Source organism: Cervus canadensis, chromosome 28 (assembly GCF_019320065.1).
Source record: "Cervus canadensis isolate Bull #8, Minnesota chromosome 28, ASM1932006v1, whole genome shotgun sequence".
Lineage (NCBI taxonomy): Eukaryota > Metazoa > Chordata > Mammalia > Artiodactyla > Cervidae > Cervus > Cervus canadensis.
In genome coordinates, this window is record NC_057413.1 from 29,219,202 (window position 1) to 29,363,380 (window position 144,179).

The 144,179-nt window shown below is 39.6% G+C and overlaps 4 protein-coding genes, 1 long non-coding RNA gene and 1 other non-coding gene across 7 annotated transcripts in view; 5 read left to right on the forward strand and 1 right to left on the reverse strand.

The window, feature by feature from the left end:
• PGK2 (phosphoglycerate kinase 2) overlaps positions 1–1,231 on the forward strand; it is a 1,652-nt gene extending 421 nt beyond the window's left edge. The window contains exon 1 of the mRNA XM_043450223.1: positions 1–1,231. This exon is cut by the window's left edge and continues 421 nt beyond it. Within this exon, the coding sequence (XP_043306158.1) occupies positions 1–950 (950 nt within the window). The 3' untranslated portion in view covers positions 951–1,231.
• A 31,700-nt stretch (positions 1,232–32,931) lies between these two features.
• LOC122430089 (cysteine-rich secretory protein 3-like) lies at positions 32,932–55,761 on the forward strand. The gene is made up of 8 exons (XM_043450887.1): positions 32,932–33,050; positions 42,887–42,957; positions 47,657–47,773; positions 49,196–49,283; positions 50,380–50,528; positions 51,087–51,181; positions 51,727–51,815; positions 53,884–55,761. Exons 2-8 carry the CDS (start codon positions 42,889–42,891, stop codon positions 54,009–54,011), a joined length of 735 nt encoding a protein of 244 aa, XP_043306822.1. The 5' UTR covers positions 32,932–33,050; positions 42,887–42,888; the 3' UTR covers positions 54,012–55,761.
• Positions 55,762–62,933: 7,172 nt separating this feature from the next.
• CRISP2 (cysteine rich secretory protein 2) lies at positions 62,934–84,902 on the forward strand. Of its 2 annotated transcripts, XM_043450220.1 has the most exons (10): positions 62,934–63,045; positions 64,247–64,346; positions 67,592–67,628; positions 69,726–69,796; positions 73,320–73,436; positions 74,274–74,361; positions 78,277–78,422; positions 78,795–78,892; positions 81,406–81,494; positions 84,323–84,902. In XM_043450220.1, exons 4-10 carry the CDS (start codon positions 69,728–69,730, stop codon positions 84,448–84,450), a joined length of 735 nt encoding a protein of 244 aa, XP_043306155.1. In that variant the 5' UTR covers positions 62,934–63,045; positions 64,247–64,346; positions 67,592–67,628; positions 69,726–69,727; the 3' UTR covers positions 84,451–84,902. The 2 variants fall into 2 exon arrangements, with proteins under 2 accessions (XP_043306155.1, XP_043306156.1); XM_043450221.1 differs by lacking the exons at positions 62,934–63,045; positions 64,247–64,346 and adding an exon at positions 69,434–69,479 and having other exon boundaries at positions 67,604–67,628.
• Positions 84,903–110,334: 25,432 nt separating this feature from the next.
• RHAG (Rh associated glycoprotein) lies at positions 110,335–131,131 on the forward strand. The gene is made up of 10 exons (XM_043450456.1): positions 110,335–110,516; positions 120,744–120,927; positions 121,535–121,685; positions 123,297–123,444; positions 123,639–123,805; positions 125,647–125,784; positions 126,676–126,797; positions 128,908–128,981; positions 129,192–129,265; positions 129,983–131,131. The coding sequence occupies exons 1-10, from the start codon at positions 110,357–110,359 to the stop codon at positions 130,055–130,057; spliced, it is 1,293 nt and encodes a 430-aa protein (XP_043306391.1). The 5' UTR covers positions 110,335–110,356; the 3' UTR covers positions 130,058–131,131.
• Positions 126,233–126,304, forward strand: TRNAS-GCU. Its single transcript has one exon. It is a non-coding gene; the product is annotated as a tRNA-Ser (tRNA).
• On the reverse strand, positions 126,549–137,351 carry LOC122429808. The gene is made up of 2 exons (XR_006266148.1): positions 136,990–137,351; positions 126,549–129,721 (listed from the first exon to the last, which is right to left on the reverse strand). It is a non-coding gene; the product is annotated as an uncharacterized LOC122429808 (long non-coding RNA).
• Between the last annotated feature and the right edge of the window lie 6,828 nt (positions 137,352–144,179).

Here is a 144,179-nt window from a genome sequence, read left to right on the forward strand (position 1 = left end):
CGGAAGTGGAGAAGGCTTGTGCCAGCCCAGCCACGGGTACGGTCATCTTGCTGGAAAACCTGCGCTTTCATGTGGAAGAAGAAGGGAAGGGCCAAGATCCTTCTGGAAATAAGCTTAAAGCTGAGCCAGATAAAATAGAAGCCTTCCGAGCATCTCTCTCCAAGCTAGGGGATGTGTATGTCAATGATGCTTTTGGCACAGCTCACCGGGCCCACAGTTCCATGGTGGGAGTGAATCTTCCCCAGAAGGCATCTGGATTCCTGATGAAAAAGGAGCTAGATTACTTTGCCAAAGCCTTGGAAAACCCAGAGAGACCATTTCTGGCTATACTTGGTGGAGCCAAAGTGGCAGACAAGATCCAACTCATCAAAAATATGCTGGACAAAGTCAATGAGATGATTATTGGTGGGGGAATGGCTTACACCTTCCTTAAGGTATTGAACAACATGGAAATTGGTGCTTCCTTGTTCGATGAAGAGGGAGCCAAGATTGTCAAAGAAATTATGGCCAAAGCTGGAAAAAATGGTGTGAACATTACCTTTCCTGTTGACTTTGTCACTGCTGACAAGTTTGAGGAGAACGCTAAGGTTGGCCAAGCCACTGTAGCATCAGGGATACCTGCTGGCTGGATGGGTTTGGACTGTGGTCCTGAGACCAATAAGAAGTATGCAGATGTGGTGGGGCGAGCCAAGTTAATTGTGTGGAATGGACCTGTAGGGGTATTTGAATGGGATGCTTTTGCTAAAGGAACAAAGGCCCTCATGGATGAAGTTGTGAAAGCCACTTCCAAGGGCTGTATCACCATTATAGGAGGTGGAGACACTGCTACATGCTGTGCCAAATGGAGCACTGAAGATAAAGTCAGTCACGTGAGCACTGGAGGAGGTGCCAGTCTAGAGCTTCTGGAAGGTAAAGTCCTTCCTGGAGTGAATGCCCTCAGCAACCTGTAGTTGACAAAGTGTCCCTTCCTACTCTTTTCTGTCCACAGCCTGTAAGTCAACTTAGTGCTTTCACATCTCAACTCAACTTTTGTTTAAATGAACCTTTAAATCAAAACTCAGGCAATATGACCAAAGGATGGGTCGACCATCAGAAACTCTTAACATCAGCAGAGCGATGCAACTCGTTTTAGTTATGCCATGCATTTGCTTACTCTCTTCAAGTTCTCATTTGAACTTTACTGTTGTGATTCATAGAAAGTGAGCTACTTATTAAAGTGAGTTGAATAAGCTGAAGCTCTCTCTCTTAATTTTAGACCAACTTTATTATTGTTTCACTACTTGAACCATGGAAACAAGACAAAAAAATGTTGCTGAGAAAGGGTGGGATAGAAGCAAATTATTAAACTGAAAGTGTCCAAGTAAACTGAGAAAAGTAAATACATTTAAGAACTTGTGGGAACCATTAAAGCTCTGCTAAGGGAAATTTTTTCTAAATAAGAAAGAGAAATAAAAGATACATATTAAATCTTAGAAATTAAAAGGGGAAAAAATTAAACCCAAGGAAGGAAATATAGCTGTGTGTGCAGATATACAAGAGTACACATGCATACCTGTTAGAATGGGAACTAAAAATTAAATCCAGATTTTAAATAAGTAAGTAATTGCTTTATTTTTAAAGCTGGTATTATTTAATAAATAGATAACATAGCTGTTAAATCTTAAAATTGGGTTTTTGAGATAAAAATATGTGCATATATATAGTTTAGTTATGGGGAAAAGTAGTACACATATGTAGTTTATTGTGGGGGAAAGTAGAGATGTGAGAGCACTTCCATATTAGAAAATAGTATAATAAAATACTAAGAAATGTACAAGAAATGAAAATGCTTACTGGAGAATATTTTGCTTAATTCTGTGAACCAAGGGCTAGTCCAGGGCAATGCTGTTAACAAATTAAGAGTGCAAATGAACAGTGCAGGATTTGAAGCAAGATTATAACCTGTTATTCTCTTGCATAGAAGTCTGGGCTAAATAGGTGCTCTCTTCTCCATGAGGTCATCTTGTGAAAAAGCTTGCTCCTCCCGATAAAGGAGTTCCATATGCCTAAGGTATCTGTCGGAGTTTTATTACCTGATAGGCAGCCCAAAGGGAAAGTTAGTACAAGACAGTGTTATTTCTTTTATATACCAAAAATTTCCAAGATTTTTTTTTTCACTTATTCTCTTGGCTGTTAGCTGTGTGATAAGTTCTTTTGTGCAGTGGAAGCTTGGGAATGTATTCTCTCCAGTCGAGCAACTTGTATTCAACTGAAACTCTGTTACTAAAAGGAAGTAGATTCTGTTACTAAAAGGAAGTAGGGATAGGAATAAATACTGGCGTAAAAGTAATGGTTTCTGATGGACTGGTACTCTGGCCACCAAGTATCTATGTACGAGTATCCATGTATCCCTTCCTACATGTAGAAAACATGCCTTCTTCAAGACGCACAATCAAATGTCTTATTCAGTTACTGCATTCCACTCAAAACTGGGTACCCCTGGGTGATACACAACCTTTTCTATGTGATCCATTGGGAAGTCCAACAGTCTGGTGAGTTAAAAAAGTATAGTCATTTCTTTTTCTTACACTTCCAAAGCCCCTCTGCATACATGAAAGGTGAAAATGAAGTCATTCAGTCGTGTCTGACTCTTTGGGTCCTCTGTGGCTTCTCCGTCCATGGGATTTTCCAGGCAAGAGTACTGGAGTGGGTTGCCATTTTCTTCTCCAGGGGATCTTCCCGACCCAGGGATTATACCTGGGTCTCCTGCATTGCAGGCAGACGCTTTACCCTCTGAGCCACCAGGGAAGCCCATACATACCCACCTGATAATACAAAAGTGGAAAAGAAATGGAATGACTGCAATAAAAATCTTCATCTAAAAAAAAATCATTGGTTCATTACATGTATGAAATAAACCTTGCTGGATAGAAACTTCAAGAACTCCCTGACCTGACAGTAGGAGGATTTCCTTGATCACACTCTGATTTTCTTCTTTGGAAGGAAGTTACTTCTTCATTGTCTATTTTTGGCCCCAGGTTTCATTATCCTGGAAGTTTCTTGTTTCCTAATCTTCCATGCCATCTTTTGAAGCAGATATTGGAAAGCTGGGCCACTTTAGGCCACTGTACAGCTTTCCTAGCATCATCCTTGCTGGTGAAGTTTAAGAAACCAAGAAATTCTTTATATAATCACACAATTAAAAGCTTTTGAAGACCAGACCTAGTGATTTTTCAACTTTCTCAAGAATCAAGATTTCTGATCTATTTAATTCCCTGTGAAAGTGTTCTCGGGAGGACAAATAGTCTTGAAGCAGGATCTTATTTCACATTCCAGGAACTGAAGCCAGCCACCAGTCTAGCAGGTAGACCACCAGGCTAGAGGCTAGAAGCAAAATTCCCTGACTCTTACCCCTCTTTGAAAGCAAAAATGTTTCAAGGAGGCAAAAACTGCAAAACAGATACAAAGTTTATTCGTGGAAACACGGCACAACTGGGAGAGAACACAGATTAACAGTTGAAGTCAGAGCAGGGTAGAAATACACACCTGGGGAGGAATGTGGGCATCCTGAATGAGGAGTGCAGTAAGGAGGTGATTTAAATCACTTACATAAGACAGTCCTTCTTTTTTTTTTTTTTGTTTACCTTTGGCCAATTGTTTCTTTTTTCACACCTGAGTAGTCCTAAGACTCTCCCAGAAATGCATGAGCAATTTTTTGCTAAGACGGATCCCACTGCAGAGGTGTATGGGTGCATATCCATATTTATCATGGAATGGCACTCCCTTCGCTTTTTGATCCCCAGTGATCCTTCCTGCGTTTGTGCAAACAGGGAAGTTTTCCTTGACCTCAGGTGTGGCATCTTATCTCTTCATTGCAGTAGAGCTCAGCTTCTGCCACTAGCTTTGTCCTCAGAGTGTCTGGGTGAGAACAAAACTTCAGTTTTATTCCATTTGATACGTCCCAGCTGTCCAGCCCAGAAGCCCATTTATCTCTCACGTCAAAAGAACTTCACCCCAAAATCTCTTCTAGCTATAGTTCTTAATCCTTTGACTTTTGCTTTTTATTTAACTGGCTACTTTGCTGGGTCCATTTCCCTCTTCCTCATTTTAAGCGTGGTTAACTCGTGGCCCCCTGAAAAATGTAGGCAGTGATGGGGGGCAATACCTATAATCACGTCTTTGCCTGTGACCTTCCCATATTTTTATCTGAAAAGTCCACATGGGAGATTTTGAGAAAAATTCCGAGTGGCGTTCTTTCTCTTGCTATTTGTGATATTGAGACAGTTTGCTTTTTCAACTCTGCTCTCATATTCTTGGCCTCCCTCACCTTTCCTGGTCTATTGGCCAATTTAGGTTGCAGACAACAAGCAGATTGTCCAATATTTCCTGACTATGCTCATTGTTTGCTTAAAACTGCATGTAACAGCCAAAACATGCTGACAGTCTGCTTCTTTCTAAACATTTTCCCTGTGCTTTTAGGCTTTGTAAGAAAGTGTTCGGTCTACTCCATAGCACAGGCAATGGTTTTACCAACTGCCATGGGAGAAAAATGGTCACCACCTTCCAGCCCTCCATGTTGTTTTACTCACTTTCCTTTACCTGACCCCTAGGTGAATGCTATAATTCATGAGTTATATTAAGGCAGTGTCCCTATTACAGGCAGCAATTTCTAAACTAGCCAGTCTAACAATGAGTGATTTTCAACTGGGGACAATTTTCCCCATATTTGCAAAGAATGGAGACATTTTTGTTTGCCACAAATGGAAGAGGTGATGGTGCTATAGGCATCTTGCAATTGCAGCCAAGGATGCTACAAAACATCCTACAAGACATAGGACAACCTTCACAACAAAGAACTATCCATATCAAAATGTCAACATGGGAATTTCTTTCTTCTTCTTGTGACATTCCAGGGTGGTTATGGGTAAGTAGACACTTCTTGAGTTCATCCCAGTACTCAGGCTAGCAGCATGGCTGCCATCAGCTGCACTTGGCCTCCATTTCTAGGAGCAAGAACCATACAGAAGCCCTCCTGAAGAGTACCTGAAGAATTAAAGCTCAAAAGCACAAGTAACCCTGCTCAATATTCTAATCGCCCATATGGGGAAAGAACCCGAAAAAGAATATATATATATGTGCTGTTCTGTGCTTAGTCACTCAGTCGTGTCAAATTCTTTATGACCCCATAGACTGCAGCCCACCAGGCTCCTTTGTCCATGGGATTCTCCAGGCAAGAATACTGGAGTGGGTTGCCATGCCCTCCACCAGAGGATCTTCCCAGCCCAGGGATCAAACCTTTACTGGCTGAGCCACCAAGGAAGCCCAAGAATACTGGAGTGGGTAGCCTATCCCTTCTCCAGGAGATCTTCCCAATTCAGGAATCAAACCAGGGTCTCCCGCATTGCAGGCAGATTCTTTTCCAGCTGAGCTACCCAGGAAGCCCTGAATACATGTAAATGTATGACTGAATCCTGAAGCTAACGCAACATTGTAAATCAACTATAGTCCAATAAATTTTTTAAAACAAGAATTAAAGCTCATAAAAATGCTTCAGAAGATATAACCTCTCATCATCTGAAAATAAACCTCATCTGGAAACTAATTTCTACCCGAATGTGGCCTCTGAATGGATAGATGTTTAAATGCACACACATGCAAAATCAGTGTTAGCTTCTGTAATGACTCCTTTCTTGCATTAAAATGTGTTCAGGTGGTTCTTTGCTACCTTTACCAAAAAAGGAAGAAAAGAGAGATTAAAGAGAACATGATGCCCTTCAGGGTCCCCAAGGTAGGACGCTGTTTCTTCTCAGAACATTCTTCATTTTCTCTGAGGACCCTCATGTCTGTCCAGAGAAGAGCAGAGCAGCGAGTTGATTGAGAATATTTCTGTCAAGAATTCTAGTTAAATTCTATAGATATTTTAGATGTTATTTTTTTCTCTGAAAACATACACAGTTCTTTCACAGAAAGCAATAGGCATAAGTTAAATGTGCTATTTATAGTGATTGATTAAAAATTGCATTCAGAAAAGCAAAAATGACCTAACATATATTTAAAGATGTGTTTTTAACTGAGGCAGTTACATTTGCTTAAAGCATTTAATATTTATTTTCTTATATATTCAAAAAACCTTAGAATTATTTTGGACACTATGATGTCTATAGAAGAAACATGATTTTTGTAAGCTCATATGTGTGGAAGAGAAAAGAAAAGGTATAATTATTACATGCGAGGTCACCTGAGCTCAGATACTAAAGGAGGGAGGGAAGGGAATATGGAAGCAGTGGGAAGAGGTCAGGAGGATATTAGAAACTGTGACAGAATAATCGGTAAGCGTTGTTGACCAGTTAGAGATGGATAAGCAAGAATGCATAGTGAGAGAGAATAATTTTGACCACTATAGTAGAAGTAAGGGATAGGATAAAACATATTTTAGTATTCAGTATTTTAAGACGCATACACACAGCCAGTGGTTTTAAATTAGATAAATAAATAATTGCTCAGAAAAACTTCAGGTCTTAAAATAAGCCATTAGCAAATAAAGCCTTTAAGTGTACTGCAGAGAGATGATATCTTACCAAAGGGATAAGGCAACCTCAACTTGCCCAGTGAGAAATACCTAGTAGCAAGTTCTCAGCGGCTTGTGATTGAGAATACTTAGACCAAACAAACTAAAAGAATCAAAATGAAAGCTGTAGAACAAGGTTATGAATGTGTTCTTCCTGGGCTAGCAGCAAGAAAACCCAGAAACTTGTTAGAAATGCAGACTACTGGGCCACCCACCAGACCTACTGAATCACAAACTTTGGGTAGAATCCAGCAGTCTGTGTTCTAACAAGCTCTCCAGTGTTCCTATCTTAGCTATTCTGAGAAACCACTGGTATAGAATAAAGATCACTTTAAAAGGGAATAGGAACCAGTGGTCATCACACTATTTCCATGTTAGTTGAGGCAAATAATTTCACTTTTCTGAGTGCATATATCTGGAAAAAAAATGTTATATTATTCATATGTTATCTGAGGTTCCTTCTAGGTCCCAAATTATATGGCTCTAAATTACTTTTTGGTATATTTGAAACTACAAGACTCTTGAAAAAGAGGGGAAAAGGACCAAGAGCTAATAGACACTAAACTGAAAAGGGGAAAAACATCAGAACTTTGGCTCTCCAAGATAAATTTCCTTGCAATTTGACTGTACTTTGTATATATGAAAGTGATTTCCTCTGAACTACAGTGTCTTGAGCGCTTAATGTAGTACAAATAGAATGAAATATAGTGAAATATATTGAATTACTCTTTGCCTTATTAGAGTCATTTAGATAAAGAGAAGATGAGTCCAAAGTTCATGTCTATAGGAGAAAATTGATTATTCATAGAGGATACTTGGATACTTGTACATTTTAGGATTTGCTTTTTTTTTTCTTGTGTGGCTTCGGTGGATGTTTAAAGCTCTTATTTGGTTACTTGTGAAGATAGAAATATAGAGTCGAAAGAGGCTTGGTGTTCATGGAATGCTGTCTTCTAGAGTTTAAGTTGGTGCATGCATTATCTTTTCAACTAGGAAAAATCATCTACAACTGAGAAGAATATGGATTTAACTGGACACACCTAGATAGTACCACTGAAAGAAGCCTTACTTTAATTTCCACTGCCCAATCCACACATCCACAGGAAGGATTCAACCCTTGGGACTTTTGGTTCTTTATGCAAACCACCTGTTTCATGCTAAGATTATTGGGACTTTTATTGTTTGCATACCCATCTCTCCCAGCTCTGGACAGTCAGAGTTTACATCTTATTCAAAGGCTCTACTCCAGAGTACCCTAGCACAGGATTTAGCACATAGAAGGTTTCTGTTGATCATGTTGTATTTTATAAACTGAAAGTGTAGTCACATGATATTTGAAGATAAGTGCTAAAACACCAATTGCCCAATGAAAGCAGAAATGTGACAATGTTTCCAGTGCCGCATAAAAGGAAATTCACTCTCACAATCAGGAAGTTTTTCTTAACTTTCAAAAGAAGCTGAATATTCCACTTAGTATGCTACAGAAATAAAGCAAGCTGGCTAGGATACAGAATGATCAATTACTAGAGAAAAACAGAAAGATTTTTAACTTGTACATAACCAATGAGCACTTGGAGAAGGAAATGGCAAACCACTCCAGTATTCTTGCCTGGAAAATTCCATGGACAGAGGAGCCTGGCAGGCTACAGTCCATGGGGTCACACAGAGTCAGACACGACTGAAGTGACTTAGCACCAATGAAAACTCATTACTGAAAAATCACAGGAAGTTGATATTGATAATAAACATTCTGCATATTTTACCAGAGAAAAGATATATGCATCCTTAATTTCTTGTCTACAAAGTGGAAATGATATTAAGGTATTAGTTGTGTGTGTTTATGTGAAGATGATAGGAGACAGTATTTCTCAGGCACTCATCACAGTGCTTGGCAGAAAGTTCTAAGTATGTAAGCTTCTTTGGATTAAGAATGTTTTCACAATATCAGAGTTCCCTTGGAAAGATGAAGCATTTGCATGAAATAATATATATTTAACAAAGATATAGGCCTTCCTTAGTAAAAATATTTTGATCCTTCCTCAAATTATGCTTATAACAAGTAGAGAATTAGAGGAAGCACTTTTAATAGAACTGTCCTATAAAAGATAATTGGAGAAAAGGCATGCCTTCTCAGAGGGGAAGGTGAAGTTGGCCTGAGAAATCAGAATTATTTCCCCAAAACTGACAAACTACTGCTACTTAAATTCTTTTGGACAGTGCAAAAGTGGCCAATGCAAAAAAAAAAAAAAAAGTCCCACAATTACATTTTCCTGTAGTCCTGAAAATGTTATGATTGAGGTTTCCTGGGTTGGAAAGACCACTAGTGCTAACACAAGTTTGTTTAAAGGTTTAAGAGGACTGGGAATTTCAAATCTGAAGGTGAGACTTAGCAGAAAAGCTTGCCAACAAAATAGAAATAGCTTGAATAAAATGTGATCTAGAATTTGTGTTTTGCATAAAATATCCCAAACAAAAATCCGTACTCACCCTCCTCAGAATGGTCAAACTGAGAAAGTGAATCAAACTGCATTAGACATACTGGGGTATTGCCAACAGTCCAAAGATGTCAGTGAAAATATCATAAAAATATCTGGCAAACTTGGATGATATGCCTAAAAGTGAAGCCAGAGAATTTACTCCTAACCCTTCAGAGTCTGAGTTGGGAATTCCTTGGAGGCACCCAATGGTGTTTTGGAACCTATTCTTGTAGTAATTTATAATATAAGCAACTGCATCCTGATTTGACCTCCAAACGCTTTTTACATGCATATCTTTTACACTATAATGACAGTACTACATATGTGTAAAGTCAATATTGCTAGTATGATTTCATCCCATTTCTTAGGTATGGACATAGTCTACATTTCATTAGTATTATAGAATTCAAGTGGAGTTAACTAAACGGAACTCTGTTTGCCTTCCTTATTCAACCACACTAAGTACTTGCACAATGATTTTGCAGAACCACAATATTACCTAAATCTGAAAATACAGTAATGCTAAACAAGGAAATGCCATTTATATCTCCTTTCCTTCTTTTGTGTGATTTACACCTTATATACCCAAGGCTGGAATGAACTAGATGGTGTAATGTCCATTTCATAGTTTGAAATGCAGGTTACTTACAATTATATGTGCTTGTAGTCTCCTTATTTCTAACCCCAAAGAAACAAAATAGTCTTAAAAAGTCACACCAACAGTTATTTTGAGGGGCCATGTCAAACTTGGACAGTTCCCAAATACCTATAAAATCCCTCTGGGTTCACTTACACATGGAAAAAGGACTTACAAAATTGTATTTTTTGCAAAAAGATGACCAGCTCTTATGCACGGTTAATGATTAATGACTGCGGTGCAAAGAATTACAAGGCTTCTATGCTGAAGGGCAACACCCACAAGTGGGACAAGAATTAGGCTCAAACCAACTCTTTACAGTGACCTTTACAAACCACCCTATTTCATTTTATTTCTTCACAGAACTTTCAATAACTACCAATTATACTTATCCAATCAGTAGAATAATTAATATCATAAAGATAATCATACCCTTAAGACCAAAAGAAGTCTTAATTTCTCTTTTCTGCTCTAGTGCTGGTTTTTAGCCCTCCATATGTAGAAGGTTGGAGAGTGACACAGAGGAAAGAAATGAGCACTGGGGCCACGCAGCTACCGGGCTGGCTTGAGCACTTTTCCTGGTTGGCCCTGTGGGCCCTCATCCATCCAGACACAGGAAGGGGCTTTAGAAATTTTCATGCAAAGCATAGTGGCCCCCTGAGATCCGTATCATGGGACAAGGAATTATTTTCACAATTGATCTATAATAATGCTGAGCTCATTTACAAGAAATTCTTACCTTCTCATTTGTTCACTTTGTCAGACTTTGATTTGCCTTGTCATGTGCTTAATCCCAAATTCACTTAAGGTTATTCTCCTTTCTCTTATCATGTTTAAATATGTCTGGTCCTTAATGAGCTATCTTCATCTTATTTTTTCTGGTGTCCATCCACATCTCTGTCCTATTCATCTTCCTGTACTTTTTGTACAGAATAGTTTGTGACATTCTTATTTTTTTCAATACAAATATATTCATTAAAAGAAGCTGCAATCATCTGACAATTTCACTAAGTCTTCTGACATAGTTGTACACCAAAATTTCTGTATTGAAATATATATAATTTGCTATGAATCAATTTTAGCTCCCCATGACATTATGCATGGGCATTATTAGTATCAATTTTTTAAAGATATAATTATGTGTAGATATGTTATGTTCAATACTGTTCTTTGACATGGGCAAGCAGGGTCCCTGCCCCATACCCAGGTTTCAGGAGGTCCCTGTGTCTTGGAGTAAGGTTCTTGAAAACATCTGAAGTCCCTCAGAAGTGTGTCCTGACCCTATATGTGTGGGTCCCACTCCTAGTTACTTCCCTTTGGGCTACTCTCCAACTCTCTAACCCATAACTGCGATCCAGATGCTCCTAAAGCATCATAATTGAAACTTTAAGCTGTCTTGGGCTACATGGCAAGACTTTATTTAGTTCCAGATAGGCTGCCTGGTAAATAGATTGCTCCCACTGGTCATTGTGATATTTTTTTAAACAGGAACAAATGATGTTGGGCCACCAGAATGGTGTTTGCATGCTGATTATAGTTGAGTTGAGTGGTTTACATAGGAAAGAGTCCTATAAAATATATTTTCTAAGGGCTTTGCATACCCCAGGAGAAGCCCTAGATATATTATTCTCTGAATTTATTTTCAAAACAGTAAAGGTGTTAAAAATACTTGTGATAAAAAGGAAACATTAGAACGAAAGGTACAAACTTTCAGTTATAAAATAAAGAAGTCATGGGAATTTGGCAATGTACCAAAAAAAAAAAAAAAGGCAGCCTTATATTTGATAGGGTTGAGAATGATTATATGAGATTAAATAAACATTACTGAAATATTTGCAGGGAGGCATTGCTTCTTATTTCTGCAATCTTATTAAAGATTTCTGGAGAGGTCATAGACTAAAGAAGTTTCTGAGAGCAAAGTCTCTAAGAAGAACATAATCACTGACTGTTCTTCCCTTCTTGCCAGGAATACTAGCAATTACCTTGCAAATGGATCCAAGTCATGGAAACAGACAAAGAATTCTCTTTTACATCATTGACAGCTGCCAGCATGTCTAATCTCCTTATTGGGACCTCTATATTCAAAATATAATTTACATATTAGTAAAATTCATAAGCAAAATCTACTTTGGAGCAATGTCAAGAGAGAAAAGCAAATCAGTTCAGTTCAGTTGCTCAGCCGTGTCCAACTTTTTGTGACCCCATGAACTGCAGCACGCCAGGCCTCCCTGTCCATCACAAACTCCTGGAGTTTACTCAAATTCATGCCCATTGAGTCAGTGATGCCATCCAACCATCTCATCCTCTGTCATCCCCTTCTCTTCCTGCCTTCAATCTTTCCCAGCATCAGGGTCTTTTCCAATGAGTCAACTCTTCGCATCAGGTGGCCGAAATAGTGGAACTTCAGCTTCAGCATCAGTCCTTCCAATAAATATTCAGGACCGATCTCCTTTAGGATGGACTGGTTGGATCTCCTTGCAGTCCAAGGGACTTTCAAGAGTCTTCTCCAACACCACAGTTCAAAAGCATCAATTCTTCAGTGCTCAGCTTTCAGTCCAACTCTCACATCCATACATGACTACTGGAAAAACCATAGCTTTGACTAGATGGACTTTTGTTGGCAAAGTAATGTCTCTGCTTTTTAATATGCTAAGTTGGTCATAACTTTTCTTCCAAGGAGTAAGCGTCTTTTAATTTCATGGTTGCAGTCACCATCTGCAGTGATTTTGGAGACCAAGAAAATAAAGTCTCTCACTGTTTCCACTGTTTCCCCTCTATTTGCCATGAAGTGATAGGTCCATATGCCATGATCTTAGTTTTCTGAATGTTGAGTTTTAAGCCAACTCTTCAGTTTTAAGCCAATAGGAAAAGCAAATATGAGGAAATTATGAGGAATTACAAAGCCCATACTGTATCAAATAATTCCAAGAGCAGGAAATTTCTAGTGTCTCTATGTTAACTGTAAAGAGACACAAAGTACTGTGTGTTCCCCTATGCTAGGCTTTGAGTTAGAAATCAGAGGAAACTTAAATTTCACGTGCTTTCAATCACTGAACCATAATGATGGTTCTAATTAAATTCTGATGTATTTCACAATGAAGTTTTATTCTTTTGTAACATATAGTTGCAGATCAAATCCAGGAACAATTAAGATACTTCCATTCTAGTAATTCCTATTTAGGGCTGGCTGGAATCTCAGAAGAAAAGGTTCAAGGATTAAGCCACGGTCAACTAAAGGTCTAAAGACAAAAAATAAAGAACTCTTCTTCCCTGCAATTAATGATGGAAATCCTAAAAAACTAGTTACAAATAAGATAGCCTCATATTTAATGCTTAAGGACAGGGAAGCTTGGCGTGCTGCAGCCAGTGGGGTCCCAAAGAGTCAGACATGACTTAGTGACTGAACAACAACAAAGTGTTTTATCTGAGAGGAGAGAAGATCTTTAGTAAAGATGAAAAATAATTTTAATAGCGACAATGACAATAATTAGTAAATTTGGAAGTAAGAATAGAGTTTAACTTTCAATTTTTCCTATCTATTAGCTATATGATCTTGAGATGTTTAACTTTTCTAAGCCTCCATTCTTGTGAAATGAAGATAGTCATAGTTTTCTATTATTAGAGCTTTCATTAGGAAGCATTAGGAAGTCCCATGTGATTGGAGCATCACCAAGGAGGGACGTGACTTTTAAAGGAAGCACAAGTACTATTAGTTGAAGAGAACTCTTTAGAGTTTGGAGCTGGTACAGCGAAAGTCTACCATAAAAAAAGGGGGGGGATTAGGAAATAAAATAAAGAGGAGCAATGGGTGAGTTGAAAGATGGTTCAGTACTAACATTGAGATCCATGCCTATAAAAGTAGTATCCTACTTTCAAAGGTTTCCCTAAGCTAAGGGCAGCCTTCAAGATGTAGAAATACATGGATAAAATAGCCAAGAATAGTTGGAGAGCCAACTCAAGACTGGAAGACAGCAGTGGTGATTATATCTAAAAATATAAATATAATCCATCTGGCAGAAGAGACGTTTCTTTACCAAATATAAGAAAGAAATTTGCCAAGGACAATATCACTTGAGTAAATAACATGATCTCATACCACACAGAGGGATTAGCCCTAGATATCTTTATGCACAAATCTATAAGTATAGTCTGTTTTCTCTTCCCAGGCAAGGATCCCATTGTTGTAAGAACTCTTCTTTTGCTCATGATTAAAATGAAATGAACATAGGTTACTTTCAATCTTGTGTAACTTAAAAGAAACAATAAAATCCCAGAGTAGAACTATTTAACCTAATGAAGGCTAGATTGCTTTGATTCTTTGAGTATTTAAGGAATAATTGTTAATCTTAAAAAGGTAGGAATAATAATAGACAACTGTAGTTAATCTGCACACTCCATATTGAAGGCAGATGAGGTGTTTTTCTGATTGAGAAATAAATACAGTCTCAGAGCCACAGGACTGGCTTCTTCTGAGTCAGAGATGACCTTTGAACATCACTGAATTATTAAAACTAACATGAAAAAGTCATATGCCAAAGAGTAAGGAACCAGTGTTAGGGGCATAAATCACTAAACTGATATCTTTATTCCTTGGGCCTTAAGAGGAATTAATATTTGACAAAGAACCACGTGCTTAAAGAATAATGAGCCAGCAAGGCCCAAGCAGCCATCAGCTGACCTTTGAAAGGAGGACACGGAGAGCTCAGGGAAAGTACATGCAAAGGAAGATTAGTTAATGCTTCACAGGAATTTGCATCTTTCTGGGACACAGTGACATTGTATGGAGTTGGAAGCAGGCCTCAAGGAAGAACAAACTGCCAATTGTTATAAATCCAAGGCTACTGTGAGAAGATAAAGCTTTGGATTTACCTGTTCTAGTACTACAGCTCTGAACTTCTCAAATGCACAAAATGTGTTGGAATAATTCTCTTCCTTCTCTATCATTCACTTACTCACCAGAAATTGCCCTTCTCCACTCACCTGAGTACGCATTTCTCTTTTGTTATTGGCCTCAATGGGAATGGGAATCCCCTCACCTTCATTAAACCACGTTTATGGCTCCTGCAAAGTTCAGCTCAAAAATTATCAACATTCATGAACCCCTCTCTAACTAATCTTAACCAACTTTTTCAATAAACTTTTTCAAATAGGCATTCTTTATTCATTAAAGACTGCATGCCTGCTAAGTCACTTTAGTTGTGTCCGACTCTTTGTGGCCCATTTGGCTATAACCCATCAGGCTCCTCTGTCCATGGGATTATTCAGGCAAAAATCCTGGAGTGGATTACCGTGCCCTCCTCCAGGTGATCTTCCTGACCCAGGGATTGAATTTGAGTCTCTTGCATCTCTTGCATTGGCAGGATGGTTCTTTAACACTACTGCCACCTAGGAAGACCCATTAAAGACTACCTCAGTCTTAAATGCAGAGTACATCGTGTGAAATGGTGGGCTGGATGAAGCACAAGTTGGAGTCAAGATTGCAGGGAGAAATATCAATAACCTCAGATATGTAGATGACACCACCCTTAAGGCAGAAAGTGAAGAGGAAATAAAGAACCACCTGATGAGTGTAAAAGAAGAGCATGAAAAAGCTGGCTTAAAACTCAGCATTCAAAAAACTAAGATCATGGCATCTAGTCCCATCACTTCATGGCAAGTAGATGGGTAAATAATGGAAATAGTGAGAGACTTTATTTTCTTGGGCTCCAAAATCACTGCAGATGGTAACTGCAGTCATGAAACTAAAAGACACTTGCTCCTTGGAAGAAAAGCTATGATCGAACTAAACAGCATATTAAAAAGCAGAGACATTACTTTGCTGACAAAGGTCCATCTAGTCAAAACTACGGTTTTTCTGGTAGCCATGTATGGATGAAATAAAGAAGGCTGAGCACTGAAAAATTAATGCTTTTGAGATGGGGTGTTGGAGAAGACTCTTGAGAGTCCCTTGGATTGGAAGGAGATGAAATCAGTCAATCTTAAAGGAAATCGATCCTGAATATTCATTGGAAGGACTGATGCTGAAGCTGAAACTCCAATACTTCGGCCACCTGATGGGAAGAACTGACTCACTGAAAAAGACCCAGATGCTGGAAAAGATTGAAGGCAGGAAGAGAAGGGGACGACAGAGGATGAGATGGTTGGATGGCATCACCAATCAATGGACATGAGTTTGAGCAGGCTCAGGGAGATGGTGAAGGACAGGGAAGCCTGGCATGCTACAGTCCATGGGGTTGCAAAAAGCCCAACACAACTGAGTGACTGAACAATGAAAACAATTTTAAAAAGAACTCACTGTAGCAGTCATGCTATCCTGTTCCTACTAATATTTCTATGGCTAATGTTGCATATTAGTCACATGACAGAATCTTCAGTGCTCCTGCAAGCAAACCAGCTCTTAACCATTTAATTCCACTTCACATGCTAACACCTCTCACTGAAAATCAACCTCAAGATCCAGTTTACCAAAGTCAAACAGCACATACTCTGAAAAGGAAGAGAAAATAGGTAAAACATGGCATAGAAATTCTCCCCCCTGTTTCAAGTATATTTAATTACTGATTTCTTTTTTTGGTGGATAAATTGAATTTGAAATTTCACACCCAGCTTCTTTAGACTAAGAATCTCATCTTTATACTTGAACCTATTAGGATATTCCCATGTTTTTCCTGTGAGCATAACTTTTTGGAAACTGTTTCAGTTAAACCTGATAGACCGGGCAATACTTTATGGCAAATCTCCCCACTTTAGGACATGTGGGACACTTTTTCATGGATTTACCAATAGCTAAAGAAACTTTCACATTTCTTGATACTTGAAGAACAAGAAGCATATTACTTTTGTCAAAAAGGCATGCTAGTTTTTTTTTAGCATAAAAGATGTATTTTTCTCCATCTATCCACCCAAACCACCCAAAGACACCAGAAAACCAAAAGTCTCCATATAACTCGATCACTTTATGGATGAAAGGCTCAGCTCAGGGCAGCTCTGCTCCTGTTCTAAGCTTATTCTGACACCTGATCTTTGCTCTACAAGGTTTAGGACACTTCATTTGCTCTAAAATTTTATAATCGTAGCAAAGTTTTGTTTTTGTTTGTTTTGTATTTTGCCCATGCCACATCTTGCAGGATCTCAGTTCCCTGACTGGGGATTGAATTCATACTACGGCAGTGAAAACACCAAATCCTAACCACTCGGCCACCAGGGAAATTTTAGCAGGATTTTTATTAATGGTATGATTTGTTTTCCACTGGAGTTTGTCTGTGGGATTAAAAATGGTCTGATCTTTTTTTGTTTGAAGATTATAATGATTCAGTTTCTAATATAATTTACAAAATGAATTAAGCAAGCCATTTAGATTCCAACATGGCAATGAGATTTCAGTTTTTGATTATAATCTTCTTTCTTGCTCAGGAGTCATTTTGATTTGCTTTATATATTAACTATAAGGACTGGAAAAAGTCAGCTTTCATTCCAATCTCAAAGAAAGGCAATGCCAAAGAATGTTCAAACTACTGTACAATTGTACTCATTCGACATTCTAGCAAAGTATTCAAAATCCAAGCGAGCCTTCAACGATACATGAACTGAGAACTTCCAGATGCTCAAGCTGGATTTAGAAAAGGCAGAAGAACCAGAGATCAAATTGCTAACATTTTGTTGGATCATCGAAAAACCAAGAGAGTTCCAGAAAAACATCTATTTCTGCTTTATTGACTACACCAAAGCCTTTGACTGTGCGAAATGCCAGGCTGGATGAAGCACAAGCTGGAATCAAGACTGCCAGGAGAAATATCAATAACCTCAGATATGCAGATGACACCACCCTTATGGCAGAACGAGAAGAGGAACTAAAGAGCCTTGTGATGAAAGTGAAAGAGGAGAGTGAAAAAGCTGGCTTAAAACTCAACAATCTAAAAACTAAGATCATGGCATCCGGTCTCATCACTCCATTGCAAACAGATGGGGAAACAATGGAAATAGTGGCAGACTTTATTTTCTTGGGCTCCAAAATCACTGCAGATGGTAACTGCAACCATGAAATTAAAAGAGACTTGCTCCTTGGGACAAAAGCTATGACAAACCTAGAAATCATATTAAAAAGCAGAGACATTACTTCACCAACAAAGGTCTGCATGGTCAAGGCTATGGTTTCTCCAGCAGTCATGTGTGGATGCGAGAGTTGGATCATAAAGAAAGCTGAGCACTGAAGAACTGATGCTTTTGCACTGTGGTGTTGGAGAAGACTCTTGAGAGTCCCTTAGACTGCAAGAGTTCAAACCAGTCAATCCTAAAGGAAAGCCATCCTGAATTGGAAAGACTGATGCTGAAACTCCAATATTTTGGCCACCTGATGCAAAGAACTGACTCATTTGAAAAGACACTGATGATGGGAAAGATTGAAGGTGGGAGGAGAAGGGGATGACAGAGGATGAGATGGTTGGATGACATCCCCGACTTGATGGACATGAGTTTGAGCTAGCTCCTGGAGTTGGTGATGGACAGGGAAACCTGGTGTGCTGCAGTCCATGGGTTGCAAAGAGTCAGACATAACTGAGTAACTAAACTGAACTGAATCATGAAAATCTTAACAATGATTTGGTTTTATACAGAGGATCATTACTATTAAATTTCATTCATTTCCTTTCATTGCCATTCCTTAGAATGTAGTTTTTTTGTATACAAGGCTTAAAGTTTTAATTACTCTGACTGTATCTATGGAGTTCATTAAGATTTATTGAATCTTTCTACTCTCCTATAGATGTTTTCCATTATATGTACATTGTTTGACTATAAAATACGTAAGATGGTTCAAATTTAACTTAGATTGTGCCAGACTTTTTAGTTAATAGTGATTCCTGAAATATATTAATAATAACTGTTTCTACAGCATCAGTTGTGTGACATAGATCTTCATTTATGAATACATTTTCTGTGCATTTTTGATGGTTCAATACCAAGTATACAGTGATATCAATATATTTGTTTTTTTTCTAAGTGATTTTAATACAACTTTCAAGGCTAATAGAAGATAAACTCAGTTCAGTTCACTTCAGTCACTCAGTCATGTCCGAATCTTTGAGACCCCATTAATCGCAGCACGCCAGGCCACCCTGTCCATCACCAACTCCCAGCGTTTACTCAAACTGATGCCCATCGAGTCAGTGATGCCATCCAGCCATCTCATCCTCTGTTGTCCCCTTCTCCTCCTGCCCCCAATCCCTCCCAGCATCAAGGTCTTTTCCAATAGGTCAACTCTTCACATGAGGTGGCCAAAGTATTGGAGTTTCAGCTTCAGAGTCAGTCCTTCCAATGAACATCCAGGACTTATCTCCTTTAGGTGGGACTGGTTGGATCTTCTTGCAGTCCAAGGGACTCTCAAGAGTCTTCTCCAATACCATAGTTCAAAAGCATCAATTTTTTGCCACTCAGCTTTCCTCACAGTCCAAATCTCGCATCCATACACGACCACTGGAAAAACCATAGCCTTGACCAGACAGACCTTTGTTGGCAAAGTAATGTCTCTGCTTTTTAATATGCTATCTAGGTTGGTCGTAACTTTCCTTCCAAGGAGTAAGTGTCTTTTAATTTCATGGCTGCCATCACCATCTGCAGTGATTTTGAAGCCCCAAAAAATAAAGTCTGACACTGTTTCCACTGTCTCCCCATCTATTTCCCATGAAGTGGTGGTACCAGATGCCATGATCTTTTTTTTCTGAATGTTGAGCTTTAAGCCAGTTTTTTTACTCTCCTCTTTCACCTTCAAGAGGCTTTTTAGTTCTTCTTCACTTTCTGCCATAAGGGTGGTGTCATCTGCACATCTGAGGTTATTGATATTTCTCCTGGCAATCTTGATTCCAGCTTGTGCTTCTTCGAGTCCAGCGTATCTCATGATGTACTCTGCATAGAACTTAAATAAGCAGGGTGACAATATACAGCCTTGACCTACTCCTTTTCCTATTTGGAACCAGTCTGTTGTTCCATGTCCAGTTCTAACTGTTGCTTCCTGACTTGCATACAGGTTTCTCAAGAGGCAAGTCGGGTGGTCTGGTATTCCCATCTCTTTCAGAATTTTCCACAGTTTATTGTTATCCACACAGTTGAAGGCTTTGGTGTAGTCAATAAAGCAGAAATAGATGTTTTTCTGGAACTCTCTTGCTTTTTCAGTGATCCAGCAGATGTTGGCAATTTGATCTCTGGTTCCTCTGCCTTTTCTAAAACCAGCTTGAACATCTGGAAGTTCACAGTTCACGTATTGTTGAAGTCCGGCTTGGAGAATTTTGAACATTACTTTACTAGTGTGTGAGATGAGTGCAATTGTGCGGTAGTTTGAGCATTCTTTGGCACTGCCTTTCTTTGGGATTGGAATGAAAACTGACCTTTTCCAGTCCTGTGGCCACTGCTGAGTTTTCCAAATTTGCTGGCATATTGAGTGCAGCACTTTCACAGCATCATCTTTCAGGATGTGAAATAGCTCAACTGGAATTCCATCATATCCACTAGCTTTGTTCGTAGTGATGCTTTCTAAGGCCCACTTGACTTCACATCCCATAATGTCTGGCTCTAGGTGAGTGATCACACCATTGTGATTGTCTGGGTCATGAAGATCTTTTTTGTATAGTTCTTCTGTGTATTCTTGCCACCTCTTCTTAATATCTTCTGCTTCTGTTAGGTCCATACCATTTCTGTCCTTTATCGAACCCATCTTTACATGAAATGTTCCCTTGGTATCTCTAATTTTCTTGAAGAGATCTCTAATCTTTCCCATTCTGTTGTTTTCCTCTATTTCTTTGCATTGATCACTGAGGAAGGCTTTCTTATCTCTCCTGGCTATCCTTTGGAACTCTGCATTCAAATGGGAATATCTTTCCTTTTCTCCTTTGCTTTTCACTTCTCTTCTTTTCACAGCTATTTGTAAGACCTTCTCAGACAACCATTTTGCCTTTCTTTCCCATGGGATGGTCTTGATCCCTGTCTCCTGTACAGTGTCACAAACCTCCGTCCATAGTTCTTCAGGCACTCTGTCTATCAGATCTAATCCCTTGAATCTATTTGTCACTTCCACTGTATAGTCGTAAGGGATTTGATTTAGGTCATACCTGAATGGTCTAGTGGTTTTCCCTACTTTCTTCAGTTTAAGTCTGAATTTGGCAATAAGGAGTTCATGATCTGACCTACAGTCAGCTCCCGGTCTTGTTTTTGCTGACTGCATAGAGCTTCTCCATCTTTGGCAGCAAAGAATATAATCAATCTGATTTTGGTGTTGACCATCTGGTGATGTCCGTGTAGAGTCTTCTCTTGTGTTGTTGGAAGAGGGTGTATGCTATGACCAGTGCGTTCTCCTGGCAAAACTCTATTAGCCTTTGCCCTGCTTCATTCCACACTCCAAGGCCAAATTTGCCTGTTACTCCAGGTGTTTCTTGACTTCTTACTTTTGCATTCCAGTCCCCTATAATGAGAAGGACATCTTTTTTGAGTGTTAGTTCTGAAAGGTCTTGTAGGTCTTCATAGAACCGTTCAACTTCAGCCTCTTCAGCATTACTGTTTGGGGCATAGGCTTGGATTACTGTGATATTGAATGGTTTGCCTTGGAAACAAACAGAGATCATTCTGTCATTTTTGAGATTGCATCCAAGTACTGCATTTCGGACTCTTTTGTTGACCAGGATGGCTACTCCATTTCTTCTAAGGGATTCCTGCCCACAGTAGTAGATATAATGGTCATCTGAGTTTAATTCACCCATTCCAGTCCATTTTAGTTCACTGATTCCTAGAATGTCGACATTCACCCTTGCCATCTCCTGTTTGACCACTTCCAATTTGCCTTGATTCATGGACCTAACATTCCAGGGTCCTATGCAATATTGCTCTTTACAGCATCAGACCTTGCTTCTATCACCAGTCACATCCACAAATGGGTATTGTTTTTGTTTTGGCTCCATCCCTTCATTCTTTCTGGAGTTATTTCCCCACTGATCTCCAGTAGCATATTGGGCACCTACTGACCTGGGGAGTTTCTCTTTCAGTATCCTATCATTTTGCCTTCTCATACTGTTTATGGGGTTCTCAAGGCAAGAATACTGAAGTGGTTTGCCATTCCCTTCTCCAGTGGACCACATTCTGTCAGACCTCTCCACCATGACCCGACTGTCTTGGGTGGCCCCACACGGCATGGCTTAGTTTCATTGAGTTAGACAAAACCGTGGTCCTGTGATCAGATTGGCTAGTTTTCTGTGATTATGGTTTTAGTGTGTCTGCCCTCTGATGCCCTCTCGCAACACTTACCGTCTTACTTGGGTTTCTCTTACCTTGGACGTGGGCTTCTTCACGGCTGCTCCAGCAAAGCACAGCCAGTGCTCCTTACCTTGGACGAGGGGTATCTTCTCACAGCCACCCCTCCTGACCTTGAACGTGGAGTAGCTCCTCTCAGCCCTCCTACACCCAGCAGCAGCCGCTCCTTGGAGGTGAGGTTGCTCCTCTCGGCCGCCACCGCTGACCTCGGATGTGGGGAAGCTCCTCTGCGCCGCTCCTGCGCTGCTGCAGCCTGGTGCTCTGGGTCGCTACCCCTGACCTTGGGCAAGGAGAAGCTCCTCACGGCCATGCTTCTGCACGGTACCTAATCATAATTCCTGAATTCCTAATGGTTTTCAGTGCACCATATTTACCTGACAGAAAATGTTTTCCCTATGAAATACTTTGAATATTTTGCCAAAGAATGCTCTTGCCAATTTGATCTTCTTATACAATGCATGAGTTGTTTCAAAGAGTGTTCCATTTGGTTAGTCTCTCAGTTGTGACCAACTCTTTGTGACCTCATGGGCAGTAGCCCAAAAGGCTCCCCTGTCCATGGGGATTCTCCAGGCAAGAATACTGGAGTGGGTTGCCAGGCCCTGCTCCAGGGGATCTTCCCAACCCAGGGATCAAACCCAGTTCTCCCGCATTTCAGGTGGATTCTTTACTGGCTGAGCTACCTGGGAAACCCAAGAACACTGGAGTGGGTAGACTATCCCTTCTCCAGGAGATCTTCCCAATCCAGGAGTTGAACTGGAGTCTCATACATTGCAGGCAGATTCTTTTCCAGCTGAGGTACCAGGGAAGCCCATGTTAGCAACCCCAAAAAGCTTAAAGAGTCAAGGAATTGATTCTTTCCTAGATCCTCTAGAAAAAGCACAACCTACTGACAATTTGATGTCAGTGTGGTAATATGCATTTTGGACTTCTTGTCTTAGAAACTATGAGGTCATAAATTTCTGCTGTTTTAAGCCACAAAGTCTGTAGTAATTTATTAGTGAAAACTAATACAACTGTTATCCTTACTTCATAGTTGAGAGTCACAACCAGACAGACAAGACAAATAATACATGCATTTTAGAGGAAAAATTCATATATATTCTGTAATTTGAGTGGAGATATTTCTCTATTATGTTTTAGGCTTGCAACAAGATCCATTTCCTAGGTTACAAAGGCAAACTAGAAGTGCTATCATGGGTATTTAGAATGGCAGATGGAAAAGAAAGAATATCATTTATGATGACATCCAAAAGGATAAAACATGGGCATAATATTAGCAATAAACAGTCAAATGCTTCACTAGAAACAAATCAATGGAAAGACACAACATGGTCTTGTATAGGAAATCTCAATAGCACAAGTCTACCAATATTTCCATAGTTAATTTATACTTCAAATGTGATCTCAATAAACATGCCAAGAGTTTTCCCTCCTACAAGGAAGAAAGGTTAATTTAAAAGTTTATATATTACAAAAGAATTTTAATACTGCTGACAGAAAATTACCAAATGAGTTAAATTAATAATAAATATCAATTTAAATTTTGCTTGTACTTCTTTTTAAAAGATATGGTATCAAAAGATATTGTGACTTTTAGTGGCTATAGAAGACAACATAATTCACCACACTATCTTTTGTCATGTATATGTATCAATCACTAAAATAAAAACTTATCATTGTTTGAATGGATAGAACAAATTCTTCGAGCATCATTAAATGACCAAGCATATGGGAATACACAGAAGATACTAGTGATAACTTTTAAAGTTTCAGGTTATAGAAATCAACTACTAGGAATTAAACTTGTGCTACAAATACAAAAGTTGAGAGTAAAATTAACTTTTTAGTGATAAATGCATCTTGGAATGTTGACTGAGGAGGGAAAGATGCATGAGAACAGAAAGTAACAATGATTAAAGCATTCTTGTCACTTGTAAAATTCAAAGACTTTTCATTGATGAGGATATCTAGCCTGCCTTGTTGGGTAAAAATTTATTAATGCAACAATAAATTTGCATTAATTTATAAATGTAAATTTGTAAATTCACACATCGTCCTAGGGAGAATACCAATACAAACACCTGTGCAAGTTGGTTGTACAGGCAGTGATCTTGTTTGAAAAATATTGTGAAGATTCTCAGAAAAGCATCACCAAAAAGTTCATTTGAAAATTGTTTGCCTTTAATTTCTAATTTTTTTCTTGCTTTATTTGTAATCACCATGCTGTGTATTTTCCAAAGGTAAAATATGTCATCCCCATAAATCATGCCACTCATCTTTTAACTACTTGCAAAATTCTCAATGTATCAACTTCCTCTTCAGGTAACAAAAGATACATTTCCCTTCCTCATACTTTTTAAATAACAATGAAGATTTTAATCTCTACCCATAAGTTGCATAGATACACAAATATTTATATAATGACCTTGGTATTTGAAGATACCACCGTGTATGACAGTAATTTCTGTATATCTAACCATTTGCTGCAAATCTAATTCCCAGGTGGTGCTAGTGGTAAAGAATCTGCCTGCAATGCAGGAGACCTGAGTTTGATCCCTGGGCTGGGGAGATCCCCTGCAGAAGGAAATGGCAACCCACTCCAGTATTCTTGCCTGGAGAATTCCATGGACAGAGGAGCCTGGCGGGTTATAATCCATGGGGTCTCAAAGAGACACGACTGAGCACCTGAGCACTACCTAATTCTAATGAGTGCTATATCCATACGGAGATCATGGACACAGTTCCAACATACAGGTCAAAACTTACACAGAGTGATCAAGTTAGTTTTCACTTGTCAGAAATTAAGACTTCAGAGACTTCCCTGGTGGTCCAGTGGTTAGGACTTTGCCTTCCAATGCAGGGGTGCAGATTTCATCCCTGGTGAAGGAGCTAAGATCCCACGTGCCTCATGCCCAAGAACCAAAACAAAAACAGAAGCAATATTGTAATAAATTCAATAAAAACTTTAAAAATGGTCCACATCAAAAAAAAAATGTTTTAGAAAAAAAAGGAATGAGGACTTCAGTGAATATTGCCCTTCAGATTCTTTAATTTCTAGGACTTCATTATTTCTAGCAATGATTGAGTGCGCAGATTTTAAAACTTTGGTCTAGAGCATTGAGCATAAACATAGCTCTAATTTTAAAACTGATGGGGTCATGCATAGTTCTATACAAAATAAGTAACGTCCAGTTCAATTAAACTTAATATCTTATATATAAAAACAAAATTGTCATAGATTGCTTGATTAAACCCAATAAACATATAAACTGAATTATTAAACATCACAAATAAGCCTAGAAATATGGTGTTTTTACTAGTTTAAAATATATTGAAATTAATTAATGATGTACACAGTTTCAATCCCTGGGACAGGAAGATTCCCTGGAGGAGGAAATGGCAACCCACTCTAGTATTCTTGTCTGGAAAAAATCCCATGGACAGAGGATCCTGGTGTGTCCATGGGGTCACAAAGAGTAGGACATGACTGAGCAATTAAACACATAGGTAATGTCATATTTTGTCATAAGGAAGCCAAGCAGGGGTAGCAAGTTTTCTATAGAAATAGACACATTTTTCCAGGGGAAATTAAAATACAAAATCCAAGTTGTTTTGCTTTGGTCTGTCTGTTACCTTGATTGTGGTGATGGTACCACAAATGTTTGCATCTGTCCAAACTCATCAGATCCTATATATTAAATATGTGCCATTCTTTGTATCAATTATACCCCAATAAAGCTAGTTTTTAAAAATCCAACTGGATTTGGTAGCTATGTTAGTGCTCAAAAACTTGTCCATTCTTTAATGACAACTCACCTTCAACTTTCTTCATGTATGTATGTGTTATTTACCCACAACATGTGCCTCTTTTCTTGAATTCTTAACAACCATTGCAATGAGCACCACACATATTGTCACCAATCATGTGCATTAACATATTATTTCATATTTTTTCAAATGCCAGTCTTTTCTCTTCCACAACCCAGGGACAACTTTTCACACTCCTCATAGCGCTTAGTTCTATATATTGGATATGTTGTACATAATCATTGAGTAACTGATTCAGTTTTCTAGCAGCTCTATTCTTTAGAACAGTAGTTCTTAACCTTATCTTCAATTCTAACAATCTGGGGAGATGTAAAAAGTGACCCTATTCAGGATATATCCAGATCAATTAAATCATGACCTCTGTGGGTAGATCCCAAGCATCAGTATTTTTTCAAGGCAAAATTTTAGGCTATTTTTTTTTAAACCACAGCAATAAATTCCAATATGTATGCAATCTTTAGAGGAACAGTGGTGTGCCCTAAGAATATTATTTCAAGTTACAGTATTCTTAATGTTCAGAAGCCACAGAAAAACAGATTCAGGTACAAGGGATTGTAGGTCCTCATTTCATTCCTTAAAAAGTTCTTTGGCACTGTACTTAAGCCACCCAAAAGAAAAATACAATTTAGAAATTAAATAAGTGGAAATCATAATATGTTCACATAGATGAGGGTCTCTTTCACATTGTGAATCCCCAGTTTATTATTTCAATTGCGACATCTGAATTTTGCATATTCTTATGTTAACTATTCTGCTTCTCCTCCTTGCCAGGAACTCACTTAAACCAGATTCTTAAGACCCAGTGTTTATGGTATACCTACTACTGTATCTGAACAGTAATCTCTAAAAATACCCAAACTAGTTTCCTATTTTGGACACCGAAGGAAGATTAATAATATTAAGTTTCTCGAGTTTTTTTCCTCCTATACCTGAAAGGCAGAATTTCAAGGAGCATATAACAGCCATTAATACTAGATACGTTCGAGTCATGAGTTTCTGCATCTTTAAAATTTGTTCTGAACTGCCTAAAAACTATTATTTTCTTAAGAGAGCAAACTCATTTTAAAAACCATTCAGTGGTAGATGATTATCAAAATGCCTGTCTTTTTATCATCTTCCAAATAGGTAATGTATTAACTATGTTAACTTCGCGGTGAGGAGGGAGAGGGCAAGGGGAAAGACTGACTCTGTTTTATAAAATAAATAAATAATATAAAAGAGACTGTAAGAAATTACCCCAAATATTTACTATTTTTATTTATGAGTGGTAAGATCTTAAATGATTTTTTAAGTAATATTCTTTCAAATGTATTTTCAGAGTGTGTACTATGTGATCATAATTATAACCATGAAGTTAATTTCTGGATTTATCATAGGAGTTTGAGCAAGCAGTACTCAACTGGGGGGAATTTGCTTCCTTCTCTTCTACCCATCTTACTTTTTTCTTAGAAAATGTTCAACAAAACACTGATATTTATTAAAGCCCTATTATGTAACTACAATTTTAAGAATTGACTTACCAGACTCAGTCCCTACTATGAAAAAAGTTTAGTTGTCTTGTGAAAATCTTGTCTGGTATATATATTTCTCATTTGTTGTCAGTGAATTTTAAAATACCAAATATAAGGCTTGTTTAACAAAATATAGCAATTCCTCTCCCCACCTGTGAATACCTTTTTACTAACTTCCCTTCTGCAGAGTTGCCTGTTCAGTAAAATACCAGGAAATACAAGTAAAGACACAGATAATACAGGTATTAAGACACGTAAGTGTATAATCCTTAAGCTAATTATTAGTTTTAGTAACCTTATAATGATAAATAAAAATTTCATCATACTTAAAGTACGTTTTACAAAATCAAAAATCTAGTGCTGAATAGGTCTTTTAGCACCATTTACTATAACCTCACTGCTTTACACGTTTCTAATTGCTAGTATTAATGGGACACTTTGTACATGCTAAATATTGTTATAAAGTGCTTTCCATGCATTAAATATATTTAATCCTCACAATAGTAAATATTATTTTTATCTTTGTTTTATAGATAAGGAAATTGAGAACTGGATTAAACAGAAACTAGTAAAATTCAGTTACCTAGCAAATAAATACTGTTGCTGCTGCGTAATCATTAATTCATGTCCAACTCTTTGTGACCCTATGGAAATACACATTTAGATAATGAAAGAAAGGGAGATGGAACCTTGTTTTCCCTTTTCCTAAAACAGAGACTCCCAGAATTTTAGGAGTGGGAAGGGCTTTTAGGTTATTTAGCGTGCCATCTTATTTTTCAGATGAGATCGTTCAATTACAGAGAGGATAAATGCTTTTACTGTTCTTCACATCACCTACATGCATATGGGCACTATTATAATAATGCAAATATTGTCCCATACAGTGGCAGATGCTGTTGAGAGATCTCACACCACTTCTGTCCCAGAGGCATTCTCTGCTCTCTAGCTGCTGTAGGTGTTGACTACTGTATCCATAGCCACTCTTCTCAAGAGGATTGCCTATGATCTATGGGATTCACCTTGATGGGAAGTCTCATCATCTCACCAGTGCTAATGACTGCCTGATTCATGGTTGTCTGGAACCCCACCTCTGTTGATCGGGAAAAGCTGGACTTTACCGGAGACCACAGTTTTTCTTAGCTCTTTGTCCTTCCCAGAAATCTTTCCTTCACAGCTTTTCCCTGACAGGCACTTCCTTAATGATCCACGTGCAATAATCTCTACCTCAGCTTCTGTTTTTAAGGAACCTGACCCAGGACACATGTATATATATATAGGTATGCTTGTATGTAAATGGCTCACACACTGAAGGAAAGAATACATAATTAACTTAAAATTCACATATTTTACTCACATAGGTAAGTATATGAATATAAGAAGAAACTGGAGAAGACACGGCATATATATATGTATCTATATATATATACATACATATAATGTATAATATATGGAATATTATCCAGCCATGAGAAAAGACATCCTTTTGTATGTGACCACATGGATAGATCTTGATCACATCATGCTAAGTCAGACAAAGAAAAACAAGCTTCTATGATATCACATGTGGAATCTAAAAAAGCCAAACCTATGAAAACAGACAGTGAAATAGAGGTTACCAGCCTGGAGAATCCCAGGGACGGCGGAGTCTGGTGGGCTGCCGCCTATGGGATCGCACAGAGTCAAACACGACTGAAGCGACTTAGCAGCAACAGGGGATATAAGGTGAAAAGATAAGATAGATGTTGTTTCTAACGGTACAAACTTACAATGAGTAGTAAATAAGCTCTGGAGTTCCGTACAGAGTATGCGGAATACAGACAATATTATATTATAATCATCAAACTTGCCAAAAGACTAGAGCTTAATTATTCCAAGCACTAAAAAGAAAATATAATTATGTAACATAATTACTGTACAATAGCAATCATATTCAATATTACAATATACAAATACAAATCAGATTAACATGCTGTACACCTTAAATTTACACAATCACATATCAAATATATCTTAATTAAAAGAGAAGAAATTGGTGAATTATACTGTAGGGACTAAGGAAATGAGAAAACAATGCCAATAAATTGACACTTAAACCCTCCTTTTCCTGGAAATTAATGTCTCTAAATTAAATTATTATATTGAAGAATAATTCAACAAAACAACTCATTAATAAACATACAACTTATTTATGAGATCTTAGTTAAATTAATGCTAACTCTAAACTGCATCTAGGCCTATGCCCCTCAATTTCTTTGTGAGGATACAGAGATGATCAACCATTCTATTGAAGGTCACCCTGACAGTTTTTAATAGAACAGGTCCTTGGACACTTGCACTTCTGATTAAATTATACTGATTCTTTCCTATGACATAAAAGAGGAAATAAAGATATTATAAACACTCCAGCATTAGCAATTCAATCCAGCAAAATTGATTTATAGAAACAGTGTATGCATTCAGCAAATACTAGGCCTTGCAGAATAATAAAGATGTTAGCTCCAGGTATTGAGTACTATATGCCAGGTATTGTAAGTTTTGTGTACATTATACTTTTCAATCACCAAAGCCAAGCCTATGATATTAAAATCTGTATTTTACAGAAGAGAAATCTGAAGCTCAGAGGCATTTCACAGACCTGACAGTTCCCAAATACTATGCTCTTAACAGTAAACTATAGGTATTTGGCAATTAGGAATTAAAAGTCATAGAAAGCTGGGCCATGAGAGATCTTATTACAAAGATGCTGTTTACCTTTGTAGTAACTAGTTAGTTTTGAGTGATCAGCACAAAAATACCCCCAAAAGGCATCATCCAGTTCCTACTGTGTCTGAGAGGAGGAGTGGTTAGGGAAGGAGGAAGCTGTGTTTATTTATTCATATTATAGCCAATTTGGCTATATTGGTCTTATAGCCAACCTACTTAGGGTGTACTGGTCCAAACCCAAGAAGAGAAGATTAATTTTAAGAAGTAAGAAAAACAACATTCCCTAAACAGGATGTACTTTTTAAAAGCGATGGTCACTGAAATACTGTTACAAGTTCCATTAGAGTAGTTGGAACTGGTTAAACTATATACAAAGAAACAAGTGATTTACCCTTTTGACATAAAGCTAGCTAGGTGGCTCACTGGTAAAGAACCTGCCTGCCAATGTAGGAGCCAGGAGACACAGGGCTGATCCCTGAGTAGGGGAAATCCCTTGGAGGAGGAAATGGCAACTGACTCCAGTGACTCCAGTATTCTTGCGTGGAAAATCCCATGGACAGAGGAGCTTGGGGTCTACAGTCCATAGCGTCCCAAAGAGTCAGACAAGACTGAGCCGCTGAGCACACAGTATATACACACTTAGATACACAAATAAGAATAAGCTGGCAGATATCTATTGATAAAATTGATAGGGATAGGTCACAAAAGACCAATAATGACCATGCTGGATATAAACACAGAAAAAGAAAAATTATGAGAGGTGCGGGAGCAAATATGGTTGCAAACAACCATTTTGGAAGATCAAGGTCGTTCTGTCATTCTGATACACGTGCATGGTATTCCATGATTCAAAGGATCCAGATACTTTTTCGTACTTGTGTCGCTTAACAATGGGGTACTAATATTTGACAAGTAAGGTAACTTCCAACTAATTGTGTACCCAGTGATCATTTAGATTGTTGACTGAGAAAAGACACACAACAAGAGATCTGTGAGTTCAGTTTTATTGGAGGACTTACGAGGACTGTAGCCCAGGATACAGCCTCTCAGACAACTCTAAGAAACTGTTCCAAAGAGATAAAGAGGTGGGGGGGGGGGGCAGTCAGTATATATATATATGATTTGGTGAAGAAGGATACATGCAATCAAGCACACATCTCAGCAGAAAGTTGCTGCTAGTCAGAAGGAGCAGAAGTCTCCACTAATTATTTCAGGGCCTTTCTAGATATGAGAAGACGCAAGAATATGGGCTTATAAAATTTTCCCCTGAAAATATCTATCTGAAGGCCTGTTCTGTCAGCTTCACTAGAGCACAAAGGGCCTCATTCCTGATCTCCACCCTGAACTCCTTTCAGGATGTGTGGAAGGTCAGTGACTGCAGTAGCTTGTGACTTCATCCTTGCAGAACTAGATGGTGAGGGACATTTCTTTGTTGCTGTCAAGCCAGGTCTACAAATACAAAATAAGAAAAATTATATTAAGCGTTAATGAGTCAAAACATAGCTCCGTTTCTTGTACCATTTTCTATACACTTCTTAGGCTCACCCATGGCTCAGTGGTACAGAATCTGTCTGCCAATGCAGGAGATGCAGGTTTGATCTCCCTGGGTCAGGAAGAGCCCTTGGAGAAGGAAATGGCAACCCAACTCCAGTAGTCTTGACTAGGAAATCCCATGGACATAGAAGCCTGGAAGGCTGTAGTCCATGGAGTTGCAAAAGGGTTGGACATAACTTAGAAACTAAACAACAAAAATCCACTTCCTATGGTAATCTCTCACAGAAATACCTATATCTTAGTTAGTCAAACCATCTGTCACAAAAATAAAGTGCAGTCCCATAGGTTAAAGCTTTAGGGGCAATTTTGTCCAGACATAGAGAGAAAAAAGCACATAAAATGGGAGGGAACTAACACTTTACAAATTTTTACTACATGGCATGCAATTTACACATGTTTTATCATCTTAGCACTATTAAATAAAGTATTATTTTTCCTAACTACTTAACATATTTACAAACTGTCTTTAAATAATGTGACTGTTGATCAGGCATTGGTCTCTTCTAGTGTATTTTTGCATATGACCCAAGAAATCTAGTATAAACATGAAAATGAACCAAAATTATTGAATTATATACAACCTTGTGCAGTCTATAGGCTAACGTGAGCAGGCCAATGCTCACAAATATGCTGCTTGTGATTAATTGATTTATACTTCCTCATTTATAAAAACTCAATACTTGAAAACCTTACATTTTAGAGACAGAAGAAACCTGAAATTATTTGTTCAGCCCTTTTCCTTTCTGAGATGTGGAAACACACTTAGAATTACTAACTAAGCTTTCACAGACAAATAGAAACAAATGATGATAATTTAGTATGTAATGTAGATCAATGGTATGTTGAATTTCATGTAGCCAGGAAATAAAGGTTAATATCAGGAGAACTTATAACTTAGAAATACCAATAAGTTATGGGGTCTCTTTCCATTTTGTTTTGAAAGATACTGTGACCTTGCATTTACAAAGATAAAGACTAAATTATTCTCCAAAATGATAAGGTTCAGCCAATTACTAATGAATATAGTTTAGATCTCTGGAAGAAAGCATTACATTCTCTAGAGTTCACAAAAAATGATAAGCAGAGATTTATTCTTACAGAAAAAAAGTAATCTTGAAAACTCTGTTGTAATGAGCATAGTTTGGTTAAGCACAGTCAAAATCCTGACTGACAAAAATGTGGATAAATTGTAGCATGATATGCACTTCAAAGAATAAGTGTACAGTAGTTAAATGTGAAATAGCTATTTATTTTTAAAAGTTGTGTGGGGAATCACAAGATAATGTCAAAAGTTCAGTTAGACAAACAGCAATGAAATTTGAGACTACTGGTATTATGACAAATCCGGTTTCCAATCTTGTTGACAGATTTACTTGCACAACCAGAATTTGTCAGAACAGGAAATAGGTATAATGCATATATACCTCTCTAACGTCGTTCTCTCTACTTGTCTCCTTCCCACAGATAAAGCAGATAACTTCATCTTGCCCCGAAGACCAACAGTAAGTGCAAGATCTTTATTTTTAAAGTGAACATTTTATTGTGGCAAAATACTTAATGCCTTGTCAGTGAAAAAATAATACCTAGTAAATGACTCTGTGGTTTTCAAGTCTGTTGATAACCTTTATTGAGAGCAATGATCTTAAGTTATGCTATTGTTTTTAAGCTAAGAAAGTAACATATAGCTCTAATATTTTTTTAAAAGCAATTTTATCTAATGTAATAAATTAGTTTTTACCTATTATTACAAAATAAGCAATATAATTAATTCCTATGTCTGTGAATTTTGGAAACAATTACGGCAGAATTTCCTTTAATGTAAAAATGAAAAACTATGGTTATATGTGTGTGCATACTTCCACAATAATATCTTAAGGAACACATTTGAGTCAGTTCTAATGAGGCGGATGAACCTAGAGCCTATTATACAGAGTGAAGTAAGTCAGAAAAAGAAAAGCAGAAGTTGTATATGAATGCATACATATGGAATCTAGAAAGATGGTACTGACGAACTTATTTGCAGGACAGCAATGGAGATGCAGATACAAAGAACAGATGGGAGAAGCAGAGGGAGGGAGAAATTGAAAGAGTAACATTGAAACACATACATTACCATATGTAAAATAGATAGCCAGTGGGAATTTGCTCTACTACACAGGGAGCTCAAACCGGTGCTCTGTGACACCCTAGAAGGGTGGGGAGGGGTGAGAGGTAGGAGGGAGCTTCAAGAGGGAAGGGATATAGATGTGTACCTATGGCTGATCATGTGGATGTATGGCAGAAACTAACACAATATTGTAAAACAATTATCCTCCAATTAAAATTTTTCATTAAATAAATTAATTGATTTTACTAATATTAACATATATGGACATTATATAATATAGACATTATTAAAATAAGTATGGGAAGCTATTGCTAATAGTTTTAAATCCACCAAAACAAAGTAATAGCACCCATCTTGAGACAAAAATATTCTAAAGATTACCAACCTAAGATAAAATATCCCCTATGAGATGCAGTCAAATAAAAAAAAAATTTAGAAACTTTCCCAACAAAAGTCAACCTTTTCAGGCATTTATGTTTACATAAGTGATGTAAATATAATATCAGTTGCATTTATTTTATATAAGGAGGCAATTTCTATATAAAACTTTATATTCCTTGCCAAATAAGAAGTGATCCTGGGTAAGCAGATATCAAGAGACCACATACTTACCTCTGATGACCTGTGAGCAGGTATTCACTAAACAGAGGAAAGGTTTTACTTTGAAAACATTTTATATTAATGCGTTTCTCCCCTGTGGCTAAATGGCATGCAAGAAGCTTAGGGAAGACATGCTATTGTCAGAGAAGATTTCGTGGTCCCACTTCTCCTATTTAAAACCAAAACCTATATGACTCACACTCTGGAGAAGAATCAAAGGAAATTAAACTGATTTCAAGTTTCAAGCCTGCGAGCTACTCTACAATGATAGGGCTTCTGAATTGAGGTCAGATTTGTAAGAGGAAGAGATAAATTATGAGGAGGAGTGTCAGAACTCTTGAGTAATGTTTAAATCCCCACACTGCTAAGAATTCTAGTAATGTTTTTCAGTAAAGTCAAGTAAAGAGGAGAGAATTCATCTTTGGGAAGAAAAAATAATTGCTTTCTGGGAACTGTCAGTGTGGCTGTTGTTATTTAGATATCTTTGTAGATTTCTTACATGAGAAAGTCTAAAAGGTTTGCAAACTCTCATAGGCTGCTTTCTGTCTCACATGTAAGTGGCGAGATAAAAGAATGTGTTATAACAAAGATTAAATATTACATTAAACTATATTTGAAAAATACTGCATCCTGTAGTTTTCTGAGGTCTTCCCTGGTGGCTCAGTTGGTAGTCTGCCTGCAATGCAGGAGACCTGGGTTCAATCCCTGTGTGGGGAAGATCCCCTGAAGAAGGAAATGGCAACCCACTCCAGTATTCTTGCCTGGAGAATTCCATGGACAGAGGAGCCTGGTGGGCTACAGTCTATGGCATCACAAAGAGTCGGACATTACTGAGTGACTAATACTTTCACTTCACATAGTTTTCTGAGCTGTGGTTAGGTATATAAATGTGTCTATAACTATTATGTACATATTATGTACACATGTGTTAATACTTTTAATGGCCTTGTTTTTCTAGTCCCCATAATTCTTTAAAACATTTCCATTCCCTTTTTTCAGGAGCAAGAGCTTTGAGCCCAAAATATCTAGTTTTATCCCCCAGTTCTGCTTGCAAGTTTATGGCACTTCATTATTGAATCTCTGATGCTGGGACTGCCCATCTATAAGCCAGGGTATTGAGTAGATTATTGTGAGTTTAAAGTGAGCCCATAAAGAAAAACCCAGTACTTCACAAGAAAGATGTGCGTGCATGCTCAGTTGTGTCCAACTCTTTAGCAACCCCATGTACTGCAGCCCCTCTGTCCATGGAATTTTCCAGGCAAAAATACTGGAACTGGAGTGGGTTGCCATTTCTTTCTCCAGGGAATCTTCCCAACCCAGGGATTGAACCCATGTCTCTTGCATCTCCTGCATTGGCAGGCAAATTCTTTACCACTGTGCCACCTGGGAAGTCACCATATAGTGGCATCATTATATATGGTTCACTTAGGGCAAGGGGCTTCCTGCCTCTTCACGATAGCCTATAGATTGCACAAGGTGGTACATAATTCAATAATTTTGGTTCATTTTCATGTTTATACTATCTTTATTTTGTCATATGGCAAAAATATACTAGAACAAACTTAATCCCAGCATCCTTTCCATTTGCTGCCACTCCTTAGGTTCGCCTTAGGAAGAAACAGCATTGAGAGGAAGTAGTTATACTAATTCACACTCACATAGCCCTAGGAGGTGGTATGAATGTAATAGCAATGTAGAATAGTCCACACATGTCTTTGCATCTGATGAAGGTTACGTTCCCCTGTTGCTATCTTGCTAATACGTGGCCCCAGGACAGGTGGCTAGTTCTGTTGCTACAGAATTTTGCAATCACAGGAAAGCAATGATTGTCTTGAGGCAAGAGCAGAAATTAAAAGGCTTGGCTATCACTATACACTCAGGCCAGCTACTGCCTCAGGATGCAACCTCTTCCTCCACTTCACACCCATCACACACACATCAACACATACACACTAGAGGTCACGAGAGACTTACTTCTCCCCAGATTTTCTTCCTATCTTTTTGATATTTCTTGAAAGTCATGATTCTATTTTGCTTCTGTAATTCCTTCCATATCCATGTCAGAGTGAAAAAAGAAGCCTGCCTATTTTAGAAATAGAAACCTAAAAGTTTGCTTTGTAAATGGACCCTTTTATGAACTTTCTTCTTAAGATCAAAGCACATTCTCCTTAGTTTATACTTTGAAAATTCTTATTTCCACAAGATGGACTTTTAAGGTAATGTATGTTTGGATAATTTTTATAAATGTGCTTGTTATCTTCTAATAAGCAGTGATATCATGTCATTGGAGAAAACAATATTTTCTTTTTCAAGTGAGTGTTTCAAACTTAGCAAAGCACCTGACATCAAGCTGAGAAAGAAATAATATGTTACAGTTTAACTGTATTATATACATTTCACTTCAAAAAGACTTGTTCTGCTGTTAGTCATTAGATATTAGGGCTTCCCAGGTGGTGTTAGTGGTAAAGAACCCACCTGTCATTGCAGGAGATGTTAAGAGAGGCAGGTTCAACTCCTGAGTCAGGAAGATCCCCTGGAGAAGGGCATGGCAAACCCACTCCAGTATTCTTGCCTGGAGAATCCCCATGGACAGACAAACCTGGAGGGCTACAGTCCACAGGGTCACAAAGTCAGACATGACCGAAGCAACTTAGCATGCACACATAAACCATCAACACTTGGAATTAGAAATTTTTCAGATCCTGTATTTGGCTTTTCTCTAGTCACACTTAGGAGAGATGACTAATCACCTGAAAAGGAAAATGATGAAAAGCAGAAGGAAAATCATGTAAGGAAAGCTGCAATGACTTCTACATAGCAAAATCGCTTTTAAAGGGAAATGGGTGAAAAGGAATCTAAAGTTTGTTACGAAGGAAATAGCAGCTGAAACATATAACTACACACATTTAGAAATTGTCTACAAGCAAACAGGTAACAGAAAGAGGCAGGTATTTTTCCTAATTCTTTTCATTGATTTCGGTGTGACTGTACCAAACATAATTGCAAATAAATCATATCTGATCTGTACCTGCTATTTAAGGAGGCCGCTGAAGAAGAGAGGTGGGATGAAGCTAAAAGCACTGGTCTTACAGTTGCTGGTGGACCTTTATTATGTTTACACCATCTGACATACTTACTTCCAGAGCCCTGTGCTATGCTGGATTTTTTCCTCTCCTTCTCCAAAAGCACCAGAATGGGTCACAGCGAAAGAAAAAGGAAACTTTTCCCTCCACTTTTGCACACTTTTGGAAAGGTTCAACAAGTTCATATTTTAGGTGCTTGAATCATGAGCTACCCTAATGATATGCTGAGGGTCAAGACAGTGGATGAGAATCATATTTTGTTAACTTGAATATGCCCAGTATATTCTAGCCTGCTGTCATGGGTAGTGTGCAAAACTTGATGACTGTCTGTTAAAGGAAAGAATAATAACTGAGTGTCACTGGCTTACAGAAAGAGAAGGACCCGTTTTTCTCTTTGGCTTGCAAATTCTCCTCGAGGCCCACTTGAGCCCATTGCCCAAGGAATGTATGTGTCCAGGGACACTAACCTAAGAAAGAGTCCTCCGGAGACTTAGCTTCTGAAGCTCCACCACTAAGCTTATAAAGAGGGAGCTGTCTTTAGCCATAAGGCATTTAAAAGAATGAAAATGGAAAAAAAATAAAAGAAAAAAATAAAAGAATGAAAATGGTAGTCTGTCCTTTCCACACTCACGGCCAAATTATAGAAAAAAAAGTCAAAAGTACATGAAAAAATTGAGAGAAATAAGATCTTGCAGGTGGGTCAGAGAAAATGAAAATATAATCAAAACTTTACATGGTAAGTTTTAAAGGCTCTCATCCAGTGGCAAGATCAGTGTTTTTGGAGTTAACTTGGGAGTTTCTTTGGGAAGAGGCACTTAGAAATGTTTTTGAAGGATATGGCTAGAATCCAGGGTTGAGGATTAATATAATTTAAGGCGTTAATGGCATATGATCAAAGGATAACTAAAGAAGCCTGGCTAGAATTAAGGAAAATTAAAAGAAAGATTATCTAATGAATGATGTCACAGGTTGGATCCTCTAAGAACAATATCTGAGAGATGGAAACTTTATCAGGAAATGCACTTGAGATCAATTCCTTTGGGAGGGAGTCGGGGGGAAGCAAAATTAGGCAAAGGTGTAATGTAGTCTCATTGGAGGCTTCAGCCAGTTGACTACTTCTGAGTAGTTCAGAAGTTGGGATGATGTTTCAGAGTTGTCTCTACTTGGAGTGAAGAGGTCAGGCCTTTAAATCCCACATCTGACAGCCATAGGATGAGGGTGAATTAGGAAGGGATCATGACTGTGGGCCAGGAGGCTGCCTTCAGCAAAGCCAATCCCTGAAGAGCCTGATAGCTGAGAGATTTCTGCTGGGAGAGCAAGCATCCCAAATAATAATAAAAATAGTGATAATGCTAGGATGTGTGGGTATATGTTGATATTTTTTGTTTTCAGATTGCTTTGATGTTATTTCTCAAACATCACAAAATCCCTATGAGGTGACCCTATGTTACCATATTCTAACTTGATAAGTGAATATTTTCAATTTTATATAACTAGTTAAAGATGAGCTGGGTAAAACAGTATCACAACTTATGATAAACATAAAACAAAATCCCAGGCTTGTCAACACTTACGGTGCTCTCTTTCCTTCATGACAATACCAGGTACCAAAGTTTAGGTTTGCTCAGTAAAGGGCCAGGTATCCCTGAAAAATAAAAATGGCTCTTTTTAATATTAAATTTATGTATCTGCTTTATACAGAAATAAGTTCATTTCTCTTTCCCTATTTTTCCTTTTCTGTCTTTATATTTTCATTCCTTTCACCCACCTCTTCCTTTTGCCCACCTAAAATCTAAACAAAATCAACCTTTTTATATTGCCGCGAGTGAAATTTTAGTGGTATAGAAGAGCTTAAAATTTCAAGACACTGTAGAAACACTTCTATAATTTGTATCCTTCATAGAACTCTTATAGGAATAAGCTATCAGTTTTGTGATTTCCAATCCAATTCTTTCTCATTCTAGTTATTAAACAGACAAAAATGCTTCATTAAAATGCCAACAAAGTGCTCTATTATTTCAACAAATTTACATAAATGAGGGTTATTATAATGGCCTAAGTTTTGGAATCAAGAAGGATATCCTAAGAAAATATTATTTGCACTCTCCAAGTCTTAGAAGTTTTATAATATTTGAAAGACAAGAGAAAATGATTGACTTAATTGTTAATATTTCTATTTTTTTCTAATTTTCTCAAATGTGTTCAGTCATTTATTGGCTATTTATCAGCTGCAAAAAGATTTATATTAATAGTTATGTAGGACTATTTCTGTCAAGGCAGAATGCTTGACATTTTTACCCAGAACTCCACACCCCACCAAAAGTATGACACTGTTTAGTGGGAAGTGGTTATTGAGGTTAAAAAAAATCCCAAGTATCCTCAGTCTGGTGATGAGTCTGTCAGAAGATTACTTAACATCTCTGTGCCTCATTTCTTCACTCACAGAGACATCATAATGCCTGAACCATTAGCTTCAATAGGTGGCAAAAGAGCAACAAGACAATAAACTGACAAAAGTCAGAGGCACTTTTCCAAGAGTGCCTTCACAATAATTACTTGAATTACAGTAATATAGAGTGGTTCAGACGGTAAAGAATCCTCCTGCAATGCAGGAGACCCAGGTTTGATCCCTGGGCCTAGAAGATCCTCTGGAGAAGGGGGTGGCTACCCACTCCAGTATTCTTGCCCGGAGAGTTTCATGGACAGAGGAGCTTGGCAGGCTACAGTTCACGGGGTGGCAAAAAGAGCCAAACATGACTAAGCAACTAAGACTTTCACACTTTTCACGTCACAGACTCATTATAGAAAATGCAGAGAAGAAAATAACACCCTATCACATGAGGATGAATTCATTCTTTTGTTTTTTGCTTAATTTTATTTCCTGTTTGCCTAGCTTTTTAGCTGATCATTTATTTTATAAGAGAATAGTATGAGGTTCTATTTTTGCTGCGGTCCTCCAGGTGAATCATAATGTCTGCATTCCCAAACTCCTGAGCATCAAGGTCCCCAATATCACTATGCAATACAATTTCTTCTGTTACCCTATATGAAAACTAGTCCCAGGACTTCCCTACTGGTCAACGGCTAAGACTCAGTGCTCTCAACACAGGGGACCAGGTTCAGTCCCTGGTCAGGAAACTAGATGCCACAGGCCACAACCAGGAGTTTGCATGCTACAACTAAGACCCAGAACAGGCAAATAAATAAATATTAGGGAAAAAAACTGACCCCAAAGAAACCCCATAGAGCTTTGGTCATCTATTCATGAGAAAAGCCAAGGTACATTGCAATATGGATGATGAGTGGCAGTCAGTAAACGGTTAACATAGATATGCAGCTTCAGATTTCCAATGACTACATGTTATGGGCCTTGGAATGCACTTGAATGTAATCTGACCCTCAATATACATGAGAAATATACATATTAGTCTGCTGTGGCTGCTATTACAAAATACCACAGATTGGGTGGCTTGAGCAACAGAAATTTATTTTCTCACAGTTCTCACCTGAGACCAAGGTGCCAGGATGGTTAGTTTCTGGTGAGACTTCTCCTCCTGACTTGCAGACATCCACCTTCATGGTGCCCTCACATGGGCTTGTTTCTGGGTTCGTGGAGACAAGAGAGACAGACAGAGACAGAGAGAGGTCTTGAACGTCTCTTCTGAACTGAACACTAATTCTGTGAATTAGAACACATTCTTATAACCTTGTTTAATTTTAATTACTTATTTAGGGGCCCTGATATATCATAGTCACACTGGGGGCTTAGAGCTTCAATATATAAATTTTGGAAGGGCCCATACTTTTTCACAGAATGCTAAGCACCTCCCATGTATCATTTGGTATTCCACTTTTTTAAAAAAAAAACTTAACTTCGAAATATAAACATTTTCCTTGTTACAAAATCATCATAAAATAACTTTTATGTCTAATATGCTTAAGCAAGAGGATGTGTTTGAATTTATTTAGACATTTTACCCCTGTGATATTGAATATTTAATTCATTACAATATTTTACCTTTATAAATATTAATGTGATGAAAAAATATGCCTAAAGCTTTACCAGTGTATATTATTATTTCCTGGGGATTCCAAGAAGTTGAAGTAGTGAGGCAAATGATGTGACTATATTAAGGGTGTTCATAGGATTGGGTTGGTATTAATAATACCTTGAAATGTGAGAACTGTACCTTCTGTTTTTAGATCCAGAAAGAGAATGTTGCCTTTTTGGGATTTAAGGCCTTGTAATAAAGAGAAGGATTTGAATGGGAATGAATGGGGACACTGGGCTGAGTTGAAAAGATCTGTTGAAATTACCAAAGAAAAGCATTTACTCCTCAGTGGGTTTACCTAGGGCTCTAGGAAAAGCAAGCATCTGAGCCAGATCTCTGATAGGAAAGTAGTGGCACATGTTCACTGGTAATTTGAGGAGGTGTTAATTGGGCTTAAAAAGGATTAAGCAAGGTGTAAGGAAAACAGCAAGGGCTGGTTGTTCTTTTTTTTTTTTTTTAATGTCCTCTCCCTCCTGAAACTGCTGAACCTCCCACCCACCTCCCTTCCCGTCCCACCCCTCCAGGCTGTTGCAGAGCCCCAGTTTGAGTTCCCTGAGTCATATTGCAAATTCCCACTGGCTATGTATTTACACATGGTAATGCATGTTTCCATGTTACCCTCCATACAGTCCACCCTCTCCCTCCTCCTCCTCCCCAGCCCCTGCCGTGTCCACAAGTCTGTTCTCTATGTCTGTGTCTCCACTGTGCGCGTTGTGCTAAGTCACTTCAGTCGTGTCCGATCCTTTGAGACCCCATAGATGGTAGTTCACCAGGCCCCTCTGTCCATGGGATTCTCCAGGTAAGAGTACTGGAGTGGGTTGCCATGCCCTCCTCCAGGTTGTCTCCATTGCTGCCCGCCCTGCAAATAATTTCCTACAGACCATCTTTCTAGATTCCATATATATATGTGTGTGTTGTTTTATCACAGTTGGGCAATGTGAAGAAGCCATTCCTAGCACCTGGAGGATAGTTATATGGAAAAGCTGTGGAACTAGGGCAGAATTGGACTTCCCTTGTGGCTCAGTGATGAAGAATCCGCCTGCCAATGTAGGAGACACGGGTTGGATCCCTGGGTCGGGAAGATGCTCTGGAGAAAGAAACAGCAACCCACTCCAATATTCTTGCCTGAGAAATCCTATGGGCAGAGGAGCCTGGCGGGCTACAGCCCGTGGGGCCACCAGGGTCAGATACAACTTAGCAACACCAACAACAGGGTAGAATTGAGTTATTTATCAACATTCACAGGTGACCTTCAAGGGCTTCAATGCAGTGCTTCTGTTTGTTCTTTACTGTCCCCACTGGAGGCTCAGGTCTGGGGCCAAATCCATTATCATTCTACTGACTCCTGGTGACACATCCTCTTTTTTTCATGAGTTAATGAATCTGGTGTTACTGAGATCCTTACTTTGTGTGTTCGATTTTCCCCTGTGTTCCTCAGAAGTTCATGCACTAAACATTCCAATGCCGGTCTTTGTTCCCTTGTTTTGTTTTCCCAGCAATGGCATTATTCACGGTGGTTTTGTTCCTGGCGGCTGTGTGGCTTCCTTTCTTTCCTGCAAAGGGACAGGTATGGTCAAGGGTAAAAATCCTTTCACAACAACTCATGCAACTTTGAGGGATCAATGTTTGAAAGTAAAAAAAGACCAGAGTATCTGGTACATCGCAAAGTACCTCTCAGTTGCTCACTGTGCTTAAGTCTAAGGCTGTGGCAAGCAATATGGTAGCGTCTAGCCACGCGAGGATATGGAACACTGGAAATATGGATAGTGTGAGTTGAGACCTGCATAAATACAATATAGTATGATTTAGTGGGAAAAAAAGGAGGTAAAAATCTCCTTAATAATTTTAATATTGATCACATAATAAACATTGTAATAATTTCCCCAAGTGGTATATATTATACTTAACAATTTAATATGCTTATTTTTTCTTTTTTTAAATTAAAATTGTATGTGATGCCTTAATTATATTTCTTATGACAGCACTGGTTTGTGGATTTAAAAGCTAATGATACTTCTCCTGTCCCAAGATCTTTTCTGATTTACTTTTATTTAATACATTTCAATGTGACTCCCACAGAAAATTAGTACATATTTATATGATCTCAAATTAGCAAAACTTCTTCCCACACATCACCACATTTAATTTTCATAACTACCCTGTGAGAATAATTCTATCTATACTTTAAATTAAAAGGCAAGAAAATTTACTAAAGATATTAAGTATTTTGATTTTGCCCATAATTTTACAATTAGTATATGTTAGGTAAGATGTTCTAATTATTTCTAATATGCTACTTTACTTCACTTTAGTAATCTCCCAAACAGGATCAGTCATGTTCTCCAATAATCTCCAATGATGCCCATATAAGGTGTCGACCTTCTGATCAGAGAACCTCTGAATGTGAGGAGCTTTGATCACTGCTGTCTGTTCCCACACCCTCCTTTGACTCTGGGCACACAAGATTAGCTAGGACTCCTCAGACCACAGGTTTCTGACATTGCATTTAACCTCATTTGGCATTTACAAATATAGCTATTGTGTTACCATAATCAAAATTTCAATCCAAATACAATATATTCATCAGCCAGGGTTTCACTGAAGTAGTTTGCTGCATTCCCAATTTCTTTCCTGAAGATTCTTTCCATGGTCCTTTCTGTCCCCTGTTACATGTCCAGTCCATCTCCCAGTCTTTATTTATAAAAGTATTTAAAAGGGAGACATCATTTGGGTCCTTTGCACCAGTAAATGTCTCTTGATCAGATACTCTACACCCCTCTGCCCAGAGCATCTTCTCCAGATGCCTAGAAAACACAATTTATCTTTCAATATCCCAGTCCAGACCATATTTTGTGAAATCTTTTCTAAGCTCAGTCAAGGAGAATTAATCCCTCCTTCCTTTATATCTAGTAGATCCCCTCCTATCATTTCAGTTATCAGGTTATAATTATCTATTTATGTCATACTGCTTATCCAATATAAACTCTTTAAGGATAAATAGATACCACCTTTTATCCATTGTACTCTCAACACTTTTCATATCACCTGTCACTTAACAAAAACTTTATCGATGCTCATTTTTAAGACAAACAAACAAAAGACATGTCTTCTTCAATAGAATTTATCTACAAAGCAAGATAGGGTAAGAAGCAGGAAATAATGACTTTCCAGAAACCAAATTTTGGTACACTTTGAAATGAAACTACATTTTTCAGAGTCAAAAGGACATATCCAGGGAGCTATTTTACAATTTGATTGTATTTAGGTTAGTGCAAAAGTAATTGTGGTTTTGCATTGTTGAACTTTGCTATTTGATATTGGAATACATTCTTAAATAAATATGGTTAAGTATACATCATTTTAATATGCATTTATCATTTTTTTTTTGCTAATGACATTGTTTGCTGTTTATTTTGTGTTTATTTTAGACTAGGGAAATGATGTTAGACAAAAAGCAAATTTGGGCAATTTTCCTATCTGAGTTCAGAATGGGTTGGAAAGCAATGGAGGTAACTCTCATCAACAATGCATTTAGCTCAGGAACTGCTAAGAATGTACAGTGCAGTGATGGTTCAAGAAGTTTTGCAAAGGAGACAGGAGTCTTGAAGATGAGGAGCACAGTGGTCAGCCATCAGAAGTTGATTGACCAAATGAGAGAATCATCAAAGCTGATCCTCTTAAAACTACATGAGAATTTGCCAAAGGACTCAACACTGACCCATCTATGGTCATTTAGCTTTTGAAGCAAATTGCAAAGATGAAAAAGCTCAGTTAATGGGTGCCTCTTGAGCTGACTGAAAATAAAAAATATCATCGTTTTGAAGTGTTATCTTCTCTTATTCTATGCAACAACAACAAACCATTTCTTAATAGAATTGTGACATGCAAAAAAAGTGGATTTTATACGACAACTGGCAATGACCAGCTCAGTGGTTGGACTGAGAAGACGCTCCAAAGCACTTCCCAAAACCGAACTTGCACCCCAAAAAGGTCATGGTCACTGTCTGGTGGTCTGCTGACTATCTGATACACTGTGCTGCTGCTGCTAAGTCGCTTCAGTCATGTCCGACTCTGTGCGACCGCATAGACGGCAGCCCACCAGGCTCCCCCGTCCCTGGGATTCTCCAGGCAAGAATGCTGGAGTGGGTTTCCATTTCCTTCTCCAATGCATGAAAGTGAAAAGTGAAAGTGAAGCTGCTCAGTCGTGTCCGACTGTTAGCTACCCTGTGGACGGCAGCCTACCAGGCTCCTCCATCCATGGGGTTTTCCAGGCAAGAGTACTGGAGTGGGGTTGCCATTGCCTTCTCCCATCTGATACACTACAGCTTTCTGAATCCCAGCAAAACCATTACATCTGAGAAGTATGCTCAGCAAATCGATAAGATGTACTGAAAACTGCAACACCTGCAGCTGACACTGGTCAACAGAAAGGACCCAATTCTTCTCCACAACAACACATGACCGCACGTTGCACTACCAACACCTCAAAAGTTGAACAAATTGGGCTAGGAAGTTTTGCCCCATCTGCCATAGTCACCTGACCTATCATCAACCAACTACAATTTCAAGCATCAAGACAACTTTTTTTTTCAGGGAAAATTCTTCTGCCACCAGAAAGAGGCAGAAAATGCTTTCCAAGGGTTCATTGAATCCCGAAGAAAGTATTTTTATGCTACAGGAATAAACAAACTTATTTCTTGTTGGCAAAAATGTGTTGATTGCAATGGTTCCTATTTTGGTTAATAAAGATGTGTTTGAGCCTAGTTATAATGACTTAAAATTCACAGTCCAAAACCACAGTTACTTTTATACAGAGATTGGCCACAACTGGTATTTCACATCGGCATCCTTGCTAATTTAGGAATCGATAGCTGGGAAAGCACCCAGTCTGGGAGTACCACGCATTCAGTATTGGTCCCTGTCTTTAGGAATATACAAACAGGCAGGAGAAATGGACACATAATGAGATTGTGGCAATAAAGTGTGGTGAGACCCATGTTCACAGTATTTGTGGAACTTTGAGGAGACTTAGCACTGGGGGAGGGAGAGAATAACTTATCCCAGGGTGTCAGGGAAAATCAACAAAAGGCCCTGTCTGGGCTTAATGCTTACAAAATTTTGCTCACGTACATATAACATCAGACTCTTCTGTAAATTTAAGTCACCAAATTGCTCAGACTTTCTGAGAACTATTCACACACCCTACTCTACCTCCAGACTCAAGCCTCCCCAACATACATGCAAAGATACACCAAAAATATCAGTACCAAATTAATACCCTGTTAATTATATTTCTGTTACTAAAAGGAACAAAGTCAGCAATAGCTCATTAATTGGAATGGCATTGCTCCCTCCAAATTGTTTTGGAGATTTTTTTTATAATATTGTTAAACTGTCTTTTGAGAGACCCCATAAAGTCTGTCATATAATAGGTAGAATTATTTACTGAAGTATTGAGGGCACTTGGACTCCGCCTAAACATGCTTTCTCTAAATACACACAGCGTGTCAGTTCAAGGTTCCCCGAACATCTAAAACAAGGGTTCCCAACCTCCAGGATCTAATGCCTGATGATCTGAGGTGGAGCTGATATAATAACAATAGAAATAAAGTGCACAATAAAGGTAAAACGCTTGAATCATCCTGAAACCATCTCCTACCCTCCAGGTCCATGGAAAAGTTGTTTTCCAGGAAACCGGTCCCTGGTACCAAAAAGGTTGGGGACCACTGTTCTTAAAGGATCCACCTACCTCTACCCTTATCACACCCTTTCTGCAGCCTGATTGAGGGTGAACGAGAATGTTTAATGGCTCCAATCTTGTAACTTTGTCATTGTGTTTTCATTCATATGTCTAGAAAACTCACACTGAGATGTCTCTTCATTCTAGAAAGTGGCATTTATAGCCTCGGAGGTGTTTTTATTTTTTGGCTGGCCCACGCAATTTATGGAATCTTAGTTCCCTGACCAGTGATCGAAACTGTGCCCCCTGAAACAGAAGCAGAGAGTCACTGGACCACCAGGGAATTTTCATCGAGGCATTTTTAATCATCACGGCATGAATTACAGCCCGACTTTTAAAATTCAACACTATTTCTTTCTTTCTTTCTTAAAAATTATAGTTTGGGCTCAGATTCATTGGCAGTGCTTAATAATACTGACTTGAACTGAACTTGTCTGAAAATAATTTTTCTCTTAAATTAACTTATGCATTCTTCTATGCAATTTCAAAACTTTTAAAAACAAATCCTAATCTGACTTTCCTTCAGGATCTACGTTTTGCTGATTTGTCAACCACCCTGACAAAAGTCCAAACTGAGATTGTCAACAAACATAATGACCTAAGGAGAGGAGTCTCTCCACCTCCCAGTAACATGCTGAAGATGGTAAGACGCAGTCACATAAAAAAAAGTGGCTTGAGCAGGCTGTGGTAAGAGCTGGCACCTAGTAAATTACATCTCTTAAGGACTGTTCGGCTTCGGAAGTTCTGTCTCTGCCTTGTTGTTTCATTTGAGCTGTGTTATGGACAGGGAAGAAATTCTTCTTTTAAATTCCGCATACTATTTTTTGCTTAAAAATCATACTCCTCCTTCTATATTCTATTCACTAGAATAGTTTAATCTGTCAGAATCTATACTCTACCATGCCTATTTCAGAGTTTACCATCTTTGAAAGTGGAATTTCTCCTCCCAGAAAGAAAAATGCATATACATACATACATATACAATCAGTATGAAGTTTCAGGGTGTCCATGGAACCCCTGAAGCCTCTCCATGAACCTGGCTGCTGAGGTTAGTATGTGCCTTCTGACCTTAATAAGCTGACTTTTAGATACTTTCACTAGGCTTTCTCTGTTGTTTTTGATAAAAACAGCTGTCTCATCACTTCTCTGGCCTACGCGCTCGCTTCCTTCTAGTTCTTCTCTGTACAGTCGTAACTGTGATACCATCACCCACACCATCCTCATGATTAATGTCCACTCCACCTGGGCTGGAATTTATGACCTAGACCTTTTCTAGAAGATATGTTGCTAGTAGGAGAAATCCAAGTTTTGTTGACTTTAAGGAAGAGAACATAAAAATATCTTACCACTGCAAATGTTACCACTCCATCCCCCAAAAAATGGCCAAACATCTTCTCAGGTGCCTTATTGCCACTCAGAAAGGGCCTTTGCAAGTGAGGGGCCTTCATTAGCTCATTGTCTCATTAGTCTCCTAAATTTTGCTTTATTATAGTGAAGCAACTTGTCTAGTTTTAAGTGCTATTTAAATTGTGGGGGGCAGAATTAAAAGCAAATCTTTAGATATCAGTGAGAGATGCCTTTCTGCTCAGTATTTCTTCTAACTTAGGTTATTCGGGTTATTACCTTTTGATCTAGGGTAAATAACAGCCCACTTTTCTAGGTACAGTACTGAAGGCCACATGTCTCCCAGATGGAGTTACTAAAAAAAAAAGGAACTAAGAGTGAAGTATGCCAGCTCAGCACTATAGGAAAAATAATCTCAACACCTCCGTGAGTTGATCAATATTTAGAAAGGATCATTGCTAAAAACTGAGGTGTGTCTACTGTGCCATCAAAAATAGACCATTAACTCTCTTAGATTTTTTGATTACTTAGGGCAGGTGTATGATTTTGTGGAACAGAAAAAGACACGTGAAAAAGATACCCCTGACTGTCATGATAAGCAGAAGGTGCATATAGAGAAATTTTGTACTCATATAGAATAGTCCACTATTCTAATAATAAAGCTTATGCTCCTTTGTAATTTAAGTCATTGAGTGCATCTTTTTTTCTCTTCTTGTTTTAGCAATGGAACAGCAAGGCAGCAGAAAACGCCCAAAATTGGGCAAACAAGTGCGTTTTCAAACACAGTAAGAGAGAGGATAGAATAGTAGGTATGTAATTTAATATATTTGTTGAGTCCATGAACGAACAAGACCACAAGGGCTATTTTTGACCTTATGTTAAGAAAGCTTTGTGAATAAATGTTGCTTCTAATGCTGCCTTTTTCAATTTAAAAACTGTCTGCAGCAGAAAGAACTCTGAGAAGTATCACATTGTGCTTATTGCGTGTTTTATATTTTACAAAAACACTCACACAATATTGTATTTGTGCCTCTTAACCATCCCCTAAATAAAGCAGTCATGAGTCATCTCTTCCTCTATTTTATAGAATAGAAAACTGTCAGAGAGAAAACAGTTGTGATTTTAAACCTATTATTATTTGTATTTATAACATGTTTGATTATATAATTTTTGATGACAGAATGTCAAGTCTTTTGTATATCCTGGGTGCCTGCCATACAATCATTACAATATAGATTAAAAAATAGCCTGTTAGACATGACTTCTGCATCAAGAAACATAGAAATAATGAGATAAAACTTGAAAAATACATTAAGATATATATTGGAAAATATCTTGAAATATTTGTTGTGCTACAAGGCACTTCTTTCCTTATTCTTTGAGAATTTGGCCTGTGATGCTCTTACTTGCTTATTAAGGGGAGACTCATAATCTTTGAAAACATTGTCTCTTCTAGGACCATTTGCTTCACATTGGGGTTTTTAATTAAAGGCTGAGTGCTAGCTTTTTTTCAAAGTTCATACAGAATAACAATCATAAACATTTATTTAGGGTCTTATGTATAAAACAATCTTTGATGAATGTGGTGGGCAAGGTCAGAGAGAAATTCAGTTAGTCTCTGCCTTTACCATACAAAGCAGAGTGTGCGTTAACACATACACTCAAGAAAAATTTAAAGTGTAAACAAATGAATCTAGGGAGAGCAAATACTAAAGAAAAAAAAAACTTGATGTACTCAAAATTGTGCACGTTGAGGCCATTCTTAAGGTATTAAGCACATCTGACTTCTTTCCAGCTTATAGTTGATGAGAAACTCCCCCATGGATTAACAGCTATGAGTGCTACAAAGAATAGGGACTCTGCATGTTTTATGGCTTTCCCCATGAATGATCTGTTCCTTCTCAGGTACAAGGAACTGTGGCGAGAATCTTTTTATGTCAAGTTACCCTTCTACATGGCCTAATGCAATCCAAAACTGGTATGATGAGGTCCATGATTTTGATTTTGGAGTAGGGCCGAAGAGTCCCCAAGCAGTAGTTGGACATTTCACCCAGGTAAGGGGAACAGATAAAAACGTTCTGACATCAGTACTTTAAAAAGGAGGCTTCTCCGAATTTTGACTGATTCCAATGTTGAACTGAAAGGAAGATCTCAAATGGGTAAAGAGTAGTTTTACTATGTTGTGGGTATTTCAGCAGTGAGCTGTCATTTGTCAAAAGCCTGCACACCTTGAATGGGGAAATATACCTTGTATTTTTCTTACAGTCTAAATGGATTAAATAGTGAATGTACATGGAAATGTAGTATTTTAAAAGATTTTTAGGGAATTTCCTGGCAGTCCAGCAGTTAGGACTCAGCACTTATACTGCCATGGCCTGGCTTCAATCCCTGGATGGGGAACAAAGATCCTGTAAGCTGCATGGAATGGCCAAAATAAAATAAAAATAAAAGGTCAGTACTTCTACTCAATAATTTAACTAAATATATTCATAAGGTATGCAGAAACACAATATATCAGTAACTTTTTTTTCGGTTTTGTATTTCTTATTATAGTTTTTAAAATATATTTTCTTCTCTAATGTACTCTGCTATTTTCACTTATGTGCTCATAGGTTGTTTGGTATTCATCTTTCCTTATTGGATGTGGAGTTGCCTACTGTCCCAAACAAAGTCTAAAGTACCTCTATGTTTGCCAATACTGTCCTGCGTAAGTATGTACTTTCAAGTTTGTCGTCAATACATAATGCCATCAGCAATTGAGTATTTTAACATTGTTATCTAATGGACAAGCCAGACTTTTAAAAAAGAATTTTTCAATAGCAGGGAGGAGGAATAAAAAGTTTAGAAGAGTTTTTTAAATTTGAGGCACAACCAATTTCTCCCTGTCTCTCGATGGGATATGTTTACCTCTTGTCAGCGTGTGGGGGTGCACAGCCTTACCAATTCCATCAAGTTTACTATGAGGTAAAAACTGTTACCACACTGAAATGCACTCTGTAGATTTTAGAGCCTATTATTAGCTCATTTCGGCTCAGGCTGTTAGACTAGGGTCAAGAATGAAAGTGCACATGTGAATTATTCTTACTTTGCATTGCGATCTGAGTACACTTGGGGAATGTCAGTTTTTCAGTCTTGACGTGATTTAAAACACTGAAAGATATTTAGGCCCATATGATGATGGATGTTTCCCTTGGAGCATAAATTAAACTTGAAAAATGAAAAATGCTTGACATTTTGTATTTCAAATTTCAGTGGCAATATTGTTGGCAAACAACATGTCCCTTACCAACGGGGAACACCCTGTGGCAGCTGCCCCAATCACTGTGACAACGGACTATGCAGTAAGTTTGAAACCATTAACTTGTTAATATAATAAAATGACCTGATGTGGCTAAGGATTAGAAAATATTCTGAATATAACCAACTTAAGCGATGCCTTCCTCCAAAAGGCAAAATTAAAATTATTCAACAGAGTGCCTTTAAGCAAAAAGTTTACACTGTTGAGAATTCTTACTTGCAATGAAGTCTGTTATTGTACATAACCTCAAGAAACATCTACCACCAATGTATATCTGTAGCTATGTTAAACCCGTGACACATTGGCATATCTGAAAAACTTTCTGTGGAAATTAATCATTGTAACTGAATATGAACTTTCTGTTCATCAAAGTTAATGCCATTAGAGCAAAGATGGAACTTTAAAAAGAGAAATATGTACAAATATAAAGATGTGATACCACAGAATATGACTTAACCTGGACAGGCATATTGAAAATTATAATTCTTTATATGTTAATGAGTTCATCATACTAAATCCCTCATTTTTCCCATAGGGTAATTTAATCATCAAATTTAATGGACAATTGCACTTTTGTCTGCTAATAACTTTTATATACTTTTAAAATGTCAATAAAATCTGCTTATAGTGTTATTAGCTCACAGAAACTTCAAAAATATCTTAGCAAAAGGAGTGAAATTAATGTCATATAATGTCTTATTCCGTGTTGTTGTTAATAGAAGTACAGCATTGGTGTTTTTGTTTAGTTGGCATATGTTATTAAAATTATTATGAACAATGCAATTAACCCGTCAACTGAAATTTCTACCTTTTAAATGCATTCACCTAACTGAATTATAGCACTCACTCTGGCAGAATTGCTCAGCCATAATTCAGAATACTGATGATATCAAAGCTTTGTATAAATTAAATACAGAAGGAAATAATTACACCTGGGCTGAATACTATTTGTTGAGGAGCTCAGAATTTATCCTAGTAGTAATGAGCAACCAATTGAAAGATTTCAAATGGAAGAATGATGAAATCAGAATTGTGTTTTACAAAGAGCTCCTGGCAATAGCATACAGAAACAATTGGATTGGAATCCAGCTTGGAGACTGTTGAAAAACATGGGTTTAAAAACAAATATTTTTACTGCATGAGGGCAAAATGAATGAAGAGAAACGGACAGTAATAAGAAATAGGAAGAATGTAGGAGAGCCAGTGTTTCTTACCTGTGCTTGTTGCACGCTGATGAAAAATACGGGGAAAACATCGTTAATCAACTATACTTCAGTTTAAAAAGAAAGAGAGAGAAACTAGAAATATAGAAGGGAATGAGTTCAGGTTAATTCCTAGTGCCTGGTTTAAATTATGCCACTTCTCTGAGTCTGGGTGAAAGGAGGGGAGAGTTGGGAAGCAATACTATAAAACTGCCAAGCTTGTAGGTAGGATAATGTACCTGGCTTGAGATGTGTTCAGTCTGTGGCCACTGAGGGACATGTGAATGGAAATGCCCAACAATCATGGTGTAATTTCCTTTTGTTTTTGCATTTTTGCACCCACATCTTCTTAAATGATTTCTTATTCCTTAAAGAAAGACTAGTAGTATTAGAGCCTACAGCAACAGAGTCCAATATACCTTTTTGCATTCAAGGAAATGTTAAATAATTATACTGTCTCTTAAAGTAGCCCTTGGCCACATTGGTTATTGAGAACTTGGAATGTAACTAGTATCACTGAGGACCCAAAATTTTAATTTTATTTTATTTTAATTCAATTAGGTTTAAATGTAAGCAATCACCTGTCTAGTGCTGATCATTTTGGACAGTGCAGTTCTAGACAGATTCATTTAAATTCATCGTACTCTGTTTTCTGAGGAAGGAAAAGAGGCCGATTCATTTTAGAAACATTTCAAAAGATTAGAATTTTAAAATAAATGGTGAGTTAATCAATTAGTTTAACTAAGAGATCGTATGTGTCCCTCAAGCTATGAAATGCTCATCACAGTGTAATGATGCCAACATGTTTGCTCAATTTTCTCTTTCTCACTCACATTGAGTTTACTGTTTGTGTTGCTGCTATGGAAGAAAATGATAATGAAGTGATTACTCTCTTTGCTTTTATTCCAGCCAATAGCTGTGAGTATGAAGATACCTATTCTAACTGTCCATCTTTAAAGAAAACATGGACCTGTGCCTCTGATTTTGTGAAGACCAATTGCAAGGCTGCCTGCAACTGTGAAGGCAAAATTTATTAAATTCCCAGTACTGACCAAGCAGGGTTACATGATGGAAGGCTGCATCATCTACTCAGATTTGATATTTACTAACAAGGAAATCACGGACATGTTAGCTACAAATTTGATTTCAAGTAGTAAAGGGTCTTTTTCTCCTGGATCTGCTTTTTATTTTACAGAATTTTTTTTCATACAAAAAAAAATTTAATGTAACCTAATCTATGATAACAACTTTGGATTTTGATGTAAATGGGGTGATGTAAATTTAATTGAGTTTAATCAAGTTGAAGATTCTGAAAGCTGTATTCTCTTACAAATATGATCACTAGAAATTTGAACTGAAATTGAGAACCATGTATAAAATAAACAAGCTGCAAGGATATTTTGTATGGCACAGGGCATGTAGCAAATATTCTATAGTAACTATAAGTGAAGTATAACCTTTAAAATTTGCAAATCACTATATTGTACACCTGAAACACATAATATTACACATCAATTATTCCTCAAAAAAGCCTGAGGAGGAGGGAAAGAGTTATATCAGAAAACTTGGGAGCCCCAAGGCCTGGGAGCTGGGACAGAGGAAGCTCTGATTTAGAACTTTTCAGCTCCTACAGGCAATGTCCAGACCAGCTCGCCTGCCAGCCTAGGGGTGTTCTCCCAGCTCCAAGGCTTCCCACTTCTCCTCCATCTCTCAAAACCTGGCTTGGGGCCCTTGGCTGGAGGGTGACCCCATGCTGGGGACGTGCTAAGTCAAAAAAAAAGAAAGAAATTGAGAATCATATTTCTAGAACAAGATGCATGGAAAGGTCAGAATGTAATATCATTGTCTCATGAATCCTGAACTCCTCATTCCCAGTCCCACTTTATAGCTAAACATCTTCAAAGATACATATGCTATCTTTAATTCTTCCTCTTCCCACTAATGTCTCCCATTTTTACAGTTAAATTCAAATCATTCTTCCTAAGGTAGCCTCCATCTTCATTTTGCCAAAATCAGTGAAGACTTTTGGGTCTTCATCTGCATAAACTGTACAGTAGAATATGACCACACCTTCCTTTTTAAGTCTCTCTTCTTTTAGACAAATCTTCCTTAAAGAAAAATTCAAAATAATATATTTTGAATATACCTCTTCCTTCAGGAGGTAGAACTCTGATCGCTCACTATTGAGTCTGTGCTGAACTTAGGGACTCGCTTCCAAAGCGGAAGGTATGAACAGTGGAGAAATCTGGCAAATAACGTCTTAACTAAGTGATCAAAATTCCACATCATTCCTGACTCAGTAATGAACCATGTGGATTCACATACCACCATATATGATATAATTAGAAGAGATATCACTTCTGAGGTGCTCTTTGCAACCCCAGTCTTATTATACAATAAAACATCAAGCAAACCTAAATAGAAAATACCCTGATCACGACTCCTCAAAGCTGTCAAAATCATGAGCAATAAGGAAATTCTGAGAAAACATTACAGACCAGAGGAGAATAAGGAAACAGAACAACTAAATACAATGTGGTACCTTGGATCAGATCCTGGAACAGAAGGAGGACATTAATGGAAAATTGATGAAATGTGGAAAGGATCCAGGGTATTTTTAACAACAGTGGTGATTTCTCAGTCTTGATCAATGTACCAGAGAGATGTAAGATATTAATAATATGGGAAGCTGTAACTAGGTAGAGTGTGTATGGGAATTCTCTGTACTATATTAGCTGAATTTCTGTAAACCTAAAAATACTCCAAAATAAAAACGTTAGTTCCTCAGTCGTGTCAAACTCTTTGTGACCCCATGGACTGTAGCCTGCCAAGCTCCTCTGTCCATGGGATTCTCCAGACAAGAATACTGGAGTGGGTAGCCATTCCCTTCTGCAGGGGATCTTCACGACCCAGAGACTGAACATGAGTCTCCTATATTGCAGGCAGATTCTTGGCTATCTGAACCCTAATAAAAGGTGCATTACAAAATTCTTTATTCCTTGGTTCCATGACACTTCATACTTTTCCTCCAGATTATCAGGTTTTTCTTTCTTGGACTTCCCCCCTGCCACCCCGCTCCCATCACCCCTTACTCCTACCACCAACCATCAGGTTTCAATTCCTCTATTCCATTGCTAAATGATTTTTTTTCCATGGGCCTTTCAGATACTGCAGATGACTGGAATGTCAAATCAGACTCACTGGTTTATCCAGTGTCAAGCTTCACTTATTATTTCAAGGATAGGCATAGCCATAAAGCCAAAGGACAGCAGGGAGGCCTCAAGGTCACTAAGGCAGCCCCCTGATGCTGCTGGGCTGCACATTTCTTTATCTCTAAAGTGACAGACTTCCAGATTAATCAACTTTCAAAACCTTTTTATAGACATCTCAAATACTTAGGAAAATATTCATACTCTTAAACTGATCTGTAAGAAGCTGAACAATCTTCTTTATACTTGCTTTCTAACGTTAATTCATTCCGCTCTCCACCTTATTTCTTATGCTCCAAGTACAATGGTCTCATTAAATTCTCTTAAGCATCTCAAGATCTTTCTGACCTTAGGACACTTTATATCCTATTAGCTTTGTCTAAAAGTCACCATTTGATTATTTGCCAGAAGAGCTCCTTCCTATGAAATGTCATTTCATCCAAGAGATTCCTTGGTGTAAATAATCTGAGGAACGCCCCTCATTTTCTCACATAACTCCATGCATTTTTCATAGTAGTCAACAGAACGCGTCATAATTAATTCTGGTGTTCAACAAATATTTGTTGAAACAGTTATGGTTCAGGTATTTAATAAGGTACTTTGAAACAAAGTGATAAACAAGACCGATTAAGTTCTAAACTTCATGGATTTCACATTCAAATAAGGGAGAGAGACAGAAAACTATTTTGCAATTAAATATTTAATATACTGTTGGAAGTGATAAGTGCCATGAACTAAAATGGGCAAGAGAATAGAGTATCATGAGGATTGGCTCTAGGGGGAAATGTGTATTTAAATAGAATAGTCAGGTAACTCCTCTCTGAGATGATAGCAGTGTGTTGAAAAAGTAATAGAAGTGAGAGAACAACCAATAAAATGATTGACTAAAACTTTCAATCAAGGAGAATGGTAAGTACAAAGTTGTTGACTGAGGAAAAAACTTGGCATATTTGAGAAAAGGCAAGGAGTCTAGAATAGCTAGAGAAGAATGACAAGGTAAATATTATTTTAAAAAGGGGGTCAGATCACCAGCCCAGGTGGGATGCATGAGACAAGTGCTCGGGCCTGGTGCACTGGGAAGACCCAGAGGAATCAGGTGGAGGTGGGAGGGGGGATCGGGATGGGGAATACGTGTAACTCTATGGCTGATTCATATCAATGTATGACAAAACCCACTGAAATGTTGTGAAGTAATTAGCCTCCAACTAATAAAAAATTTTAAAAAAAGGGGGTCAGAGGACTTCCCTGGCAGGCCAGTAATTAAGACTGTACAGTTCCACTGCAAGGGGCATGGGTTCAATCCCTGGTCAGGGGACTAAGATCGCACATGTTGCACAGGGTGGCCAAAATTAAACGAAAAATAAAAAGGGGGTCAGAGATAGAAACTTAGTCAAGGGGTGCCTTCTGGGGCAAGTAAATAATTGATATATTATTATCAGATGGCAGGTCATGGGAGTATACTGAAGAAGATAGTGAGATGATGAAATGCATCTTGTAAGAGGACCAGAGTAGTAGCAAGAAATGAGTTAAGAGATTATTGACTAAATGAATTAAGTTAAATTACACTAGATTATAGATGTATATTATACCTCCATGTGTGTCTACCATGTATACTGTACAATTTCAAGATAGGTTTATTTAAATCATGACAGAAACCAAGAGAAATATTCCCAACTCAGGTTATTATTATCCTATGCCAAAGCCAGACAAAGACACACAAGAAAAGAAACCTGCAGTCTACTATTCTTCATGAAGATAGGTGTAACATATAAGATTATTCAACATGAGAAAATGAGGTTATCCCAGGAATAAAAAGTTGTTTCAACATTTAGAAGTCAATGTGACATACCACATTAAGAAAATAAATACATCATACGATCATCACAAAAGATGCCCCAAATACACTTGACAAAATTCAGCAACCTTTAATGAAAACAATTTTCAGAAAGCCAACAATAAGAAGGTAACTCCCTCACTTTAAAGAGGAACACCTTACAAAGTCCTCTAACTTTATACTGAGTAATGAATGCTTTCTCATTATATCATTTTATGGGTGAAAACACCATTAGAGTGCTTTTCAATCTGAGATCTACCGTCAATAATAGAGCGAGGATTAGAATAGAGCAGCTCGCCCCACTTTGTCCACATTTTAAGTTTACAGCTAATGTAATAAAGGGAAGAAACGAAAGGCATGTGGATTAGAAAGGTAGAAACTGACTTTCTTTGCACATTAAAATAATATTTTTTGTAAAGATCCACAGGAATATATTAAAAAAAATTAATAAGGGAGTTTAGCAAGGTCACATGATAATGAGAGGGAGAGCCTCTTACATGGAAAGGAACAGAATAAGAATTGCAGTAGCTTTCTCATCAGAATCCATGCAAGAACTGAGTCCTCTCAACTCTCAGGCACTTTTAACACTGTTCCCTTCAAAGCTGCTAACTTATGGTTTCACGGGAATGTTTAGAAGTGCTCTGTACTGTCTCTCTCAAGTAGCAGAGATGAGCTTTCTATCTGCTCTCTAACAAGTCGAGACTTACCACTGGAAAGCTCTATTCTGTTCTGTATTTGCCCCTACACCAAATTAATCATCAACATGGCTTTATTATCTCCTCACATCCCAACCTTTTGTTCTATTCTACTGCTTTAAAAAGAGAAATTGTCACCACACTCCTGTTTTCCCTGTCACCAATTTCTCAGCTCTGTAAATCGCCTGGCACAGTGATACCAGGTAGCTTTCATGTAATAATATTCAATCATATAATTTCCCCCATCTCTAAACATCAGCTTTCCTGTGTTATGCAGAGAAGGTACTCTCTTTAGACTGCTCTACAGTTCCCCCAACATAGGGCTTTCCTGATAGCTCAGTTGGTAAAGAATCTGCCTGCAATGCAGGAGACCCCGGGTTGATTTCTGGGTCAGGAAGATCCACTGGAGGAAGGATAGGTTACCCACTCCAGTATCCTTGGGCTTCCCTTGTGGCTCAGCTGATAAAGAATCCACCTGCCATGTGGGAGACATGGGTTCGATCCCTGGGTTGGGAAGATCCCCTGGAGAAGGGAAAGGCTACCCACTCCAGTATTCTGACCTGGAGAATTCCATGGACTGTATAGGCCATGAGGTCACAAAGAGTCTTACACGACTGAGTGACTTTCACTTCCCCCAATATTTTCAACAGCCTATCGTTCTGATAAATATGCCTTTTGATGCATATTTAAATTTCTGTTCTTCCAACCAAGTGTTACAAACTCTTCTTCTTTCTGATCAAGTGATATATATTATCTTTTGTGTGTATGTGTGTGTGTGTTACTGGAAACATTTATTGAGTTAGAGTAAACTGGAGACTGAATAAAATGGAGGATCACACAGTCAAGTATAGCAAATTCCTCTCTTTAAAAATAATTAAACAGATAAACAAAGTCTCCAAGGAGTCTTGTAATAAAGAAATGTTTAAATTTGAAATTTTGCAAAGTCTACCACATCACTATTTAGCCAGACTCTGAAGGAGGTTATTTTTTGTTTTGTTTTAAAAAATATTTTTAAATTTAATTTATTTATTTATTTTACTTTACAACATTGTATCAGTTTTGCCATACATTGACTTGAATCCGCCATGGGTGTACCTGTGTTCCCCATCCTGAACCCCCCTCCCAACTCCCTCCCCATCCCATCCCTCTGGATCATCCCAGTTCACCAGCCCTCACATCCTGTATCATGCATTGAACCTGGACTGGTGATTCGTTTCACATATGATAATTTACATGTTTCAATGCCATTCTCCCATATCATCCCGCCCTCGCCCTCTCCCACAGAGTCCAAAAGACTGTTCAATACATCTGTGTCTCTCTTGCTGTCTTGCATACAGGGTTATCATTACCATCTTTCTAAATTCCATATATATGCGTTAGTATACTGTATTGGTGTTTTTCTTTCTGACTTACTTCACTCTGTATAATAGGCTTGGTTTCATCCACCTCATTAGAACCGATTCAACCAATTCAAATTCTTTTTAATGGCTGAGTAATATTCCGTTGTGTATATGTATCACAGCTTTCTTATCCATTCATCTGCTGATGGACATCTAGGTTGCTTCCATGTCCTGGCTACTATATAGTGCCGTGTTGAACACTGGGGTACATGTTTCTCTTTCAATTCTGGTTTCCTCGGTGTGTATGCCCAGCAATGGGATTGCTGGAGATATGTATTTTTCAAAGCAATTCAGATGTCCCTTCTACCATCTGTCTTTATCCAGATAATCTCAAGGCACAGAAGTCCCAATTACAATATTTATTCTTTGTTCCAATTACTTGACACCAAACTATACCACTTGGTAATGTTCATATATGTGTATCTTTTCCTCAACACTATAAGTTTCTGATAAAAGACCATGATGTGTCCTTCTCTCTGCACTCCCTAAGCCTCTAGGTCAATATTTATTCACTCTACAAATAGTTACACTGCCACCTAGGTAACTGATCCTGTGTGTTAAGCTTTGGAAATATAGCAATAACCAAGAGAGACATCATGTCTCAATACATGCTTACTGACAGTATCTATCACTGCAACACTCAAGCTGCTCTTAATCTGTCATCATCTATGGGAACAAACAATAATTACAGGTATGGTATCTCCAAGAATGAAAAATAGGCTATTCACAGCAATTATAGATTATCCCTAGATAACAATGTGTTACTTTGCACTTAAAAAAGAACCAGGACTTCCCTGGTAAGAATCTGCCTTCCAATGCGGTGGACATGGGTTCCACACCTAGTCCAGGAAGATTCCACATGCTAGGCAGCTAGGCCCCTGTGTCACAACTACCGAAACTCACCAACCTGGAGTCTGTGCTCCACAACAAGAGAAGTTCAGCATTAAGAAGTTCATGCACCCCAATGAAGAGGAGTCCCCATTCCCTGAAACTAGAGAAAGCTGTAAGCAGCAAGGAAAACCCAGTGTGGCCAAAAATAAATCAATAAAATTTTTTTTAAAAGAACCAAAGTTCTAAGCAATTTTACTTATTAAAAGTTGAGCAGCTATTTTGTGGCTACAAGTATTTGAAATGTTAAATTAGTAATTAAAGCAAGATACAAATGAAAATGGCTTCCCGGGTGGTACTAGTGTTAAAGAGCCTGCCTGCCAATGCAGGAGATATAAGAGACATGGGTTCGATCCCTGGGTTGGGAAGATTCCTGGAGGAGGGCGTGGCAGCCCACTCCAGGATTCTCATCTGGAGAATCCCATGGACAGAGGAGCCTGGCGGGCTACAGACCATAGGGATGCACGGAATCGGACACGACTGAAGAGACTTAGCGCACGTGCACACAAGTGAAAATATGACTGTAGTAGCGGAAAACAGAGATCCACGGGTGGATTTCATGAATGTTCAGAAGGGCGGCTGTCAGCGGTTACCTGTGACTCAACGTCACCACCAGAGTAAAGCAGTCTAGAAAAACTTCTAAATTCCAGTATCCTTTTAGTTAGTGGTACGTGAACTAAAATAGTGGTCAAAGAGAAAGAAAATGGTATCTGTGTATTGGCCACTTGGAATTCTTACATTGCCGAGGAAAAAAGGCTCTCAGCATCAGGACATGTGGCAGTCATAGTTACAGTTGTTCCTACAGGAGTCTAAGGGTCAGAATGGGAAATGTCAAGCCTCTTTGTTTGGGGTACAGAGAGCTACTGTGTGATGGATCTTAACCTTCTAGTCAAAGCTATGGTTTTTCCAGTATTCATGTATGGATGTGAGAGTTGAACTATAAAGAAAACTGAGGGTCGAAGAATTGATGCTTTTGAACTGTGTCTTTGAACAAGACTCTTGAGAGTTCCTTGGACAGCAAAGAGATCCAACCAGTCCATCCTAAAGGAAATCAGTCCTGACTATTCATTGGAAGAACTGATGCTGAAGCTGAAACTCCAATACTTTGGGTACCTGGTGTGAAGAACTGACTCATTGGAAAAGACCCTGATGCTGAGAAAGATTGAAGGTGGGAGGAGAAGGGGACAACAGAGGATAAGATGGTTGGATGGCATCACCGACTCAATGGACATGAGTTTGAGTAAACTCCGGGAGTTGGTGATGGACAGGGAGGCCTGGCGTGCTGCAGTCCATGGGATTGCAAAGAGGCAGACACCACTGCGCAACTGAACTGAACTGAAGATAAGGAGTTAATTCATTCCTTTAAATCTTGAAAACAACTAAGCATAGAAGTAAATCATCCATTACTCATCTGCCCTCAATGAGGATAGGCATGTCTTCAACCAGTGCCTGCTGAACTTGAAGCCTGCAGCCTTGGATCAGGACTTCTGGGCATTTTTCTAAGACTTGAATTTCCGAACCACAAAATTGTTGTGGAAGGGAAAAAGAGGAGTGAGACCACAACGTGTTTGTGAGCAGTCAAAATGCCAATTTTATCTGAGTGCATTGTTGGCAGGACACTGGTATTGGGCAGCAAACTCAATTATCTATGGGCTTTTCCAATCAGCTCTTTAGATTCTGTTAACACAGGAAATCCTGTTTGGAGCACCTCCTTTCTCAGCCGCCTTCTAGGCATTTTGAATCCTGATATTATCTCCATCCTCCTCCTCCTACTGTTCCGTTTAGGTGTGTGAGCAGACATTTATTTTTCCTCATCAAGTGATGGGAATGATGGTAAATGGGTAGGGTTTTCACGGTGCTTCCCTTGAAGGAGTCCAGGGAGTTGAGGGAATAATTCAATTGGCCGGTGACTGCGCCGAGGTCATAAAGCCTGGTGACGTCGCCCCACGTGGCTGGTGCGGTACTTTACAACCGCAGCCGGAGGGGCGAGCCAGCGGGTGTCTGGCTGCCGCTCTGCAACAGAACATCTCGGCTCTCCAACCAGGGTAAGAGTTAGGGTGGACTGGAAAACTGGAAATGCCCAGGGCTGGGAGGTGGAATAAGTTCGAAGGGGTGAGGGGCCTTCTCATCCTCGGCGCCTCTTCTCAGGTTGGTGCGCGAGCTGTTTCAGTTCAGATGAATGTGTGGTCAGTTTTGTTGCTCGGCCCTTAGCACAGAGGAACCTGACCGGCTATGGTCCATAGGGTCGCAAGGAGCCGGACACGACAGAAACGACTTCCATAGCACACACACCTAGGCACCAAAGATTCGACATCCTCTCCAGGGGGTCCTGCTGAAATTCTTTACCTATCTGAAAAGTAAATCATTCGATGTATGTGAAACACTCTGAGACATAGCAGAAGGCTGAAGTCATTTCTAACTGGCTTTTCATGAGATCAAACTAAGAGTTTTGGTTTTTTATTCATGTTTTGAATGAACAGTTATTAGAAGCTGTTTATTATAAACAATTAGAATTATGGCTGTGGACTCTTCTGGATTTTATGTAATCTGCTGGCTTCCAGGAAAAGATATGAATAAATATAGGTGGGATCCTCCCCCCAGATCCACTCAATACATGCACAACTATATATAGAAATTACTTTCTAGAGCGTGTATGGGTTGGAGGTATAAATAAGGAGTTGAGAGTCTTCAAAATATATGTTATATTTTGAAGTCTTAAAAATATCACAGTATACTGTGATATTCCACGAAAATTAGTCAACCAACAGTTAACGGAGCTTTTTTAAGAAGGCCACATCTTTGTTAATATGTGAAGAAAATACCAGGACATCAAAACACAATCTGATCTCAAAAGGAGATTATGGTCTTACAGGGTAAGATCCAATAAGTGCAGTAAATTATTAGAGAAAATATCAACTAAATCATTGAGTCAAGTTTTAAGTTTGTGACAGAGATTGTTGATACTACCTGTCTCTTCTTCCTGCTTCCCTGGTGGCTCAGATGGTAAAGAAACTGCCTGCGATGCAGGAGACTCAGTTTTGATCCCTGGATCGAGAGGATCCCCTGAAGAAGGGACTGACTACCCACTCAATATTCTTTCTTGGAGAATTCCGTGGACAAAGGAGCCTGGCGGGCTATAGTCCATGGGGTAACAAAGAGTCAGACATAGCTGAGCAACTAACACTTTCACACACACACCTCTTCTTCGTGTCTTTATTTTAAATGTTCTCTTTTCCCTTGCTCTAGGATTATGAAATCATACACCATGCTCTTCCTGCAGACACTGTAGAAGAACCATGTCACCCTGGTCTTAAACCATACGAAAGGGCACAGTGCTTTTCCATTTGTAAGTATCAAAGGAAAATAATGGGATCCATGAATGTGGGTTTAAAGGAATAAAATAGCAACTTTTTAAAAAATATATTCTCACAAAAAGTGTCATTGCTTTCATTGATGCAACAAAAACGATTATAGGCTGAGGGAGTGAGGGAGTGGGGAGAGGAAGGAGGCAAAGAAGAGTATGTGGCATCTTTTATCTATTGAATTATGAAATTATGGGTTACCTAATGCAAAAGTATAACATGATTAAGCTATACAAAATCATCAGGCTCATGTGTATGTCTTTCAATGAGTGATGAGGATACAACATCCCAGCTGTTAGATCATTTGCCTACAGTTCGCCAGAAAGTCTCCAGTGGCGCTGGGCCTTGAGTGTAAGAATATATGATTAGATTATAATGATTTTTTCCTCTGACACCTGGAAGTAAATGCAGGTTTTAGAAACACTTCTAAAACCAGCAATTCAAACAGTGTGCATTTACTGAGAGAATGATCTCAGCAGACTACCACTCATTGCAAGGATAATAATAAAAATATTAATCATTTCCATTTATTGACTATTCTATACCAGGCATTGTACTCGGTGTATTATGTCATTCAGTCTTCAAAACAAACCTATGATATGATAAGCCACAGTTTATAGAAAAGAAAATTAAAACTCAGAGAAGATTCCCAGAACTGATGCTTTCCAAAGACTATCCAATAAGGTATAGAAAGTTGGTAACTGGGAAGTAAAAGTCATGGAAAATTGAGCCATGGATGTTCAGCTGTAAGGTAAGATCTGGATAATTGCCACAGTGATTAACCTGTCTTCAATGCTTATTATAGAAATACTCAGCCAAAGGCAGCATCTATCCCCAAGAAAAAGAAATGCAAAAAAAGCAAAATGGCTGTCTGAGGAGACCTTACAAATAGCTGTGAAAAGAAGAGAAGTGAAAAGCAAAGGAGAAAAGGAAAGATATACCCATTTGAAAGCAGAGTTACAAAGAATAGCAAGGAGAGATAAGAAAGACTTCCTCAGCAATCAATGCAAAGAAATAGAAGAAAACAATAGAATAGGAAAGACTGGAGATCTCTTCAAGAAAATTAGAGATACCAAGGGAACATTTCATGCAAAGATGGACTCAATAAAGGACAGAAATGGTACGGACCTAACAGAAGCAGAAGATATTAAGAAGAGGTGGCAAGAATACACAGAAGAACTATACAAAAAATATCTTCATGACCCAGATAATCACGATGGTGTGATCACTCACCTAGAGCCAGACATCCTGGAATGTGAAGTGGGACCTTAGGAAGTATCACTATGAACAAAGCTAGAGAGGTGGTGGAATTCCAGTTGAGCTATTTCACATCCTGAAAGATGATACTGTGAAAGTGCTGCACTCAATATGTCAGCAAATTTGGAGAACTCAGCAGTGGCCACAGGACTGGAAAAGGTCAGTTTTCATTCCAATCCCAAAGAAAGGCAATGCCAAAGAATGCTCAAACTACCACACAATTGCACTCATCTCACACACTAGTAAAGTAATGCTGAAAATTCTCCAAGCCAGGCTTCGACAATACATGAACCGTGAACTTACAGATGTTCAAGCTGGTTTTAGAAAAGGCAGAGGAATCAGAGATCAAATTGCCAACATCTGCTGGATCATCAAAAAAGCAAGAGAGTTCCAGAAAAACATCTATTTCTGCTTTATTGACTACACCAAAGCCTTCGACTGTGTGGATCACAATAAACTATGGAAAATGAGATGGGAATACCAGACCACCCGACTTGCCTCTTGAGAAACCTGTATGCAAGTCAGGAAGCAACAGTTAGAACTGGACATGGAACAACAGACTGGTTCCAAATAGGAAAAGGAGTACATCAAGGCTGTACATTGTCACCCTACTTATTTAACTTATATGCAGGGTACATAGTGAGAAATGCTGGAGGAAGCACAAGCTGGAATCAAGATTACTGGGAGAAATATCAATAACCTCAGATATGCAGATGACACCACCCTTATGGCAAAAAAAGAAGAACTACTAAAGAGCCTTTTGATGAAAGTGAAAGAGGAGAGTGAAGAAGTTGGCTTAAAGCTCAACATTCAGAAAAAAAAGATCATGGCATCCAGTCCCGTCACTTCATGGGAAATAGATGGGGAAACAGTGGAAACAGTGGCTGACTTTATTTTGGGGGGCTCCAAAATCACTGCAGATGGTGATGGCAGCCATGAAATTAAAAGACGCTTACTCCTTGGAAGGAAAGTTATGACCAACCTAGATAGCATATTAAAAAGCAGAGACATTACTTTGTCAACAAAGGTCCGTCTAGTCAAGGCTATGGTTTTTCCAGTGGTCATGTATGGATGTGAGAGTTGGACTATAAAGAAAGATGAGCACTGAAGAATTGATGCTTTTGAACCGTGGTGTTGGAGAAGACTCTTGAGAGTCCCTTGGACTGCAAGGAGATCCAACCAGTCCATCCTAAAGAAAATCAGTCCTGGGTGTTCGTTGGAAGGACTGATATTGAAGCTGAAACTCCAATATTTTGGCCACCTGATGTGAAGAGCTGACTCATTGGAAAAGACCCTGAACCTGGGAAAGATTGAAGGCAGGAGGAGAAGGGGACGACAGAGGATGTAATGGTTAGATTGCATCACCGACTCGATGGACATGAGTCTGAGTAAACTCCGGGAGTTGGTGATGGACAGGGAGGCCTGGCGTGCTGCGGTTCATGGGCTAGCAAAGAGTCAGACACGACTGAGCGACTGAACTGAACTGAACTGAACTGAACTTTTAGTATGCATAAGAAGAGTGAGAATATGCTTTACTTGTGTGCATGCTCAGTTGCTCAGACATATCTGATTCTTTGTGACCCTCTAGACTGTAGCTGCTCTGTTCATGGGATTCTCCAGGCAAGAATACTGGAGTGGATTGCCATTTCCTCCTTCATGGGATCTTCCCTGCCCAGGGATTGAACTTGTGTCTCCTGCATTTCCTGCATTGGCAGGCAGATTCTTTACCACTGAGCCACCTGGGAAGCCCTGTTCTTTACTTACTCATGTTAAAAGCTAAATGAAAGCTAAATAATGTCAAAAACAACATCAGATAACTGACAATGAAATTGGAAGCCATTGGTATAAAAAAAAATTCTATTTTGGAAATGTATTGATTTAGATTTACTTGCAAACCAGAATGTTCGAAAACAGAAATAGATGTAATATATATTGTGCTCTAATCTCCTCTGCACCCTTTTTCTTCCTACAGACAAAGCAGACTCTTCATCCTGCTCTGAAAACCAACAGTAAGGCATAACTCATTTATTTAAATGTGAACATTTTGTCAATCATTTTTATTTTGCTCGTGGTAAAACTATATGTTTAATAAGTGAATCCATGATTTTCAAGCTTAATGGATAAATTTTTATTGAGAGAATGGGTCAATTCTACTCTCACTATGTCAAGTTGAAACAAATGAATTTTTTGCATCTGATTCTAAAATACATAATATAAGTTTCCATTATTTCCAAAAGTTTCCAACTTTTGGATATACAAGTTTCTATTTTTTACTTTGAAACAATTATGCTAAAACTGTATTTCATAGAAAAATGTAAAATATGACATTTTGTATATTTTATATACCCTTCCATGTTAGTGATTTTTATTACAAACATATACATTTATATATTAACATAGGGATTGTTAAAATAAAGTATCTCCATTAGGCTGCAAAATGATTGATTTTTCCCAGTTGAAACTATATTTTCCTTTCAATGTGCATTGATTTGGACATCATAATTGGATGAAGGTTAATTTCTAACATTACTTTAGAAATTTTCATTGGCATAAGTCAATTAACTCTTCTAAGCCTCAATTCTTTCATTGGTAAAATACTGCCATACCCACCAAGGTATGAGAGTGAAATTAGACATTGCATTTTACCACAAACTATCCATAAATGTTCATTCCCCTCCCTTTGAAGATCATACTATTGAGAAGGAAGGCAATACACGGAATAAGTATCAATTGTCTACTCTTTACAAATTAATAAGACCTAAGAAGTACTGACTTCCCTGGTAGGTCAAGTGGTAAAGAGTCCACCTGCAATGCAGGAGACCCCAGTTCAAATCCTGGGTTGGGAAGATCCCCTGGAGAAGGGACAGGCTATCCACTCCAGCATCCAGGCCTGGAGAACTCCATGGACTGTATAGCCCATGGGTCACAAAGAGTTGGACATGACTGAACGACTTTCACAAGAAGTACTGCATATAAATAATTTAGAATTTTCTTTCCCTCCAAGAATTTGGGAGTACCAATTTCATAGGAAGAGAGCTAATCAAGGTATTATTCCTTACTTAACAAAGTGAGCAGTTTATATGACTAATACTAGAGAGGGAATACGAGTTCTTCCTAAACTTAGTTCTTGTTGCTTCATCTAAAGGACCAAGGATTTTTTTTTTTTTTTTTGACACATTGAGGAAGGACAACCTGGGCAACCCAATGCTGAGTGTGGTTTTAAAAGTTAATAAAGATATTAAGCCACCTTTCTACCTAATCATGGATTCAGCAGATTTGAATAGCCTGGACTTTCAGTACATTTGCTCTATTTGCATTTTTTCTATACTGGGAAATGTGAAAATATAGACAAGTTTAAGGAAAAAAAATAAACATCACTTCTAATGTCTCCGTTGGAGAAATAACTTCTAATAAAGTATTTGTACATTTATTTCTGTGCAGTCACAACCCTGAAATCTTGATTAGAGTTGTTTGTAAATAAAAGGACAAACATCTAGTTTTCATACAGAAGAGGAAGCTAAGAGATGGTATACAATGAAAATAAGCTTTCCCCAAAATTGAGCTGAATGATCAATTGTTGCTCAGCTGTGTCTGACTCCTTGCAACCTAATGGACTGTAGCACACCAGGCTTTTCTGTCCTTCACCATCTCCTGAAGCTTGCTCATGTCCATTGAGTCAGTTAGGCCATTCAACCGTGTCATCCTCTGTCATCCCCTTCTCCTCCTGCCTTCAATAATCAATGCAGGATCATAATTATCTGTGAAGGAATCTGGTTTTTTTTTTTTTCCATGTTTTTTTTTCTGATGAGTTCAGGAGCAATAGAACTGGGCAGAAAACAGTACGTCCCTTGCCTTTACAGGTATAATTCAAGTCAACTTATACAACAAGTCAACAAATACAACTTATCGTTTCTATCAGAGACAGGGGTGGGTCTACTGATTCCTCTTGTACCGTATGGTAATTCTCTCTTCTTACATTACTTATGACTTTGGGAATCACAGCTCAGTTGAAATAACCAATATCATTACATTCATTCTCCCATCTTAGAGGTCCCTGTACTACATGTTTTGATGCAGATCTGTGTTTTCTCTGACTCACTTCCTAGCTATGGCTTTACTCCCCGTGGTGCTGTTCCTGACCGCTGTGCTGCTTCCATCTTTCCCCACCGAAGGAAAGGTAAGGTTAAAATCAAAAATATTTCCAGAACTCTTTGGGATGGCAAAAAGTGGAGAGTGGAAAAAGTGAGTGTCTGGTACATCAGAGTAACCACTCATAGCTCAAAGAACTTAATTATCTAGATGAAAGTTTAAGGATGCTGTCAGTCACACAAGGCTATTGTGAAAACTTGAAATGTGACTTTTCCATAACAAGATAAAAGACAGACCAAATTTCAAAGATTTAGTATTTTTGAAAAAAGAAAAATAGTTCAGTATTTTTATATTGAGTACATGATGAAATCTGGAAAATTAATGTAGTAGGTCTTTAGGGTTGTTGTAAAGAAATTAACACAATTTTGGTGGCTTTGCACATAGAAATTTATTCTCTCACAGTTCTGAAAGCCAGAAGTGTGAAATGCGGGTATCAGCAGGGCCATGCTCCCTCTGGAGGATCAACGAGGAAGTCTGTTCGGTGTCTCCTAGCTTCTGGTGGTTTCTACCAGTCCTTGGTGTCCTTGACTTGTGGCTGCATCACTGCAATCTCTGCCTCCATCTTCACATCACCTTCTCCTCTATGTCTCTTTTAAAGACACGTGTCATTGGATTCATTTTTCATTCAGTATTGGTCCCTGTCGTTAGGAACATAATAAGCAGATAGGAGAAATAGACGCATGATGAGATGATGGTGATAAAATGTAGTCAGACCCATGTTCACAGTATTTGCAGAGCTTTGAGGGGACTCAGTGCCTAAGAATGTTCAAACTGCTACACAGTTGCACTCATCTCAGTTCAGTTCAGTCACTCAGTCATGTCCAACTCTTTGCGACCCCATGAACCACAGCACGCCAAGCCTCCCTGTCCAACACCAACTCCTGGAGGCCACCAAAACCCATGTCCATCGAGTCAGTGATGCCATCCAACCATCTCATCCTCTTTTGTCCCCTTCTCCTCCTGCTCTCAATCTTTCCCAGCATCAGGGTCTTTTCCAATGAGTCAGTTCTCTCCATCATGTGGCCAAAGCATTGGAGCTTTAGCTTCAACATCAGTCCTTCCAATGAACACCCAGGACTGATTTCCTTTAGGATGGACTGGTTAGATCTCCTTGCAGTCCAAGGGACTCTCAAGAGTCTTCTCCAACACCACAGTTCAAAAGCATCAATTCTTGGGCACTCAGCTTTCTTTGTAGTCCAACTCTCACATCCATACATGACTACTGGGAAAACCAGAGCCTTGACTAGATGGACCTTTGTTGGCAAAGTAATGTTTCTGCTTTTTAATATGCTGTCTAAGTTGGTCATAACTTTTATCTCACACACTAGCAAAGTAATGCTCAAAATTCTCCAAGTCAAGCTTCAATAGTACATGAACCAAGAACTTCCAGATGTTCAAGCTGGATTTAGAAAAGGCAGAGGAACCAGAGGTCAAATTGCCAACATCCGTTGGATCATTGAAAAAAGCAAATGAGTTTCAGAAAAACATCTACTTCTGCTTTGTTGACTACATCAAAGCCTTAGACTGTGTGGATCACAACAAACTGTGGAAAATTCTTCAAGAGATGGGAATACCAGACCACCTTACCTGCCTCCTGAGAAATCTGTATACATGTCAAGAAGCAACAGAATCAGACATGGAACAACAGACTGGTTCCAAATTGGGGAAGGAGTATGTCAAGGCTGTATATTGTCACCATGCTAATTTAGCTTATATGCAGAGTACATCATGCGAAATGCTGAGCTGGAGGAAGCACAAGCTGGAATCAAGATTGCCAGAAGAAATATTAATAACCTCAGATATGCAGATGACACCACCCTTATGGCAGAGAGTGAAGAAGTACTAAAGAGCCTCTTGATGAAAGTGAAAGAGAAGAGTGAAAAGTTGGCTTAAAACTCAACATTCAGAAAACTAAGATTATGGCATCTGGTCCCATCACTTCATAGCAAATAGGTGGGAAACAATGGAAAGAGTGACAGACTTTTTCTTTTGGGGGTCAGGTGGGGAGTGGTTCCAAAATCACTGCAGATAGTGACTGCAGCCATGAAATTAAAAGACGCTTGCTCCTTGCAAGAAAAGCTATGACAAGCCTAGACAGCAAACTAAAAAGCAGAGACATTACTTTGCCAACAAAGGTCCACCTAGTCAAAGTTATGGTTTTTCCAGTAGTCATGTATGGATGTGAGAGTTGGACTATAAAGAAAACTGAGCACCAAAGAATTGATGCTTTTGAACTGTGGTGTTGGAGAAGACTCCTGAGAGTCCTTGGACTGCAAGGAGATCCAACCAGTCCATCCTAAAGGTAATCAGTCCTGAATATTCATTGGAAGGACTGATGCTGAAGCTGAAGCTCCAGTACTTTGGCCACCTGATGCAAAGAGCTGACTCATTGGAAAAGACCCTAAACCTGGGAAAGAGTGAAGGCAGAAGAAGAGGACAACAGAGGATGAGATGGTTTAAAGGTGTCAACGACTCAATGAACATGAGTTTGAGTAAACTCTGGGAGCTGGTGATGGACAGGGACGCCTGGTGTGCTGCAGTCCATAGGGTCTCAAAGAGTTGGACAGTACTGACTGAACTGAACTGAACTGATGGGACTCAATACTAGAGGAGCAGAGAATAACTTATCCCAAGGTGTCAAGGGAAAATCAACAACGGACCCCATCTGTTCAGATTTACACTTCAAAATTTTATTCATGCTCATGTAATATCGGCCTTTTTTGTAAATTTAGGCTATCCAATTGCTAGACCTTGTGGGAACAATTCACATACCCTACTCCACCTCCAGCTTTAGGACTCAACCCTCCCCCGGCACACACAGACAGTGATACACCAAGAATATCTGCACCTGGTTTAGTACCTTATCAATTACATTTCTGTTACTAAAAGGAACATGGCCAGGAATGGTATACTGATTGGATGGCTTTGCTTCCTCCAAATGGCCTTGGAGATTTTTTTAAGAGGGTCTTTTGAGTGACTCCATAAAATCTACAGAGCAGAATCATTTTACTAGAATATAGAATGCACTTTGACTGAACCTAAACATTCTTAACCTAAAGACATTCCTTCTCTAAGAACCGATACCATGTCAGGACAAACTTACCCTTAAAGTATAGGGTGATTCTTGAGTCCCACTTTTATCCCCCTGTTGCAGCATGTGGATGAATCTGTCTTAATGTTCTTGTTGTATGCCTCTGTAGGCAAATTATAAAATATTATAAAGTATTATCACTCATATATTGAGAAAAATCATATTGAGAGTTCTCCAGAAACTCAAAATTGGTGTTTGTGGCCTCAGAAGAGTTTTTAATTTGTCATGACATGAATTACATCCCCATTCTCAAAGCTTCAAACTATCTCTTTCCTATTTGTTGTGGCTTTGGCTCAGTTCATTGACAATGCTTACCAATTCACAGTGTCCTGAATGGAACATTTTGTAAATTAATCCCTGGTTCCTTAAATTAACTTATTGCCTCTTAAATGCAATTAAAAATTTTTTATTTCCCTCTTAAATGCAATTAAAAAATAACCTTATTTTTATTTCCCTTTAGGATCCATCCTTTACTGCTCTGATAACCACTCAAGCTGAAGTCCAAAGAGAAATTGTAAATAAACACAATGAACTAAGGAAATCAGTCTCTCCACCTGCCAGCAACATGCTAAAGATGGTAAGAAGCAGGAATATAAGAAAGTAGTGTGAACCAGAGTTGGTAAGAATAGGCAGCTGGTAACTGGCCTGTCTTAAAAATTTTGTGGTTTACAAATTTCTGTCTCTATTTTTTATTTCATTTAGCTGTGTCATGGGCAGGGCAGAAATGAGTTTCCCTTTATAATGTTTAAATAGCTTGTCAAAGTTATAAGGCAATAAAATTGGGAATGCAGACCCAGAAGCCAAATCTTCAGACATCAAATGTGAAGTCATTACATTTCTTTGGTTCACTATCTTCCTCAGTCAAAAATAAAGAAATCTATCTTTCAGGATTAATGCCTTTTAGGGTGAATATTATAACAGCCCATTTCCCAGGAAATAGTCCATAAAAACTGTCCTCTCCCATATGGACACAGTGGGCTGCAAATGAAATTGGCAATAACCTGGGTCTGCTTATTACTGTTGAAATGTAGTTACACTCCCTCACATGTTAATTAGTATTAAGAGTAGCACCATTACTAAAAGATCTTAGGTGTGGCTGCTATGCTATCATAGTCAGATAATATTGTATTATCTTAGGTGTTTCTCTCATTAAATATATCACCTGGGGACTTGTCTTTGTGTGGTAACTGGCACTAGGGCAGATAAAGACACACATATGCAAATAAAAAGATATTTTAATACCAATGACAATTAGATAATATTATAACTTAGATGATAATATAACTTTTTGGCCAACCTAGCACATCTACAGAAGTTTTAAAGTAGTGCAAAATCAGCCTACCAATCAGATTTTAAAGCGTGTACTTCATTGGAGTTTAATCTTTGTGTATTTTGATTTTCTTGGGACATTTAGGAATGGAGCAGAGAAGTGACAGCAAATGCCCAGAAGTGGGCAAACAAGTGCTCTTTGGAACACAGCAATCCAGATGAACGAAAGACCAGTACGTAAATCAATACATGTTTGCTGAATAAATGAACAAATAAAATACTGGACAAATAATAGGGTAGACCACTCTGGGGCATTGTACTAAGAAGACTTTGCAAATAAATATATGGCTGTATCTTTAAAATAAAGTGTCTGTATTTAGAGAGATACATACTAGTACTAGGTATGTACCAACACAAAAAAGTACTATATTGTGTTGATTGTTTCCATTATGCAGATTTATTTCTTAAGCAGCTCATTTATTTCTTTGACCAGCTCATGGTAAAGAGGTCATGCAGAATCATTTTTCCAATTTTCAAGACTAAAAAATAAGGATGTGAAGGAATATATTATGCAAAAACATAACAGGAAAGAGTATCATACATTGGAAAATTAACCAGGCTTCCTAATTTCTCACCCTTTGCCTTTTTTGTGTAGCTGTTTGGTGTTTTGAAATCCATTTATTTTGCATTCCCAAAATGTATTAAAATATGTTGAATTGTTCCTAAATTTTACACCAAAAATATATAAGCTTTTAAAATCAGGATCGATATTTTGGGTGTGTTGATTCATTTTTTAAACTTCTGATGACAAACTATCAAATATTTCATATAGACTATGTGCCTATAATGTATAGAATAATAGACTCAAAAAAATTATAAGACATATCAAGGATCATAAAAACCATGGAAGGAAAAAAACTTGTATGCATAAACATTACATAAAATATTTTACATTATCAAGCATGATATGTACATAGACAAGCCCAGTTTAAAAGAAGTGAATAAAAAAATAAATAAAAAAAGAATAAATAAATAAATAAAAGCAGTGAATAGCTTACCTATTATTTCAGCAGAATTATTATTGTTTATATTGTTGGATGCAAGCATTATGATGAAATTACAAGAAGTGACTGCATTCAGTAGAATATTGGAACAAATGGCCTTAAAAACGCAAGTCTACTGTTAGATTCTTAGTTTCTGTCTTTCCCTGTTAAAGGAGATATTCACAAACATTTTATACTCTCTTTAAGCAGCACACAGACTGTTATTTCAAGTCACCAAAATGTAAATACTAAATGAGGGCTAAAAAAGTTAGGGAAAATTTTCTGGACTACAAGGCACTTATTTCTTTTCAAATTATTTTTTGTGGTAAGAACACGTTTTTTCAGTTTTTAAAAAAGATATTATGATAGTAAAGATTCAACATGTGATCTACTCTCTTAAGAAATGCTTAAGTGTATAATCCAATATTGTTAACTACAGATGCTTTGTTGTCCATCAGGTATCTAGAACTTAGTCATCTAGCTTCCCTGAAAGTTTCTGCCCATTGTTTAGTAACTCCCCATTCTCCCTTCCCCCAAGCCCAGCAGCCCCCATGCCACTTCTAGATTCTGTGAGATACTTCACAGTGATGGAATCGGGCACTCGTCGTCTTTCTGTGACTAGGTGGTTTCACTTAGCATAATGTTCTCAGGGCTCATCCATGTTGTTGCATGTTGCAGAATTTCCTTCTTTTCTAAGGATGAATGATAGCCCATTGTATGTATAGGCCACATTTCGTTTATCCATTCATCTGTTGGCGGACCCTTAGATTGTTTCCACATCTTGGCTGTCATGAATAGTGCTGGAATGAACATAACAGTGCAAATATCTCAAGATCCTGATTTCAGTTCTTGTGGATAAATACTCAAACTCAGGACTGCTGGATCATTTGATAGTTCTACTTTTAATTTTTTGAGGAAGCTCCGTACTGTTTCTCACAGCAGCTGTACCATTTTGCATTCTCACCAACAGAATATACAAGGATTCCAATTTCTCCACATCCTCACTATCACGTGCTGTCTTTTTTTTTTTTTTTATAACATCTTGACAGTGGGGGTAAGGTTATGTCTTTCACTGTGGTTTTGGTCTGCATTTTCCTGGTGATTACTGACTTTTGAGTCCCTTTGCATATACCTATTGGCCATTTGTACATTATCTTTGGAAAAATGCCTCTTCAAGTCCGTTGTGGTCAGAAAAGAGTCTCAGTCATTTCCTCAGGAAGCTCCCAGAAAAAAAAAAAAAAAAATGGGTTTCTGGACATTCCATCCAATTCTTTCTCTCCCCAGGGAGAGGCTAGCCACTAGGGTATTTTATTTGCTCACTCTGTGCTGAGCGAAGAAGGGAAGTTATGGCAACCACCAGCCTAAATCTCTGTTCTTACTAGCCCCAGACAGTGAGTTTATGCCAAGTCTTGTTAGCATTCCAAAACAGGCAAGTCAGGAGGCAGTTCTTCAGACAGCCTCTGGAAAATGTGTGGCATCAGATAACCAAACCAACTTCTTCCCTCCCCAGGGAGAAGCAGGCAGTTGAGGTCTTTTTCTGCTTACCCTGCGCTGAGCTGTAGAAAAGGGTTATGATACCTCTCAGTCCAAATTGCCAACTCTGTTCTCCCCCAGGGAGCAAGACAGAGCTCCAGCACTGGCAGGGAAGGTGCCAGTTCTTTGGGTAACCCCAGAGAAATTGGAGCACTGTACATATTGATCAACTCTACTGCCCAGGGTAGAGCTCAGAGCTAAGATTTTTCATGTTTGTTCTGGCGCTGACCCCAGGAGGAGTTATGGGATCTATCAGCCTGGTCACCATCTCCCTTTTTACCAGACTGTCAGAGCTCCAACACTAGCAAGACAGAAGCCAGCCCTGTGGGGAGTGCCCTTGCAAAATTTGGATTGTGGGACCCATGAACCAACTCCTTCCCTCCCCTGGGAGAAGCTGGAAGCTAGGGAGTCTCTTCTGATCATATGGCACTGTGCTGAGGGTAGGGACTCTTACAAGAGGGTTTTCCAATTTCCCTACAGACTTCAGGGAGTCTGGTTGTGTATCCGTCAGAGTATGAGGCCTTAAAGTGTGTTTCTTGATTTCTCACGAGGGCAATCAGTTCATGAATTGTTGCTGAGTCAGTGTGTCTGTTGGGGGTAGGAGAGGCCAAAGCTTCCTGTCCCAACACTCTGCCGATGTCAGCTTCTGCAAAGTCCTTCCTCCCTAACTCCCTGAGGAGGGTTTGGCTTTGAGACGGTATGATTTATTGATTAAGGAAAGATCAACAAGTTCTGAAAGTTGTCTTCCTCCTGTTGTCAGTTGCCTCTTGATTAGAGGTCTTAAAGGCTATCTCTTGGGGACTTCCGGGGTAGTTAACACTCTGAGCTTCCAATGTAGGGGGGCTTGGGTTCAATCCCTGTTTGGAGAACTAAATTCCCACATGCCCTATGGCACAGCCAAAAAAGAAAAAAATGACTGCCTATAATCTTTTCTTCCCCGAAGTTTACACAAATCATAATCATAAATATTTATACTAGCTCTTATATGTGAAAAATCCCTACTGAGGGTAAGAGGAAAGAAATAATAGAAGTTGTTGCTGCCTTACTCAAGCTTAACAATACAAAGCCGAAAGCACACACAGCATACATATAAAGGATTTAGCATGAAAAAGAATGCATCTTTGACAATCCAGAAGGAGAAGGATTTGTTTCATTTTAATTTTTATTGAAATAAAGTTGATTTACAATGTTGTGTTAGTTTCAGATGTACAGTAAGGTGATTCAAATATACAGATAGATAAATATGTGTATTCTTTTTTTTCACATTCTCTCCCATTGTAAGTTATTACAGGATATTGAGGATCGTTCCCTGTGCTATACAGTAGGTCCTTGTTAGAATAAAGTCTTCTCGACCTAGTCAAAGGTTGCATATTGTGACCAGTCTCAGTGGGCTAGGTAGATCCGTCTTCTCTTTTCCTTTGTAATTGATTAGGAATGGAAGTCCTTTTTTAATGTATTACAGTTAGAACGTACAGGCAGAGTTTGAAGGTAACATTCTTGTGTTCATATAGCTGACTTCTCTTGCCACGGCATGCTTTGTTGCTATCTTCATGATGATCTGTTCCTCCTTAGGCACAAAATGTGGTGAGAATCTGTACATGTCGAGTGACCCTACCGCCTGGTCGGATGCAATCCAAAGCTGGTTTGATGAGCGCCATGATTTTGTCTATGGTGCGGGACCAAAGAGCGCCAGTGCAGTTGTTGGACATTACACTCAGGTGAGCAGGGCAAATGAAACACTTCGGCCACAAGGGCCCTAACAGAGGAGGCGTCTCCAGATGATGACCAACTCCAATGTTCGGTTGAGGAGAAGAGCTTGAGCATAATAGAATCCTGGCATCTGGCTGGTATTTCATTTCACACCATTTTTACCATGGTCTGCAAAATTCTTAGCAGGGAAGTACATGCTGTATTTTTCCAGCACTAGAAATGGATAAGATAGTGAATGCACGTGAAATTTAATATTTGTAAAGTTTGTGACTTTGTTTCAGTAGTTTAAACATTTCCGGAAGGCATTTGCTGTCATTTGCATTTTAACATTTACCCCTCTTCTTTAATGTACTCTCTTGTATTCCCTTATGGATTTGTAGCTTGTCTGGTATTCATCTTTCCGTGTTGGATGTGGAATTGCCTACTGTCCCAACCAAGAGAGTCTAAAATACTACTATGTTTGTCAATACTGTCCTGCGTAAGTATACACTTTAAACTTTGTACCAATAATTCATTGGCAATATAATATTTTAAAACACTCATATTTAACCAATCAAAATTAAAAGCCCATTTCAATAAAGGGAAGGAATAAATTTTGGGAAAGGCTTTTTAAAATGAGATACATTCAACTTACCAGAGAAGAGATCACGTTCTCAGTTCCTGAAACACTTTCCTCAGTTATGAGTTGATGTCTTTTCTCTCAATTCCCTTTCCCCGGAGCTCAAGGTTATTCTCTGAGCACATGTTATATAATTCTTTAATTTGGTGTCATTCATTCTTGCTAATTTTACATCTTAGGAAGGTGGAAGCTTATAGGCTAAGCAAGAGGTAGTAGTGGAGTAGAAAATAAAGGATCGTAAATTGTGATTCCAGCCCTTTCTGCTAAAATGTTCCAACTCCTACCTATCTTAATAACATGCATGTTATTATCATTAGAAATGATTCATTCTTTGGGGTCTCAAAGATTTTTCAAAAGATCTTTAATACATTTCAGAGTCCCAAAAAAGGTAACAGCTTAAGCTTTTGTTTCTCAGAAGTTTTCACGAAAAACTCCACAATGAACAATCCTTAATGTCTTTATACCAGGAAACATGCTTTTCAGTAAGCAAAATGTTTGAAGTTATCCAGAACAAAGCCTACAAACACATTGAAGACCTAACCTTAAGATATCTGTTAGTCTTGCTTTCTTTTAAACCTTGGAATTCTTTACTACTATAGGCAGGGGGTCCCCAAAACCAAGCCTCCTACAGGATTTACTTGATACTATAGGTGGCTCAGTTGGTAAAGAATCTGCCTGCAATGCAGGAGACCACCTGCAATGCAGGATAGCTGGGTTCAATCCCTGGGTCAAGAAGATCCCGTGGAGAAGGAAATGGCAACCCACTCCAGTATTATTGCCTGGAAAATCCCATGGACAGAGGAGTTTGGGGGGGTGCTACAGTCCATGGGTGGGGGGGGTCACAAGAGTCAGACATGACTTAGAGACTAAACCACCATAGGTGACCAGACACATGAGCTTCCTGTTTGAGGCATATGGCCTCCAAAGTCCTTTTCCTGCAAACACCTACCGGAGTTTAGTATTAATAGAAAGAATTGGTAGGTCATTTGGAGAAGGACAGTTGAGGCCTAAGAAGATGCTGAACTGACCTCCTCCCCTGGAGACAATGAATCTGCACCTACATACAGAGCAGGTCCTCCTGAAGAAGACATGCGGGCTGATACATACAAGGACCACATAGAAATGGGCAGAAAGATGGAGAATGTATCCAAACTCACTGCCTGGCTGTAGGAGACGAAGCATTTAGAGCCAGGCATCTGAAGTGAGAGTTGGCATGAATAGCAAGGAAAAGCAGGTGTGAGAGAACCTCTGGAACAGTTTTGTATCTGTGTCATAATTTCTCCAAGGGCCACCACCTTGCATCCTGCCATGTTCTGTGCGGGGAGACTGAGATGCAGATACATTTCCTTGGGCCCCTGACTCCCTCGACACTGCTGAGATTTGGATTCCCGTGTATTTTTCAGTGAATTACATAAACAGTCAATAGGATAATGATCATCAATGAATTACAAGTTAGTCACTGTAATTGATTATACCCAGGACATTGGTATTTATCAAAACTTTTAAAACGAATGTTCTTTTTTTAGTAGATATAAAAATCTCTCACATACCACCTCTGGAAACTCACAAGCCTTCCCTAGCTTTTCAGGCCCACAGACATACACATCATAAATCACTTAAGTACCAGAACATCATCTAGAAATTAAATATATGTATATTTAATGTGATATATATATGGGAGCTTTGTTGTCCTTAGTTCATAGTGGAGAAATTGTGGTATTTATCCTCTTTTAATATAAAGTTATATTGTAACATTGAGTATTCTTTTTCATACTGCAACCCCCTACCACCAGGGCCTCCCCCTGGCTCTGTAAGGGATGTATTTACTCCTAATCAGCTCATTGAGGTGAGCTGCCTTACCAGTTTGACTGAGACTTCCCTGGTGGCTCAATGGTAAAGAATCTGCCTGCAATGCAGGAGACCTGGGTTCAGTCCCTGGGTTGAAAAGACTCCCTGGGGAAGGGAAAGGCTACCCACTCTAGTATTCTTGCCTGGGAAATCTCATGGGCAGAGGAGCCTGGCAAGCTACCATCCATGGAGTCACAAAGAGTCAGACACAACTTAGCTACTAAACAACAACTGGGAGATGAAAAGTGTGTTGCCACAAAAATTTACTCTGAAAGCTTTAAACTAATTATGCCAACTTAGTTGCTCAGCCTGAAGAATTCGAGTCAAGTAGATGGGTCAGTGTGTGTGAAGTGTCTCCTTAACTTGGATGTTATCTAAATTATCTACATGTTGGGAATTGTAATTTTTCAGTTTTGTTAACATAACTAAAAACATTTAATAACATACATTAAGTGGTTGATGTTGCTCTTGACAACCAAACAGCAAAGTGAAAAATATTTAACATTGTGTGTTTTAAATTGCAGTGGTAATAACGTGAGTAAAAAGAACACCCCTTATCAACAAGGAACGCCTTGTAGCAGTTGCCCTGGTAACTGTGACAATGGATTATGCAGTAAGTTTGAAACGATTACCTTGTATTATGGTCAGGAATTCATATTTAGGGACTTCTCTGGTGGTCTAGTGGTTAAGACTCCATGCTTCCAATGCAGGAGACATGGGTTTGATCCCTGGTTAAGAAACTCAGATCCTATATGCCACACAGAGTGGTTCAAAAAAAATTTTTAATTAAAAAAAAAAGAATTGGTATTTAATTTTCTTTTTATGGATTAAGAAATCTCCTAACAAATTTAAATAATGTCTTTATGCAAAAGACAAAACGATTACTCAACAGAGTGTAAGTAAATATTTTACACACTTCAATAACCTTCGTATTCTTTGCAATGAAAAGAGTACAGACATACCTCACTACAAGAAAGAACTAACTCTACAGAAAGTCACACACGTTTGGGGGTTTCTCAGTGCACATAAAAACTATTTTACACTATCCTGTAGTCTATTAAGTGTGAAATAGTATTATGTCTAAAACCAAGGTACTTAAGTTAACATAAATAGTACTTTCAGAAAAATGACTCTAATAGATTAGCTTGATGCAGGGTCACCACAAACCTTCAATTTTTAAAAAACAAAACACAATATCTGCAAAGCACAATAAAGTGAAATGCAATAAAATGAAGTATGCCACACTGAGGAAACCAGATCTGAAAGAGACACGTGCACCCCAATGTTCATCGCAGCACTGTTTATAATAGCCAGGACATGGAAGCAACCTAGATGCCCATCAGCAGATGAATGGATAAGGAAGCTGTGGTACATATACACCATGGAATATTACTCAGCCATTAAAAAGAATTCATTTGAATCAGTTCTAATGAGATGGATGAAACTGGAGCCCATTATACAGAGTGAAGTAAGCCAGAAAGATAAAGAACATTACAGCATACTAACACATATATATGGAATTTAGAAAGATGATAATAATAACCCTATATGCAGGGCAGAGGAGGAGACACAGATGTGCAGAGTAGACTTTTGGACTCTGTGGGAGAGGGTGAGGGTGGGATGTTTTGAGGGAACAGCATTGAAACATGTATGCTATTTATAGTGAAGCAGATCACCAGCCCAGGTTGGATGCATGAGGCGGGTGCTCGGGCCTGGTGCACTGGGAGGACCCAGGGGAGTCGGGTGGAGAGAGGGGTGGGAGGGGGGATCGGGATGGGGAATGCATGTGACTCCATGGCTGATTCATGTCAATGTATGACAAAACCCACTACAATGTTGTAGAGTGATTAGCCTGCAACTAATAAAAATAAATGAAAAAAATAAAAAAAAATTTTTAAATTTTTTAAAAAATGAGGTATGCCTATATTTCCACATGTAAGATGAAATGAAACATCTAGCATTCATTTGTTTTTGTGACCATGGAGAACTCATTAATAGCTATTTATTTTATCAACATTAATACCATTACACCAAAGATTGTATTTTGAAAGAGCAAAATGTATAAATTGAAAGATGTGAGACCACATTATGGCTCAGTCTACACAAACAAACTAAATATTTCTTTTTGTGCAAATGAGTCCCCTCATGATGATTTAGCATTTTTTTTCTATAGTATAATTGGAAGCATGGTGATTAACATAATAAATGATCACAGTCCTATAACTTAATCATGATTGTATGCACATTTTTAATGACAAAATCCAACCTGTACTTGATATTGATTCATAGAGTCCATGAACATATTGTTGAAAGGGAAGGAATAAAATAAATGTTATAAATGTCATTTCTAAAGTTGTCATGATCTGAAACAAAAATAGCTGTTGGCTTTTTATAGTTGGGATACTTTTATTAAAATTATTACAAACAGTAGAGTTGGCATATTCTCTGAGATTTTTACCTTCAAATGAATTCATCTATAGTCCACATTCTTTCTTACTGAATTGTAGAACTAGAATTCAGAATATTGATGATGTCAGAACTATAAATCAACTAGAGGAAAAATATCAACTTAAAAAAATGTGGAATATCTCTACCTCTACTGAATGCTATATTTGCTAAGGAGCTTGGAATTTATCCTATTAGCAATAAGCACACAATTCAAAGGTTTTCAACAAAAGAGTGACAAAGTCAGAATGATGTTTTATAAAGAGCTTTCTAGCAATGGTGTGTAGAAACTACTGGATGGAATTCAGTTAGAAAACTGTTGAAAAGCATGAATTAAAAAGAAACGGAGGGACTTTCCTGGTAGCCCAGTGGCTAAGACTCCAACCTCCCGGTGCAGGGGGCCTGGGTTCGATCCCTGGTCAGGGAACTAGATCCCACATGCCACAACTAAGACTCAGTGAAGCCAAATAAAGAAATTGAGTGTCTTGACTGCATTTACTGCAAAGTGAATGAGGAGCAATGGACAGGGCTGAGAGACAAGATGTCGAATAGCCAGTGTTTGTTACCAGACTAGCTTCCCAGTAGCTGCTGGTCTCAAGCAGTCTTTGAACACCATGGCTAGTAAGATTAAGGAACCAAATTTTTAATTTTGCCTAATTTCAAATAATTTAAATTTAAATAGCTCTGTGTGGCTGGTATGTCCCACGTTAGAGTCAGCAGGTATTTTCATTTCACACTCTTTGCTAAGGGAGCAAAGTAGGTCAATTCACTTTAGAAACACATCACCAAGTTCAAAATAAAAAGTGGTGAGTTGATCGGTGCACTCAGCTAAGGCACCTCGTATGTCCCTCAAGCAGTGAAAGGCCCTTCGTGGTGTAAGCGATGCTGACTTGCTTATCCAGTCTTTCTGCCTCGTGTGTACACTTGGAATGTGTGGATTGCTTTGTTGCTACTGAGGAAAATGATAATGATGTTAACTTGTCTGTTTTGTTACAGCCAATACTTGCGAGTATGAAGATCTCCTCAGTAACTGTGATTCCTTGAAGAAGACAGCTGGCTGTGAACACGAATTGCTCAAGGAAAAATGCAAGGCTACTTGCCTGTGTGAAGGCAAAATTCACTGAAATGCCCGATTTGCATCGTGTAGGACTACATGGAGAAAAGCTGCATCATTCAGTTGACACACAACCAGGAGGGAGACTGTAGACATGTTAGATATACATTTGATTCCCAACAGTAATGAACCTTTTTTCTCCTGGATATTTACATAGATCTCTTTCATACAGAAATTTACAAAAGTAGCACAGTCTGCCATGACAACTTTGGACTGATACAAACTTGTCACATTACCTTTAGTTAATTGAATCAAGTTGAAGATTTTGAAAGCGGTACAACCACGGGACTTAGTCTGGATTAAAATAGTTACATGTTTCCTGAAACAACATGCCAAAAAGAGAAGACTGTAACATTGCCACTCCCTAGAATGAATTCAAACATTGACATCTACCTTTGTTTTCCAACCTCTTCTTTAAACAAAAGCAAACAACTTTAAGAATAAAGAACTTATCTAAGCAAACATATGGATGTGATTTAAATAAATAAAATATAAAATCATATTTTATAATATTTATACATAGCCCTAGTTAGACTCAGCCCAGATAAACGATAAGACAAAGCAAAACTTCTGAAAACAGCTGCCTATAAAGTTAAATTTTAACAATAATAATAACAAAATGAATCAGTTACATTCTCATTTGCTTTTTGTTTTTTGACTTTTTGATCTCCTCTTAACTGGCTTGGTAGGACTTCCCTGGTGGCTCAGACGGTAAAGCGTCTGCTTACAATGCGGGAGATCTGGGTTCGATCCCTGGGTCAGGAAGATCCTCTGAAGAAGGAAATGGCACCCCACTCCAGTACTCTTGCCTGGAAAATCCCATGGATGGAGGAGCGTGGTAGGCTACAGTCCATGGGGCTGCAAAAAGTTGGACATGGCTGAGCAACTTCACTTTCACTTTCACTTAACTGGTTTGGTATCCATTTTTTGTGTAAAAAAAATAGTCAATACAAAAATACACATGTATTCATTAGCCAAAACGTTTGTTCAGGTTTTTCTGTACTATATAATGAACTTTTTGGCCAACCCAATACCTTCACATTTATGGAAAATGTACATGCAACATAGGAAAAGTATACCAGAAACTAAAGAGATTGGTTACATAGAGTAAGTGGGCCAGAAGTGGGTAGGTGGGATGGGGAGTGTCAAAAAGGGTAGAAATAAATGTGTTGGGGGAGTGACCTCTTCATTTGTAGAGCTTTATTTTGTGATTTTTGTCTGACATTTCACACACTCTTTAACATAAAATATAATCAACAGGATGGAGAGAAAATCCAAAATGTAGTAGAAATAAGAATAAACTATATTGATTACAAAATAATCACCATAAAGTGTGAGAAAGAATCAATTCAACTAATGTTTGAATGCTATATTTGGACTATATGTCTTCTATATATGTATACAAACAAATGTTCAATTCTAGTGAATGAAATTTTGCTTTTAACATAGACCCATGGATTAGTAGTTCTGAAAATACTATGTACCCCATGCTGTTCTGTGCTTAGTCGTTCAGTCGTGTCCAACTCTTTGCTACCTCATGGACTGCAGCCCACCAGGCTCCTCTGTCCATGGGGATTCTCCAGACAAGAATACTGGAGTGGGTTGCCATGCCCTCCTCCAGGGGATCCTCCCAACCCAGGGATCGAACCCAGGTCTCCCACGCTGCAGGCAGATTCTTTACCACTGAGCCACCAGAGAAGCCCAAGAATATTGGAGTGGGTAGCCTGTGCCTTCTCCAAGGGAACTTCCCAACCCAGGAATCAAACCAGGGCCTCCTGCATTGCAAGCGGATTCTTTACCGGCTGAGCTACCAGGGAAGCCCACTATGTACCTTACAAACACAAATAATTACAAAGAATGGAAGCCAGGATTCTCAATTATGGAGAAAGGATTTACACATATTGAAATAAAGGATCAAATCCTGTGTTGTACTGGAATTGAGGTACTGGTGTGAATTTGTAGTTTTTCACATAGAGACAGAAATGCTAGAGAAATATCAGTGATGGAAGCAGAAGGAATCCCTCCCCTTCTGAAATCTGAATGGCTGATGTCTGAAACTGGAAAAGCACATAATGGTCCCCAGAGCCACTAGGGATACAGACCATACTTTGGTATGCTAATTTTGGATGATCAGTTCAGTTCAGTCTCTCAGTCGTGTCTGACTCTCTGTGACCCCATGGACTGCAGCACGCCAGGCCTCCCTGTCCATCACCAACTCCCAGAGTTTACTCAAACTCATATCCATTGAGTTGGTGATGCCATCCAACCATCTCATCCTCTGTTGTCCACTTCTCCTCCTGCCTTCAATCTTTCCCAGCATCAGGATCTTTTCAAATGAGTCAGCTCTTTGCATCAGGTGGCCAAAGTATTGGAGTTTCGGCTTCAACATCAGTCCTTCCAATGAACACCCAGGACTGATTTTCTTTAGGATGGACTGGTTGGATCTCCTTGCAGTCCAAGGGACTCTCAAGGGTCTTCTCCAACACCACAGTGCAAAAGCATCAATTCTTCATTGCTCAGCTTTCTTTATAGTCCCACTCTCACATCCATACATGACCACTGGAAAAACCATAGCCTTGACTAGACGGACCTTTGTTGGCAAAGTAATGTCTCTACTTTTTAATATGCTGTCTAGGTTGGTCATAACTTTCCTTCCAAGGAGTAAGTGTCTTTTAATTTCATGGCTGCAATCACCATCTGCACTGATTTTGGAACACCCCAAAATAAAGTCAGCCACTATTTCCACTGTTTCCCCATCTATTTCCCATGAAGTGATGGGACCAGATGCCATGATCTTAGTTTTCTGAATGTTGAGCTTTAAGCCAACTTTTTCACTCTCCTCCTTCACTTTCATCAAGAGGCTCTTTAGTTCTTCACTTTCTGCCATAAGGGTGGTGTCATCTGCATATCTGAGATTATTGATATTTCTCCCAGCAATCTTGATTCCAGCTTGTGCTTCCTCCAGCCCAGCGTTTCTCATGAGGTACACTGCATATAAGTTAAATAAGCATGGTGACAATATACAGTCTTGACATACTCCTTTTCCTGTTTGGAACCAGTCTGTTGTTCCATGTCCAGTTCTAACTGTGGCTTCCCAACCTGCATACAGATTTTTCAGGAGGCAGGTCAGGTGGTCTGGTATTTCCATCTCTTTCAGAATTTTCCACAGTTTATTGTGATCCACACAGTCAAAGGCTTTGGCATAGTCAATAAAGCAGAAATAGATGTTTTTCTGGAACTCTCTTGCTTTTTCAGTGATCCAGCGGATGTTGATCTCTGGTTCCTCTGCCTTTTCAAAAACCAGCTTGAACATCTGGAAGTTCACGGTTCATGTAGTGCTGAAGCCTGGCTTGGAGAATTTTCAGCATTATTTTACTAGCGTGCGAGATGAGTGCAATTGTGTGGTAGTTTGAGTGTTCGTTAGCATTGCCTTTCTTAGGGATTGGAATGAAAATTGACCTTTTCCAGTCCTGTGGCCACTGCTGAATTTTCCAAATTTGCTGGCATATTGAATGCAGCACTTTCACAGCATCATCTTTTAGGACTTGAAATAGCTCAACTGGGATTCCATCACCTCCACTAGCTTTGTTCGTAGTGATGCTTCCTAAGGCCCACTTGAGTTCGCATTCCAGGATGTCTGACTCTAGGTGAGTGATCACACTATCGTGCTTATCTTGGTGGTGGAGATCTTTTTTGTACAGTTCTTCTATGTATTCCTGCCACCTCTTCTTAATTTCTTCTGCTTCTGTTAGGACCATGCCATTTCTGTCCTTTATTGGATGATAATTATTCATAAAATGTAACAGCAAAGGGAGAGATGCAGTCTTAATCACTTTTCAGTGAAACACATAGTACCTTTGAGTTTTAAAAGATCCAGAAAAAATGGTTTCAGATTGGCCACATGAAGTATTCATCCTTCTCTCTGGAACACAAAGCTGGTGGTAACTTATGAGCAGCCATCGGAAGGCTCAGTGGAGTCCAGAAAACAAACTCATCTTTGAGATCTGAAGCTACTGGAAACATGCTCAGTGAGAGTCCCCAGACATCGGAATCCTTAGAGTCACAGATCTGTGAGAGAAGCTGGTGCAGAAGCACAGAGAAAGAGCAGGCGCTATGGAGGAGGTGCTAGCATCTGTTAGCACAGGTAAAAAAATCCCTGGGGTACCCAGGATCTTTTGGGTTAAAAGAAGGATTTCTGGCTCTTTCAATAGCAGGAAGAAGGGAACACTCCCTGTCCCCAACACACACATACATGTACATACACATATGAAAACAGTTAATAGAAGTTGTTTTAAAACCAAAACCACTAGTATTGGGAAATACAATTACAAAATATACTTTGATCTGTATATAGAATATTTAAGTGTCACCAGATACTGATTTCTCTTTTCAAATTGAGATGATTTTTTTCTTTTTTAAGTGAAATAACGCATGGAAGATACTTAGCAATAAGAGAGACTAATAGTGCTCAAGAAATTCTAATTTACTTCTCTGTGTCTCCTTCATGCTACTGAAGTTACTAATGAGTCTACATTCCAGGTGACATGCTGATTGGCTTATAGTCATTTTTGCACTTTATCCTCCTAATAGTACTTTGTCTCCGTTCTGTAGGTAAGTGAACAAGGACAGGAAAATTTTTTGGTCTGGATATAGACAACCATGCAACATCAAAGCACAGACTCAACCCTCAGGCTTTTATGCAATATGCAATGCTGTTTCCTGATCTAGACTAACACTAATCAACAGTTTAGATTTTAAAATGCACACAGACTGAGGATTTAATATGAAATAAAACAAATGTTTATACACCGTTCCTAAATTTCTTTGTCCTGTATTCTTAGAGATGTGTTTACCTTTGACAATCAAACATTTAAGACTTGTAGTTCAATTGTAATCAGACATAGAATACCTTCATAGAATTGTATAAAATTACATCATGACTCAGTCCTATTGACTTCCATTTTATTCTTTTAAAAACCGGTTCTATAAACCGTAAAATTACTACAGAAATGTTCTTTGTGAGACTGACATAGATTTGTTCAGACGTCAAAGGTTTCTTTACCAAGAAGGATGTATTGCCAAAGAAATCATTAACATACTTCCTGCTAAAACTGTATGTGAAAGAACACTGTCTGCTCTCTAATTTAACAAAAAGAAAGAAAGAGATAATTGTCATATCCACCTCTTCTGTAAATATGGCCCACCACTACTGTTTTTGTGGGGAGGAAGAAATAGGAGCTTGGCCTCAGCGGATGCGGCACGAAGGCTTAGGAGCACCTCTGCACCCCGGGAACTCAGCGGATGGGGAATCCAGCATCGTCCTTTGAATTGCAAGTTCCTATTCATGTAGAGAGGGCTTCTCATGGGACTGGCATTTCGTGGTGGAGCGCACGGACGCTGGGATTCGAGGGCTTCACTAGTTTCAGCTCTCTGCCTCAGTAGTTGCGGCTGCCTGGCTGTAGAGCGTTGGCTACTAGTAGCTGCTCCCCACGAGAGATCCTCCCCCACCAGGAATCGAACACTTGTCCTCTGCTTGCAAGTCGGGTTCTCAAGCCCTGCTGCTGCTGCTAAGTCGCTTCAGTCGTGTCCGACTCTGTGCGACCCCATAGACGGCAGCCCACCAGGCTCCCCCGTCCCTGGGATTCTTTAGGCAAGAACACTGGAGTGGGTTACCATTGCCTTCTCCGGTCAAGCCCTGAGTCACCAGAAAGACCCACAACACCTTTCTTGAGGGCCGATGTTCCCTAAAGGTCTGCAGGCCTTGGGAATGAAGATGAAGTGGTCCCCAGCACCAGCTTTAAAGCTGCAGCTGCAGGAAATGTCCACGAGGCGGCAGCACTCTTTCATTTACTCTCGAATTCCTGCTGCTGCTGCTGCTAAGTCACGTCAGTCGTGTCCGACTCTGTGCGACCCCATAGACGGCAGCCCACCAGGCTCCCCCGTCCCTGTGATTCTCCAGGCAAGGACACTGGAGTGGGTTGCCATTTCCTTCTCCAATGCAGGAAAGTGAAAAGTGAAAGTGAAGTCGCTCAGCCGTACCCGACTCTTCGCGACCCCATGGACTGTAGCCCACCAGGCTCCTCCGTCCATGGGATTTCCCAGGCAAGAGTACTAGGGTGGGGTGCCACTGCCTTCTCCGCTAGAATTCCTAGAGCCCGCAGAATCCTGGAGAAAGTCGTGTTCCTCCGTTGCAGATTAGACGCGGGTGTGCCGAAAAACGGGACTCATTCCTTCTTCGTCCTTAACCTTCCGCCAAGCCGCGGCAAATGCCAAGCCATACCCATAGTGCGATGCAAAGGGTGCTGTTTCTTCCTCCTTAGGAAGGGAACCGCCAAAGAAGGCTGGCACAGGCAACCCCACTGTGAGGGACGGGGTGACCAGCTGACCTTTCAGCCCTCTCTCTCTCTCTCTCTCTCTGCCCATGGGGACCACTGTTTTCTACTCGGTTGAGCTGTCGGAGGACCCATCTAGATCTGGAGGTCGCAGTCCCATGCCCACGAGACCAGGTGCTCCAGCTCAAAAAGGGGCTCCTCTGCTGAACCCCCTCCCCAGGCCCCTCAGCCCCACCTCATTCCAACCCTGGGCTCCAAGGAGGTAACACCAGCCTGGGTTATCGAGGCCTGAGGGGAATCCCCTTGGTGTTTCTACTCTGTTCTTTTTAAATTTCATTTCTATTTTGTATTAAAGTAGTGTGGATTTACAATGATGTGCATGTATCAAGCTAGGGCAATCTGATCCAGTTACCCAATACATCCATCTCTCCCAGCCAGATTTTGCCCACATTGGTATTACAGAGTGCTGAGTAGAAATCGTGTGCTAGACGGAAGGGCCTTGCTGACTCACTTTTCAGATCTATTACTGTGCGTACCTGAGGCCCAGCCTCCTTGTCTCTTCTTCCCCTGCACCATCTCTTCTTTTTAGAAAACAGAAGCTTTTTGTCTGTGTCCTTGAGTCTGTTTATCATTTTCAAAATGAGTTCACTGGAGTCAATTTTTACATTCTGTCTGTAAGCCTAGGATCCTTATCATCTTTTGTCCGCCCTCACTCAGTATGACCATCTCCAGGGTCATCCATGTCGCTGGAAAAGGCATTATATTATTCATTTGGATGCTTAATCCTGCCTTGTGTAGATAAATATATAAAACATCTCCTTTTATCATGCCTCTGACGGTGCCCATTTTGGTTGCTTCCATTTTGGTTGCTTCCATGTCTTGGTTTTTGTAAAGCATCCTGCATGAAGGATAGGATGCAAGGGTCTCTTCGGATGAGGATTTTTCTATGTGTACAGGCCGAGAGGTGGCATTTCCATATCCCAAAGCAAGCCTGTTTGGGGGCTTAAGACACTTCCCTACTGTTCTCCATCCTGGCTATTACCAGTTTAAATCCCCTCATATCCCCAAGGAGAATTCTAGTCCCCCCATGCTTTCACGCTCGGTATAATTGCTAGACTTTTGTGTGATGGCAATTGTGACCTTTTAGGAATGATACCTCATTGTAGTTTCGCTATGCAGTTCTGTACTAAAGAGCCACACGGAGCATCTTTCCCAGTGCTTTGAAACGCCAGAACAAAAGCCCTGTGCCTTAACTTGACCTGTGGAAACTGGATTATGGAAGGACAGCGCTTTGAAAACATTTTTGCATTCCCTAGGGCAGCACATTTCTTTCTGTCTGTCTCACTTTATAGATTTGTTTTTGCCTGGGCTGCGTCTTTCATACTGTCCCAGGGCTGTCTCTGTTTGTGCAGAGCGGGCTTCTCATCACTGGCATGTCTCAGAGGGGCGCATGGGCTCTGGGATTCACGGGCTTCACTAGCTTCGGCTCTCTGCCTCAGAGTTGCAGCTGCCTGGCCGTAGAGCGTGGGCTCAGCAGGTGTGGCAAAGGCTTAGGAGCTCCCCCGCACCTGGGATCTTCCCGGACCAGTAGTGGAACACTTTGTCCTCTGCGTAGTGAGTTAGGCTCTTAAGTCCTGGGTTACCAGAAAGACCCACAGGACCTTTCTAGAAAGCTGGTGTTCCTTAAAGTTCTGCAGGCCTTGGGAGTGACAGTGAAGTGTTCCCTGGTACCCGCTTTACAGCTGCAGTTCCAAGAAATGTCCACGAGGCAGCAGCACTTTTTCATTTACCCCTAGGATTCCCAGGGCCAGCAGAACCCTCGGGGAAGTCCTGTTCCTCAGTAGTAGATTAGAGTCGAGCGTGCCAGGTCACAGGTCTCATTAGTTCTTTTTCCTTTGCCTTCTGCCAATCGGGGCAAATACCAAGCATGCCCCAGCTGCGATGCTGAGGGTGCTATTCTTCCTCTTCAGCTGGGAAAACACCAAGGAAGAAGGCTGCTGGTGGCAACCCCACCACCGAGAGACTTGCTGACCAGCTGCCTTTTCAACACTCTCTCCGCCATCTGGACCACCTAGGGACCACGTCTTCTGGGTGCACGCTGTGTGGTTGAGCTGTCAGAGGACCCGTTTAGATCTAGAATCCCAGTCCCATGAACACGAGACCACGTGCTCTGGCTTCCACGGGACTCCTTTGCTGACGCCCCCTCCCCAGTTCCCTCAGACCCACCACTCTCCAGCCTTGGGCGCCAGGGCTCCTCAGGCTCCAGGGATGTGACACCAGGCAGGGTTATCAAGGCCCAAAGGCAATCCCCTTGGTGTTTCGCCTGTGTTCTTTTTAAATTTAATTTTTGTTTGATTAATAGAAGATTTATGATATTGTGTATGCTTCAAGCTACAGCAACTGGATCCAGTTACACAGGTCCATAAATCTACTTTGAGTGCATTCATTTCCCACATAGGTATTACAGAGGGCGCCTCATGTGCAAGAGTAGGTCCTCGCTGATTCACTCTTCATGTCTATAGCTTGGCATTCGTGAAATCCTGCCTCCTCTTTCTCCCATCTAGGGCCCCATCTTTTCCTTTTTGAACCCAGAAGATTCTCATCGGTATCCTAGGGTCTCTTTTTGTTTCTTTTTCAAAATGAGTTCAGTGGAATCGATTTTTATACTATACCCATAAGTCATCTCCTAGGATCCTCGTCCTTCTCTGTCTGACTGCCCTCACACAGTGTGACCATCTCCAGGTCCATCCATGATGCTGGAAAAGGCATTATGTCCTTCATCTGGATGCTTGAGTAATACTGCCCTGCATCGATAGATATATTAAATGTTTTTTTTTTTTATCTGTGTCTCTGATGGTGCCCATTTTGATTGTTTCCACATCTTGATTATTGTAAACGCCCTGCACGAAGGATGAGATGCAAGTGTCTCTCCTAAGGAGGATTTATGTCTGCATATAAGGCCCAGGAGTGGCATTTCTGGATCCTGAATCAACTCTGTTTTGGGGGTTTAAGGCACTTCCCAACTGTTTTCCTTCCTGGCTGTTACCATTTTGCGTTCCCTCAAATCGTGTAGGAGAGTCTTCTTTTGTCCAAGCCTTCATGCCACATGTAGTTCCTAGACTTGGATGATGGTAATTGTGATCTGCGAGGAGTGATACCTCCTCCTAGTTTAAACATGCAGTTCTATACTAATGATCCACGTGGAGCATCTTTTCTCTTTCTTCTAAACACAAACAGCAAAACAAAAGCCCTGTGTGTTAACTTGACCTCCAGAGACTGAGTTTTGGAAGGATGGCCACTTTGAAAACTTTTTCCATTATCTATCCCAGGAAAATCTTACTTTCGGTCTCACTTTCATTTATAGGTTTGCCTGGGCTGTGTCTTTCTTACTTTATTAGGACTGCCTCTGTTTGTGTAGAGCAGGCTTCTCATGGCACTGGTATTTCTTGGGGCACACGACGCTAGGATTCGAGGGCTTCCCTAGTTTCCGCTCTCTGGCTCGATAGTTGCGGCTGCCTGGCTGCAGAGCGTTGGCTTTAGCACATGCAGCACAACGGCTTAGGAGCTCCTCCCCACGAGAGATCTTTCCCCATCAGGGGTCGAACACTTGTCCTCTGCAAAGCAAGTTGAGTTCTTAAGCACTGGGTTACCAGAAAGACCCGCAAGATATTTCCTGAAGGCCAGTGATCCTTAAAGGTCTGCAGGCCTTGTGAAGGCGAAATGGTCCCCAGCCGCAGCGTTAAAGCGGCAGTTGCAGGAAGTGGCCACAAGGCGGCAGCACATCTTCATTTCCCACGGCAATTTCTAGGTCCCGCAGAGTCCCGGGGGAAGTCGAGTTGCTCAGCTGCAGATTAGATTCCAAAGCGCCAGGTCTCGGTTCTCATTACTTCTTCCCCCTTAGCCTTCTGCCACCCCGAGACAAATGCCAAGCCCTGGGACTTGGACCTCCAGATCGAGACAGGGTCTCCAAAAGTCTCCGGAGGAGACTGCCTTTCGGAAGGATGGCGGCATTGAAATACTTTCTCCACTGCGTATCGCAGGACATTTGTTTCTTTCTCTCTCACTTTAATTTATCGATTTATTTTTGGCCCGGCTGCGTCTTCCTTGGTGCCTCCGGGCTTTCTGTTTGTGCGGAGCAGGCTTCATACTGCAGAGGTTTCTCTTGCTGGGGAGCACAGGCTCCGGGTTTCACCGGCTTCACTAGTTTCAGCTTTCTGGCTTAATAGTTGCAGCTTGCTAGCTATAGAGCGTGGGCTCAGTAAATGCGGCACAAGGGCTTAGGGGCTCGGCTTGGGGGAATCGTCCCCGAACCAGAATCAAACCCTTGTCCCCTGCATGGCAAGTCGGATTCCCAACCACTGGACCACCACGGGAACCCCACCGGATATTTATTTATTGAAAGCAGGTGTGCTTTCGAGTCAGGCTGGCCTTGGGCGAGTGGCCCCGAGCATCAGCTTTAAAGTCGCAGTTGCGAGGAATGTCCACAAGGAGGCAGCACTTCTCCATTTCGCCCTTGGAATTCCTCGGGCCAGTTGAGCCCTTGAGAAAGCCCTTTTCCTGGGTTGTTGATTAGAGTGGGATGTGCCAGGTCACGAGTCTCATTACTTCTTCCCGCTTAGCCTTCAGCCCCACCAACGAAAAATGCCAGGCCCTGCCCAAACTGCAACGCTGAGGATGCTGTCCTTCGTCCTCTAGGTGGGGGCCTCGAGGAATGAGGCTGCTGGTGGCAAAGCCACCATGGGGGAAGGGGTGACCCGTTGACTATTCAATGCTCTCTCAGTCCATAGGGCACACAGCTTTTTGGGGTGCCCTAGGGGTGGTTGAGCTACCAGAGGGCCCACCTGGATCTGGAGATCGAGGTCCCATTCACAGGGGACCAGGTGCTTCAGATCCCAAAGGGGCTCCTTTGCTGGACCTCCTCCCCAGTTCCCTCAGCCCCACCACACTCCAGCCTGAGGTTCCGAGGCTATTCAGACTCCAAGCATGTGACACCAGCCCTGGTCACCGAGGCCTGAGGGGAACACCGTTTGGCCTTTCTCTCTGTTCTTTGTAAATTTAAGTTTTCAGTTCAGTTCTGTTCAGTCGCTCAGTTGTGTCCGACTCCTTGCGACCTCATCTACGCGCCAGGCATCAAGGTCCATCACCAACTCCCGGAGCTAATGCAGACTCATGTCTATTGAGTTGGTGATGCCATCCAACCATCTCATCCTCTGTCGTCCCCTTCTCCTCCTGCCCTCAATCTTTCCCAGCATCAGGGTCTTTTCAAATGAGTCAGTTCTTTGCATCAGGTGGCCAAAGTATTGGAGTTTCAGCTTCAGCATCAGTTCAGTTCAGTCGCTCAGTCGTGTCCAACTCTTTGTGACCTCTTGAACCACAGCATCAGTAGTCCTTCCAATGAATATTCAGGACTGATCTCCTTTAGGATGGACTGGTTGGATCTCCTTGGGACTCTCAAGAGTCTTCTCCAACACCACAGTGCAAAAGCATCAATTCTTTGGCACTCCACTTTCTTTACAGTCCAATTCTCACATCCATACATGACCACTGGAAAAATCATAGCCTTGACTAGATGGACCTTTGTTGACAAAGTAATGTCTCTGCTTTTTAATATGCTATCTAGGTTGGTCATAACTTTTCTTCCAAGGAGCAAGCATCTTTTAATTTCATGGCTGCAGTCACCATCTGCAGTGATTTTGGAGCCCCTCAAAATAAAGTGTGTCACTGTTTCCACTGTTTCCCTATCTATTTTCCATGAGTGATGGGACCAGATGCCATGATCTTAGTAGTTTTAAGCCAACTTTTTCACTCTCTTAAATAAAATTTAAGTTTTATTTGATATTAAAATAGAGTGGATTTACCATGTTTGTTTTGGTGTACAGCACCCTGATTCAGTTACACACATACTCTTGTGTGATTCTTTCCCCATGTAGGTATTACAGAGTGCCAAGTAGACTTCCATGTGCTAGACAGTAGGTCTGTGCTGATTCACTTATCATATGTATTACTGGGCATATGTTAATTTCAGTTTCCTCATTTCTCCCTACTCCATCGCTTCTTTTTGGCAACCATAATTTTGTTTTTTGAGTCCTTGAGTGTCTTTCTGTTTTCAAAATGAGTTCATCTGCATCAGTTTTTAGATTCTACTTAAAAACTGTATTCAAATCTCTTTCTCTTTCTCTGACTTCCTTCACCCATTATGACCATCGCCAGGTCCATTCATGTTGCTGGGAGCGGCATTATTCATTTTTTTAAATGGCTGACCCTATTGCATTATATATGTATATATGTGTATGTGTATAACTTCTTTTTAACCTGTTCACCTGAAGATGGAGATTATGATTGCTCCCACATCTCAGCTATTGTAAAACAAGCTTCAGTGAAGGATGTGGTGCAAGTCTCTTCTCTAATTACAGGCCCAGGAGTGGCATCTCAGTTCCTGCAGTAGGTCTCTTTTTAGTTGATTAAGGAACCTCCATACAGTCCTATAGGGCTTCCCTGGTGACTCAGATGATAAAAAATCTGTCTACAATGCAAGAGACCTGGGTACAATCCCTGGGTTGGGAAAATCCCCTGGAGAAGAGAATGGCAACCCACTCCAGTATTCTTGCCTGGAGAACTCCAAGGACAGAGGAGCCTGGAGGGCTACAGCCCATGGGGTCTCAAAGAGTCAGACACAACTGAGTGACTAACACATACTATTCTCCATCCTGCCTGTTGTCAATTTACATTCCCCAAAACACTGTAAGAGGGTACCCTTTCTCCACGCCTTCTCTGGCATTTATTTTTTCTAGGCTTTTGGATGATGGCCATTCTTACCAGTGGGAGGTGATACCCTATTGTAGTTTGATTTGCTGTTGTTTAATCATGGGTCAATCCTAAAGGAAATTAGTCCTGAATATTCATTGGAAGGACTGATGCTGAAGCTGAAGCTCCAACACTTTGGCCACCTGATGCAAAGAACTGACTCATTGGAAAAGACCCTGATGCTGAGAAAGATTGAGGCAGGAGTAAAAGGGGACAACAGAGGATGAGATGGTTGGATGGCATCACCGACTCGATGGACATGAGTTTGAGCAAGTTCCAACATGAGTTGGTGATAGACAGGGAAGCCTGGCGTGCTGCAGTCCATGGGGTCGCAAAGAGTCGGACACGACTGAGCGACTGAAATGAATCATGAGCCATATTGAGCATCTTTTCACATGCTTTAAAAAACAAACACAGGAAAGAAAAACCTTGTAAGTTAAAATGACCTTCTGACACTGGCTGTTTTAAAGGACAGGCTCTTTGAATTCTTTTCCGATTACCTACCACAGGACATTCTTCAGGGCGGGTGGTCTTTACGGCTGGGCAAGTGCCTTCATGAATGTGATGTGTCCATCCTTATAGGAGTAGTTACAGGACATGTCCACAAGGCGGCAGCACATTTTCATTTCCCACTCAAGAGTCCCAGGTCAACAAGAGCCCTAGAACAGTCATGTTCAGGGGATGTAGATTGTTTTGGAATGTGCCACGTCTGGGAGCTCATTGCTTTCTCCCCCTTAGACTTCACTCCCTGCCCAGAGCCCTGCCAAACCTCGAGGCGTGGGGTGCTGTCTTACTTAGGTGGGGGGACCCTGAGGATGAAGGTTGCCGGTGGGAACCCCAGTACTGGGAGTCACGGACGCCGGGCGAGTTTCCAAGGTCCCTCATGCTTTCGAGGCTGTAGAAAGGCCCCCCTGGATCTGGAGGTCGGGGTGCCGTGCACAGGGGACCAGGCACCCCAGGTCCAAGTGGGGCTCATCTGCTGGCGCCTCCCCCAGTCCCCTCAGCTCCATCACACTCCTGCCTTAGGCTCCAAAGCTCTTCAGGCTCCAGGGATATGACACCGGCCCTAGTCACAAGGCTGAGGGCAATTGCCTTGGCGTTTCTTTTCTGTTCCTTTTAAATTTGATTTTTATTTTATATTGAAACAGAGTGGGGTTCCAGTGTTGAGTCTGTTTTCAGTGTACAACAACCTGATCCGGTTACACATGTACTTAATCCTATGCTTCAGATTCTTTTCTCATTTGGGTTGTTACAGAGTGTTGTGTAGAGTCTGGTTTGTTATTTAGGAAGACCTTGCTTTTTGTCCATCCTATGTGTACTGGTTTGCATTTGCTAACCCCAATCTGCCAATCCTTCCCTCTCCCACACCCCTTCCCCCTTAGCAACCAGAAGACTGCTCTCTATTTGAGGAACTTTTTGTAACTGTGGAGGTCATAAAATATTCAGGGTTAGTGGGCTACATAGCACCTCTGTCTCATATTCTTCATTTAAAAAAAAATATACAGTGGGCATAGACCTCTTATCATCAAATGGGATACTATAGCCAATAAAAATCATTCATTTGCAAAGATGGAAAGTCATATGAAATGTGGTTTGGTGAAACCAAAAAGAACATCTTTTCCCTATCTAAAGACCTTGTTCCTTTTCATAGTGGAAAAAGGTGTTATCCATCAGCTGTATATACGTATATATTCATTTCTTCCCTCTTGTTCAAATGGGAAAACTGTCTCACTCCATCCAAGGCCAACCACGGCATCTGTTCTCTGGTTCCCAATGCATTTTGGTCACTTGATAAGCTTCTTTCCTTTTCATTTTTTTCCTTTGCACGGACATTTCAAATTGTTTTGTTTTGCTTTGTTGCCACACCGCAGGGCATAGGGGATCTTAAATACTCAACCAGGCATCAAACCCATGACCCCTGCATTGGAAGCATGAAGTCTCACCACTAGACCGCCAAGGGAAGTCCCTCCAATTGTTGTATTTATTAATTCCTTCACTTCTGCTTTCCCATTTTCTCCTTAACCCACTCCATTCTTTACAGCCGCTACGTCTCTGAAATCCTTGTCATAACGGTCAGTAATACCTGCAAGAGAGTGAGAGAGCGTCAGCATCCATTAGCCAAAGAAAAAGAGCAACAGTCAGACAGACTGCATTCTAATCTGAGCCCTGAAATTTTTCTAAATGCTATTAGACTTTGGGAGTCATTTATTAATAGTTTCTCCGTTTTCCCTTTGTACGATAGCAGTAGTAAACAAACCTACCTTGTTGGACAGTTTGAAGGATTATAATTACTCTGTGTAAAGAGCCTGGCAGCTATCAGGTACCAGGGGTTGTTCAAAAGGCCACTAAATGCGTACTGGAAAGATACATTAGGGCCTGAAGCCCAGTGAGCTGAGGCACCCTGATAAAACACAGTCGGGAAAGGACCCAGTTCTGGAAGGAAAAACAGGTCGCCATGCTTTCGGGGAGGCTCTTCAATTCTCACCTTATCTTTGGAAAGCAGCTTGCCCAGCACCAGGCCTGGTTACTTGCCTTGCCTTTCATTTTAGCTGTCACCTCCCTGGTGCCCAACGGCCAAGGCCCTGTTCAGGCGGGATCTCCCTGGAACGCAGATGCAAATTTCTCTCCCACCCACCTCCTTTTCTTTTGTTCTTTTTGTCTTTTACTTTTGTACAGTGAAATAGCAGCTGCTGCATTTTATTAAGAGTGAATTTAGGGAAACATATTTGGGACCTAATCTTTTCTGGGCAAGACTATGGGGGGGTGAAATTTTCTCAACATCCAACTTCTTCTCCACCTCAACCACGTAGCCAAGGCCAACATCCCCAGTGATAAAACATATCCAGATCACACGCTCTGTGATACGACGGGAGAAGAAGCGCAATTCACCTCTGGAGTAGCTAGCCCTAAAATCCATAACCCCATCTAATCACGAGAAAACATCTGGCAAACCCCATTCTGCAAAACACCTGACCAGTATTCTTCAAAAATGTCAGGGTCATCAGAAACCGGGAGAGACTGAGAAACTCTTGTAGATGAAAAGAGGTTAAAAGACACGATGACTACATGCAACATGGGACCATGGGTTGAACTTTGGAACAGAAAAGACACCAGCAAAAAAGGTCTGAGGCTAATAGTGTTGTACTGTCAGTATCGTGGGCTCCCCTGGTAGCTCAGCTGGTAAAGAATCTACTTGCAATGCAGGAGACCCCAGTTTGATTCCTGGGTTGGAAAGATCCCCTGGAGAAGGGACAGGCTACCCACTCCTGTGTTCTTCAGCTTCCTTGGTAGCTCAGATGGTAAAGAATCCACCTGCAATGCAGGAGACCTGGGTTTGATCCCTGAGTTGGGAAGATCCCCTGGAGGAGGGCATGGCAACCCACTCCAGTATTCTTGCCTGGAGAATCCCCATGGACAGGGGAGCATTAGCATTGTCCCAGTGTTAACTTCCTGATTTTGACCACTGTATTATGATTATGTTAGATGACAACTTTAGAAGAAACTGAATGAAGGATAATAAGGAACTCTTTAGTCTTTGCAATAGAGATAAACCTAAAATTTTTATTCTAAACCTAAAATTATTCAAAATAGAAACTTTTAAGTCTCTTCTGATTCCTAATGTTGATAAGATATAAACACTTTAATAGTTTTATAATTTAAATAGTATGTTTTTATTTTTCTAGCTTATACTTGGTGTACTTGTATTTATACCAAGGTTTCAAAATTTCCCCCCAAACTGCCCTATACATTTTCCACTTTGTTAGTTTTTTAATAGCCTAGATTTCTCATCTCTTTTTGATTTATAAAGTACCTGCATATAATCTCTCTTACCTAGCCTTTACAGCTTCTTGAGATGGAAAAGAGTCCTCAGCCACATTAAAGATGAGAAAAATTATGACAAACGCAGTTTGAGACTCACTTTATATGGTATCTGAGTTAGCGACAGAGTTCTGTCAAGAACCTGAATTGGTGCAACACTTTAAAAAAATTATGAGCAAAGGATCTGAGCAGACATTTAAGATATGCAAATGGTCAAAGCACATGAAAAGATGTTCAACATCATTAGTTATCAGTTCAGTTCAGTCCCTCAGTCGTGTCCGATTCTTTGTGAGCCCATGAACCGCAGCACACCAGGCCTCCCTGTCCATCACCAACTCCCAGAGTTCACCCGAACCCATGTCCATTGTGTCGGTGATGCCATCCAACCATCTCATCCTCTGTCGTCCCCTTCTCCTCCTGCCCTCAATCTTTCCCATCATCAGGGTCTCTTCAAATGAGTCAGCTCTCCGCATCAGGTGGCCAAAGTACTGGAGTTTCAGCTTCAACATCAGTGCCTCCAATGAACACCAGGAGTGATTAGTTATCAGGGAAATGCAAGTCAAAACCACAAGGACAGAGCACCTCATACCCACTACAGTGAGTGGCGGGGTCAAAAATTCAGACAACAGCAAGTGTTGACGAGGGTGTGGAGAAAGAATCCTCACGCGCTTCTGGTGGGAACAGAAGACACTTGTCCTGCTCGGTCACGTCCCACTCTTTGTGACCCCACAGACTGTAGCCCTCCAGGCTCCTCTGTCAGTGGAATTTTCCAGGCACGAATACTGGAGTGGGTTACCATGGTGCAGCCATTTGGAATACAGCCCATAGGTCCTCAAATGATTAGTCATAGTTATCATATGACATAGAAACTCCACCCCTCCATGTATACCCCAAAGAAATAAAAACATATTAATCTATCTGCAACAAAAACTTGTACATGAATGTCCATAGCAGCATTTCTTATATTAGTCAAACGTTAGTATGAAAATTCTGAAAGTAGCAAGAAGTGACCTCCTTAAAAAGGGGATGCTTTTATATAATGTCAACCATGTCTCAACTCTTAACACATAGTAACAATCAGATTAGAAAACTCTTTGTACCTGTTCATTAGTTGATGAGATTTTTCCATCTAACAGTCAGGGGTAAATACATGTTAGTGATTCCCACTCTTTCAGAGTAAAAACTACATTTAAATAAATATATAATTAAAATTTAAATGTATAATGTATACTGTAAGTGTAAAACATTCCTGAACAGCATAGAGATGTAGTTTCCATATCTTTTAAGTTTTTTATGTGGATCATTTTTAAAGTCTTTATTGAATTTGTTACAGTACTGCTTCCTTTTTTATGGCCTGATCTTGTGGCCATGAGGCATGTGGGGTCTTAGCTGCCTGACCAGGGATCAAACCTGCACCTCCTACATTGAGAGATGAAGTCTTAACTACTGGACTGCCAGGGAAGTCCCTCCATCTCCTTTGATTTGAGAAGTACGTGGAGTGTATTTTTCTCCTCAGTCTACAAAGTTTGAAGTGCATAGCAATTTTTAGGATTCCACGATAAAGTCACTATGTATCAGGGACAGAGTCTGGGGATAGCTGTTAAATAACTATTGTTGTTGTTCAGTCGCTAAGTCTTGTCCAACTCTTTGTGACCCCATGCGCTGTAGCACGCCAGGCTCCTTTGTCCTCCGCTTCCTCCTGTAGTTTGCTCAAATATTGAATAGCTAGCTGCAAACATAAAATATTCTCTATTATCTAGATGTATCCTCATTGGGAAAAAGAGGGCTCCACGTCAGAAAGTTGACACCTATTTTGATTTGACAGCACCTTCCAAACTAAAGCTAAATAAAACATAATAAACAGAAGAAAAAGCTAAAATTTAAAATGTCTTCCTTTGATATTTCAGAAGTTTCTTTGACATTTCTGATACCTTGAGGTCAGTGGGAATCCAATTTATCTTACACAGAAAACAAAATGATGTAGCAGAAAAAAGTTAAATTTAGGAAATTGGACAGATGTGTTTGGCCAGGCTCTGCTTTCTACCTTCTGTGCAAACTTGAGCAAGTTGCTTAAACTCTCTGAGCCTCAAGTTTGTTATCTGTCTATAGAGTTCTCTTCTGCTCGGCAAACTTAGTTTTACTGTCTTTGCTGAGGATAACTTCACATGTCCTCTAGCTCTTCTTATGTAAAGCCTATCACATAAGGGGTGTTGAGTTAACTTTTTTAAGGAGCACAGGCGCTCCTGGGGAGATTTTGACTTACACTCCTCCCTTTGTCCCTGGGATGTCAAGTTAAGGAGATTTATTGCTATAAATGAAGGTAATTATGGGAATTACCAGGGACAAGAAATGACAAGGAGATTCCTGAGGTAAAATTACATTGAAACAGAGGACTTCCCTGACAGTCCGGTGGTTAAGACTTCAGCTTCTAATGCAGGAGATGTGGGTTCAATCCCTGGTCGGGAAGCTAAGGTCCCTCATGCCTCATGGTCAAAACACTGGAACATAAAAACAGAAGCAATATTGTAGCAAATTCAATACTTCAAAAATGGTCCACATTTTTTTAAAAAATCTTAAAAAAAAACCAAATTCAGTAGTTTAAAAATGGTCCACATTAAAAAGAAATCTTTAAAAAAAAAGGAATCAACAGATATTTTTACCCATAGTTTCGTGAATAGAATTCAGGTGGTCCATATAGTTGAATAGGAAAAAAAGTGCATTTAATTGAAATTCAGTATTTCAATTAGTAGTTTTATGGTTTTTGTCATCAATAGAAATCCCAAATAATTTTCTCCCATATTATACTTGTTCCAGATCCCTTACAATACTCATTACTTCTACTCTGAAATTTTACTAGTTATTAAAAATGCCACTAGGTCTTGTTATTTTCTATATTATGAAGAAACATCTCTATCAGACTTTTAGGTTTTATTATATTTTGATCAACAAATTTCAGTGTAGCTGGTCACCTTGATAATTCTATGCACTCTATTTTGTACATTTAAGAAATATTTCAAGGGGGGATTTCCCTGGTGATTCAGTGGTTAAGACTCCACTTTCCAATCAGAAGGTACAGGTTCAATCCTTGATCAGGGAGTTAAGATCCCACATGCCTCATGGCCAAAATAACAAAACTTAAAAGAGAGACAATATTGTAATAAATTCAATAAAGACATTTAAAAAATAGAATACATTTTTTAAAAGATCACTTTAAGAAGGTAAATTAAAAAAAAAAAAGAAGTATTTCGAGAAGAGATTCAGAAACTTCAACGAAATGCTGAAAGTACCCATGGAACAAAAAATGTTAAGAACCCTCGGCTTAAGACAAGGGCCAACACCCCAAACAGCTGCTCTGGGTGTGCTGGCCCTCACTTGGTGGTAATGTTCTGGGAAATAATTCCACAGCCAGGTAGGCTGATGAGGAAGCCCTAGGAGGGTACAGGGCCCCTCAGCTATAACCCTGAAAGGTGGAAAGAGCCTTTGTGGGAACAGGAAGAACCTTTTCTTCACTAGATACATCTGGTAGCAAAGAAGGTTCCTGTTTTCTCACCACTGGGAAGAGACGCTGGACTAACCATCTTATTAGGCTAAAGAAAGCCTACATCTTTTTCTGGAAATAAAGCATTCAGTTCAGTTCAGTTGCTCAGTCATGTCTGACTTTTTGTGACCCCATGAACTGCAGCATGCCAGGCCTCCCTGTCCTTCACCAACTCCCGGAGCTTGCTCAAACTCATGTCCATCGAGTCGGTGATGCCATTCAACTGTCTCATCCTCTGTCATCCCCTTCTCCTCCTGCCCCCATCTTTCCCAACATCAGGATCTTTTCCAATGAGTCAGTTATTCAAATCACATGGCCAAAATATTGGAGTTTCAGCTTCAACATCAGTCCTTCCAATGAATATTCAGGACTGATCTCCTTTAGGATGAACTGGTTGGATCTCCTTGCAGTCCAACGGACTCTCAAGAGTCTTCTCCAACACCACAGTTCAAAAGCATCAATTCTTCGGTGCTCAGCCTTCTTTATAGCCCAATTTTCACATCAGTACATGACCAGTGGAAAAACCATAGCTTTGACTAGATGGACATTTGTCAGCAAAGTAATGTCTCTGCTTTTTAGTATGCTGTCTAGGTTGGTCATAGCTTTTCTTCCAAGGAACAAGCCTCTTTAATTTCATGGCTGCAGTCACCATCTGCAGTGATTTTGGAGCCCAAAAATATAAAGTCTGTCACTGTTTCCATTGTTTCCCCATCTATTTCCCATGAAGTGATGGGACCAGATGCCATGAACTTCCTGTTTTGAATGTTGAGTTTTAAGCCAACTTCTTCATTCTCCTCTTTCACTTTCATCAAAAAGCTCTTTAGTTCTTCACTTTCTGCCATAAGGGTAGTGTCATCTGCATGTCTGAGGTTATTGATATTTCTCCCAGCAATCTTGATTCCAGATTGTGCTTCCTCCAGCCTGGCATTTCTCTGATGTACTCTGCATATAAGTTAAATAAGCAGGGTGATAATATACAGCCTTGACGTTCTCCTTTCCTGATTTGGAAACAGTCTGTTGTTCCATGTCCAGTTCTGACTGTTGCTTCTTGACCTGCCTGCATACAGATTTCTCAGGAGGCAGGTAAGGTGGTCTGGTATTCCCATCTCTTTCAGAATTTTCCACAGTTTTTTTGTGATCCACAGAGTCAAACGCTTTGGCATCTTCAATAAAACAGAAGTAGATATTATTCTGGAACTCTCTTGCTTTTTCGATAAAGTGTTAGTGAAACAATAAAAGGGAGTCTCTGGACTTCATACCAGGATGACAGGTGGGTGCTTGAGTAACTATTAAATTATTTAAAATCAGTGGAGTAAGTTCAACTTGTAAAAACAAAAAATTATATCTACCTGTGGCAGGATTAGAGCTTTCCAGGTGGCAAAAGTAGTAAAGAACTTGTCTGTCAGCGCAGGAGACACAAGACACAGGGTTCAATCCCTGAGTCAGGAAGATCCCCTGGAGGAGGGCATGGTAACTTTGTCTGGAGAATCCCATGGACAGAGGGGCCTGGGGGGCTACAGTCCATTGTGTCTCAAAGAGTCAGACTCGACTGAAGAGACTTAGCCTGCAGTACCCCCAGGGTGGGATTAAATGTGGTGCATAAATAAGCACCTAACTCAGGGTCTGGAATATAGAAAATGCTGGAAATCTTTCAGCATCTTTATCCTCTGATAGCCCTCTATTGTAGACCCACAAATGTGGAGAGAGAGAGATCATTGAAGAGCATAAATGGTCTTGTTTCAACCAGTTTTGCTAACAATAAGTAAGCACCCTCAAATTAAAATTTCTAATTTTCTAATATTAATTGTTATCCCATTTTACAAATATTCAGAAACTGAGATTAAGAAACTGTGTCACTCTCCTGAAGCTACCCTGCAAGTTAAGGATCAGCCTCGGGTGGGATCCTGGCTTACCCATCACTTTCAAACTTGCCTCACACTGAAAGTCTGTGAATGGCACTAAAGGAAAACCATCTCTATTTATGCTTCAAACTCCCCTACTCTCCCCTCTGTGCCCTTTGCCACTAAGAACTGTCAGGAGAGGAACTTCCCTGGTGGTGCAGTGACTAAGACTCCGTGCTCCCAGTGCTGGGGCCCAGGTTCGATCCCAGGTCAGGGAACTAGATCCCATAAGCTGAAACTAAGACCTAAATAATTAAAAAAAGAACTGCCCGGAGTTTTCTAAAGACTGTTGAAACCTTCAAGGTCTAAAGACCTTGAAGGGTGTGCACGCGCGTTGTATGTCGAGCACCTTTTACGCCGTCTTTGGTCCTTCTAAGCTTCATACTTTGGGCTTGACTTCAGTTTTGTTCGAGCCACAGAGATCCTGATAAGAGGTCCTTGCTGACCAGAATAATGAGAGAGCAAACAGCAATATGAAGGTCACAGCTGCGGTTCTACAAACCATAACTTAAAAGCAGTTTGTGAAATGAGGTTGTCTCTATCGCCCTTCTGCATACCATTTGGACTGCCTTCTGAGCTTTTTGCCCCCTTCAAGTTGGTCTTGAACTTAATTCATCTAAATGGTATTTATCAATTGTCTACTGCGTGCTGGGCATGGCATTGAGTCTAGATAACAAATGATGTGCAACAAAGATACAGCCCTGGTCCTCAAAGTGCAACAAGCCAGCCAGGGAGACAGCCACTTTTTAAAATGCCATCTAAATAACACACACCACATTAACACAGCACACACAACCAACTAATTGTGAGAAGTGAGAGATGATTGTGAGAAGTTGGGTAAAAATGGGAGTGAAGGAAGAAACATTTTAGGAACTAAGAATGATGTGCATGAGATATGGGAAAACAGTGTGCGGAGAGAATGCTCCAGATGCTTAGAGAGAACAGCTTGAGTGAAAAGCCGAAGTAATTTCCCCAGATCACAGGTGGCTGAGCTTATTTCAATGCAAAGGTCCATAATCAGAAGAAGGGCAACAAATCTGAACTTCTCATTGTCTAATAAATACTCCAATATTTCTCATTTTTTGAAGTAGTTTAAAACCACATTGTTTAGATCTCCATGCAATGTATAATTTTTTAGTTGATGGATTTTTTTATGAGAGGTGATCATTTTCTTTTAATTTTGGTGGTTTTTTTTTTGGCTGCCCTGTGTGGTTTTTGGGGTTCTAGTTCCCCAACGAGGGATTGAGGAAACCCAACCAGGAATTCCCTTCCCCCTGAAGTAGAAGCATGGAATCCTCACCACTGAACTATCAGGGAATTCTCTGTTACTTGGTGTTTTACAACCTCATGTAGAGTTTATCAACATGAGGACTTTGCATTTATTGTCTGTTGGAATTATCACGAGGACCCTTTGGGCCACTGCAAAACCAGAAATCAAAGTGAGGAACATACCTATGTGTTCCCAAAGTTAAACCTCTGCACCTACTCCTATAGAGTCTCCTTGGAAGGAACAGTGGAAATAGTCATTTTCAAAAATGTAGAAAATAAACTTATGGTAATGAAGGGAGAAAGTAGGGGAGAGGAATAAATTGGGAGATTGGGGTTGACATATACACACTACTATTATAAAATAGATGAATAATAAGAACCTACTGTATAGCAAGGGGAACTCTAATCAATACTCTGTAATGATCTATATGGGAAAAGAATCTAAAAAAGAATGTATGTGCGTGTGTATATAAAACAGTCATTTTGCTTCTGTTGTTTAGTAGCTCAGTCATGTCCAACTCTTTGTGGCCCCATGGACTGTAGCACATCAGGCTTCCCTGTCCTTCACCATCTCCTGGAGTCTGCTCAAACTCATGTACATTGAATCAGTGATGCCATCCAACCACCTCATCCTCTGTCACCCACTTCTCCTGCCCTCAATATTTCCCAGCATCAGGGTCTTTTCCAACGAGTCAGTTCTTCACATCAGGTGGCCAGAGTATTGGAGCTTCAGCTTTAGGATCAGTCCTTCCAATGAATCCAGACCACCTGACCTGCCTCTTGAGAAATCTGTATGCAGGTCAGGAAGCTACAGTTAGAACCGGACATAGAACAACAGACTGGCTCCAAATAGGAAAAGGAATACGTCAAGGCTGTATATTATCACTCTGCTTATTTAACTTATATGCAGAGTACATCATGAGAAATGCTGGGCTGGATGAAGCATAAGCTGGAATCAAGATTTCCGGGAGAAATATCAATAACCTTAGATATGCAGATGACACCACCCTTATGGCAGAAAGTGAAGAAGAACTAAAGAGCCTCTTGATGAAAATGAAAGAGGAGAGTGAAAAAGTTGGCTTAAAGCTCAACATTCAGAAAACTAAGATCATGGCATCCAGTCCCATCACTTCATGGCAAATAGATGGGGAAACAGTGGAAACAGTGTCAGACTTTAGGTTTTGGGCTCCAAAATCACTGCAGATGGTGATTGCCGCCATGAAATTAAAAGACACTTACTCCTTGGAAGGAAAGTTATGACCAACATATAGACAGCTTATTAAAAAGCAGAGACATTACTTTGTTAACAAAGGTCCATCTAGTCAAGGCTATGGTTTTTCCCGTGGTCATGTATGGATGTGAGAGTTGGACTATAAAGAAAGTTGAGTGACGAAGCATTGATGCTTTTGCGCTGTGTGTTGGAGAAGACTCTTGAGAGTCCCTTGCAAAGCAAGGAGATCCAACCAGTCCATCCTAAAGGAGATCAGTCCTGGGTATTCATTGGAAGGACTGATGGTGAAGCTGAAACTCCAATACTTTGGCCACCTGATGCAAAGAACTGACTCATTTGAAAAGACCCTGATGCTGGGAAAGATTGAAGGCCGGCAGAGAAGGGGACAACAGAGGATGAGATGGTTGGATGCCATCACTGATTCAATAGACATGAGTTTGAGTAAACTCCAGGAGTTGGTGATGGACAGGGAGGCCTGGCGTGCTGCAGTCCATGGGGTCGCAAAGAGTCTGACACGACTGAGTGACTAAACTGAACTGAATTGAACTTCCAGTGAATATTCAGGGTTGACTTCCTTTAGGATTGACTGGTTTGATCTCCTTGTTCTCCAAGGGGCTATATATATATATATATATATATATATATGTGCTTATATGTATTTTTATGTATATAAATATATATATAACTTAATCATTTTGGTGTACAACATTTTTCATTTAAAAATGTATTGAAAGAAAAAAGAGTTTAGACACTCACGTGCAAAGGAGCATTTCTATCAGCTGGCTACTTCCGATCTACACTGTATTTTCTTCAAACCAGCATTTATAGCAATCTGGTTACAGAGCATAATTTTCTCCAGTGGATGGGGCGCTTTCACCAGCCTTGCCCCATTTTTTTCTTGCAGTGTCACAGGAGTGCCTTGAGCTTGTAGCCCAATTCCACATGCAGAGCCGCCCCTCTGTCCTTATCAGCCTCCCACAGTCCGTGAAGCCCTCAGTGTGCCTCTGTCCTTTGCCACAAACATGAGGTTCACGTTCCCTCTCATGGCCATTGGCCTGGAAGTTGTCATGATTGTTTTATTTGCATTATTTGTTCAGTATGACACGGGTTCGAACAGTTCCAAGGCCAACAGCACCGAGTCACCTGCCATAGATGTGGAAACATCCATGGACTTGTATCCTCGTGAGTAAGCCATCTGCTTCTTATTGCACATTTTTGGGTTCTCAGAATGTGAGGTCTGTGGGTATTGTAACCTCTAGCACTCTACATTGGAGCCCCTTGTAGAATTATGTGACAGTTCTGAGTGCTAAGGGTATAAAAGTTTATGCTGGGACAGCTGATCTCTGTAGTTCATGTGTTTGGATAGAATCTGTATGTATTAAACTATCAGTACAAGAAACTGAGAATTGAATTAACTGATCGATTTTTGACGTTCTTTTTCTTTTTTTTAAGTAAAAAAAAATTTTTACTGGAGTATAGTTGCTTTAAAATATTATGCTAGTTTCTGTTGTGTGGCAAAGTGAATCAGCTATGTGTATACCTAGATCTCCTCTTTTCAAGATTTCCTTCCCATTTAGGTAAATGACCTTGCTTTTACTTTGACTACTAGTTCTGCTAGGTATAAAAATATCCCTCCCCCACCAAAAAAAAAGACTTAGAGTTAACTTTGGAGGAGAAACTAGAAACAAAATGTAATGGGGAAAGGGAGCCTGGATTTCATGTGAGAGCCCTAAGGTATAAGAAGGGGTATGAAGGATGATACAGGATATAAATAATACTGTTGTTTAATCGCTAAGTCATGTCCGACTCTTTTGTGACCCCATGGACCGTAACTTCCCAGGCTCCTCCGTCCATGGGATTTCCCAGACAAGAATACTGGAGTGGGTTGCCATTTCCTTCTCCAGGGGATTTTCCCACCCGAGGGATGGAACCCACATCTCCTGCATTGGCAGGCAGATTCTTTACCACTGAGCCACCAGGGAAGCCCTGGAAATACTGTATTGAGGGTTTTGGAAGACTGTTTGTTCCTCTGAGATGAGAATAAAATTGTGAGCACCCAACATAGTTTAAAAGCAGAACCCTTCCCTGGGAATGGCGACTGAAAGAAAGAAAGGATTTAGTTTCAAGTTTGGAAAGACAGGTTGTGGAATAGTTAGTATAACAATAATAATTACCATTTACTCACTACCTATTATGAGCCAGGCATACTCCTCACCTTTTAACCAGGGAGGGAGGTAATAATATAATCCTATTATATAGACTGGTTTTTTAGTGAGGTACAAATAATTTATTATTGATTAAATGTTAAATTGTATTAAATTATTCTAATAGCAATATTTATTATAGTTCTACTGCCTATCTCTAAGCTTTTCAAAAACAATGTGACTTTTGTTCTCTCATTTCTACATTTTTTGAGGGAACATATATAATGGGGAGTATTCTTGAGTAGAAATTATGGCCTAGAGTTGCTGAGTCAAAACGCACAATCTCAAGTAAAGGACACAGTTAAGGCTGTAAGTCAGAGGCTCCAGGTCCACATCTAGTTCTCTTTACACTACATAGATATCCAAAAGGATTCTGGATGAAAGAATCTTACAATTTGCAAGTTCAAGAACACCAAAACAGAAAAGAATTCTGTTCAACTCTGTACACTTTTGTACATTTCATTTCATCATCTATTCTTCTGGCTATAACTTGAAAGTATTGTTAACAGGATTTTCTGTTATATCAGCCATATCATACATGAAAACAAGAGAGGAATAAAAAAAAAAGTGATGTCAAGGGCAGGATGCTTTTTCATTTTGCAAAGGAAACATCAAGTCACAGTTGTCAATAATAATAATAATTAACAATCAATGTACTTTGAAACAGCCAACACATACACTCCCCCCCACAACCTCTTCCTTGCCATAAGGGCAGTGAGGCTGGGATACAGGCAGGAGGCAGGATAAAGTGGGGAGAATTCAAGCAATAGAGGCCCCTGGGGGCCCAGAAGAAGGGCAGTAAGCAGAACACAAAGTGACATTTTACATGGAAAACAGTCTTACATTCAGAATGCTCTCCACAGCCCAATCTATATAGAATTCAAGGTTTCTCTCTTCTAACAGGTCCATGGATACAGAGAATAAGCTTGTAGTTGCCAAGGAGGAGGGGTGGGGAGGGATAGCCTGGGAGTCTGGGAATAGCAGGTGCAAACTGTTATATATAGAATGGATAAACAAATCCTAGTCATCTAGCACTGGAAAGTATGTTCAATATCCTGTAATAAACCATTAAAGCAAAAGGGAAAAAAGTTCTCCCTTCAGTAAGGTGGCTGTCAAGATGTAAAATTCCACCTAGTACTAATTTTCCAGTTCAGCTACCTTATCACTGGTTAAACTACTTTGTAGAACAGCCCTAGAAACAACATGATTTTACTGATTATATATATTTTTCCCCACATTTCAAACAACCTATGTACACTAAACTTATGTAACAGCGTAAGTCATTGGAGAGAAGTTTATGAAACATTCACTAATTAAGAAGCAAAATTCAAGTCAACAAATATTTGAGGGTGCCTGCCTAGCACCATGCACTATGCCAAGTGCAGGAATTCAAGACAGAAAAGGCTCAGTTCCCGTCTAAGAAGCTCACAGTGCATTACAAGAGTTCTCAGTTGCAGTATGCTGAAAGTTGTGAATTTCTCACAAACAAATCAGTGTTAGTCACTATGTTGTGTACGACTCTTTTGTGACCCTAGCCCAGCAGGCTTCTCTGTCCATGGGATTCTCCAGGCGAGAATACTAGAGTGGGTTGCCATGCCCTTCTCCAAAGGATCTTCCTAACCTAGAATTCAAACCCAGGTCTCCAGCATTGCAGGCAGATTCTTTACCACCTGAGCCACCAGGGAAGATCTAAAAATAAATCAAGTGGGATATTAATTTATATTTTAAACCAATCCAATTGAATATAATTTTATTCATCCCTCTGACTTACTGCATTCAGCTAAGCAATGCAGAGAAAGGGGTGAGGTCGCACAGACCTGGCATCTGAACCCATCCCAGGGCACAGCCACAGAAGTGGGTGGCACGCCTGACATCATGTTGCACATCCTGACGGACCCCAGAGAAACCCATCTGAGAAACTAGCTCTACTCCATGGTTTTGGCTTTCATGGCACCCAGCAAAGAGTCGACCCCTTTGCTGAGGCAAATAACTTGACAAGAAATGAGGCCTGACTGTGACTGAGGCTCCGTGGTAAAGAATCTACTTGCCAAAGCAGGAGACGCAGGTTCAACCCCTAGAGTGGGAAGTCCCCTGGAGGAGGAAATGACAACCCACTCCAGTGTTCTTGTCTGGAAAAAGCCATGGACAGAGGAGTTTGGTGGCCTGGAGTCCATGGAGTCGCAAAGAGTTGGACACGTGACCACGAACAAATCCTTGCTGACACGGAGAAAGACTAGAGAAAAGTAGAATTTGAGAAGAAGGCTCTTTGAAGACTGTTAACATGCTATCAGAAATTCTGCAAACACAAGGTGTTTAACGCTTATGGGACATTAAAACCACATCAATGAATTCTTCGTCCTCTGTTAAACATTAGAATCCATTGGCCTATCTTGTCACTTTGAGTGGATCATTTATCCATGTGTGATCTTGTTACATTGTACATTGATCACACCTGAAGAATTATGAAGATACAGCAACAGATTAGTACAATGATTTATTTGTAAAATCTCCATTTAAGAAGGTCCCTATATTTATTCAGATTTTATTTATTTATTTATTTACTTATGTTTGGCCATGTCAAGGCTTGCAGGACCTTAGTTCCCCACTGGGGACTGAATCCAAGTCACACCAGGGAGTGTCAAGTTCTAACCACTGGACTGTCAGAGAATTCCTCCTTCAAGTTCATTTATTACAAGAAATTCAGCAATTTAGATATATGTTACAGGCAAAGGGTTACTAAAAGTGCAGGAAAACAATTCCTAAGAAATTATTTGCTTCTATTCTAAAGGATACCTGAAATTGTTACCATAACTGAGTTAACATGCTCTGTTTTGTAATCTAACAATAAGACACTGGCCTCTGCTGTGCTGCCTTTGAGTTGAACCAGTTTGTTTACGTGAAAGAACTGGAAGCAGTGAGTACAAATAGAACTGAAATCTTGGCTTCTAACGACCTTCTCCACTGAGGGGCTCATTCCTGGTCAAGGTAAACCAAGGAGGTATACACTAACGGGGATGTGTCAGGAGAACACAGGATCCTACTTGAAAGAACACCAATTAGCTGAATTGGGGGTAAACAGAGGATTAAGAATAAGAATAGTGTGATGATGATAGATGATAACACGCTGAAACAAAGGAAAAAGGCTTCACTGAGTCCATAGAAATAAACCCTAAAGCAGGGTACGGGGATCAGATTGGAGTTCTTTATATACAAATGCCAACTAATTAATACAAAAGAACTAATAGATATAAAAATTATAATTTTGAAATTAAAAAAATGTAACAATTGACTTTAGCAAGGTTCACCAATGACGGCTAAAATTATTAAGTAAAAAGTGATTGGACAACACAGGATGAAAGGTATATCCATAGGGAGAGATCTGGCAGAACAGTCTTAAGCAAGAGATCTGATGTATCATCACCGGTAGTAAGACAAACAAATTATGTGCTACCTGGTATGATGAAATGGCAATTGCACAACACCATCTGTGTTAATAGTCTTGCCAAAATGTATAGTCTGATTCTAATTTTGGTGAAATAGCCAAATACAAACTGTGGTACATTCCCCATTAAAGACAAATCAATACCACCAGTAAAAAGCATGGTGTGAAGTGAAGTGAAGTGAAAGTGGCTCAGTCATGTCTAACTGCTTGCGACCCCGTGGATTATTCACTCCATGGAATTCTCCAGGCCAGAATACTGGATTGGGTAGCCTTTCACTTCTCCAGGGGATCTTCCCAACCCAGGGATTGAAACCAGGTCTCCCTTATTGCAGGCGGATTCTTTACCAGCTGAGACACAAGGGAAGCCCCAAAAAGCGCTGTGAGAGACTCTAAATTAAAAGAGTCTAAAGACATGTAATAAGGGCTTCCCAGGTGACTCAGTGGTAAAGAATCCATCTGCTAGTGCAGGAGACGCAGGAGACACAGGTTCAATCCCTAGATCTGGAAGATCCCCGGAAGACGAAACGGCAACCCACTCCAGTATTGCTGGGATAATCCCATGGACAGAGGAGCCTGGAGGGCTACAGTCCATGGGGTCACAAGAGTTGGGCGACTGAGCATGCATACAAAGACACATAACAAACAAAATATATGAAACTTGAGTAGATAAAGGGGGTCAAAAAAATCCTATAAAAGGACAGGTTGGAAACAGTTAAATAAATTCAAATATAGATTCTAAATCAGATGTTACTGTAGCCATGTTATATTTTTAGATGTGAGGATAATACTGTGGTTATTTAAAACAATGCTCTTTTGCTTAGGAGATTCACGCTGAAGTGGTTTAGGGCAAAATGTCATACTTCTCAATGGGTTGAGAGATATATCTGGAAAGAGAGAACAAATACAGAAAATATTAGCAACTGATAAATCTAGGGAAATAGTATATAGCTCTTCATTGTACTATTTTTTCCAAATATTTGAAATATATAATAACAGAATATGTGAAAGTAGGGGAGGAAAGATACCACTACTAGGATACTACTTTTCAGAAAAGATAAGCTCAGAATGATCCCCCAAATGGTTCAAAAGATTGGAACTCACTAAGAACCAATCGCTATCTGCATGCAAACAGCTTGCCAGACCTCAGTCATTAAAAACAAAACAAACCCAGCTTCTAATTGGAGAGTGAGTTGAACAGTTTTAACTACCTGATCCAGAAGAATCATTTTTCTGAATAAGAGCCCTAGAATCCCAAAGAGGCAAATTCTCAGCAGCCCTCACCTGTGAGTCATTTATTCCTGCATAAACGGGGCATCTCCTGAAAAGCTGCAGTTGCCAGACTTTCTGCTGGGTGTCTAAGGAACAAGTCATTTAGAGATCCCTACCTTAACACTTGCACTCACTTTCTCCTGAAAGAATGCCTTACTGGCAGTACTCACTCAATAGTCTAACTGAATAAATGATAAACGGGCACAGACAAGCACATAAACAAATGAAATAAAACCGGAGGGACATGCACAGTGTCACAACTGTGCCCAGCGCCTGGTTCTTGAAAGTCATCTAGAAGTAGGCCAGGTAAAGAAGTGCTGGATGTGGAGGAAGTCCCTGGAGGTCCAATGGTTAGAACTCAGTGCCCTCACTGCTGGGGCCCCAGGTCCAACCCCTGGACAGGGAACTAAGATCCTACAGGCCACACAGAGTGCCCAAAAAATAAGTTGGGTGTAGGGTGGAGCAGACATTCTAGGAAACAGTCATGTACAGGAGGTTGAGGGGAAGGAAGGCTCTGTTTCATTTTGTTTGTGGTTGGTGGTGGAAGAGGAGAGTTGAAATCATCAATTGCATTTTAAAGTTATCAGGGCTTTAAAAGATATCCTGGTACAAGCTAAATGTGGTAGTAAAATACAGAACAAAATTACCAGACATTGCCAAATTTACTTTAGAGGCTAAAATCGCCTGCTATTGACAGAAACAGACAAACGCTATATGATATCACTTATGTGTGGAATCTAAAAAATAATACAAATGAATCTGTATACAAAACAGATACAGACTCACAGACACAGAAAACAAACTTATGGCTACTGAAGGGGAGAGGAATGGACAAATTAAGAGGAATTAACAGATATAAACTACTCTACCTAAAATAAATAAGCAACAAGGATTTACTATATAGCACAGGGACTCTGACTCAATATCTTGTAAAAACCTATAATGGAATATAATCTGAAAAAATAAGTGAATCACTGTGCCTTAAACCTAAAACCAACACAATATTTTAAACCAGTTATAATTCAATTTTTAAAAATTGCCAGCTATTGAGAATATCTGATTCAGATGAGACTTGGCAGCCCTTGAAACCTGTCAGAGCACTTCACAGAAGTTCCAACTAGTAAAGAAATGCCTTCTTCCTTCTGTAAAGAATTCCTTTATTGCAGCATAATTTAATTGCACCATAAAACTGACTTCATGACCCTCTCCCTGGTGCTTACCCACAAAAGAAATTCCTAGAGCAGGATGAAAGATAATGCATGACCCTAACTGTTTATAAACCTTTTTATCCATACCTTTTATACAGAATCATCAGTTGAGTCAACTCTGTAAGCTCTCTTTAGGAATTTAAATAGATGAGGTTCTTAGGCCCCCTTGTGGCGAAAAGCAGTAACAAGCATGAGATTACAGGAGGAAAAAAAACTGGAGCGCTGTCCATACAGGACTTCCCTCCCTCCTATAATATGTCTAGTTTTCCATCAGCTGTAAGAGCTACTCTGGGGATGACTAGGAAATATGAATATAAAGTGTTAGATTATAATTATAAATTGTGATTATTCTGCCAGGAATGATGATGGTGTTGTGATTGTGTAGAAAAATGTCCTTAAAATTTTAGGGATACATAAGTATTTAAGAGTGAAATGTCGTATCTGTTATTTACTTCAAAATATTTCAGAAAAAATAGGGAATGAAGCATGTACATAGCAAAATGTTAACAACTGTGAAATCTAGGTGATAGATATATTTGTGTCCATCATACTATTCTACTGTTTTTTAGGTATGAAAAATTTGTATAAGAAAAATTATAAATAAAGGGGGAAAATGTCTGATTTACCATGAAAGCTGGAGGAGGATGGAGTCTGAAGAATTATTACTCCTAGTGTGAGACATTAAAAATTGGCTAAGCCAATTTTTAAATTAGTTGGCTACTCCATATTTTAAAATCAGCAGACTATAGAAGGAACAAGAGCACTCTAGGGGAAAAAAAGAAACAAATTTTAGAAAAGTAGCTTGAAGTAATGAAAAAAACCAGTGAAGTCAGTAGACTGGGTTCTTACCTTTATTTTAGCTTTGTGAGTATAAGTAAATCATCTAATTTCTCTGGATCTTAGAGTCTGATCTAAAAACAAAGTAAAACAAACAAACAGCAAAGACCTATTGTACAGCACAAGGAACCCTTATAATACCCTATAATGAGAACACATCTGAAAAAGAATATAGATAGATAGGTATGAATTACTTTGTTATAGGTACATTTGAAATTAACACAATATTATATATCAACTATGCATCAATAAAATAAATATGAGCAAAGTAAGTTGTAGAGCTAGGAGAGACGTTAGACTTCATCAAATCCAAACTGTTCTTTAAAAGAGGAGAAAGCTGAGTTTCAGAAAGTTCTAGTAAAATCATAGCAAGTCAGTCAGTCAGGCATATTCTCTGAGCTCCACGCCAACTTAGTCTATGACCTAAATCAAATGTTTACATTTAAAAGTGGTGAAAAGAGTTTGTAAAGAAAAAAAAAATGTGTATATGTATATACATATATATATAGTATATATGTATGTATATATGTATATATATGTGTGTGTATATATATATATATATATAGTCAACTATATTTCCAAAACCAAACAATTTGACAGTTGCCTGTTGATAAATCAGGTAAAGTCCCAATTCAGAAGTTTTCTAGGTGGATATGCAATGAGATGAGGGTGGGCATTCAGAATGCGGGTATAAGTCAAATTGTTGCCAGTATGCATTATCTCACTAGGAAAAAAAAGACTGCAGCAGTCACCTCTCTGAGACCTCCTTCAAAGCTGCTAAGGAAAGAAAATCTTCAGAAATTTATTTTTTCCCTTCTCACCCTCCTCATACTGACTCTCTTGGGAGGTGGAGCCAATGAACAATGAAATGATCAAAAGACTCACTGCCTGGATGAGGTCGAAAAAGTGCTGATGCTGTGTGTGCCTGAAGTAGGAAGTTTGGGTCTGGTTTTCTCATTCTCTTTATTCTTACATTTGCTGGACTCATGCACAAATGAGACTAGCTTCTAGACCACCAAAAGACCCTTGTGATTCAATACATGTTGCCAACTTCTGCCTGTCCTGGTATCTGTCATAGAACAAGACTATAGGGTGAGTTCCCACACTTCCAGCCAGCCCTTTTCAAATACTGGGAACCCTTGGGAACCCAGCATCTTCATCCACTTCCAGGTGTGTGATCAGTGCCAGATTAGTCCGTTGGATTTAACTTGCAAAGTTTGAAAAAAATGTGATATGCAAGTCATGTCGGAAAGAAAGTCAGGAAAGCTCTACAGAGACAACGGGAGCCCCCAGGAAGGTGCTACAGACTCTAAGAGCAGCATTAGCCTCAAGGAAGTTTACTGGGGCGTGTCTTATGATCAATACCTGCAGCAGAAGGGTTTGGGCAGAGAGAGGAAGCCTCAGGTGACCTCATAGGAAACTCTGAGACTGGGATTGTCTAGCTTCAAGTGGCTCTTTTCCCAAGGCGAGGGGATGCTGTGGTGAACCAGTCATTGGGCTGAAGTGACCCGAGGGAAGGGCTGGGACTGGTCACCAGAGTTTCTCAGAGAGAAGTGAGAGCTGTCACTGGACAGCACTCCCTACAGCCCCGGAAAATGTGAAATAGAGCCTTTTCAGTATTGCAAATGAGAACGCCAAAGTAAGGAGAAGTGACTTGCCCAAGGTGATTTGCCCAAGGTCACATGGTCACGTGACACTGTTGGGGGACCTCAGCCTCCATCTGCAGAACTAAGTCAGGAATTTGTTCCTCAGGAGGATACAGCCTTCCTTCCTTCCATTGGCTTAGAAGGTGTAAACAAAGACATCAAGCCTTATGACTTAAGTAACGATCTGGTAAGATTTCCATTTGAGACATAAAGATACCATCTCATTCATTTAGCCAACAGTGCCTCATTCTCTATATGCAGGCTTTTGTGACAGATTCGGGGGATCAAAAAGCCCTAAACCCTTCAACCAGGAAACTCACCATCTAGTGCAGGCAATGGACCCCTCATCAAATAACTATTACAGTATGATATGTGGTAAATAAATGGCAATGCAATGTACCAACTGCTAAAGCTGAGGTTTGGGGAAGACTGGAAGAAATATTAATTTTCCCTGGGAGTACTGGGAAAGTCTGCAAGAACAGGTGAACTGGTACTGTATTTAGCAAAGGTGTCCTCGCGTGGCAAGTAATGGAAAATTCTTCAGCGAGGATAAAAGACATATTGGTATGATAGTGCATAGTCTTCCAAGAAAAGGCTCAAGCCCTGAGTCACTTGCCCAAGGTCTCCTCGCGTTAAGTAGCCTCGCTGGCACCGCAACCCAGCCTTTGGCTGTGTAGTTAACTTTCCTTTTGTAGTGTTTTCTGAAAAAGACACAGCACTTTAGTAAATGGAATATACTATGATGTCACACTTTCTCGGTGCTCCCTTTATGCAGATTTCTTTTTCTTTCTCCTCTTTTGCAGACTTCCAAGATGTGCACGTTATGGTATTCGCTGGGTTCGGCTTCCTCATGACCTTCTTGCGGAAATATGGCTTCAGTGGTGTGGGCTTCAACCTACTCATTGCTGCTCTGGGACTCCAATGGGGCACTTTTATACAGGGGATCTTTTATAGCCACGGACAGAAATTCCAGATAGAAATCAAAAGGTGAGCACCCATTACTTTCCAGTCGTTGTGTTTTCAGAGCAGTTGTTTCTCTGCTTAGTCTCTTGAAAGTCAGCCTCTGAACTAGCTTGCCGATTGTCTCCCTTCCATGAAACAAAGATCATTGGGATCCAAGGATCTAAATCAATGCCTTGCTCGACTGTGCTGGGCCATATATTCATGTCTATATCCTCTCTGATTTGACCTTAAGGGTATGAGAAATCCCCTTCCATAAGATTATTATTCCTTTCATTTCAGCTAGAGAGAGCAAAAATCCTTCTTTAGTAATTTTTCTGAGACTTTTTTTGACATGTGAAGGCTCTAGAAGGTAATTCATTTATCAGATCAACAGAAATAAGGTAAAACCCTAAATGAAGTAAAGAACAGGTAGGCTAAAGGAAATGTGAGAGCAACTAAAGATTGCATGGTGAATGGAGGTGAGGGTAGGCAAGGAAGTGGGAGAGGATAAAAGGAGGTCTGGAAGAAGCAGCTGATGGGAACAGGTGCAGAGAGGGGCCTTGAACTCTGGACAAGGTGATGCTATATTCATTACAACTCATATATTTGAGATATGCATTGTTTTTCAACATCTTCTTTCTTCTTCCCTCAGCATGATACATGCAGACTTCAGTACAGTCGCAGTTCTGATTTCTTTTGGAGCTGTCCTGGGAAAAACAAGTCCAATCCAGATGTTGATCATGACAATTTTAGAAATTACTATCTTTGCTGCCAATGAATATCTGGTTTTTGAGGTATTTTCGGTAAGTGTTCAATTGATACTTACCTAGCTTTGAACAGCACAACACACGTTAGATGCCCACCATAAATAAGCAGGGACAAACCTTGGTGGCCCTGACACCATAGCAAGTAATAATCATAGTCCTCATTTGAGTAACTACTGTAAACTAGAAATTCTATAAACATTGTCTAATTGCATTGGCACCACAATAGTGTTAGACAGGTATTATGATTCATTTATACACAATGAAACTGATGATCACAGATACTAAATGACCAACTTGCCTGAATCTGAATTCAAACCCAGAATTTCCTAGCTCTACAACTCTTTTTATGTAAATACACTTTCTATCAATGACCAATTCCTATTTATACTTCAACTACTAAGTGAATTGCTCTTTCAAAGTCTTTTATTAAAGCTTAGATCAAATGTCTTCCCCTCCATGAAAATCTGATTGATTCCCCCAAGGGAAATCGATATGTCGGGCCCTCTCCAGTATTCTATTTATTCACGTTGTTGTTCAGTCACTAAGTTGTGTCTGTCATTTGGGGACCTCGTGGACTACAGTACACCAGGCTCCTCTATCCTCTATGGTCTTCCAGAGTTTGCTCAAATTTGTGTCCATTTACTCGTCTATTGAACATGTGACGTGATAACAAATACTTTGGCAAATTTCTAGGTATCATGTGTTGGTGATTTAGTTACAAACGTCTCTTCATAGAGTTTACAGTCTAGTGGGGGAGACAGACATCCAACAAATTTTCATACATTCAACCACCTACCCATAGAATCACAAACACACACACAATTATTACTATAAATTACAATACACACTATGAAAAATAAATAGAAGGGCTCTGAGGAAATATACCTAGAAGACCTAATTTAGATTGTGGAATCAAGGAAGGTTTCTTCAAGGAAACTGACAGATAAACTGGACCTGAAAGGCATGTAAGAGTATATCAAGCATGAAAATGTAAATAAATTAATAAATTTGTATCATTTTTCTACTTTAATAAGTACACAGCAATGACTTGGGTTTGGCACTCTGAACTTTCCCTCTAGAGACAAGAACTGTAGAAAACTACATCATATCCATTCAGTGTTCTAAAGAGGGACCTAAAATATATTTCTTCAAATGAATCTTGGGCCTCAACTGGTTTTCATGTCATCATAGCAGAGTCAATGAATGCAAAAGTCATGCTTGTTTTGTATCAGGTGCAGTGCATAATGTCTCACTAAGAATCTGTCTAACCTGAAAAAGTAACCTGAAATGTATTGAGTGCCCACTAAGGACCTAGCCCTTGAAAAACACGGTCCCATCTAAATCCCACCACAACTGTACTGGCTGGGTAACATTTCTCCATTTCATACAACTGGAGATTCAAAGAAGTAGCATAATTTGTCTAAAGTCACATCAGAGAAGTACCTGACCTAAGACTGAAAGTCAGTTCTGTGTTGTTCCAATGCCCGTGACTTTTCTTTTACACGAAAAGTCCTGTTTTATTCCCCTTTCTCTGACACATTCATTCTCTCTCTTGATCTTTTTTGTTTAACGCATGAAGCAGTCCTTAATGACCTCCCTCCTGTGTTGAATGTCACCTCTATTTACATGAATGCTTTCCCCTCTCAGGCTTCTGATATTGGAGAATCAATGACCATCCATGCTTTTGGGGCTTACTTTGGTTTGGCTGTAGCCGGCATCTTGTATCGATCAAAATTGAAAGAAGGACATCCCAATGAAGAGTCTGTATACCACTCGGACTTGTTTGCCATGATTGGTGAGTTGGGATGAAGTTGCCTGATTCTTGTCTATTTGGTCAGACACAAGGGAATGCCTCTCTTTCCCCCAACTCTTAAATAACAAAGCCTAAAAGTAAAGACAGCATGTCTGTGCCCAAGGTAAATGACTTCCTCTGGACTATCTTTCTTATTCAGAACTGTTAATAATATCTGTTTCTGTGATTTACTTCAGGGTCTCTTTTCTTATGGATATTTTGGCCTAGCTTTAATTCTGCCATCGCTGATAATGAAAAGAAACAGTACAGGGCCATCGTGAACACGTACTTCTCCCTCGCGGCCTCCGTGGTCACGGCCTACGCATGTTCCAGCCTTCTCGAGAGCCGAGGCAAGCTCAATATGGTGAGTGCCATGTTAGCCCCCAGGGAAGTTTGCTAAGCGACCCTGACGGCTACTCTGATGAGTAATTCATTTCTGCATCACTGCTGAGCTGCCCGAACAAATCACAACACTGGAGACCTTGGAGAATAATCTGAAAATAACATTCATTTATTTTTCAGATGTATACTGTGACAAATTTTAAAAAATATTATCAAGGAATTTACAGTTTTACAGGGAATATAGTCAGGTTTCTCAGGTGGCTTAGTGGGTTAAGAATCTGCCTGCAGTGCAGGAGATGCAGGAGACAAAGTTTCAATCCCCCAGTTGGGAAGATCCCCTGGAGGAGGACATGGCAACCCACTCCAGTATTCTTGCCTTGAAGATTCCATGGAGAGAGGAGCCTGGCAGGCCACAGTCCATGGGGTTGCAAAGAGTTGGACATGGCTGAAGCGACTGAGCATGCACACAGGAATATGATCATGCAAAAAATCAAAGATCTGAAACATATTTCTTTACTGATAGAGCCAACTGTCCCCAGGTTTTCAGAAAATCTTTCTTAAGAAACAGAACTTTCTATGAGAGTAGAAAAAGAGTGGGAGAATGCAAGTTGATTCTATTTTTCTAACAGCAAATATTTCAAAGAAATAACAACTAAATGTACTGTGGGATCCTGAATGGTGGTTTAGTTGCTAAGTCGTGTCAGAGGAGCCTGGCAGGCTACAGTCCATGGGATTCTCCAGGCAAGAATACTGGAGTGGGTTGCCATTTCCTTCTCCAGGGATCCTGAATAGGATTCTGGAAAAGAAAAGGGATATCAGTGGGAACATTGGTAAAATTCAAATAAGGTCTTCAATAGTAGTACACCAATGCTAATTTCTTAGTTCTATGATAATGTAAGATGTTAACAATGGAGGGAACTGGATGTGGTATATATGGAAATCCTCTGCAATATTTTTGCAACTTTTACATGTCCATAATTATTTCAAAATAAAACATTTTAAAAAGTCCCCCATAATGATCTTTTTATTTATTTATTTTTCATAATGATCTTTTTAGTTTCTTGCCTATGAGCTAAAGAAATGTCAGTGAAGGAATAATCCTCAAATCAGCCACTCTTCTAAGCTGAGAGAGAAAAAAGATATTGTATCAAAATATTTCTAAACATAGCTAAGGACATGTCTTTTAGTTCTCTACAAACTGTTTCATGAGAAAAATAAATGAAAACAAATAAAAGAAGCCATCATGCATGGTTCAGTGGATCTCTTTCAAAAGTACTGAGAACCTTTTTTCCTTTGGCAGAACAGCCAGAATATAATTTTTCTGAGGAATTCTGGTAAATGGAAACTTGGTTCCTCTTTCCTCCATTCTCAGATATTCTCAGAACAGTGACGCTTGCTAAAGCTGTTGTCTTTGATGTGTAATACATACATTTCATTGCCTTTAAATCCTGTCCTTGATTAGTGGAATATCATGGCCTCAGCAAAGCACACAGCAGCCACAAGCCTGTTTCAGTTCACAGTAGCCATAAATGCATTCCAAAGCTGCATAAAGAGGCAGAACACTGCCAGAATAACTGCGGCATATTCCCACCCTCCCACAACTTCTCTTGATTTTGTCACATCCCTCCCCACCCTAGCCTTACTAACTTGATCTCTCGTGCATAACCAAGGAACCCTATAAGAAAGATTCCACAGGTCAACTGCTGGGAAAAAAAGGCCTTCTGGAACTACAAAAAACCTTCTGAAAGCAGAATCCATAACCCTTCCAACTGAAGAAATGTGTGTAGAATCCATCCAACCCAAGGTTGCTACAGTCCTTCTGAACTCCACCTCCTCTCACTCGTATTTCTGTGCCCCACACAGGTTCACATTCAGCATGCAAGTCTGGCTGGAGGAGTAGCTGTGGGCACTTGTGCGGACATGGAGATTTCCCCCTATTATGCTATGATCATCGGGAGCGTTGCGGGAGTGGTCTCCGTGTTGGGGTTCAAGTCCCTGACTGTAAGTATTAACAGACACTCTCAGTCAAACTTTGGATCTGCCCCCATCACCTTCTTATATCCTATCAGCTGCTGCTGCGGCTGCTGCTAAGTCACTTCAGTCGTGTCCGACTCTGTTCGACCCCATAGATGGCACCCACCAGGCTCCTCTGTCCCTGGGATTCTCCAGGCAAGAACACTGGAGTGGGCTGCCATTTCCTCCTCCCAGCAGAGAAATGCTATGAAAAGTCCTTTCCTAAGCACCTCTCTTTGGATCACTCAACATGTCAGTGTTCCAGTGGTTTCTACCCTTTCTCGCCTTCTTTTGTGGATATCGGTTACTTGTGACAATATGAACTGAATGTTAAGTACTTGTATTACTTTTCTTGGTTTTTGTTGTGATTGACATTTGTTGATGATGTTTGCTTTGTATAAACTCTGAGCCCTTTTCAGAGGATTTAAGATAGGCTTCCCTGGTGGCTCAGATGGTAAAGCGTCTGCCTGCTATGCGGGAGACCCAGGTTCAATCCCTGGGTTGGGAAGATTCCCTGGAGAAGGAAATGGCAACCCACTCCAGTACTCTTGCCTGGAAAATTCCATGGACTGAGAAGCCTGGTGGGCTACAGTCCACGGAGTCGCAAAGAGTTGGACACGACTGAGCGACTTCACTAAGATCCCATCAGTAGGTAAGAATGAGCAGGACTTAAAATCACTTACGGTCACATCCATCTACCTAAGACTGAAATGAGAAGTTCTGCCACCAGTGCATTCAGATTCTTTGTTGTAAGTGGATTTCAGATGTAGATGGGAAACTGGCCTGGAGATAAAGATTTTCCTGCATGTTTGTTTACTGTAGTCACAGGGCTCTCTATAGCTGACAAAATAATAAGGCTTCCTCTTTTTACAATTTCAGCCACTTTTTGCTACTAAACTGAGGATCCATGACACATGTGGGGTCCATAACCTACATGGCTTACCTGGTGTGATAGGAGGTCTTGCCAGCATCATCATCTTGGCCTTGGAGAGCTCTGACCCGTGAGTGAAAGAATATGTTTTCCTGTTCCCCAAGGTCAAGTGCTGTTTCCTCTCACTCTCAGAGAAACCCAGTGATAAGAGTTTTTCCTTTAGCAATCCAGACCACAGTTTGTAAGTACTGTTCTTACTGAAGCCAAAGAGACATAACTGAGGGCCAAAGAAACATTACCCGATTTGCAGTTTAATAATCTGAATAGACACATGAGAGTAAGTAGGCTTGATTCTTGCTCAGTGGCCAGATTTGGGGTAGATTCCATGTTTAAGCATCTAGTCCTTGGGTATACAGACTTAGCAACAACTTAATTTACTCAGGAGGAGCTGAGGGGGCAAACCTTGGAAGGTCCATTCACATGTGTGGGCAAAATTCACACATATTTCACACAGCAGACACAATACTTTGTCCTAGAGTCGAGCCTACTTACTCACATGTGTCTATTCAGATTATGAAAATGCAAATTGGGTTTATTGGCAAACACAGAACAAGGAGAAGTTAATATACTTAGGGGACATTTTTTTCAAATCATGGCAGCCTAACTTTAATAATGCTGTTAATTTTGTTTAATCCAGCATTTTCCAAGTCTATTTTATCATGGAATATTTTTCATCAGAAACATCTTTTAATACCTTGTAAAAGATCTTGGTAAATTCTGGTAAAATTAACAGTCAGCTTACAAAAGAAGAAAATCAAATGAGTAAATATATATTAAATATTCAACTTCACTAGTAATCAAAAAAATGCTAATTAAAACAAGTTATCCATTTTTCAGTATATAATATTGATAAAGATTTTATAAACTATAATAATGAATGGTGGCTAAAGTAACAAAATGGAGATATAAATTGTACAAGTTCCTATCTGGAAAAGGCCTTATTAAGCATATAAATTTTACAAATAATCCCATTTCTAGTTAGGTGTTATTTTAGGGAAATTTCTGGATAAGTCCATAAGCATGTCCATAAGAGGATTTATTCTCACAGCATATTTAAAAATATGAAACATAAGAAATAATCTAAATATTCAATCTATAGAACTGTAATTACAGTATATTTGTACAATGTAATACTCTGTAGCAATAAAAGCTATGATCCAGATCTACATTTACTGACATAAAAGAACATTAAGATTTAATGTGAAAACCCAGTATCATGATATGACTGCATTTTTATAAAAATACTTATTTATATTTTACATGTTTATACTGATAGGATTGGAGGGAAATTAAACTTTTCCCCTTCTCTTTCTTCAGGGTTTTGTCTATTTTTACAATAATCATACATTTCTTGGACAACTTTTCCTTCAGTAGAAAGAGATTAAACCCTTTAAATCAAGAGAGAGAGAAAAAAAAAAGAAATCTGAGTTTACTACATTTTTTCCCTTGAAGGATGAGGAAGAAAGAGCAACACACTTTCTTCTTCCAGCAGTTTGCTGTCCTGCAACCACTGATTTGACCTTTCAACTATTTGTTAACTGCCTGTTAAGAGTGAGGCATGTGCTAGGGAGATTCCCACACTCCTAGTTCTTTTGACAGCTTTATGCATTTCTGTAGCTTTCTTATCATATTCTTCTATTCCCCAAATTATAAGGAATTATTCATTCACTTCATTTCAAGGTAACTACTTCTAAGATACAGAGACACACTTTAATATCTTGTCCCTACACTACATGCTAAAAATTAGCTTTTCTGATTTTTAATTTCATCACAATTGTTTTTAGGGGGATGGGGTAAGGAGAGATGTCAGCTTCCATTTGTTTTGTTCATTGCTCCTTCCTCAGTGCCTAGAAGGGAAGCTGGTACAGAGCAAGCACCCAGTAAATAGTTGTTGAATCAGATCTCCAATCACATTTTTAGAAATACTAAACGCTTTCTAAGGAAGATATTTTCATCATTTCTGAAGAAAAAGGTGGTTCTTGTATACATGCTTATAAGAATTTGTGAATACTGATTAAGAGTTTCAAAGAAAATATATGCGATTAAAGAAAAATTGTCATGTTTGCTGGTATGTCATGCTGCGCTCTGGCCTGAAGGTGGCAGGCATGCACACCTTCAGGAAATGCGGTTTTTGTTGCCAGGCATCTTGGACAAATAATTCTATATTTTTGGCCTCCTAGGGCTAAGATGGCCAGTCAGGCAGCAGCGCTAGGTTCTTCCATTGCAACGGCACTTGTTGGAGGGCTAATCACAGGTGAGCATAAAAAATAAACATTTCCCTCTATCTCATGCTCTCAGCATAATAGATATTGTTAAACATTGGTAAACTTAAAGTTTTTCTACATCTCTGACAGTAATCTTGTAAGCTCCAGGGGATGACTTTGTAACAGTATTTTAACTACTAAGCAAGTTTATTTTCCCTTTCAGCCTCATAACATGACTTATTTTCTCCCCACTTTCACAGGTGCAATTCTAAAGATACCTATCTGGGCACAACCATCTGATGAGGACTGCTATGATGATTCTGTTTATTGGGAGGTACTGTGTAGTGTTTTAAGGATGTATATGATGACTATACTAGGCAAAGTTTTGCCCACCACATGTCTAGATGTCTGTGTGGCATCCTTATGACAAAATTGGTTGAACTCCCCACTTATAGAGAGAAATTGAAACAATGTGCCCAGAAAGATAAAATCAGAAGCTATGATATCTTGCAAAGCAGAAACTAGATGAAGGAAAAACAGACTTTAGTTGACAAGTACCCTTTCACTCCTCCAAGAGCGATAAAAAAAAGCTCCTCATAAAAATACAGGAATCCTGGGCAGCCTTGTGAGATTTTACATCACATGTAAGTAGATGGAGCAGGTGGGACACGCAGGGTTGAAGAATCTTTGTAAGGATACAAGAAGTTCTGTGACTCACGAAACATTAGCTTTTTTCCATCCTCCAGTTTCTACCTCTTTATTTCATTGATACTTTCTTCCAAATTATTTCCTGCAAAGCCTAAGAGTGATAGATACTTAAATACGTTCAAATGGGGTTTTCAAAGAGAACAGGTTTGCGAAAGAGAATTTAGTCAGGATGGGTGGGATAAATATTTTTGTTCTTTTGTTTCTTCCCAACTCAAACAATTTTTATTCCCAGTTCTTTCTATACTTGAATAATTACAGAAAATATCTTTGTTTCAATACAACTTTTGATAAGCCCATTGAAAGAAACTGTAAAAAGTGCCTTAATCTTTTTTTTTTTCTTAAGGTTCCTAGGAGGACAGAATATGACAACCGTTTCCATGACCTTCTCGCTTTCACCCCATTAGAACATGAAGCCTAAAAGCCTGTGCCTCAGCTTCTTTTTCCATTATCTAGACTTGAAACAAAATGGCAGCATCCAATGAGTATATGGAATGGGATGGATAGAACCTGAGCCCCACATATCTAGTGTGAAAACATTTTAACAAAACCTAGAGCTGTCTCTTCGTATCAATGATTGTTTAATTGAAGAAATGTGACTCATACAACAGATGGTCAAATGGATTCTTGCCAGTGGGTAGATACAGGGTGAATTACTCCATGTATTTTCTTGTATTTTTTTCCACATAGAGGAGAATTTACAATGAAACCAGCACTTTCTAATCATGTCAGTTCCCTAATGTACATACTATGTCTTCAATCCCAAAGATTATAACTGAAGCCAATGAAACAATAATTTATGTAAGAAATAAGAAGGAAATGTATGTATATAAACAGTAATATGATTTTTTTTGATAGTGCTTTCTGGATTTTAAAAATAGTCTATTTTAGAAGAATTGCGTTTTATTTGGCAGACTTGCTGAGGATTTAAGTTCAGGAGGCAGTCTCTGAAATAGCTCTGAGGACTGTTCCAAAGAGTGGGAGCAGTGGGGGGGCGGCAAGATACATAGGAGTTTTGCAACAAAGACCAGGTGATCAGAACATCAAAAAATTACTGTTAATTAAAGAAAACCAGGTATTTCAAGTTAATGAATTTAGCTCTTTTCTAAGTATGGGAAGATGCAAGAGTCTGAGCTCACTGAAATCATTCATTTGATTTGCACCTTCGCTCTCTAGAGTCAAGTCTTGTTCTTTTCCTTTCTGAGTCCCCTCAAGGTACACTGTTGAAGGTGCTTGCAGTGACTGAGGGCTTGATGGTGGCATTCTGTGTTTTCATCCTGAGTTCCTTCAAGGCTCACCCTTGGGAACAGAGTTGGTGGCTGATGGCTGCAACATCCTTTGTATTCTGATATGGCAGGCAATATTTTTCATTCACATTTTGAATATTCTTATATTCACTTCTTTTGCATGTTTACTATTTGAAACAAGAGCTCAAATGCTATCTGACCAAAGGCTATTTTGTATAAAATGCCAGTGGATTAAATGTCATTATAAAATAAAATATTTGTCTTTGGCTCTTTTATCTTCGGTGGTTAGAATTCACTTTAATAACAAATACCTGTGCGCATGCACACACACACATTCTTCATATTTACTCCATACTCAGTTCAAAGAAATTGGTACTTACTATGTAACAGGTTAACTGAATTTGCCCGTTCTGGTCCATTTTAGTTCACTGATTCCTAAAATGTTGATGTTCACTCTTGCCATCTCCTGTTTGACCACTTCCAATTTACCTTGATTCATGGACCTAACATTCCAGGTCCCTAAGCAATACTGTTCTTTACAGCATCAGACTTTATTTTCACCTCCAGCCACATCCACACCTGGCGTTGTTGCCACTTTGGCCCAGCTTCTTCATTCCTTCTGAAGCTGTTTCTCCACTCCTCTCCAGTAGCATATTGGGGGCCTTCTGACCTGGGAAGTTCATCTTTTGGTGTCCTATCTTTTTATCTTTTCACACTGTTCATGGGGTTCTCAAGGCAAGAATGCTGAAGTGGTTTGGCATTCCCTTCTCCAGTGGACCACGTTTTGTCAGAACTCTCCACCAAGACCCGTCCGTCTTGGGTGGCCCTACATGGCATGGCTCATAGTTTCTTTGAATTAGACAAGGCTGTGAGCCATGTGATCAGTTTGGTTAGTTTTCTGTGATTGTGGTTTTCGTTCTGTCTGCCCTCTGATGGATGAGGATTAAAGTCTTGTGGAAGCTTCCTGACAGAGGGACTGGCTGTGGGGAAACTGGGTCTTGCTCTGGTGGATGGGGCCATGTTCCGTAAACCTTTAATTCAAGTTTCTGCTAATGGGTAGGGCTGTGTTCCCTGCCTGTAGTTTGGCCTGAGGCCAAGCTATAGTAGGGGTAATGGCATTAGTAGCAACCTCCTTCAAAAGGACTTCTGCCAGCATGCTGCAGCTCCCAAGACTGTAGTATTCAGCGCCCCTGACTGTCATCCCATGCCTCAGCAGAGACTCCTGGACACTCCTGGGCAAGTCTGGATCAATCTTTTGTGGGGTCACTGCTCTTTTCTCCTGGGTCCTGGTGTGCAAAGGTTTTGTTTGTGCCATCCAAGAGTCTGCTTCCCCAGTCCTGCAGAAGTTCTGTAATCAAATCCCACTGGCCTCCAAAGTCAAACTCCCTGGGAGTTCTCAGTCCCATTGCTGGATCCCCAGGCTAGAAAGACTGCCGTGGGCCTTAGAACTTTTGCAACAGTCCGAGAACTTCTTTGGTATAATTGTTCTGCAGTTTGTGGGTCGTCGGCTTGGTGGCCCTATGGTGGTGTTAATGGTGACCTCCTCTAAGAGGACTTAGGCCGCATGCCACACCTCCCAGGCCTGCTGCAGCCAGAGCCCCTGTCCCTGCGGCAGGCCACTGCTGACCCCTGCCTCCACACTCCACAAGAGACCCTCAAACCCTCAAAGCCAAGTCTGGCTCAGTCTCTTGCGGAGGTCACCATTCCTTTCCCTGGATCCTGCTGCGCGCAAGGGCTTTGTTTGCACCCTCCCAGCATCTCTGGCGGGTATGAAGTTTAACTCTAAATGCAATTTCTCCCATCCTACCATCTTGTTGGGGCTTCTCCTTTGCCCTTGGACGTCTGGTATCTTTTCTTGGTGGGATCCAACATTCTCCTGTTGATGGCTGTTCAGCGGCTAGTTGAGATTTTGGTATTCTTGCAGAAGATGAGTGCACGTCCTTCTCCTCCACCATCTTGACAACTGTGGTTTACTTACTTATATAGTCACTATTTTTGGAAAAATCAAGTTACTGTCTCATGTTATAGGATAAGTTTTTAAAAACTGAGTTTACTAAAGGTAACCAACATAATCATATTGTGATTACATAATATTCTACATCAACTTATAGACTTAGGTAATACTCTGCACCAGCTATACTTCAGTAAAATTGTTCCTTGATATTTTTGTAGGTTTTTTTAAATCAACATAAATCCAAATGTCAGCTTTCTGTATATTTTGTTATCCTCCTGTTATGAAATCTATTAAAGAATGGCCAAATATCTTCAGAAAATAACATGGATATTTTGCTCAATCTGTTCAGTTCAGTTCAGTTGCTCAGTCATGTCCAACTCTTTACAACCCCATGAACCGCAGCACGCCAGGCCTCCCTATCCATCACCAACTGCTGGAGTCTACCCAAACCCATGTCCATTGTCGGTGATACCATCCAACCATTTCATCTTCTGTCGACCCCTTCTCCTCTTGCCCTCAATTTTTCCCAGCATCAGGGTCTTTTCCAGTGAGTCAGTCCTCCGCATGAGGTGGCCAAAGTATTGGAGCTTCAACTTGAACATCAGTCCTTCCAATGAACACCCAGGGCTGATGTCCTTTAGGATGGACTGGTTGGATCTCCTTGCAGTCCAAGGGACTCTCAAGAGTCTTCTCCAACACCACAGTGCAAAAGCATCAATGCTTCAGTGCTCAGTTTTCTTTATAGTCCAACTCTCACATCCATACATGACCACTGGGAAAACCATAGCCTTGACTAGACGGACCTTTGTTGGCAAAGTAATGTCTCTGTTTTTTAATATGCTGTCTAGGTTCATCATAACTTTCCTTCCAAGGAGTGAGTGTCTTTTAATTTCATGGCTGCAATCACCATCTGCAGTGATTTTGGAGCCCAAAAAAATAGTCAGCCACTGTTTCCACTGTTTCCCCATCTATTTGCCATGAAGTGATGGGACCAGATGCCATGATCTTAGTTTTCTGAATGTTGAGCTTTAAGCCAACTTTTTCACTCTCCTCTTTCATTTTCATCAAGAGACTCTTTAGTTCTTCTTCACTTTCTGCCATAAGGGTGGTGTCATCTGCATATCTGAGATTATTGATATTTCTCCCGGCAATCTTGATTCCAGCTTGTGCTTCCTCCAGTCCAGCATTTCTCATGATGTACACTGCATATAAGTTAAATAAGCAGGGTGACAATATACAGCCTTGACATACTCCTTTTTCTATTTGGAGCCAGTCTGTTGTTCCACGTCCAGTTCTAACTGTTGCTTCCTGACTTGCATACAGGTTTCTCAAGAGGCAGGTCAGGTGGTCTGGTATCCCCATCTCCTTCAGAATTTTTGGCAATTTTGCTCAATACCTTTTTGAAATAACTAGACTTCCCACAAGTTTTTATTTTAAAATAACCTCAAGCTTTCAGAAAAAGTTAGAAGTAGAGTACAAAGAGCTGTTTTTTTCCTGAAGCTTTTATGTTTCTAGGTCGCATAAACTGTGAATACTTTAGAATGTATTTCTTATTAACAAATAATCTCTCAACCAGAATAAAACCATCAAAACCTAGAAATCAACATGGTTGAATTATGACCATTGTTAGTTCAGGCTGCCATGACAAAATACCATAAATTGGGAGGCTTAAACAACAGAAAGCTATTTTCTCATTGCTCTGGAAGCTGGAAGTCCAAGATCAAGGTATTGGTCAATTTGGTTTCCAGTGAGAACCTTCTACTTGGCTGGTAGATATCTGCCTTTGTGTGCTCACATGGCTTTTAAAAGTGTATGAACACACAGAAAGAAAGAGAAAACTCTTTGTCTTCTTATAAAACAACCAATCTTGCCAGATAAAGACCCCACCGTTATGATCTACTTTAACCTTATCTCCTAAAAATTTTATCTCCAAATGCAGTCATATTGGGAAGAGGGCGGGGGGAGTGGCTAGGGATTCATGAATTAGAGAAACACAATTCAGTCCATAGAAACTGTCAAGTCCTGAAACACCATTCAAGTTTCACCAAATGTCCCAGGGATAGGGATGCCCTATACAGCAGAAGGATCCAGTTCAAAATCACATTTTTGCCTTTAGTTGTCATTTGTCTCTAATCTCTAACAGTTCCTCATTCTGCCTTTGATTTTTATGACCTTGATACTTTGGAAAATTACAGGCTAGTTATTTTGTAAAACAAAATAAAAAAGGCCAGAGGTCTTCCCATCATTTTCTTAACTGACATACAGTAGAAGTTCTATTTACTTTACTAGAAGTTCATTTTACTCTGCTGATGGAATTAAGCAAACTCTCTATTACTGTAATCATATTATTCCAACAAATAAATGTTACCAGTTTACTTAATAATTGAACAATGCAATTTTAGCAACTTGTTAATAAGGAGTCTTTCTAAAACACCCAATTCAAAACTTATTCATGTTTTATAAATACATTTAATGTGGCCAGTAAATTCTATGGTAAATTTCTATTTTAGATTTATTAGAAAGTGAAAATTTTGGGAGTCCCCAAGACCACACTCAGTTTCAATAACTTGTTAGAAAGAGTTACACAATTCAGAAAAACAATTAGGCTTGTGGCTCCAGTTTATTACAATAAAAGGATACAGATTAAAATCAGGTGAAAGAAGCAGCACATAAGACAATGTCGAGGAAAGTTCCAGACATTCTTCCAGTTGTCTGTTCCCAGTGGAGTCAAGTGAACTGGACTTACTGGTAGCAATGACTTGTGGCAACATGCATGAAGTACTGGCAACAAGATCACCCAGCCTTGATTTCCAGAGTTTTTATTCAGGCTTGGTCACATACACATGACTGACCACCCACATGGTCTTCACTCTCCAGAGACTGAGCTGTTACCACACAGCCCAAGACCACATCATAAACCACATTATTACCAGAGACTGTCCAGGTCGCCCAAGGTTTCCAGGTAAACAAATACACTTTTATCAAGCTGGACATTTCAAGGTGTAGGGGTTACCTCCCAGAAGCTCAGAGCAAACACCAGACCTCAAACAATTACATGTTATCAGTTTACTTAACGCTTGCTTGAATGATGTGTTTTTAATAAGTTGCCTATGTAGCACCTTTCAAAAGCATCTGATTCAATGTTCACTTGTTTTAGAAATGCAATAAATGAAAGTGGTGATTTCTAGGTTGGATATATTAGAAAGACTGTAAAGACAAGTTACTAAAACAACAACAACAAAAAGAAACAAACTACACTTGCATCAGACAAGAGCAACACATAAAATAAAGACAACGATGAAGACTGGAAAGTAAGCAGCACAAAAATCTAGAAAGGTTCTTCATTCAGAGCTCTTGTCTAGCTACTTTACTTAAAGAATGTGAAGTTGAACATCTCAGACAATGTACTTTTTGTGTAATTTATGTCAGGAAGAAATAGAAAATTTCAATCAGCAGACAAAGGCAAGTCCTTGACCTTACAACAAAAGGTTGGTGAATAAATGCATGTGCATGGGTCTTTATTCTCTAAATCTTTTTTTTAGTTTTAAGCAATTTTTTCAATAGGGCTTCCCTGGTGGTGGGATTTGACCATGTTGAATTTTGCCTAAACCCTGTGATTCTGGAAATAGGGAAGTTTAAAGGAATCTTACCATTTTGTGTTCCAGAAAACAAAACAGTTTACTGGAAAAAAAAAAAAAAGCCTTTCACCGTATGTTTAGATAAGATGCACAAAGCCCCTTGTTTACCTATAACAAGGCCAGGCACAAATTTCTTTGCTCTGCTTAAATTATTTCCTGAACAACTGGTTTCACTGATCAATCAGGACAAAATACTTGTTAGAAAGACTGGTGAAGTTTCTCTCCTTCCTTCAGAGCCCTGAACTTTAGCCCACCCCCACCCCCAGCATGAGCCTTTAATTTATCAGTCTATATTGTCTAGTGACATGACACCACTCTTTATAGTATAAAAACTATAACTTAACAACAGTGTATGTCCACCCCTTCCTTCCCGGTACTTATGCTACTGCTCTTATACATTTTGCTTTACACATTAGAAACCTCAGAGTACATTGTCATTATTTTTGTTTAAAAATTTAAACAAAAAATTATCTTTTAAAGCACTCAAATAGTAAGAAAATCTTTATATATTTACCCAAATAGTCACCATTTCCAGTGCTCTTCAGCCCTCTATGTATTTTATTTCCATCTGGTATAACTCTCTTTTCACTTGAAAGATTTCCTTTAACATTTCTTGTAGTGCAATACTTCCGGTGATGAACTCTTGTATCTTCTTTTCTTTTCAGTTTATCTAAACCAAAAATACTAACAAAAACAAAAAATACCCCCAAAATAGTTCACTTATCTCTCCTACTCCCTACTCCCGGAAACTATCAGTCTGTTCTCTATAAGCATAGCTTTAAAAATATATATATATATTAGATTCCACACAAGGAGAGATTATGTGTTATTTGTCTTTCTCTGGCTGTTATCACTTAGCATAATACCCTTGAGTTCTATCTATGTTGTCTCAAATTACAAGATGTCTTTCTTTTTTATGGCTCAACAATATTCCATTGCAATACATATACCATAATTTTTTATCAACAGGCATAAGATTATAGTTAATAAGATAACAAAAGAGATAAATCAATTTATATTTTTAAAAGAGATAATCCAAAAGAATGGAGAAAAACAGGGGGGAAAAAAGCAATATGTAAGATAAAAAATAGTTCATATCAAATATAAATGGTCTAAGAACTCAAAAGACTGAGATTGTCAGATTAAATAAATAATACAAAACCCAAATATATGCTGTCTTTAAGAAATACACTTTAAATATATGGACAAGAATGCGCTTAAAAGAAAAGGATGAGAAAAAGATATTCCATACTAACACTTGTCATAAGAAAGCTGGGAGAATTGTATTAATATTGGACAAAGTAGATTCAAGAAAAAAAAAATACAGCTAGGTATTTAAAAAGGAAATTTCATAATAATAAAACAATCAGGAGGACATAACCATTCTAAATATGCGTGCCCCTCATAACAAAACTTTAAAATCCATGAAGCAAAAATGGATACAACTGCTAAGAAATATAGGTAAATCCACAATTATGATAAAAAAAAAAATTACCCCTCTCTGAATAGTTAATAGACACAGACAGAAAATCCCGTTTTCTCATTCAAATCTCAGGACATAAGGTTAAATATTTCCAGCAATTTTCTTTACACACTCAGAAGTAGAGGCTATAAAGAAACATTTGATTGCTGGTCAACTTTTCATCGGGGCTTCCCCGGTGGCTCAGTGGTAAACAATTTGCCTGCAATGCAGGAGATGCAGGAGACGTGAGTTTGACCCCTGGGTCAGGAAGATCCCTGGAGGAGGGCAAGGCAACTCACTCCAGTATTCTTGCCTGGAGAATCCCTTGGACAGAGGAGCCTGGCAGGCTACAGTCACAGGGTTGCAAAGAGTCAGACAAAACTGAAGTGACCTAGCACACACTCACCCAGCTTATCATCATTTCCAGGTGTTATATTAATCAGAGCCAGATATGTGAATCAGCATTGTGAAGCAGCAATATTCTGGAGAGATTAATAGCTCTGGAGTCAGAGAAACTTGAATTCTCTCACACATCAACTATGCAACCTTGGACAAATGGGTTAACTTCTTAGAGTCTCCGTTTTCTCATCTGTAACTATGGAGTAAAAATAGCATCATTAGGATCTGTTACATAGTGTGTTACCTATTATTATACAACAGTTTGAAAGAATTGACTCCCATTTGGTCTGATCAGAACTCTTTGTCTGTCCTTCTATGTTTTAGAGAAAGAGCTTAGTAGATGGGAACACTGTTAAGTGTGGAGATCATGGAAAAGATGTCTCTGAAACCAACTGTCACTTTTTATGCAAAGAAATATTGCCCTTTGTTCTGTGCCTGCAGCTGTCTCTTTTAGACTGTTCACATGTTTAAGACTTGGCTCAAGAAGGTTTTCGTAATGCCCACCAGACAGCATTATCTAGGACTGTGTTCTAGCAAGCCAAAGTCATGTTAAGCAAAGGAGTCAAGCCATTGTGTACAAAACATTTTAGTATCATGGTATGAAGTCGTGTGGTGTAAATCACTGAAACAGGAGCAGACCTAAATCCTAATCATAACTCTATTAGGAGTACATGATCCTTACCAAACTGACTTTCTGGGTCTTCATTGCATTACCTATAAAATGACAGATTTTGATACACATAGTCACTCAGTTTCCCCAAATTCTATGTTACTAGGAATGACTCTAGAAATACAATGTTCAGAAGACTTCAATCATTCATTTACTCCTACATTTACTGACCAATTTAAATTCAGTAAGTTACCAGGAACTGTTCTGGACACAGTAGGGGTTAGGGGGTGGAGGAAATGGTGTGTGGAAGAGTTCTTGCTTTCAAGAATTTTTAATTCCTTGGAGAAAGAGAATAATAAACTTAAAAGTAAATATATAATAGAAACGCAACTAGTAAAAACTTAAGGAAATACTAATACCAAGAAGGAAATATTTAGAGGGAGGGGACATGGGTGTACCTGTGACTAATTCTTGTTGATGTATGACAGAAAACCACAAAATTCTGTAAAGCAATTATCCTTCAATTAAAAAAAAATGTTTTAAAAGAAAGCAATATTTAAAAGATTGTTCAATCTACTATGAAGAATATAGTTATTTTAACACAAAAAGGAAGGATATTTCTTTCTTGATCAAGGCAATTAGAATGAGCTATATCCCAGATGCATGGTTAAAATCCAGTAGCATAAAAAAGTGGCAAAGGCAACAGCAAAATGAAAAAATCAGCTCTTACAGAAGGGGAACACAGACATAAACAAATGAGAATGCTTGTCAGAGAACAAAAGAGGGGGGAAATGAGAAATGCCAGATTTAAAACTTTAAGTATATGTCAGGAGCTGTGTATCTGTTAATTCTTAACTAGTCACAACTATTCAACCATGTGTGTATTATTACTAATCTTGCTCAGTTTAAAACAAAGAAGCCCCAGTCACGGCTCAGACAAGAAAGAATCTGCCTGCAATGTGGGAGACCTGGGTTCAATCCCTGGGTTGGGAAGATCCCCTGAAGAAGAGAATGGCTACCCACTCCAGTATTCTTGCCTGAAGAATTCCATGGACAGAGGAGCCTGGAGGGGTACAGTTCTTGGGTCGCAAAGAGTTGGACATGGCTGAGCAACTAACACTTTAACTTCAAGGCTTTAAGAGGTTGAGTAACTTGTTCAAGGTATGTGTTAGGATTTGCATGCAGTACTCATTAAGTTAGAAATCAGTGTTCTCTTCATGAAACACTTTTAGGAGAGTGAAAAGGTATGAGCTCCTCATTGCATACTCAGTTGCTTAGTTGTGTCTGACTCTTTGCAGCCCCATGTACTATAACCCACCAGGCTCCACTGTCCACGAGATTGTTCAGGCAAATACTGGAGTGGGTTGCCATTTCCTGCTCCAGGGTATCTTCCCAACCCAGGGATCGAACCCATGTCTCCTGCATTGACAGGTGGAACTTTACCACTGAGCCATCAACATTGAAATTCTTGATGTGACATTGTTATCTGACCAACCAGAAACAAATCATGGTGTATGTTACTAAGCAATACCAGTAGTTGTATTATAAAGTGTAGAATTCACATTGAGGATTAAACAAGCTGTATTTCTCTGAAAATTTAAGATGAATCCCTGTTTTGCATGCATACTTAGTCGTCACTCACCTAAAGCCAGACATCCTGGAATGTGAAGTCAGGTGGGCCTTAGGAAGCATCACTACCAACAAAACAAGTGGAGGTGATGGAATTCCAGTTGAACTATTTTAAATCCTAAAAGATGGTGCTGTTAAAGTGCTGCACTCAATATGTCAGCAAATTTGGAAAACTCAGCAGTGGCCACAGGACTGGAAAAGGTCAGTTTTCATTCCAATCCCAAAGAAAGGCAATGCCAAAGAACGTTCAAACTACCACACAATTGCACTCATCTCACACGCTAGCAAAGTAATGCTGAAAATTCTCCAAGCCAGGCTTCAACAGTACATGAACCACGAACTTCCAGATATTCAAGCTGAAATTAGAAAAGGCAGAGGAACCAGAGCTCAAATTGTCAACATCCGTTGGATCACCGAAAAAGCAAGAAAATACCAGAAAAACATCTACTTCAGCTTTGTTGACTATGCTAAAGCCTTTGACTGTGGATCACAACAAACTGTGGGAAATTCTTAAAGTGATGGGAATACCAGACCGCCTGGTGTCCTCCAGAGAAATCTGTATGCAGGTCAAGAAGCAACAGTTAGAACCGGACATGGAACAACGGACTGGTTCCAAATTGGGAAAGGAGTACGTCAAGGCTGTATATTGTCACTCCGCTTATTTAACTTATATGCAGAGTACATCATGTGAAATACCAGGCTGGATGAAGCACAAGCTGGACTCAAGATTGCCAGGAGAACTATCAATAACCTCAGCTATGCAGATGACACCACTGTTATGGCAGAAAGCAAAGAAGAACTAGAGTCTCTCAATGAAAGTGAAAGAGGAGAGTGAAAAAGCTGGCTTAAAACTCAACATTCAAAAAAGAAAGATCATGGCATCCAGTCTCATGATGTCATGGCAAATAGATGGGGAAACAATGGAAACAGTGAGAGACTTTATTTTCTCGTGCTCCAAAATCACCACAGATGGTGACTGCAGCCATGAAATTAAAAGATGCTTGCTCCTTGGAAGAAAAACTATGACCAACCTAGACAGCATATTAAAAAACAGAGACATTATTTTGCCAACAAAATTCTGTCTAGTCAACGCTATTTTTCCAGTAGTCATGTATGGATGTGAGAGTTGGACTATAAAGAAAGCTGAGCGCTGAAGAATTGATGCTTTTGAACTGTGGTGTTGGAGAAGACTCTTGAGAGTCCCTTGGACTGCAAGGGGATCAAACCAGTCAATCCTAAAGGAAATCAGTCCTGAATATTCATTGGAAGGATTGATGCTGAAGCTGATGTTCCAATACTTTGGCCACCTGATGGGAAGAACTGTCTTACTGGAAAAGACCCTGATGGTGGGCAGGATTGAAGGCAAGAGGAGAAGGGGACGACCGAGGATGAGATGGTTGGATGGCATCACTGACTCAATGGACATGAATTTGAGGAAGCTCCGGGAGTTGGTGAAAGACAGGGAAGCCTGGGGTGTTGCAGTCCATGGGGTCACAAAGAGTCAGACATGACTGAGTAACTGAACTGAACTTAGTTCTGTCCAACTCTTTGCGACCCCATGGACAGTAGCCGGCCAGGGTCCTCTGTCCATGGGATGTTCCAGGCAACAATACTGGAGTGGGTTGCCATTTCCTTCTGCAAGAATCCCTGTTTTATAAGAAAAGAAAACCCCTCCAGGCTTTAGGGCTTAATTCAGGTTAATTATAAAACTAGACAGTTGACTATAGTATAGCTCAAATTTTTTTTTTTAGCTCAAATATTATTAGCACTGTTACCAAGTCCAAACTCACTCTGCTCACCACATGACAGGCCAATGAATCCGAGAGGCAGGTATTAAGGCAAGGAATATGACTTTATTCAGAGAGCAAGCTGACCAAGATGATGGCAAACACCTCAAAATGACTATCTGGTCAGGACCTGGATATCAGGTTTTTTTGTGGCTCAGAGAAGGGGGGTGGTGAGAAAACAAAGTAAAAAGACCATTTAATTCTTGCAATTATCTCCTAGAATGACAAGCCTCAGGCAGGGCGATGTGTCAGTTTCTTTTCCTTATAGTCATTCACAGGTGGGCAGGGTCACATTGTCTCCCTGTGGGCTAAACAAAGGCACTTTAGTTTAAGGGTCTGGTCGGTCAGGCAGAGGGGGCAGGGTTCTCTGAGGTGGGCCATTCTGTATGGTTATAATAACAAAAGGGAAAACAAGAGTTAAAATCACAGCAGGGAATCAACTTTAGCCCTTCCTGGTTACCATTCCCCACTGTCAACATCCATCCCATAATCTTGTGGGAAAAGGGGGTGATGACCATTCTGCTTGTCAAATGGATCTTTCTGGGAGTGTCTGCCATAGGTACCAGTATTTCAAATGTTGAGATTTGTCTTCTTTTTGTTCCTCTTTGAAAAGTATCCACTTTACACCTGTAGACTCAGAAATATTTAACTTCAAACCTAAGAGGCAGCATATCAAGTTAAGAAATTTAGTGCTTTTCTATTTATGGGAAGATGCAGGAGTCAGGGCTCATTAAAACGATTTCTTTGGTATGTACCTCAGCTGTCTGAGACCCACAATCCTGTATCTTCAGCGTTTCCTCAGGATTCACTATTAGGAGTGACTTCAGTCTGATTCCCCTTCCTTGGGGCTCACTGGCTCATGTTGAAGGTCTGTAATTGCTGATTCGTTTCTCAGGGCTCCCCTCTTGGTTATGCATTTGACCAGTATGTTCGACCAAAATGTTTGGGAGACATTTCATGACCAACTTTTATCCCATGGTACTGGGAGGTTCATCCCAGACCAGGCAAAAATTCTTGATATGTCACTCCAGGTGTTAAATTTTGGACCAATCCCCATCAATAATTAAAACTCTCTGGATTCTGTCTAACTATTAATATAACCCAGGAGACATTTTCCCTTTTTGCTTCTTCCCAGACCAGAATCACACTATTACAATTATTTCCTCAAAACGTTAGCCACAGAAGTTTTGTTGGAGGCTTGATTTACACATTGGTTACTGCAAGAGATAACAATCTTATAAAATAGACAGAATATAAGCAATGCAGTTAGTAATGTTAGGTAGTTAGACTAGGGAAAAGGAGTCCAAAATGGCAGTGGCTAAAAGACCTGGAAGGGAAAGGCCCGTGAAAATAGAACAAAGGAAGTTCTGAGGACCGGAGTGAGGACCTCAGGTAAAAAAACAGCACTCCTGGCTGGCCCAATTTACATAGGACAGGCCCACGGAGAGAAAAACATATAAAAAGAGGAGCCAAAGCTCTCTCTCTCCCCCCCCCCACCGTGGACTGGGGCGCTCTTCTCTTTGTGTCTTTGGATCAACGTGCCCTCATGCCTTGAAGATGGATTTTCCTGCTATCTTCTAAATAAAATAGAGCTGTAACACTGAGTTGTCTAAGGACTCTAACAAGGTCCATTCAAGACCTGAGAGCTATAACACAGTCTGTCCAAGACCCAAGAGCTGTGACACGCCAAGGGGGCTTTAATGTCCGTCACTCCAAATCTTTGTTGTGACGAGACAAAAACCAAGGAGCATACACTCACGTGACAGTAACATTGACAATGACATAGTGCAGCAGAGAGACACAGCATGATCTGAAGA

Excerpts from the sequence above, each read along its gene's own strand:
- RHAG (XM_043450456.1), top strand. The coding sequence starts at position 110,357 with ATGAGGTTCACGTTCCCTCTCATGGCCATTGGCCTGGAAGTTGTCATG. Across the intron at positions 110,517-120,743 it reads ATCCATGGACTTGTATCCTC|ACTTCCAAGATGTGCACGTT; the intron begins GTGAGTAAGCCA and ends CCTCTTTTGCAG. Across the intron at positions 121,686-123,296 it reads TGGTTTTTGAGGTATTTTCG|GCTTCTGATATTGGAGAATC; the intron begins GTAAGTGTTCAA and ends TTCCCCTCTCAG.
- CRISP2 (XM_043450220.1), top strand. The coding sequence starts at position 69,728 with ATGGCTTTACTCCCCGTGGTGCTGTTCCTGACCGCTGTGCTGCTTCCA. Across the intron at positions 73,437-74,273 it reads CCAGCAACATGCTAAAGATG|GAATGGAGCAGAGAAGTGAC; the intron begins GTAAGAAGCAGG and ends TGGGACATTTAG. Across the intron at positions 74,362-78,276 it reads TCCAGATGAACGAAAGACCA|GCACAAAATGTGGTGAGAAT; the intron begins GTACGTAAATCA and ends GTTCCTCCTTAG.
- LOC122430089 (XM_043450887.1), top strand. The coding sequence starts at position 42,889 with ATGGCATTATTCACGGTGGTTTTGTTCCTGGCGGCTGTGTGGCTTCCT. Across the intron at positions 42,958-47,656 it reads TCTTTCCTGCAAAGGGACAG|GATCTACGTTTTGCTGATTT; the intron begins GTATGGTCAAGG and ends ACTTTCCTTCAG. Across the intron at positions 49,284-50,379 it reads GAGAGAGGATAGAATAGTAG|GTACAAGGAACTGTGGCGAG; the intron begins GTATGTAATTTA and ends GTTCCTTCTCAG.